Here is a 144,179-nt window from a genome sequence, read left to right on the forward strand (position 1 = left end):
TAAAAGACGTTATGCTGTGGCAGCAGGGTACAAACCCACTCTAAGATAACGAGTCATTCATTCAGGTTTCTTATTTTAAAATAATATGCTCAGATCACAAAAGTATAGTCTTTGTTTCATATAACTGCTTATACAACAAAATATGTAAAGTATAAAGTGAATGTTAAAAGGGGGGCACAGCAACATAATTACATAAGCATTGAAGTCGTTATAGTAGGCATAAGCTTGTTTTAAAATTCATATAAGACTGAAAACTTTACAGCCTCTTTGTAAATGAGTTGGGACAGAGTATACACAAGGGATCATTTGGTGACTTGGCTTGAATATCACTGCATGCTTGTGTAGTAAAGGGCTTATATGTATCATTACTATGAACCCAAGGGGTTAAATGGACACTCAAGCCATCATATGCTAGCAGACTGAGAATTTTAAATATTTAGGTGGTCCCTAATGCAAATACATTGAAGGATATTTGCAATACCCCCTGTGTGTATTTGCCCCTTCCCCTGCTTCCTGCTATATGGTCTGAAGAAGGTTTATTCATCCCAAAACATTTGCTGCCACATTATATACTTACTGCCAGTCGGTTAGGGTTACGGAGGCAGGGGCTAAATATTGGACCATGGAGGACGCTTTATGCTGCAGCTTCTCCTGAAGGTAAGGGATTTATTTGCAGGTTAAAGAAAAGTATATTAAAGCAGCATTTTTTGTTAATGAGGCTGCCTGGGAAACTTTGTTATTCCTTTAGAGTGCCTGGCAGCAGCCAGGGTTGTCTGCGCGCATTATGCAGGCGTCCCACTGCCGGCCCCCCAGACACCAGGGGGGAGTCTTGGGCACTGGGGGCAAGTCTGGGCATGCAATGGTAAGTCTGAGGGGCAGGTTGGCAAGTCTGGGAGGCTGAGTGGCAAAAAGAAGGAAATAAAAACAAGAAACGTGTTTTCGCAATCATAGTTTTTATTAAATATGAAAAAACTGTTACATGGGAATGAATATTTACTAGTAAACTTTTTTCATATGTGGTAGTCTTATATTCAGGCCTTTTCTTTTTCCATAAATTAATATTCAAATTTTGAGGTGTCATCTTATAATCAGGGTTGTCTTATAATCTTGGAAATACGGTATAATCATTGTATATACACAGTGATACTGAAATAGCCGCCAAAGGCTGTATGTAATAATGTGAGGTTTTCTGCACTAGCTACAAGGTCACACATGCACATTTCCAAGATGAAAAAAATACATTTTCACAGGTACATTTCCCAGGTGACACTTGTCACGTTTCAACTACATATTCAGTTAGAGTATGTCAGAGTCCAAGTATATGTTAAAGAGGGCATGCACGGTTGTGAGAATCCATGGATGTGTATGCATGGAAAGATTGCCCCCTAGTTTGAATCTTAATTTTAAAGTTTAATTACTATTGAATGGCTTATTACTTTTTCATTCTTTACCTTTGTGGTAACAGCTTTTGAAAGCTGTGGATGTAATAATCTGACAGCCATCACTATTGTAGAAACCCCTCTTTACATTTGATAAAATATTGTGATGATAATTTAGGGCTCGAGCTGGGGTGTATTAATGACACTGTGAAGTATGTAAACATATTACTAAGTAACTTGTGAAATTGTTGTCGTACCTAATATTGACATTTTGACTGCATTTGGATTTTGGGTTGTGTTCTGTCTACCAATTGTTCCTTTATATAAGTAATTTATGGACAAGAAGAGCGGAGAAACCCTCTAAACAATTGAAAAGCAAGTTCCATTAAAAACTTAATTTATTATTGTGAACTTTGCACATTTTGTAATAAACCTCTACTTCCACATGTTCATTTACTACTTGATTGACTGCGTCTTGTGTAGATGCGCAGAGAATGTGAGTAAAAGTGTTAATGAAGGCATTGGCACCATCCTACAGAATGCATGGGGTATAACCCAACTGCCCCGGAGATTAATGTCACCATTCCTGCTCCGCATCACCTCGCAGATGTACTGTTCACCGGAGAGCAACGAAAGGCATCGCTGGCTAATACTGCGTTAACGTCTTTTTCCAGAAAGTGAAATTATGCTGGAAAATTGCCACACTATTACACATTTATATATTTAACTATAATAACGTTGAATTTTTTTTTTAACTGTTATATATATACATATATATATATATATATATATATATATATTAGTTGTATTTAGTTAGACAAGTGTTAAGTTCAGCAGAGAATGTATTCCACATTTAAATAGTATTAAATATACGTCAAATATTCCTTATTCTTCCCCATGTGAATTGTTATTCAACCATACTTCACAAAGTTTACACATATATTTATGCAATGCATGGGGTAATAAACTCACCAGAGATAAAGCAGCATGTATGGCAAAGAGGGCCCTGCTCACAATATGTATGTATGTGTGTATATATATATATATATACACATACATACATACATACATAAATATAGATCAACAGTCTATATTAGGCATTCTAATAATAGCAACCTTTGTTCAATGAAAAGAAATACACCTGAGATAAATATTAGAGACGGAGTGCGTGAGGGCTCTATAAAACATAAAATTACTAAAATCACTACGGTATTAAAAAAATCAATCATTCACCAGAAATATTTACCCTGAAAAGGAGATTGGAATAAAAAAGAAAAACCAGGAATGCTAAATAAATCTACCTTCTTAGCCTTATATGTGATATATGTAATAGGGTCCCCTTCTCTAGGGGTAGGAATTATACATATGTAGGATCATACATATGTATAATTCCCTGCTAGTCTTTATGGAAATACAGGCAATCAGAGAACGGTGTGGGCGTCCCCCACGCAGTGCCACTCCTGAGGTTTCTACATTACAGGATGTTGGCAGACGTAGCTGGTTGGTTATACTCACAGAAAAATGCATTGTGTACTCACCCGCTATGTTGGCATGTAATGGGATCACTTTGTTTCTCCACTAAAATGTTTATTGATTTGCATACTGAAGCATGTTCCAAGTCACAAGCCTTGGCATGAAAGAAGTGAACCTTGTATTTTGCTCTTTTTCCTTTGATTACTTAATTGCCTTTCCCCCCCCTTAGCTATATTAGAGGGAAAACCAAAAAAAATCTAAATATGTTGAAATGTGGAGGAAACCCATGAAGACCATTCTCTGGTATGAAGAGTTTAACATAGATGCCGAGGCTTCGCCAGCATGCAGTTACATCTAAAGTAACCGGTTTAATGAACGATTGCCTTAGTTACACCACAATAAATGGATGTAATCTTTCAGTTTCTTACGCTAGTACCTCACAAGAAGATGGAATTTTGTCCTATATTGGCACACAATGCAGGATTTACAGTTTTACTGATCAGCAATGAGTTATAAAACAAGATTTTAGAAATGCTTTCGGGATTTTATTGGAATGTGAAAATTAATAGCTGAGAGCAATAGAATATTCTATGTATAGAGCCAAACAGAATGTTAATCAGAGCTGTAATACTAAAGAACTCAAACACACATGCTTTATATGTAAGTATAATACATATAACAATTAAAGTGATAGCCAACACTATCATTTTAATACTATTTGAGCCACTCTTCAGAAACACTTTGGGGTGTTAACCTATATCATGTACTCTGCTTTAAAGATGCATTATAAGCGTCAGTGAGCTCCGTCTAGTGGATCATTTTCTCTCAGATCAGGATTAGCAAGATCTGTTACAGAGCCTTCCAGAAACTGCTGTACGAAATCTGAGATCAAGTTATCCTTTGTTTGTACATAAACTTCTGAAGGCAGTTGCTGGCACCCGAGCATAAATAGGGATTTCACGGGAAAGGAGTAAATAATTACGCAAATGGGGCTTTTCAGGTTTTTATTTGTAAATATGAACCTTTTTTATACACAATACAGTGTGGTAATGTGTACAATTCTGAGACAAAAAACGCAACTGTGCTTGAATAAAAGAGTTTGAAAAGTGATCTTATCACCATAGCAACCGATGGAGTGGTTTAGCTGATTGGTCCATACAAAGTAAAATTACCGTATTTGCTCGATTATAAGACGGCCCTGATTATAAGACGACCCCCAAAATCTGAATATTAATTTCGGAAAAAAAGAAAAAGACTGAATATAAGACGGCCCTATAGGAAAAAAGTTTTACCAGTAAATGTTAATTCATGTAAACTATTTTTTTAATAAGAGCTATGATTGAGAAAAATATTTTGGTTTTATTTCCTTCTATTTTCCAACCTGCCCCCCCAGTTATGCTCATCTGCCCCAGAAATGCCTTATACCCCCTATATGCCACTGTGCCCCATGATATGCCTTTCAACCCTCTAAATGCCACTGTGCCCCATGATATGCCTTTTAACCCTATATGCCACTGTGCCCCATGATATGCCTTTTGACCCCCTATCTGCCACTCTGCCTCCAGAAATGCCTTATACCCCTATATGCCACTCTGGCATTAAGGGGGTTAAAAGGCATATTATGGGGCAGAGTGGCATATAGGGAGGTGTAAGGCATTTCAGGAGGCAGAGTGGCGTATAGAGAGTTAAAAAGGCATTTCTGCAGGCAAAGTGTCATTAAGGGGGTTAAAAGGCATTTCATAGAGCACTCTGCCTCCAGAAATGCCTTATGCCCCCATTTAACACATCCCCCCCTCCCCTCCAACTTACCGGTGCTTCTGACTCCCCTGTCATGAAGCCGGGGCAGCGGTGCGGGGAAGGTCTGCACGATGGACGCAGACAACCCCCGCTGCTAGCCACACCTCCTTCCAGCTGCAGTGTATCTACACGCTGCCCCGGCTACACACCGGGGACTCGGAAGTACCAGTAAGTGGGGCGGGGGAGACAGGAGGATCCAGGTCCCCTGCAGCTGCGGGGGATCTGGATCTTAGTCGTCTCATAGTCAGACCTATTTGAGGTCTGATTATAAGACGACTGCGATTATAAGACGAGGGGTATTTTTCAGAGCATTCTATATATACTCTATATATCTAACATGCAATTTGGATTAGTAGTGAGATGACTCTACTAGAATGCAGCATACCTCCTACTGATGTTGTGGGATGTGTACTTGCTCAATTTTATAGCATGATAAACTAAAAAAGGCCAGTGATATCACTCTAGATTGTAAGCTCATTTGAGCCGGGCCCTCCTCACCTGTCGTTTCTGTATGCCATCGTATGTTATATACAACTTATGTTCTGTCTACCCTTTGTACAGAACTGCAGAATCTGATTGTGCTATATAAAACAAATAATAATAAGTACATCAGTATTATACATAAATTAACAAGGGTTGTGACAAGTCATCACTCTGAAGTACCTCGGAATGCATGGGTTCCTTAGTGTCACAATTTCCTCTTTTTTTTTTTACGTGTATAAATACCGTATTGGCTCGATTATAGGCCGGACCCTTAAATTAAAAATACACAAATACATAGATATGCCACTCTGCACCCCTGATATGCTCTATGCCCCCAGATACGCTTTATGCCCCCCATATATGCCACTCTGCTCCCTAGATATGCCACCCCCCCGACTTACCAATGCACCCCCAGACTCACTGGTGTCTACCTTGGCCAGCCAGTGGATGTCTGCGCGCAACCTCCGCTGCCAGCACTTCCACCAGGGCTTCTAAGGTGGAGCCCTGGAAGGTTATGTCACGATGGAAGAGCCGGCAGCGTAGGTTGTCTACGCGCATCTCCTGCCTGGAGAGGAGGATCCAGGTCCCCTGCAGCGCTTCGGGGGATATAGACCCTAACCCTGCTGCTTGTCCACACTGTTTTCAGTGCCATTACTGATTGTTTTTTTTGTTTTTTAACTTTTTCTCTTTGTGGGAACAGGAAGAAACTTGGTTTCTCGCTCTCTTCCCTCCAATCTCCCCTGCATTGATCACACTGTGATCAGCAATCAAGGCTCCATTGACTTGCATTGCCAATTGGCCAGCAGAGGAACTGGAGATCCCAGTGGTCTAGACATACCCTGCTTAGTATATCCTGTCCTCCAGTCACCTTCCAGAATCGGGCATTTTATATGTAACTGCATACCAGCACTCGCACCAAGCACTATTACATAGAAACATATAATGTGTCAGCAGATAAGAACCATTTGGCCCATCCAGTCTTCCCAATTTCTGAATACTTTCCCTAGTCCCTGCCCTTATCTTATATCTAGCTTAGCATTATGCATATCCCATGCTTACTTAAAACTCCCCCACTGTACTAACCTCTACCACCTCTACTGGATGGATATTCCATGCATCCACTACCACCTCCATAACGTAATATTTCCTAATATTACTTTTAAAACTTTCCCCTTCTAATTTAAGACTATGTCCTCCTGTTGCAGTAGTTTTTGTCTGTAGGAGATGTCACTGCTGCTGAGAAAATGCAGGAGGCACAGGTATGTCCTAAGGGTAAAATTGGCACATCTTTTGAGAACGTACCTATATGTCCATACGGTAATGAAGGAGTTAATATGTATCCTTCCAAAACAAAATACAGCAATTACCTGATTTAGAAGTTAAAGTCCTGCACCACTCGGTGCTTGCAAAGCCAGTGCTGCAGCTGACTAGAGGTGAGTATATGACGTGCGGTGAGATGTGTTCAACCGAACTCATCTCCTGCAGGGTATTTTCCTGGAGGGTGGAGAGACTTAAACAATCTCCTGGCTGCTAAAACTCAGCAGTATTTTTCCAGGCATGTGTATAAAGACACACACTTGCTCTTGTGTGCGTAGAGTGCTCTGCACGCTTTTTACGATGGCAAAGGTTTGTGTACCTATTATCGTAAACTTTCCAGTGCAGGTTCATATTTCATTAACTGACTGTCAACAAATGAACTTTACTTTGTTAAATTGCTTTTACTTTCTGAAAAAGCAAGGTTTTAGCTGTTAGAGCACAACAAACCGAGAAAGCAAACAAAACAAAATCACATTGACAGCACTATCAATAATTCAGCTAAAGTGTATTTATTTAAGTTTAGTTGTGTGTGTTTTGTAGTAGTAATTGTTTTCTTCTTGAAGAAATCTTTAAGAAAAATGACATAAAATACGTTGGTCCTTTTGAATATGAAAACCCCAGGACTGAACGGATTAAAATGAAAAGCAGCGCTGTTGCTGTTTAAATATGGAGGCTTCCTATGTGGACAAGAGTTCTTGAAGCATCAAAAAACGCATGCAGTGATTAACCCATGAAGCAGGCAGATTAATATGGCCGATTGCTGCCACATAACTATGGTAAATATCTCCATATTCAGCCTGTTGGTGCTGGCTGTCTTTGTTAAGTAAGAGTGACTTGTGACTCCGGCCTGACCGTCACAGTGAACTCTGTTCTGTTGTATATAGACATGTTTTTATGGCTTCTCCATTTTCGTTAAAACTTCGTACGTGGTTGATGAAGAATGTTTGTCTTATAGTGCTTTCATGTAGCTGGAACTCTGTGGCTTTGGTTGCTTTGTTGTGGTGGATAGAGTCAGGTTTTAGCTGTCAAAGAGCCATTGAGGCACCCGTTTGTGTGTGTTTAGCTTATCTGTAAACCTGATAATTGAAAGTTACTTGGAGGACAGGGGTGTTTCATATGCCCGCTTATCAGTGTGACTTGAGGAGTTAATGTCTGCTAATAAGTGGATGACTGTGACAAAAAATGACTGACAGAACCTTTAATGTCTTCCACATAAGAAAAATGTTTTTAAGCTCCTATAAACAGAGGTTAAAAGTTTTCTGCGTTAAATGAACCTGTTTGAATGATGTTTCCATGTATTGTAACGTTTTGTTATATCAAATGGATATTAAGCATTCACTGTTTCCTTGCATATGGCCAGGAGAATACATGTGTGTGTGTATATAGTTATGTGTATATAATATTTAGACCCGCACATCAGGTTATAATATATTTACTGTCTCGTTATCTTGTGATTCATTACCTTCCTGTGGTTCATATTCTGTGGTTAAGCTGCATTTACAGTAGGGGCATTCTATTACAGACAACTCAGATGTTCATAGACATTTTAGTATTTTTTATTGTTTTTGTGGGTGGGGGAGAAATCTTATGCTGTCCCCCTCAAGGTAGATTCATCTTATAACATCCGTTTAAAACCCACAGTGTGTTGTTTCATTAGCATACAGCGAGATTAATAATCACACCTTATATTAGTTATTAGGTATTAATGGTCTATGTAAAAAAAAAACTCCAGCCACCATCTGCCATCAGGTCATAGAGGAGGTAGAGGGGAGATTTAACGAACATTTAAGGTGGGATTCTTATGGTATAGTAAGAGACGTAACTGTAGAAATAAGGCTTTATTTACACGCTGTGTGGCCTGTTACCTTGATACGTACCACACGCGCTTTGAGAAAGCATTGTTATCAGTAGCATGCTTTCATTTGTCTCTCTCCTGAGAAGCGAGACTTTCAGTTAAAGCCCAAAAGCCCTCTCAAGCTCACTAAGCTGTAACCAGGGCTAATAATTATCATGAGATGTGAGTTGACATTATCCTGTACTGAATGTTCATTTTAACAACACCCTGGGAAAAGATCATGTTTGCGGCTTTTTATAGAATGCTGGATTTCCGTCCGTGTCTTAAAAAGACCAAGTGCGTGGATTACGGCGTGTAAACACGTGGGCCAATGTTCATGAGCTATACAGAGACAGGTTGGAAGAAGGGTGGGTATGTTATGAGTCACGTGTCTTAATCAAGAGAGCGTTCATCTTATTATTTTATTATGTTTGGTTATTTCAGTTTCTGGTGAATTTACTTCATTTACTAGGATATGTTACCTTATATTCATCTTCGGCTGGTTGGAACTTCTACAAATTGCTCAGAACAACTAGGATTTTCCATTTAAAGGAGGTGGTTCAACTAACAAAACCAAATAATAATTGCAAATATATAAGATCCTGGGGAAAAAAAATATTCACCACCACTGTGTTTCGCCAGCTGAAGAGTAGCATGTGAGTTATAGATCCTACGGAATCCACTGTAATAAATACTCAAGGGTTAATATTTAAAAGGATCTCTACATCCACTTACTAATTATGCATATCATTTACGTCTCAATATTATGGTTCAATCAGGATTTTTCATTTGAAAGCAAGTTTTACTTCAGTGTGATGAAATGCTGACTTTCCAAATTCAAAACATTAGTGAACCCCTTATTACTTATTTTATTTTTCAAAATTTTCAGAGCTGGAGTCGTCGGTCTGTATAGTGTTTGCATTTGGCATGGCTGTATTAGTATTGTGTAGAAGGAAAAACAGAAGAAAAGAAGAAAAACTTTTATGAGATTCCCATTTAAGGAAGTATGGAAGTAAGAGCTCATGCATGTTGAGTGCTTCACCACTTATGTGGCTGCAAAACTTGAAATGTAGCATATTACTCTTTTTATTCATAGTTCTGATACGGAATTCTTCGACCACACACACGCAGTATAGTCTCCAGTCACTTAAACATGTAAACAGTCTGGGTTTCCTACAAAGTGGAAATGATTGTGAATGCTAATGGGTTAGGGTAGTTTGTGTAATTGTATGAACATATTTATGGCTATACTCTGTGCTAAAATATATCACTAATGTTTATCACCTAGAGAACAGTTTGTTCATCGGAAAGGAAAGAATTGTACTAGTTTTTCTAGCATTATACAGCTCTATGCCCCCCTAGGCACTGGGAGATTAAGACCCTCATACAGAGAGTGGGGACTTAGGTATCTAGCTGTATGTTTGTTTGTAGTAACTGCTATAAACTGGAGGAACATTCTGAAAATGTGTTACCCAATGGGGCAAATTATTAGATCATATTGTTTATCAAAGTTAACTCTTTAGACACTGGTGTCTTTACACTTTAGTGTATTGGTTTATTGAACACTTTCATTGCAGTCTGCTATTTGGCTTGAATGTCACTGCATGCTTTCTCACCCACCACCAGGCCCGGACTGGCCATCGGGCACACCGGGCATTTGCCCGGTGGGCCGGCCGCGGCAGGGCCGGATTGATTTAGGGGCTGATGGAGCTGCAGCTCCAGGCCCCTACCTTAAAACAGGCCCAGTCAGGACCGGACTGACTGGGCCTATGCAGCCTCTACGGCCGCATTAACGCAGGGCATAAGGGGCACCTGCCCCTTAAGCCTGCCGCAACTGCGACCGAGTCCGCCACTCTAAGGGGCCAGGAAGCCCCCACCAGGGCCGGCCTTACGGGTGTGCGCACAGGGTTTAAATTAAAACATCAGGGGGGGTTAGTTTCTTTAACATACTCCATGTTAAATAAAGTTTTTGTTAACTTTATTTAACATGGAGGATGTTAAATAAAGTTAAAAAAAAAAACATGTTTTAATTTAAGCCCTGTGCGGCCTCAGACCCCTAAGGCCGGCCCTGGTGGGGGCTTCCCGGCCCCTTAGAGTGGCGGACCCGGTCGCAGTTGAAGCGGGCTTAAGGGGCCCTGCGTCAATGTGGCCGTAGAGGCCGCATAGGCCCAGTCAGTGTGGTCCTGACTGGGCCTATTTTAAGGTAGGGGCCTGGAGCTGCAGCTCCATCAGTCAATCCGGCCCTGCTCCGGCAACAAGGTAAGTAGGGTGAGGGAGGGGGGTTAGATAGTGAGAAATGGGGAGAGGGGATAGATAGTGAGAGGGGATACATATTGAGAAGTGGGGAAGGGGGGTACATAGTGAAAAGGGGGAACATAGTGAGAAGGGGCTGATAAGATGGGGAGAGGGGGTAGTGTAAATGCGTATGAGAATGAATGAATAAATGTGTGGATGAATTGTGAATGCGTATGACAATTAATGAATTCATGTGTGGATGAATTGCTTGAATGATTTGTGAGACTGCATTAATGAATGTGTTAATGATTTGTGTGAATGAGTAAATGCAAAGATGGTACATGAAGGGTGAGCTTTAACAATAAATAAATAAATAAATAAATAAATAAAAATGGGCTGCTCAGGCTTAAATGCCCGGGCCTATTTTTTGTCCCAGTCCGGGCCTGCCCACCACACAACTGTTCAGTTCCAGACATTTAAAAATGAGAAATATATCATATCATCTGTCAAGTTCCACATTGAAGTTTTAAAACTAGGGTGATATATATACGAGTGGGAGTTGACGGGAGAGTGTCAGAAGAGCAGTGGTTCAACTCCCTGAATTTGCTGTGCGTAATATAGGGTCATCCCTGGCAAATCAAGATTCTGCAACATTCTGTTTTTTGCATTCTTATACACTGGACTAATATGGCTACCCCAAACTACTGCCTAATGCATAAATCATTCAATAAGATGACTTTCAAAAAAGCTCATTGATTTTAAATATGGTTTATATATGGCTATCCAAGCCAATAATGGAGCAGAATCTCACTATGATTGGCCCTTCATCATGTATAAAGTTAAGTCAGTGAGAAGAAATGGCCAACCTCTCCTGCTAATTCCCTCAGTAGTGTTGCAGACCTCTATTTGTGCCATTGATGTCCTTCTTAGTTGTATCATTTTGGGCTATTTTGTCTTCCACCTTACCTGTTGCTTTAAAGAGCATCTGTCATTGAAAAATTATAAGCTGTCAACCTTTTACCTATACATTTTACTAGTCAATAGAGTAGCTAATGTATGGGTAAAAAGTTATTTAAACAATTAAATCTAGCCTCTTATCATTATACAGTCATTTATAAAGAACTAAAGACATTGCACATGCACACAACCTACCCAGCAACAAAGCCCTGTCAAACCTCTGCACCATGTCTCCGAATGCTATGCGTGCGTGATTGTACACTTTATGTTCCTGTAAAACATTTGACATGTTTAATTTAACACCTCAGGTATAATAAGCACCCATATGCAAAATGCTTGCTGAATTGTAGACTAAAGCTGCAGTGGAACTTTCTATTAATATGTTCGTGTTTTTATGCACCCACCGTGCAAGTATAAAAAAACATGGAGAAGCATATTATGCAATTTTACACCAGTTTTTAATGTTATATAATCACAGCTTACTCATTTCTCTTTATTATATATAGTGCTTTAAAGACAATGGTCATATATGTTATTAAATGTATAGCTGTCTGCTAGAACAGCTTACAAAAACAGCCAGAGTACACAGATGATGACCTCCAACTATTTCTTGCTATCTGTGTTATTCTCTTGTGAATCCCATCATGCAGCATGTAGTGAGAGGGACCTCTTTAGAACAAGTTTTTGTTACAAACAAGGACAAAATTCCAAAAGTGAAATCCTTTTTTAACCATGTTCTTTTTGATATATGTAAATCTTGATGCACACAGTAATAAGAAAGGGACCAAAACAAGTTTGTTGTGCAACTCAAATTGTATTAGAAGTCGTTTATTTCGATCACTGCTCAAGTGATAAATCACAATAGTGACAGTGATGTTAAAGTGCATGGAGGTGTGAAGAAACATTTCTCATCTCTGCTGATGCTTTATTCCTAGAAAAACAGAGGTTGACAGTGGGAAACTGGACTAAAGATAAGGGGCGTTGAAAAGTTGCTTGGGAACCATCAATGATGTAGAGCAGAGTCCTAATCAGGAAATTAAGAGAAAGGGACTTTGTGTAAATAATGGGCTAAAATTATTTCATCTGTGTCTAGGAATAAAAATAGAACTTTCGCATTATACAGCCATGCTTTACTCATTAATAACAGAGTGGTGATTCAAAGATTACAGCCTAGCTTGTGTTGGCTACAACACTTAACTTAAATGACTTACACATATAATTTAATAAGCATTTCATATAATTTTAAAAAGATTTTTCCTTAACCAGGAAAATGGAGGAAAGATTTCACTCAGTAAGTACTAAGTATTTTTTTAAAATATAAAATAAAAGCAATGAAAATTTGGAAAAGGGAAAACACAAGTGAATACAATTTTAAATGTATTATTTAATAATAATATTAAAAATCATGTCTGCAAATTTAGATGGAAACTAATAATAGACATAGGATAATTAAAAAAAACCCACAATATTTGTTCTAAGTTCAGATATCACTACCTCTCTGATATTTTGTTTCTTGTGGAAATCTCATCCAAATATCTTTTATATATTATTTTGTTTTCTTTTAAATATTGTCATATTTACTGATTTTCTACCTTACATTTTTATTTCAGTTTATTCACCTATCTATTTTTTGTTTGTTTTATATAGTTTAATAAACCTATTCATAATAGTATCCTTTTTATATTACATCCACAAAAGCAGTTTGGCTGGGTTTAATTTAATCTGCTCTTCCTTAGATTGGTAGATAAATACAGAAATAGATACACGTACATACATATGTACACAGATGTACAGTAGATTCTATTTCAGATTCTTTAGCAAAATTCTGATCGCAATATTGCAAGAGGGGAAAATAAGATCAACGCATGGTAAAGGGAAACTCGAGTGCCTGTATGCAGCCCCACCATTAAAAAATGCATGTTAAAGTACTTTGTAAGTTCTGCAATATGCATTATTTAGCTATTAAATAAATCATTTTAAAAACCTGACCTTTAGAAGAAGCAGCAGCTCCAGAGCTGCAGTTCTCTGCCGCCTCCGGGGTCTAGTTTTCGCACCACTTGAAGCAGCTGACAGGAGAGCACTTTCATTGAAATCTATGGGCAACAATTTCTGCACTAGCCTAGATCACTGGAGTTTTGCTGGTGATGATTATAGCAAGCAGGAGATATATTCAGCCGAATGATCATACTTTTCTGTTTAGTTTGGTGTAAAATAATTTTTAGGCGGATGTGTCAAATGTTGTTGCATATGATCTAGCATGTTGCTTCCTCCACTATCATCCATGTAACATAAAAATACAGAGATACAGTGGCTCCTGCAACTGCAAATCGGATGCTACATGGCTCTTAAATTAATTTTTAAATAACACAGTACAAATCTCCGTATCTGTTTTGGCCAGCTGACAGAATCTCATCCAAATAAATGTAACCCTAACTTGTGGTTTTTCTGGCACTTGGAGAATGCACTGGTCTGGAGGAAGAGTAAGAACTTTACTAAGGATAGTTATCAGTATGTTGTGATGAAGCACAACATCAGCTGTCCCTGACACAGCAGGGATGTAATATGTATATTCCATGCGTTTCCATTTCACGTTGAGTTGAAACTGACCTTTCAAGTGCGAGCCGTGTGAGGCAAATCACCATTTCCTACTAATGTGTTTGAATGTTTGGTTCCCATGTAAAGATAATTTCAGCAGCCACCTGCAATCTATAACTGGAAATCATCAGATGTGTGCCATGTAGAAATTGGGTAGTAAGAATGAATATATCTAAAAGTATTAGTATTAGTGTACTTTTTTGAAACATTATTATTCTTGTTTTTCAGTTGTCCAAACCTTGTCCTGAAATAATTATTCAAATCAAGTATTGCTCCATGGCAGGAGAAAATGTCTGTTTGTTTTCACATTGTTCGGATCTGTCTTGGTATGCTAAAGCATTAAGATTTCCCTTCACGGGAAGTAAGGGTACAAACTCCTGAAAAACAACCCCATACCATTATCGCTCCAAACTTTACAGTTTGCACATTGCAGTCAGGCAGATAACGTTCTCCAGGCATCCGCCAAACCCAGACTCACCCATCAGACTGCCGAACAGAGAAGCGAGATTCATAAATCCACAGAACACATTTCTACTGCTCCAGAGTCCATTTGCGGTGTGCTTTACACCGCTCGATCCGACACTTGGCTTTGCCCTTGGTCGTGTGAGGCTTGCACGCAGCTGCTTAGCTATTGAACCCGATTCCATGAAGCTCGCACCGCACACTTTTTGGGCTGATATTAATGCTAGTGGATGTTTGGGACTCTTCAGCTATGGAATCAGCAGCATTGGCAACTTTTCTGCACCATGTGCCTCAGCAGTCAGTGACCCCTTTCTATGACTTTACATGGTCTTACGAATTGTTGCTGTTCCTAAACACTTCCACTTTCCAAAATTACCACTTACAGTTGACCGTGGAATATCTGATCACAGTACCACACTTTAATTCAGAAGGACCCTTTATTTCTTTTTTTTTTACAAATGTTTATAAATTCAGACTTCATGGCTAGGTGGTTGATTTTATAAACCTGTGACAATGGGTCTGATTGAAACACCCAAAAAATTGTATGTCCCAATACTTTTGTCCATATAGTGTATATCCAAGTCTGACTGTCTTCTCTGGGATCAGTTGCAGACAAATGAAACTTACAAATAACTTACTTTATCCATTTGTTCTATAGTAGTTATGTTATTACTAGCATTCACAAAATGTTATTATTTAGCGGTCTATAAATAGATTTTAATGCCACTTTCGTATCTGCAAATTAAGTCCTAATTTGTATAGATGGTGAAAGAGTGCAGCTCAAAAACTCCACTGAAGACGATTTACATCTTGTGGTTATATGGGATAATACTTCCAAAAATCTATAAGCCAAAAATATGTCGGCAATTCATTCCTTATCTGGTATTATCATCAACATTCATTTCCCAGGATTCTCTTGCTTCATTTTGGCTCTCAGTGTTAAATATAACCATAGGATCCAACACAATACATTGATTTGAATATCACCGGCCTATTGCGGCATCAGTCAGATCGTTTTTTTCACCAAAACAAAACTTACTTAAAATAATTATATTATGTGGGAAACAGTAGAATATCACGCTAGTTTTAAAACTTCAATGTGTAACTTGACAGATGATATGATATATTTCTCATTTTTAAATATCTGGACCTGAACAGTTGTGTGGTGGGTGAGAAAGCATTCAAGCCAAATAGCAGACTGAAATGAAAGCAATTTTAATTTTACAAGGAAACTAACATTACATTTATTTATATTGTACAAAAGGAAAAGAGAGCCGTGCTCTTGCGAGCTTACGCTCTAGTCAGGGGTTGAGGGAGAAGTGAGACAGTGGGAGATAAGGAGAGAACTACTTGGATAGAGATGAGTTGATCGAATCATGATGATCTGTAGAGGTTGTTGATCATTCAGGCGGCTTAATTAGGAGGCTGGAAAGGTTGTATGCTTCTCAAAAAAGGGTAAAAGTTGCTCTTTACAAAAAATCTCCTCTTTATTAAATTAATGGTACATTCACTACTGGAGGCAATAAGTTGTTAAGGCTGATTCAAGACATTTCAGTTAAGTAAATTATCATACGTAGAGGAGGCTCAAATTTGGCCTAAGCAGGCACACCTACTTGAGCATGTATCTAAAATATACACCGATCAACATTATGACCACCAACATGTAAAGTAAATAATACTGATCATGGCACCTGTCAGTGGGTGGGATGTATTAGGCAGTAGGTGAACATTTCATCCTCAAAGTTGATGTGTTAGAAGCAGGAAAAATGGGCAAGCGTATGGATCTGAGCAACTTTTAAAAGGGCCAAATTGTGATGGCTTTATAACTGGGTCAGAGCATCTTCAAAACTGCAGCTGTTGTGGGGTGTTCCCGGGCTGCAGTGGTCAGTACCTATCAAAAGTGGTCCATGGAAGGAAAAGCAGTGAACTGGCGACTGGCTCATGGGCGGCCAAGGCTCATTGATGCACATGGGGGGGCGAAGGCCAGGACCGTGTGTCAAACCCAGCAGAAGAGCTACTGTAACTCAAATTGCTGAAAAGGTTAAAGCTGGTTCTGATAAAAAGGTGTCAGAACACACAGTGCATCACAGTTTGTTGGGTATGGGACTTCATAGCTGCAGACCAGTCAGGGTGCCCATGACCCCCTGTCCACTGCCGAAAGTGCCTACAATGGGCATGCAAGCATAAGAACTGGACCGCAGAGCATTGGAAGAAGGCTGCCTGGTCTGGTGAATCACGTTTTGTTTTATATCACATGGATGGTGTGTCTCTTACCTGGAGAACACATGGCACCAGGATGCACCACCTCTAGGAATGCAAACGATTTTAATAATCGATTAGTTGGCCGATTATTTTTTCGATTAATCGGATAAAAAAATGCAATTTTTTTAAATTTCAAATAATGTAATAAAAAACGTAAAATTTCCACTTTCATCTCTTTATTGCAATGGCCTCTCTCTATTCACCTTCTTATTTTACTGACATAATAATAAAAGCTACAAGAACCCAAACACAGTGTTTCTTAAACTAGGTTTTAATACAAAGTTATTAGTAAATATTAATTCATATGTTAACTATTTTTCATATTTAATAAAAATTATGAGAAAAAAGCCTTGTTTATATTTTCTTTTATTTACCAAACTGCCCCCAGTTATGCACATCTGACCCCCAGCTTGCCACTCTGCCCCCAGATATGCCTTATACCTCCTATATGCCAGAGATTCCACTGTGCCCCCTGATATGCCACTGTGCCCCCGATATGCCTTATACTCCTTATATGCCAGTGAAATGCAACTGAGCCCCCGATATACCTTTTACCCCCAGATATGTCTTTTACCCCCCTGATATGGCTAATATCGATATGCCTTATACCCCCTATATGCCACTGTGCCCCCTGATATGCCTTATAACTTCCAATATGCCACTCGCCCCCATTTATGCCTTATACCTCCCTATATGCCACTGTGCACCCTGATATGCCACTCCGCCCCCCCATAAATGCCCTGCACCACCTGGAAATTCATTTTACTCCCTGATTCACCACTCTGCCTCCCCCAGATATGCCACTCTGAAATTCATTATAACCCCCATACACCACTCTACCTCCCCCTATACACCACTCTAATGCCCCCAGATATGCCACTCTGCCTCCCTGAAATGTATTACACCCCCCTATACACCACTCTGCTACCCCCCATACACTACTATAACTCACCCATACACCACTCCACCTCCTCCCCCCTCCCATTCACCACTCTGATTCCTCCCCCCTCCCATTCACCACTCTGCCTCTCTCCCCCCTCCCATACACCACTCTGCCTCTCTCCCCCCTCCCATACACCACTCTGCCTCCTCCCCCCTCTCATACACCACTCTGCCTCTCTCCCCCCTCCCATTCACCACTCTGCCTCTCTCCCTCCTCCCATACACCACTCTGCCTCTCTCCCTCCTCCCATACACCACTCTGCCTCCTCCCCCCTCCCATACACCACTCTGTCTCCTCCCCCTCCCATACATCACTCTGCCTCCTCCCCCCTCCCAGGGCTCCCATACACCACTCTGCCTCCTCCCATGCACCACTCTGCCTCTCTCCCGACTCCCTGGTCTTTTGTGAACCTCCGGTGCTGACAGGCACTTTCACTGCAGCTTCATAGAAGCCTCAGCGTAAGTGAAGGGGAGTAACGGAGGCTGTCTGTGCGCATCGCGCAGACCCCCACCAGCTGACAGAGAGGATGATCCTCTGCAGGAGACCTCGATTCTCTGTCAGCCGGCGGGGGTCTGCACGATGTGCACAGACAGCCTCCGTTACTCCCCTTCACTTACGCTGGGGTTTCTACATCATGTGATGCTGGCGCTGCATCGTAGGAGGCCCAGCGGAAGTGGAGGGGAGAGACGGAACTTGTCTATGCGCATCGCACGGACACCCACCGGCTGACAGTGAGGGGAATCCAGGTCCCCTGCGGCGTTGCGGGGGATCTGGATTCTAGTGTTATAATCCGATCTCTGTTTGAGGTCAGATTATATAAGGAGAGGAGTTTTTCAGAGCATTTGCTCTGAAAAAACCTCTTTTTATAATCGGTAAAAATCGTTTATCGATTAGTTGTTGCAGCCCTAACCACCTCACAATTTACAGGACTTAAAGGATCTGCTGCTAACGTCTTGGTGACAGATACCACAGCATACCTTCAGAGGTCTAGTGGAGTCCATGCCTCAACGGTTCAGGGCTGCTTTGGAGGCAAAAGGGGGGCCTACACAATAGTAAGTTTGTGGTTTTAGGGTTATGACCGATTGGTGTGTGTCTGTGTGTGTGTGCGTGTGTATGTATGTGTGTGTGTGTGTGTATATATATATATATATATATATATTTTCTATAAATCTTTGTAAGCCGTTAGTGTCATATAAAACAACGTTTAGCGACTATAATCTCAAAAACATCCTCTGTGCATTCTCCAGCCTGCACCCGGACACCATACATACTATTACATCATTGCTATGTTAAGCCCACTGGCATATGGACTTGAGAAAAAAACTACATGGAGAAAAAAAACTGGACAGCACAATAACTACAGCACTCAAGTTTGGAACTAAGGTATATACAAGATCAGTATGTTGCTTTTGATGTGACATTTTAATCTAGAGGTTTCTTTCTAATTATGGTTCATATATAAAGAAGCCAAAATACGTTGCCAAATCTCTTCATTGCTTCTATCTGTGTAGCGTAAAACATTTAAAGCTGGCTCAAACATAACCACGCCATCTAAGTGTTACCATTTTGCTATCCCAAACTTTGATATGATTAAAAATAAAATAATTGTTTAACAAACATATGGTAAAAATAAACTCTTTAGGGTTTGAGAAACCCACACAAATATATACATAAATAACATTTATAAATACCTAACTGGACTATTATGGTGCCTAGACTTTGTGTTACATGACTTTCCAGATATACCTCCTCATTGTATTCACATACAGAAATCTATAATCTACCTTAAAGATACACAGATGATAGCTGGTATGATAATGCTTTTGTCACTAAAAACTATGTGTCCATTTAGGAAGAAAAGGTCACATTCTCTGTTATTTTGTATGTTAGTGATGCTGTGACATTTGGAAGGGGTTTGACAAATATAATTTTAATTTGGTGTTATAACACCCTTATTGCTATGAAAGAATTAAAGAATATCTTTATAACTCACATATGGGCATTTTTTCAATTTAAGTTTGATGTTAAAATTACATTGCCATGCCAGCAAAATATGTAAAAACAACTTTGCTTAATTTTATAATACGTAAACGTTTTTCATTTTCTTATGCATCCAAATTGAAATCATATTTATGTTACATTGATTAAAGAGCTTGATTGCATGGAAAACCAGAAACAATACGAGAACAAAGTAGCATGAATTAACATAGTATGGGACTATGGGCAGTGTTGTTTGTCTCTCCCCCCACTTATTCTGTGTGTTAAAGGACAAACTACATCTAATTAAATTGTTTTATGCCTCCTTGGAATACCACTTTGCCCTCGTATAGCAGCTTTATTTGTAATCAATTGATTTGTATTAAAGATATATATTTTTTTGAGAGTTACCAGGAGATCTAATGAGACCCTCAGAATATATGCACAGAAATAGTTCCTATTCATCCCAGTGAGAGCACTTATTGCCAGTGATTGGCAAGTGCTGACAGCGAGGGGGCAGGATGCTACAGCTCTGAATCGCCACTCATTTCCATCATGTAAGCGTTTGTATTCTTCGTTTTTGGTTAGGAAAATAATTTATATTATATTGCTTACAAACTACTTTAATATACAGTCTTTGTTAGTGGGGCTGCAATGGGCCTACCCTTTTATGAAGTCTGTACCTGAAAAGATAGTACATATCTCTTCTTAGTACACAGATGAGAGGGTTAAGTTCATTTTGCATGAAATTACACATCATCTGCAGGGGACTTTATAGAAAATACCATTCATTAATCATTTTTGGAATAGGCCCAATCAAAAAGACCACATTCCTGGGCTTTAATTGCATGGTTACCAATAATAGACCAAAAGTTGTTTTCTTCCCACAGGGCCCCAGTTAAGACAAAAAAGGGGGGGGGGGTATGGGCTTTTGGAGTGTATGTCTTTTCCAAAGGAGAGACTGCATATAGTAGCTCATATTATGAATACCCCCAAAATGCCAGATGATTTATTTTTCTAATTTTTTTCCCCTTTCATGCAAAGTGTTCAAGTATAACAAATAAAACTTGAAAACAATAAGAGAAATCTAGGACACTCACAAAGACAAATTTTGATTTTCTTTTTTTTTTTTAATTCATAAATCTTTATCATACCCATATTGCTTGCATTTTAAATATCTTGTGTATGGAAACCACAATAATCTGTATTAAATAAATATATCTGGACGTGTACATACGTTATACACTTTAGTCTTACCATTATGGCTTCTTTGGTTACCTGTTTGCCATCAAGTTGTGAAACTATGTGGTTGGATAAATACCTTCTTCTCCTTAAGTAAACAGGGTAAAACTGATGTGTTGTGGGGCATAATATATTTAATGCTTTTTGGGGGTCATCATAGAAAAAGTTACATAAACTAAGACTGCATGAAGCTCTCACGCAAGCAACATACAGAAAAAGCAAATGGTGAAAATCATAATGCATGTATATGTAATTGTTCTGTTTCGTAAGAGCACAATTATGGTTCATTCCCCTGGTGTCTCTGGTTGTTTGACAAAGCACATGTAGTTCCCATCCTCATGCGTTCGTCATTGTCTTAATTTACCCCTAATTTTATGAGCTAAATTGAAAAGTTCCAGCTAGCTGATGAATGGATGTAAAACAAATGGTCTGCTGCCTCCAGCTGTGGGTCAAGTCATCATGTAACACGATGTGTTCCTTTTGAGTTTTAAGCTCCAAATGATTCTGGATGGTGGCTTCCTTTTTGTCTGCTGTACATGTGCCTTACAACATCCTGACGGTTTCATCTTTTGTTTTGCAGTGTGGGAACTTTGCTGTTCTGGTGGATCTTCATGTTTTGCCTCAAGGCACCAGTAAAGACACCAGCTGGTTTTCTGACCAAGAGAAGGAGGTACAACAAAACCATTTCAACTTCAAAAGCATCTAGCTGCAGGGAAGAAATTGGACTGCCCAGATTTGTTCAGATCTTATTTTCATTGTTATGTTGAGACTACTGTGAATTATAACTAACCTTTAACGGCTCCTAGGGGACTATTAGACATGTGCTCAGTTTCCCTTTAGTTAAAGACTCTCTTTATTTCTGTCCTCATAAATACATTATTTTGCTTATTTATTTTCGTATCTCTGTAGTACTTTTTGCCTTTTTATGTCACAATACTAAGTTTCCATAAGGATGACACAATCATAAAAACATCTTTATTTGTTTTATTTTGTAACACTATTATCTAGACTGTCTTGTATTTATGAGTATTCTGTACATAGGAAATATTTTAATGTATATACCATATTGGCTCGATTATAGGCTGCACCCTTAAAGTTTGCTGCTATTTTAAAGAAAATTTATTTTTAAAGAAAAAATACACAATGGAATGGTAAAGCATCATTTTATCTAATGAACAGTAATACATTTATTTTAACATTTTTGGTATCTATTATGCAGTTAGTCAGCATAGGTTCTTTACACACAGAATTTTGGAAAACCAATAGCCATTTTAAGCCCCCCCCCTTAATTCATAATGTACTTATAGATGAGCCCCTCTGCCCCCCTTATATGCCACTCTGCTCCCCAGATATGCTTTATAACCCCTGATATTCCACTCTGCCCCCCAGATATGCTTTATATCCCCATAATATGCCACTCTTCCCCCAGATATGCTTTATGTCCCCCTGATATGTCACTCTGCTTCCCAGATATGCATTATGTCACACTGATATGCCACTCTGCCTCCCAGATATGCTTTATGTCCCACTGATATGCCACTCTGCCTCCCAGATATGCTTTATGTCCCACTGATATGCCACTCTGCTCCCTGATATGCCACTCTGTCTCCCCTAAATATGTTTTATGCCCCTAGATATGACACTCTGCCCCCCTGATATGCTTTATGCCCCTAGATATGACACTCTGTCCCCCCTGAAATGCTCTATGCCCCCTAGAAATCCCACTTGCCCCCCCCCGACTTAGGTTTTATTAATAGAGCACCAGTAGATTCACATTAAAATAGTTATATGCTTATTATGTGTGTGCTTCCCCTTTAGTAATTTTTGAGCCACCCCTCCTATCACACAGGTTCCGCCAAACAGGGCTATAGATTACAGGAGAGTCTGATTGGGTTTAAAACGAATGTAGTATCATAGACTGAGCTCCATGGTAAATATTACAAGCCCTCAACAAGAATTGGGGTACTTTAATGTAGCGCTGGACTATATAATATATGGCCATATAATGTGACGGAATGCTGAATTGATACTTGAGTTAGGTGTTTTATCTGCTGATTCCCTGCTTGTTACATTAACTTTAAGGTACAGCCCTTCATCTTATCCGGTCATCTGTTCTGCATCTACCAATTCCTTTAGTCGCGCACAACAGAGCCGCTATGTAGAAACCCGGGATTTCGGTACAGACAGGGCCAATAAAGCATTGAACAAAGTCAGTTCTCAGAGGGGATGGGTCGTCACTTAGACTAGGGACCACCGGTATACACAAAAACGGTGAATGAGCCAATGGTTGGGTTGGACAAGGGCAGATTGGTTAAATACAAGCAAGGGTCAGGAACCGGCATGCAGACAAGCCATGATCAGGACAGGAGACAGACAGGAGCTGGGGACAGGACACCTGTGGTCTGGACAGGAGACTGATAGGATGGTTGATAAACCAAGGTCAAAACCGGATCACAAGAACAATCAATCACTGTAGCCAAGAAGCACCAGGCACTATCTCAGGGAACTAACAGATGCCTTCTGAATGCCTTCTGAACCGCTCTGTACGAATGGAGCCACTCGCACAGAGCGAACCGCTCTGTGAGAATGGAGCCACTCGCACAGAGCGATTCGCACAGACATGAAGAATACTTACCTCCGGAACGTGTCACGTAACTAAAAGAAGGCGGAGACTGCAGAAGCGGGGAACGCTCGCGGAGGTAAGTAAACAACGAATCGATCACTCGATTAATCGATAACGGAAATCGTCGACAACTATTTCCGTTATCGATTGTAAGAAATCATTTTTATACTTTTATTTTGTTCTGCACATTTTAGGCCTGAATGCAACTTGAGTGCTAGGAACATATGGTATCAATTAAGTGACGTAGCTTAGAGGGTCTTCTGTGGAATGCCGGTGTATCCTATTACTGTTCCAATAGGATTCCTTTACGTATACCCTAACCAAATGTAAAGGGGTATAAATTGGCATGACTACAAGGACAAGGTCTCTTTCCACGCTCTCATCTTCATCTCACCAAGATACTTAGCCTACAGTACCTTTTATCAACATTTGTTCCAGCATTGGTATTGTATGAATTGATAATTTGTTATCGAATAAACCTTATTAATAAGACATAGAAGCTGTGGTCTTGATTGCTGTTTGATCACTGGAGAAGCTTAGATATTCAAGACAAAGAATATTCTAACATCGATTATTATCGATTTTATCGATTCGTTGTTTCAGCCCTAGAACAATTATAGGAAAGGAAGAAGAGATACCCAGTTAGATTGATCGGTAGAGACATACACGTGTAGATATTGCTGAAGAACCTGGTTGGTCCTTTCAGCTTGCCCATTAAATTCAGGGTGGTAGGCAGAGAAAATCCCTATCTCAGGCAACAAACAGATGGCTTATGGATGTTTATATAGTACTCAAAATCCCTGTCTCTGGAGTAGAATCGAGGTGCATCAAGGTGCTTGTGTGGCTTGGAAGGCTTTGCGAAATCTGGAAACGCCATTCCTACGTACAGCAGGAACTCTGTGACTCCCGGCATGGCAGCCATGTTGGATTCACAGAGAGTGTCCAGGCGGCAGTGTGCATACCCCCCCCCCTGCAAACCTGTCACTTCAAGTATTGATCTCTCGCTGAAATTGTACTGAGAAGGTGAACATTATATTTTACAAGATTTTAAATGAGGATAGAAGCTGTGCTGGGAATCTAAATCGCCGCATCTCATTTGTTTGCTGATTTATGGCATGAAACAAATAAATTGGAAGATTTTATGGTTATCATGGTTTAGTGTAGTAGTGTGTTTTTAGGTTGAATATGGGTGCAGTGGCCTGTTAGGTTGAATATGGGTGCAGGGTGCCGGACCTGAGGGGTGTTAGTCGCTGGTCATCTTCACTAGGGGCCTGCGCTTTGGTCATTGGCCTTACTAGATTCTCCATGAGCCTTTTGGTGGAATCAAAGATGTGCAAGTCTTTGTAGTATTGTTTCCTTAAGAACTAATGCAGAGCTCTGCACAAGAAGATGGGCAGCAGAACAATAGAACCATTTTAGCATGGTAGGTCTGAATGAGTAGCTGGGGCCCTGACCGGGTCAGGATTAGAGAGGCAACTGCCTCAAATGCAGCCTATATGCATAATTATTAATTTTTATGGTCATTAGTAATGTGTGCCAAAAAAATAAATAAATCATATAATTATTAAATGAGGTTAGTGATAAATTAATAATTAAAAATAACAGTGGATTTTGCATGCATAACACAGTGACATATAGATCTCATGATTTATGTGATTTCCAGGAAGTCTGCAAGTTACTAAAAGATACAGTTGATGCCAGAGTGAGACAACACATTGAAACCCGCAGACAGCAGGGTCAGGTGAAACACAAAGAGTACTCTCAGTCCAGTCCACTGTTTTTAAAAGGTAAGCAGAAACATTTCCTTAGTGTACTTAAAGGGGAGCTGTCACCATCACATATTTTAGCAGTATATTAAAAATATCTGAAGCTTCTATGTTATTGAGTCCCTTGCATAATAATTAAGATTGCTCCCATGGTATACATTTAAAGTGCCCTTTCTAATTCTAATATATGTATTGCATTTTATTAAACTGTAAATAACAATAAATAGGCATATTTGGTATCTAGATATATAAATGTGGTATTTGGGGGAAGGTGACACATCCATTTTCATGTAATTTCAATTTTCCCCGCCTTTCAGAAATAACATATCATACTATACAATGTACACAAATCAGTAAATGTGAATTTTCTGCATGGTTGACCAAATAAAGTGGTGTATTGGAATGTACTATGAAATTCTTATAAATTAACATTTTTGCTCTATAATGTTTTGTTTTACTTTCCTGTGTCCATTGTAGTAATAAATACGACATCATTTGGAATAGTGAGTCTTTTATTAAACATGTCATTTGTTATTAGAACCCTGCCTTGTTAATATTGAACTATAGTTTCAAAGGCCACATTATTACTTTAGTCTCTAGACTTTGGTCAGTACTACAAAGATATCAGAGGAAGACTACTTGCCACTGAAATAGACACCAACATTACTTTTGATATAATATTTAACCCAAGGGAGTTATCCCTTGTTGTGGGTAAACCATGCAAAAAAGGCTTTGGAACATTTGATACATTTGTTCTGTGTTGCCTGAGGCATAGGCATATTACATATTTAGATGACCTAACATTCTCTGTCATTCACGCAGACTAAGCAGACCTGTTGTGGTCTGAAATCCAGACGAATGTATGAAACATTGATTGTCATATTTTCTGGGATGCCATGAGAGAACTTTGGGTGCAAAAAAGTGCTAAAACACTGGAAGAATACCTAACATTCACCATTAAAGAAACACTTTTTAGCACTCCCTAAATCATACCTTAACATGTTAACTCTTGTATGACCTGGGAAATTCTTGGTGATTGTACTTAAAAGCAGTCTGTGAACAATTTTGTGTACGTTTTCATTTTGTCTAGTATGTCTACACCTTCTCTACATAAATAATAGCAAATGTTCAAATGGGCCAAAAACGATGTGAGCTAATTTGTTGGTTCGTTTTTTTACCCATTTGTTTTAAAGCAGTGAATTACGTTTACTGGCCATTTGGTCCAGACAAATATGGGGAGGGATTTTTAATTCGGGTATGAAATTTGTTGCCCAGTGCCCCCATTCACTCTCACACTCTCATTTTTGCTTGCTCTCACACGCTCTAAATGTTTTACTACCCTCTCTGCCAACTACTTCTGCCCACCACTTCTGTAGTTTCTAGTTCTTCATCTCCTCTCTTCTACCATCTGTAGTTCATCTTCTCTCCCTTATCTTTCATTTTCTATTTTCGTCTGCATCTCCGTGGACATGACCTTGCGTGAACCAAAATTGCGGCGTTTACGGCGACGTCCTCCACAGAGATCCGGAGGAAGATAGAAGAGAGAAGATGAAAGAACGTACATAGTTTGATCCATTTACCATTTCTTTCAAACTTTTTGCTCGATGTGGACCACCGGATGGGAGCGCAGAACATGTGAGGTACAAAAATAAATAGAAACACGCAATCGTGTAATATGGCAAAAAATATAAAGCAGTGTGAAAAGTCCTGTTCTAGTCCTAATGTAACAGAAATGGCCAACAAGACAATTGAAGGGAGGTCATGTTTCACGCACACAGCCCAGATAGCTGAGCAGCATCGCACTTCAAGCTTTTGCAGGTTTCTTGTATCAATGTTACACACCTTAATGCTGCTATTTACACATCCCCTTATGGGTACAAACACCATTCATTTGGAGAAGCAATCCTGCTGTTCTTTTTTATGATTCATTTTTGTTCATTTTTAGTATTATTCTTTGGTCTTGTTAATGTACTATAGAAATGTAATTTCTTTTTTCATTTTTAAGACGTACCATTCTTATTGTTGGAATTTGCACCTGCCTCTTTGTCCATAAGTACTGTATTTCAGTATGCAGTATTTGTTTAATGGACTAGACATCCTTGGAGAGAGGAAGCGACCGAAGGACTAGTCCCCAGTTTATTAACCCAAGGACCAAAGTTGTTGGTTAGGTGGAACCATGGGACTAGGAGTCCCTGCCTTTGCATGTAGCAGGACTAAGGAACTTGGCATTCATTGGCTTTGTATAAATTATTACCCCTTCGTGTTCAGTTTATTTTTTCCCTCCAGGGAATGATGCAACACTCTGGTTCTTTATTACATGTAATTTAGACACAAATTCCACATTTCCAAAAACCACAATTGCCACTCACTCAACACATCTCAGTGTCCTTTGTTAGAAAAATGACATACTGCTTGAGTCAGTAAAGTAGCGCTCTGTGAGAACAATCAATAGACACTTGAATGCTCAACCTATTAGGAAACCGTTGCACTACCCAGGGCAGAATGGAAACATGATACCGTGAAAACATCACAGTATAGGAACATTTAAATACATACTTAAGAGAGGTTTTTAATCACTTTTTGTATCTTTTTATATTAGGAATTTGCCTTGGAAGGCAAATCTGATAACATTGTCATCCAATATATTATTTTCCGTGATCATCCTTCATGATGTATTAAGCCCTCAATAAAAAAAATTTCATATGCTTTTGAAGGCATTTATTAGCTGGTGTGAACTGGACGGGCTGCGAGTGCAGTGAAGGATGAGACAGAAAGGGAAGGAAATTGCTGGATCAAGGACAGTTTAGCTCAGCTTTCACCAAGAGTTTCTTTATTTACTTTGGCTTGTTTGTGCCACGGGCACAGCTTTAATTATAGCAGTAAGGGTTTCCCCTTAAACAGGGGACCCTGTAGGATCATACAGTAGCTGTTAATGGGAATCTGGCTACAATGTTTCTAATGTGGTATGTCTCAATTATCTTTTGATACAGCTAATTACCTTCTTATAATTCTAAGTTGTTTTTAAATGAATATTCACTATGATGTTGAGTTTGGAAGTCCAGTCTGGATCATTTTCCAAATCAAATTTCTGTCTGATTTTACTTAGCCTTGATGCCTGTAGTAGAGGAATGGCCGCACACAGGTTACATTAGTCAAAGTGGGTAGTGTCTTCCTGGGCAGGTCTGATTTAAAGCAATATGCCGTGCATTCCCTCTTCCGAGGGCACTGTTTCAGTCCTGGGTTCCCTAAGTGGGCTTGTTGTGTGGTCTGGTGCGCTGGTGACCAGTGTGTGCTGCATGGAAATCTGTGTTCATTTTGTTTTGTAATGTTACTAAGTCAATTGGCTGGACTTGCTCTCTACCTTAATTGTTGCCAGCCATCTAGTCTACTGTTTAGAAGAGGGCTAAGTACCCACAGATACAATATTTAATATAAACAAGGTCTCCCAATTCATGCTAAATATTGGGTGGATTTTTGGCATCTTGTTTACATAAGATGTTTATCTATTGTCAATATGCATAAAGTTTAATATTTTTGAGATATGCATAAGGCATGTAGAACCCTTATTCATTTTAGTGGGTCAGCAGTTTATCAGTAGTAGGAAAAAAGAGGTGCCCCTAGGGTGGAATTTTTACCTTCCAAGTTCTAAAATGTACTGACTGCTTTTAGAGTAACAATACTTTTTCTTTATATGAAGAGTGATGAAAGCATCTGGTTTGAAAGCATTTTGAAATAAGATATATAATTTGTTGTTATGATAGTCAAACAGGTGTTCAATACAATTCCTACAATTCTTCATTCTGTACCACCTTGTTTGTCCTTTGTAGTTGTTATTGATTAATATTATATGTCTCATATAATATATAGACTTGATGACAGACTTGACTGCTGTCAAATTTACATTGTATACTATGAATTGATCCTATGGATTAGAAAGTTGTGAGCAAGACTCTCTTTACCTTATGTATTGGCTTGTCAATTTATCATACCCCATACATTCTGTCAGACCCTGTGTAAACTGTCAACACTATATAAGTGATAATAATTATAATACAAGCATCATTTCTATATGTAGAGTTGGGTCTTCTCTTCCCATTCCTGTGGTGGGCCTCTACTCTCTAATTATGCAATTTCTTAGGAAAATATCAGATATGGTACGAAAACAGCTTTAAAATGTACTCTGGCTTTGGGGACCCTGTTTGGTAGTTGACCCAACAATGACCATCGTATAAAGGAACCCTTGCAGAGGCTTCTACAATCACATACTCCCTTCCTATCATTCACTCCATCCAAACCATGTAACTTCTGACTGTCTACTAGCCCAATGTCCTTTATCGGTTCTTTTTTTTACGCTTTACTCCTATTGCTGGGCATACAGTAAGGAGATGTCATGCAAAAAAAGCTATATAAATTATTTTACATCTGTTTAGAAGATAATGGGAATAGTTTCCCTTTAAAATATGCTTTCTCTTGTTTTGCATATATGTCATATGATTAGCAGTGGTTTCCAATCAATGAACATTTTAGGAAATTTTGCATGTTTTGAGTTCATCCAAATCTGAATAAAATGATTAATTCCTCAAGCTTCAGAATATTAAAGAAGGCAATTAAACTAAGTAGGACTTTAAGTTAAACCTTTATGGTTTGTATGGAAATCCTGTAGTGAGATGCAAAAAAAGGTTATTAAACAAAGGCCTTTCTCTTCGTGCATGCTGTGACACGTATGAATCTGGGTTAAGCATTTCTCACCAAAAATTGGAAGTAGATACTGAATCTGGATGAAAACGTTCTACGTTGAAAAGCTTGAAGCAGAAGTTTTTCATAGTACTCAGGGCATTAAACTCAAATAAGTGAAAGTATTTGATATAATATGATGCACAATATTGTGACAGACTGGCTTTTCCCCTCCCCATTTTCACAGACATTAACAGGAGCCATTATGTCAATCAAAATGAATGAATGAGCAAAAAAAACCACATTCTTCAGTATTATTTTAAACCATTTTTTCATAGTATTTCTATTCAGTACTTATAAAGAAAAAAAACACCTCACAATAGTTTCAGTGTTTTGTAGCAAATCTCATGCATGAAATTATAAGAAACCTGACAATTCTTAAAAATAAGAATTTACATAATTGCAACCAGAAGCTTGACCTGGAAGTGAAATGTTGTGAACTTTTAGTCGCATGGTTTCCTACATGCACTGTGTAGGGTGTGAGAAAGTCATAGAATGGTTCTCTCAGATCATACCTCCTTAATAGCTATAAAACTTTAATCAATATAATATCACACAGTACGCATTAATGATAATTAAGTGCATAGGGTAATCTAGTCATCTATATAGATATATCCAGTATTTCAAAAGTTCACAAAATCCTTTCCTATATCTTCTCTTGTGATGCTTATTAAAATGTTATTATTAGGTATAACTCTTTGCTGTAAAGTGCTGCAGAGTCCATTGGTCACATTAAAAACAGAGACCAAATGCCTAAAGTAGCATGCCATCTGTACCTGTAATATTTACATGGCACACATAGCCCCCTATAATAAACGCAAGTCCAAGATATGCTGTCCCAGAGGTCCCCTGTCTTCTCTATAGGGGACAGCAACTGGTTTGGGAAGATGGCACTAGATGTGTTTAGGGATGCTCTGAAGCTGAGTGACGCTCTTCAGTTAGGGTGGGCAGGTGGCCATACCTCATGCTCTGCCCCTCACTGTCTCTTGCCACACAACCCTAACATCGGGGTGCTGATTTGGACACCTAACATGTTGAGGGGGAAATGGGTTAGTTAGTGTAATGAACCCTAAATGTATGATATTATAAATGTGCATTAAGACTGGTATACAGATTTCCAACACATGGTGGACCTTTTAATCTCGAGTACAATAATGATGGAAATGGAGGATTTGGAAGCTAGGTAGTCCCAGTTTAAAGTACATCCAACTACTGTAAACAGCCCATATCATAGCTGGAACGGGTGTGGTTTGGAGGCCCCGCCTCTTACTGACATCACATCGGCTTCTGGAGGCACAAGGGGGAGCATGGCCCTCAGCTTGCCGTGCCTGGTGCAGCTGCCCCTCTTGCCCTGTGGAAGTTATGACACTAGCACAGGTAACCTGGTAGGTTTGTGCTCCAGTTTGTTTTACATGCCTGATGTGTAATGGGAACCTGCCCTGTTCTCTATATTCTCAATTCCTGATATATCAGACCACACACACTATTGTGTAGGCCCCCTTTTGCCTCCAAAACAGCCCTGACCCTTCAAAGCATGGACTCCGCTAGACATCTGAAGGTGTGCTATGGTGTCTGGCACCAAGACGTTAGCAGCAGTTCCTGTAAATTGTGAGGTGGAGCATCCCTGGATGCATCCTGGTGCCATGTGTTCTCCAGGTGATTGATGCACATGCACCTGGCCATCCACATGATGTAAAAGCAAATATGATTCATCAAACCAGGCCACCTTCTTCCATTGCTCCGTGGTGCAGTTTTCATGCTCACGTGCCCATTGTAGGCGCTTTCAGCAGTGGACAGGTTAGTATGGGCACCCTGACTGCGGCTACACAGCCCCATACGCAACAAACTGTGTGTTCTGACATCAGAACCAGCATTAACTTTTTCAGCAATTTGAGCTATCTGTTGCTCATCTGTTGGATTAGACCACATGGACCAGCCTTTGGCCCCCACGTGCATCAATGAGTGCTGCCCATGACTCTGTTTTCTTCCTTTGGACCACTTCTGATAGGTACTGACCGCTGCAGACCGGGAACACCCCACAGAAGATGCTCTGACCCAGTTGTCTAGCCGTTACAATTTGGTCCTTGGCAGTCATTTAGATGCTTATGTTTACCCATATTTTCTGCTTCTATCGCATCAAATTTGAGGACGAAATGTTCACTTCCTACCAAATATATCCCACCCACTGACAGGTCCCATGATAACAAGATTTTCAGTGTTATTCACTTCCCTGTCAGTGCTCATAATGTTATGGCTGATTGGTGTATATTTGTTATGTACATACATAAAAAATATATAAAACTGCCCTGTTTAAATTGTACAGCGCTGCATAATTTGTTGGCACTTGCTAAATAAAAGATTACAATAATAATAAGTGCTGCATCTTGGCTGTGAACAAGACTAGCATTGCCTAGTACTATTTAAAAGTACACATTCCATGAGTTATTTTCCTCTGGACTGTTTATTTCCACATATAGAGTGGAATTATTTATGTTTTATACCCAGTAAACCGCATAGTTTTGAACAGGGAGACTGTATTCTTATTGTATTTAAATGACATTTACATTGGCACAGCGTGTCTAATGGGAACTATGCATTTTATATATATATTTTTGTATTGGAATGCAGCTTATATGATAGCTTACAACCTTTACAAATGGCCCAAGAAGGACACTTGTTTTAGGGGGTGTGGTCAGGGGTGGGGTACCACCAAAACTCTTAATGTGACTTTCTGTCCTATTTATAGGCTAGGTCACTGATGCCTATGTGCAAAATATTTTTTGGCACCCCCAAACAAATATTGCCCAACACCCAGATTGCACACATGGGAACTGCCACTTTTCTTTCTCCTCCTCATTATCTCTCCCATATAAGTTTTTTTTTTATTTCAATATTCTTACTACTTCTCCCTCCTTTCTCACATCTATCCTCCCCCTTTCTTATTCACTTAACTTGCTGAAGCCCTGCAGTGGGGCACAGAGGCTTCACTTTGGAGTTATTTAATACTAACGCATATACTTTCGCGATGACTTTTTACTTATTGTAAATTTACTAAAAGGAAATGCATTATGGTTCTGATATTTAAAAAATCTTATTGTTGTCCAAATTTTGATGATTTTTTTAAATATATTCATAGGTAGAATCCACCCAGCTTCATACAATAGATATCTATTGTCACCCATGTCACCCATCAGGAACACGTTGCCACATTCAGCTTGTGCTAAAACAAGCTTGAAGTGATAGGGTTACTTTTCTTTGGCTTTCTGCCCTTGATAACTTTTCTTTTCTGACACAGATTGAATGCTCATTTCAATGCTATTTAAAGATTACTTCCCATGCATTCCATGTGATATGATTTTATGTTTCTGTGAAACCATTATATCTTGCCAAAAAAGTCAGTTACATGTCAGTTTTGTTTTGTTTACAAAAAATCCTCTTATCCAAAGTCACTTAGAAAATATCCATGCACTGAAAAACGATACAGTATTTATGCAAATAAATGAAGGGTGAGGTGCATTAATCTAGAATGAGGATTCAGAGTTCATAATAGCAGATTTGTAAATGTGGATCAAAATTTTCCCCATGCACAGTAAAATAGTATGCCAAGTTCCATATGGATTTCTAGTAAAGCAGGGTCATGTGTATGCTTGGAATTGATGCTGGAACAAGATCCTGGAATCTAATGCATTGCATCTTGAGATATTCCTGCATGGGAGGAATAGGCAAAAAGCATAAGGGATAGGTAATGAGACAAGAGTTTGTCCAGAAAACAAGCAGGTAGTTGGTAGAGTTATGGAGCCATGTCTGGAGGCACGCATATGGTACAGTCAAACACAAATATGGAAATGTTCTGATTAAGCAGAGTGAAATTTTTTTTTTAAAGTCTTTAATGTAGAATTACCACATTTGAGATCCATATTCATCTCAAAGGTGTTCAATATCGTTAAGGTCAGAGCTCTGTGCAGGCCACTTGAGTTCCTCCACACCAGACCTTGTTTTATGCACAGGTACACAGTCATACTTGAACTGGAAAGGGCCTTCCCGAAACTGGTACCACCAAATTGGAAGCATATGATCATCTAAAATGTCTTTGTATGCTGTAGCATTAATATTACCCTTCACTGGAACTAAAGGTCCTAGTCTAAACCATGCAGAACAACCCCAGTCCATTATCATCCCTCCACCAAACTTTACAATAGGCACTATGCATTCCAGTATGTAGCATTCTCCTGGCATCCCCCAAACCCATCAGACTTTTGGATAATTAAGCGTGATTCATCGCTCCAGAGAACACGTTTCTACCTCTCCAGCCAACCCTTGGCATTGCAGATAGTGACCTTTAGCTTGTGTGCAGCTTCTTGGCCATGGAAACACATTTCATTAAGCTCTTGGCGCACAGTGCTTGTGCTGATGTTGCTTCCAGAGGCAGTTTGTAGTGAGGGATGCTATTGTCTATCTAGCAATGGAGGGTAGGTGCTCAGCTGCAGCAAACTTTACTAACTTGAAAAATCTCTAAGCAGCCATACCTTCCTCTACCTTGTGACTTCCTGCATCGATTTAAATGGTTGGTGCTTGGCTCTTTGCAGAGTGTCCTCCGTGCAACTTCTCTGAATTTGTTTTCCACGTCCCATTACCTTTCTATACCTTCTCCTGTTTGGATTGCTCTACCATATTTGACCTTGGCCTGTCTAGTCTGCAGTGATACTGCCTAACCGTACATGGACTACTGACTCTGACTACCCTAATGTGTATGACTTCGGCCTGCTACTGCCTGACCTGTTTGCTCTGCTGATCTTGCTTCCTGAACCTGCCTGCCCTGACTCACTTTATTTTCATATCCTGCTTACAACATTTAGGGTATAGTTTCAAAGCCTGGCGTTGGTTTTTCCTGCGCAAGGTTTCAGCTTCCCTGCGGGCTGGATCAGGTGGGCCATTCATACCTAACAGCTACAAAGGACAGGGGATTTGTATAAGCCTCAACAGTCCCAAACGCTTCCACACAGGTTTCTGATCTGCTGGGCCGCATCGAGACTATTCAACATCTGTAGGATAAACAAGCAAATTAAAACAATAACAAAATTAAAAACTAGACAAAATAGAATGTGTTGCCCGTCCCATTCCCCAAATCACCTGTAGTTAACCTGCCAGTAGCAAGTTTAATGTCACTGAGCTCTTAAGTTGTACTGCCAATGTTTGTCTATGGAGATGGCTATGTCACTGATTGTATACACCTGTTAACAATGGATGCAGCTGAAACATGTAAACTCAATAATCAGGGTGGTGTCCTCATATAATTTTTATAAATATACATGGCCCTTAACTTTCACAGCTTTCTTTTGCTCAAATTTACCAAGGGTGCCAATATTAGTTATCTTCAAATCTTTCAAAAAATATACAAAAATACTCTGCTCTCATGGATAGCAAACACAACACGACTTCAAACCCTTCCAAAGTAAGTACACTTTATGATTCAATAGCTTATGGAACCACCTTTAGCAGTAATAATTTTCTGTATGACTTTATAAGTCTCTCACAAAGATCGGGTTGAGGTCTGGACTTTGACTGGGCCTTGCAACACCTTGATTCTTTTTCAACCATTCTGTTATAGATTTGCTGGTTTGCTTGGGATCATTGTCCTGTTCCATGACCTAATTTCGGCCAAGCTTTTGATTCTAGAATACTTTGGTATACAGAGGAGTTCTTGGTCGACTCAATGACTGCAAGGTTCCCAGGTCTTGTGGCTGCAAAACAAGCTGAAATCATCATGACAGTTGGTATGAGGTGTTTGTATTTTGTTTTCGCCAAACATGGCGCTGTGCATTATGGCCAAATATCTCCACTTTGATCTCGTCTGTCCAAAAGACATTAGTCCAGAAGTCTTGTGGTTTGTTCAGATGCAACTTTGCAAACCTAAGCCCTGGTGCCATGTTCTTTTTAGAGAGAAGAGGCTTTCTCCTGACAACCCTTCCAAACAAACCATACTTGTTAAGTCTTTTTCTAATTGTACTGCCTTGAACTTTAACATTTAACAAGCTGAGGCCTGTAGTGTCTGAGATGTAACTCTTGGGTTTTATGCAATTTATCTGAGCATTGCATGGTCTGACCTTGGGGTTAATTTGCTGGGACGTCCACTTCTGGGAAGATTGGCAACAATCTTGAATGTTTTCCAGTTTTGAATAATCTTTCTCACTATAGAATAATGGACTTTAAATTATTTGGAAAATGGCCTTATAACCCTTCCCTGATTGATGGGCTGCAACAATTGCTTGTCTAAGATGATTGCTGATGTCTTTTCTCCTTGGCATTGTGTTAACACACACCCGAACACTCCAGGCCAGCAAACCGCTAAAACTTTGGCTTTGATAGAGGTGGTCAAACTTGCTGATGATCAATTAATAAAGGGCATTTGATCAGCAGCACCTGTCTGCTACTTAGCATCTTAATTCCTATGGAAGCAGTACTTAGCCGTACATAGTTTTTAACACATGGCTTCTTTATTTTGGTTGAATAAATCATGAGTGATTTACCTAATTTTTAGACCTGTTAAGGAACAGTGATTGTTAAAGAGGGTGTACTTTCTTTTTCACATGACTATATTTAATTTTGTTTTTTAAAAAGTTATAAACCTGTGATGTGTTTGCAATTGTTTGATATCCATGAGAGCAGGGTATTTTTGTGTATTTTCTGAAGAAAAGATCAAAAGGTTAAACAGATGTTTTTTTCTTTCCTAATATTTACCAAGGGTGCCAATATTAGTGGAGGGCCCTATATATCTATTCCAGTGGCTCCACACTAGGTCTACCCGTCACCACAGTCCCTTATCTATTATGCAAGTCTTTTCTCCTTTACCTGTCCATTTATGTTGGTTGCACATATATACGCATTAAAAATACACAGAAAACACAATGTGATGCTTAAGGATGTAACTATTATTATGAAGCTCCTTACCTGCCTGGCTGTCTTTTTTCTGCTGGTGTCAAGAACATGTCCTGTTTGTACAGTATATCTTATTAGGCCAATGCTCTTGTCCTGAAGAAGACTCGTCTGGATGCTACAACAGAGTTAAGCAGGTGCCAGATTTTTCCGAGTCACAAACACCTGCCAGGCAACTTCAGATAAGTGAAGCTCAGAGGCATTTTCCCAGGCTTCCAAATGAATGGTCACTAATAGCCGTGGGAGAAGGCTTTCCACTGTTATACATTGTACCACAGACTCCTTTTGGCAGCCATGTGGAATATCGAGTCAACTTGGCTGTGACTCCACTGGAAAACAAGTGTTGCTGGATAGTTTTACAGTCAAAAAACTCAGTGTCTGATATTTCCTCTTACTGTCCTGGGAGTATGAATTATAAGCAGGGCAAATTAACCACTCCCTTTAAACTATTACTCATCCAAAACATTCAGACTTTTAAATACAAGCTTACTTTCAATAAAACCCCAAATCTTCGTTCATCACATTTCAACATCTGCAGTACTAACACAGTAACATTTAGGAGCCTTAGACATAATGTTCGATTGTACAGCACATTGCAGGTAATGGAAGCTGCTATTGCGCTAAATCTTGTAAACTGTTTTTATCTTAACAAAGAACACAAAATGCTGTGAGTACATTCTAGAAAGGCAAATGTCTATACAGTAAATTTACAGCTACGTGGCATGTATGAAATGCATATTACCTTATCACTCCTTCAGTGTAATATTAGATGGGCAACATTTAAAGCAGGTCTGTCAGCTAGAAAGCATTTTTTCATTAATCTTTATAACGTGAGATGCAAAGAAAATATTCTAAAAAATGTTAAACATAATAATTCTAGGGTTTTTTTTAAAGGTGGATACCTTGAACGGATCATTTGACAAACTCTGGTTTTAGAACCCTAGATACGTGTCCTGTTTCTTGTACATATTTGTCTATGGCCATTCTCTTACACCATGGCTGAGCCACACCTCTGGAACATCCTATACATTGCCGCCTGTCTTCCATAGGCTATGTCCCTACTCTCCAACATTACAGTTTGGATAATGAAAATTATTGGTATGTCCTTAGTTATTAATTTAGAAATGTTTTATGTATTACTTCACATTCCAATGACACCCTAGTTTCAACGCTGGACCTGACAAAATGGAAGCACAATGGAAAAATGACCTAGGGAAATGCCATTTTTATCCATTTTTTTTGTAGGAAATGAACAGCCAGCACCAATTATTCTGATCATAATATACTTGCACACAAACAATCTCAGTGTTTCTCCACTAAAAGGAATCACAACTTGCAACAGTGTCTCTGTGTGACTCATGAAATAAAGGATATCTCGCTATCCAGGGCATCTGAAAATGATCATTTTTTTACAGCCACTTGTTGAGTTCAATTAGCAAGCTGGCCCACCCAAATAGTTGTAGTTTTGGCAGACATAGCATTTTCATAATCAGAGCTATGATGTTAGTATTCTCTTAGCTAACCGTCCACGGAGTGTTAGGCTGTTTTGGTTGGAATTAAATGCTTGATTTTTCTGTTTGAAAGGTATCCAAAACTAGGATTAAACCAACAAACTGTTTTACTTGTAGAACTATTGTGGAAATTAATTTTGGTTATAGGACGTAGTTCTGCTCTTCTCTTGATGGTTTTTCCAAAGCAGAATATTATAAGGTGATCTTTCCTTCCAGAAAAAAAAATAAAAGCGGTCATTGTATCACTGAATTAGCTACCATTTAGGCCCTTTTTGGGGGGATTGGAGTGGATGTAGTGAGCCGTGCTTAGGTGGGCTTTCTGTTTTACCCTGGCATATCTCAAGCCCTCAGAACGTTTCCCAGCATTATTATGGCAAGCCAAAGCAGCACCTCTCAGCATGATGAATAAACCCTCCGTGTAAGCACTGGCTTTAATGCAATCATGTGAACGATACTGAACTTAAAAGCCTGCTGGGGGGCTGTCGCTCTCACAAATTTAAGCATAACTAAATCCATTAATCTGAACTACCAACAGATTTTTCTTAAGGCTGCCTGAACCAATCGCCAATATAATATTAGGCAGAGACACCATAATAGGAAGAAATTGAAAATTAATATGGCTGAAAGTTAATATGGCTATACATAGTATACATGGGGAACTATATTAAAATTATAAAGACCGTCACATAGTTTTGCTTAGTGTAGTGAACTGTGAACGTTACTGGGCAATGTAACAATGCTTTTTCTTAATCTGTTTCCCAATTGTTTCCACTATTTAGATCTTTCATCAAATCTGTAGGAAAACATAATTACTAGAATAACTAAGTGGTGCTGATATGTGCAACTTCTCCTGTAATGACTCCAGACTGCTTTCCCTGTAAATTACATACCCACTTGTGGGGTTGCAACTCAGGAGTCCCATGCTAGTAACTGGCTCAGTGATAGGAAACAGAGGGTGGTTATTAATGGTACATACTCTGAGTGGGTGACTGTTGCTAGTGGGGTACCACAGGGGTCAGTTTTGGGTCCTATTCTTTTTAATATATTTATTAATGACCTTGTAGAGGGATTGCATAGTAAAGTATCAATCTTTGCAGACGATACTAAGCTCTGTAACGTGGTTAACACAATAGAGGACAGCGCACGATTACAAATGGATCTGCATAGGTTGGAGGCTTGGGCTGGGATGTGGCAGATGAGGTTCAACACAGATAAATGTAAGGTTATGCACATGGGGAAGAAAAATCCAGGCTGGGAATATGTATTAAATGGGAAAACACTGGGGACGACTGACATGGAAAAGGACTTAGGAGTTTTAGTTAACAGTAAATTTACCTGTAGCGACCAGTGTCAGGCAGCTGCTGCTAAGGCAAATAAAATCATGGGGTGCATCAAAAGGGGCATAGATGCCCACGACAAGGAAATAATTCTACCCCTGTACAAGTCACTAGTCAGACCACACATGGAATACTGTGTACAGTACTGGGCACCAGTGTACAAGAAAGATATAGTGGAGCTGGAGAGGGTTCAAAGACGGGCAACCAGAGTAATAAGGGGAATGGGAGGACTACAGTACCCAGAAAGATTATCAGAATTGGGGTTATTTAGTTTGGAAAAAAGACGGCTTAGGGGGGACTTAATAACTATGTATAAATATATAAGGGGACAGTACAGAGATCACTCCCAGGACCTATTTATACCCAGGACTGTATCTATAACAAGGGGACATCCTCTACGGCTGGAGGAAAGAAGGTTTCTACACCAGCACAGACGGGGGTTCTTTACAGTAAGAGCGGTGAGATTATGGAACTCTCTGCCAGAGGAAGTGGTGATGGTAAACTCAATAAAAGAGTTCAAAAGGAGCCTGGACGTGTTTCTTGAAAGCAATAATATTACAAGTTATGGATATTAGATTAATAGGGACAGAACGTTGATCCAGGGATTTATTCTGATTGCCATATTTGGAGTCGGGAAGGAATTTTCCCCCTGGTATGGGGCAATTGGCATCTGCTTCATAAGGGTTTTTTGCCTTCCTCTGGATCAACACAGTAGGGACACAATATGTATATAGGTTGAACTTGATGGACTTTGGTCTTTTTTCAACCTTATGAACTATGTTACTATGTTACTATGCTTAATGTACCTTGTAAAAATATTTTTCCTTCAAGTAACCTTGAAATCAATATTATCCTTTACTAGGCTATGTGGTGGACAATTGATGTTCCATGGATCTTCACAAATTTTGCCATGGACACTGGTGTCCTTGTACAGACACTTTGTCTATCCCTGTGTTTTGCCGTCCTGGAGAAACATTTTCAGTGTGTACAAGTTAACCAGAATATGGAGAAGATATCTGGCCTTTTCAGTTAAATCATTTTGTCAGTGAACAAACCTCAATCTCAATATTACAAACACCTTCCATTCCATGACAACGTTTTGCCAGGTTATTCATGCTGAGCAGGAACATGGGACTAACCCCACACCACAGTACGGTGATGAGATTTTGACTCCGCATCTGGATGACCTTGTGTCATGACATATTTTGCCTGAAAGACCATGTCTGTCTAGTCTCAGCCATACAATAGTATAATGCCTTTGTTCTTTAGTTTTGTTCCTTGAATAGGCAGACAATGAATCACTTTATTATGCAAACTAGTTTGAGAAAATGTCTATGCAAATCAAGAGCTTTGATGAATTGCTGACTGTGCAACTTTTTCAGAAATATCTTTGTACTAGTTACACCGTACATTTAGAAAATATTTACATTTTGTTTCACTTTAGGGTTTTCACTGCTTGCATAAAGTAGAAAAAAAAAATACTTTGAGTACAAAAATAACAGAGAAGTGTCATGTTCACGTTGTTAAACACTTTGAGTTTGTTAATGTTATTGCTGTACATCCTTTTTTTATTTTGCAGGGTAATATGGGGGTTGGGTGGAATTTCTTTTCTTTTCATCTTTACATATTCATTGGTATGTATCTTCTTAAAGGGGAATTCATAGCATTTGTCTTAGATCAGTGAAGCTAAGTAAGTTTGCTTCACTCTCCTTTCAATTCTAGCTTCACTGAGGAAGACCTCAAGCAGCAAGCCTTTGGCATGGCATGTATCGTGAATGTACCCAGTCAGCATGTCCATGTTTCAGTGCGCATTCACAAGCCCAGAAGAAAGGCATTCTCTTGGCTTGTTTCTGCCTGGGTCTGATGGGAACCCAGCAACTCTCTGTCTATGTCTTAAATAAAACCCAAGCCATGTGTGTCCCTTTAAAATGTATTCAATATTTTAAATACACGTGTTAATGTTCTTTAGCGTTAATTGTTCTTGAAACAGAACTTTCATTGATTTAACCAGGGTCACACAAGAGACAAACAATTTGGCCCGGCCCTCTAAGGCCAGCAGTTACTAAATGACACACATCTTCCATCTGGATGTTTGTGGCCACATGCTAAGCACTGACAAGGGGCTGCACTTATCTAGCTAATGGCTGTGCACCGAAGGTCCCGATCTGTCTCGGCAGCAGTAGTAAAGGTAATTGTACAGAGCCCAAAACCACCGGCCTACCAGGCATTTTCCTGATTTGCCAGATGGCCGGTCTGGGCCTGGATTTCACTATGCATTATACCGGGCCAGGCAAGAGCTTTCTACAGAAGAAGCAGACTGGGGTTAATAGAAAAGTGAAAAAAATAAAACGGCAGATCTCTCTTTAGTAAATAGACCTCTATTTACCTGAGCGCTCTAATGCTAATAAAGCACTCTTATCAAGAACAAATAATGTGCTTACTCATGTAATTGCTAAATTAGTTCATGACTGTTTTGCACACATAATGTAAGAATATTATGGTAATATAGAAATTCTAGGGTTCAGTGGCCCTTTGATTATTATTATATCTGAAGTATGTTTCTTTTTTTGCAGGAGACAGATTTCGAATTGCAGCCTATTTCATCAAGAGATGGGTTAACCTTCGTTGTGTTGTCAAGCAGCGTTATCGTGGTATGTTGTGGCCAAGCCTTTTGGTTATTCCCTATCCATAGAGCCAGCAAATTCCCTTTTATTTTTATGTTAAAGACTGCGCAGTAGAAAGCATTTGCATATTTCACAGCTTACACAGTTATTTAGTTTTTCATTATCTCTCCAAAAGTAAAACACAAGTAGCCGTCTATTCACACGTTTGTTAAAACCATTTTCCACCCCACTGCTGTGTGCATTGGGGGTGAGAACTTTTCTTGACAGGCTCTGCATGTGACAGTACGTGGTGAAAAATGTTTTTGCATACAATATATTTCCATCATGGGGGCAGAAGTCTGATTCTTGAATATTGCAAATCAAGTTACACCTGAGCTAGTTTTCCCACCTTACGGACAGCACTCCTGCCATTTCTTCGTAGTCGCTGAGTCTGTGTAATAAGAGTCACATTGTTGTCATTATTACTCCGGCGTAACTCGAGACCTACGTTTTGGTAGCATTATCAAAGAGAACGTTTTTTTCTCAGGCTGAGTCTGTGGAATTCCTAACCATGTGATGTCACTGTAAGAATGCAATATAATCCTACAAAGTAGCAGAAATAATATGCCAGTGAATGGAGAATGTGACCTATGGTACTACATTAACATATAATCTATAAAAGTGGCGTTTTTGTCATTTTACATATGGAGACCCGTTTGGAAAAGTGTTAGACCCTGGGGACAAACTGCCTTACCCAATTTAAATCTCAAAAAAGGTAAATAGGCGTATCATGAGATCATATACTCAACACAACGCTAAAAATGAAGTTTACAAAAATATTAGTTACCTAAATTAAAAGATTCATATAAACTTTTTTAAATGGTCTTTTACTACCCCCAGTGCCCAGGACATTTACAGATCATTCAAATGTTTTTTTGAAAAAATGGATTTCCTGCGCTATGCTCATCATCAAAATCATCATATTCACCATAATTATCCTTTTGACGCCAGTATTAAAAGGAGGCTAGACAGTATTTATAACGAGCAATTCCGGTATACTGGGTTCTTTTCACCCTAGCATGCAAACGCATAGTTCAGTCAGTCGGAGCATTTTGTTGGTTGCTATGGTGATAAGATCGATTTTTTAAGCATGCACTGGGAAATAGCCCCGTTATATGTAAATTATCTGAAGGTATCTGATAATGATCCTATATCCTCCCCTATTTGAAGCTGAAGTTGGAAATGTATAACCATGTACTTGCATATCATCAACCTCTTTTGTCTTGGTAAGTTCAAATTGATACATTACGCCGTATAAATCAATAAATGGGTGTAATTCATTTTTACATGCTTCTTGTATTGCCGTGGGAGAATCTGTAGCACAGTAGCGCAGTTTTATTTTCAGAGGTATGAGCTTTTGAGCCAACATGTTGCAGTGGCTAGAAATTATTGATTCTGTGTAACAGAGAACCGAGTGGGCCTAAATTCCTTCAGGTTGTAATCTAGCTAAACGTTTCATGAATAGACACGATCAGTGTATGTCTGATATAATAATATGGAAATGCAGGTGTTCTCTGTTACAGATTGTTCCTGGTGTAACGGGCAGCGCTGGCCCTAGGCATTCTAACTCCTTAGGCAAATGTCTCTGGCGCCCCCTACCGTATGCACTGGCTGGCTAAAATAGAAGAGAATCCGCACCCTAGATATGGACTAGGCCATCTGTCAAAAACTGCAGTATTCTGACTACAGTCACAGTTATCCTTTAAATAGCATCTGATAAAATCTGATATGTGGTTACGGACTAGATCATTTTTGTCATGTAATAGTAATAGTTTATCTGGACATTAGTGCATAAGGGGCTAATTGCAACTAAACAGCTTCTTATTTGTATTGAGATTCAAATTTCTTTTAATTTTCTGTTTGCTTTTGGGAAGAATTGCACGTGTTTCCGGAACGATTTGTGGTATGTGCCAGTCAGCTCGAGCTTGATCCTTACACACTAGAGGTAGATATCGACAAAACTACGGGTATGGTGAGTATATCAGCAATAAACACTTTATGCTGGTATTATTGTTTTCCCATATATGTTCTTAATAATATATCAAGTTTATATTTTTTTCTCACATCAGTCAATATATATATATATATAAGATAAAACTTACCATGGGAGAGTGCTCTTACTTTAATTCTGCTATTTCTCATCACGGTGATGTAAAAGTGTTTTTTGAAATGTTTTTACAGACGGAATAGCCAAATCAACATGATCATTTTGTTGGTTGATGTCATAAGACTATATGTAAAACAATTGCTCTTTCTTGTGTACAAATAAGTGAATTTTCTCATCTGTGCGTTACTCAAGGTTAGAACACATGATATGTGTGTGGGGGGTCCTCCTTTAGCACCTTTGCAACCTAATCAGGGCAAGTTAACAAATGTAGTTTTGGTATTTTCCTGTAATTGGTATTTTTACTTGCTGTGTATAGTTTATAGACCTGTAAAACTTTGAACAAATGTGTTATTTCCTTCAAATCCAACTTTTTAAAATTGTATTCATAAAAATGTCTTACATTTATGAATATAGCTAAAAAAAAAAGCCCTGGTCCTGAGGATGTTAAAATGTGTTTTATTTTATTTCCCATTCCCTCAACTTTTTGTTACGTATAACCAGCTTATCATGATAAAGTATATAAGCCTTAGCCATATAATTCCTGAAACTAGGGAGCATGCTTATTCCTAAAAGGGTTAATTTGTTCCCTTCACTGTCAGTAAGAACCTCTTAGTGTTCCCGGCTTGGAATGGAAAAGAGATACTCTGATATGCAGAACTACAACACATTGAGTGTGAGTGACCATCAAAATGGCCTCTCTGCTGTTTTCCAGCATCGGGCAAATTTAAAATAAGGACAACTAAACAAAAATGTAGTATAAAGACCATCTGATTTTTTTATTGTTTATGTCATCACCTTTATTTATAGTCTGTACCATATTTCCTCAAACAAAACTAACATAATTCCATAGATTTATTTTCTTCTGGAACATTTGAAGTTAGTTTCCTTTAAGATATGTAACCGTATCAGTCCTTATGGGACTCCATGATCACTGCAAACAGAACAAATGGCTGGATGCCACGGAACATTACTGGAACAACGGCGATGCGGAATTACAGCAGAAATCCTTGGCCGTGGGTGGATGTAGACCTCGGGGAGACTGATCATTTTTCTTTGCTTTGTTTCAATGCTGCCGTCAGGGCTAGGCCTTAGACCGCACTCATCTTCCCAGGTCTCTAGGTCGAACTCACTTGGGAAACTGAAGTACGCCCGGAAGAGAGGAGGATGAACAAACAAATGACCACCCAAATGCTAGCTCTGAATCTGACAGCAGATGCAGAGGGACGTATCCCCATGATATCTGTATGAGAACCATTGACTTATTAAGGAATTGGTAACGGCCTGAACCATAGCATTTTATTTAAAAATCACAACAGAATAAACCATTAGAGCAGGGTTTATATAGTCACACAGTATAATTACACTGTGCACACCTCCCAACATTTTAAACGGCCGAAGATGGGTGCCTTAGAGCCTGTGCTTAGACCTTTACCAATTCCCAATATGTAACTTTCTGACATTTTGATATCTGTTTATGTCAATGTGACACAATTTCTGCTGTTCCTACACACTCTTGTGAACTTTATGGCTGCAGAAGAACACTTTTTCCTAGAAAAAGGAGGTACTCCAGAGGAGTGATGACTACGAGACTTAGTGTATGACTACAGATATTTTCAGTCATATTCCACACCATATTAAGGGTAATTCCAGCATTTCACTCAGTGACCCATTTAACCATATGTAACCCTTTGTATACCTACACCGAACCATGCAAGCAGACAGGTGCTGGCAACGATCAATTTATGATTCAAGTTACAAAGGCTTCATTCCTTTTTGGCCTTAATTTCTTTTTCCAGACCACTTATGACCTATAACTAGTTTTCAGCTCTCTTGTATTTGTTTTCTAGGAACTCATTTTCCGATGTCACACAAATCTTATTTAGTAGCAGACTTTATTCATCATAGGCGAGAGCAAATAATGGAAAGGTACTTTCTCCTAGAATGGAAGTCAGATGACTTGATGCTTCCCTTGATCCACTGATCACATAACAATTATGTTGAGCCAAAGCTCTGTATGGATTGTATGTAAATATTGCTACTCATTGGGAAATCATTTCAATCAGTGTTGTGGGCTTGTTCACTTTATAAGCGATATGCTAGTATATGGATCCAGTTCATCATCTAAAAATAAAATGCCGTAGAATGACTCTGAACTACATCTGGTAACTTTACATCACAGTGTGGAAAAAATATCTGAAACTGTGTCAGTTAAAAAATTTGAGCTTTTTTTCTGTGTAATGTGAATTATACCGAGAGTTTTATTGGTCATCAGCACCAGCTGGCTGAAAATTTATTTTACCTTCTACTTAAGTGAGGGTTAGCTTGGTAAAAACCACAATATGTGTCTGCACTGTCAAAGGACAATTTATAAGAACAGCTCACAGCCTTTTTACACCACTCAAAAATGCCTTGGTATCAGTGAAACATTCTCTTCTTAATCTCTTTTCCCTAAGGGATGTCAGGGCCATAACCCTTCCCAAGAGCACATATTTGGAGTCAGAAATGTAAAATAACCTTATAGTTGTGTGAAAGCCGAATGTCTAATGAGTCTTGACAGTTCAAGGGCTGGAAAAGCATGCTAATCTTCAGTGCCCACCCAGTCTTATGCAAGCGTAAATACGCCAGGAAATGTGCTTTTCATTTACGAGGAGGGTGAGACAACATTTAACATTTTTTTTAATTTATTTATATTTTCCGTCTAGTGTTACCGTTTAACTTTTTCCTCACGAGAGGAGGGACCATCATATAGCTTTTCTATAAGCATTGCAGCCCCGTGACACCAAGCGGCAGACTCTTCTCTGACTCTGTTTACAAGTTATTAGGAAACTGCTGGTAGATAAACAAACCAATGAATGCCGACATCCTCCTGAGGTTGAAACGTACAGTGTGTATCATATCATAAGAAGACGTTTGGTAATATAGCTGAATGCAGGGATATGTAACTATTTTTATTTATGTCTGTTTCTGAATACTGTTGTAGGCTTTGGAAGCCTTAGGGAGTTTACATCACGCTACACAGCAAAAGGCTCACTGGTTCCCACAGAATTGTTCAAACACTGACTCATGGTCTGTGTTAATTGTTTAGCTCTCAAAATACAGCACTTTAAGGGTGTGGCACGCAGAGGAAAGTCTACTGTACTTATAGGGCATGTACAGAAATGTTTCACACATAAATCATGTTTTGTTCAACTTAAAAAAAAAATGCCAAAAAATGATTTCAAAGTAAAAGTTCCACCTTGTATGTTGGATAAACTTGTATGGTCATCTTCTCACATATCTCATATGTTGGGATTAAATTTCAAGGCCCTTTAAGACCTGCAATGTTGGAAGGGAGGTGTTTCAAGTGAATTGTCTTATTGGGGTGATGTCATAGTGACAGACAGACAGACACATTCAGATACAAGTGATAATAATGCAGTTATTGTGATGGATTAAGCCAATGTTTCCTTTTCAAGTATTGGTTATGATTGAGCAATATTTATGTTGTATATTGTTCTAAATCACCAACATATAGCTCTCCAGTCTACAACTGGTCAAGCTAGTGTGAATGGCCGATAGATGATGTCAGGAAAGGTTATGGAAAAATGTATTTCTTCTGATGAAGGTGCTTTTCTAATTGAATCCTTCATAATGATTATTTCTTTGACTAGTAAAACAATTCCGATAATGGGCTTTTTTATTGTGTGGTTATTAATATATTTGCTATATTCTGTCGTTTTAGGTATATGTATTAAGGTATTTTAAATGTCTTATTTTGATTATCCCCAAAAGAGATTTACAGAATGTTTTGCATTGTTGAAATCTCCACGTTATTTACAAGGCATGAGGAATGCAATGCCTCTCCTAAGTGATTATTGTGTAAGTTTTGCTTTGTTTATGTTTATGTGCAAGTATATTGACAGTTCCAATTTAAATTATTATTGGTTATGTCACCAATGGCATTTATGATTTTTTGGGGGGGATGTGTGTACTTTATCAAATGTTCTGGGTTGAATAGTAACTAGAATCGGAAAAAAAATTATGAGGAGTACAGCAGAGTACAATCTGTCAAAGAACATATAAAATAAAACACATCGATATCTTTGACTGTCGCGAGTCGTATTCTATGTAAGTGGGGTCGAAATATTGATACCTTCATGTTTCTTTGCATGCACTTGTGTACGATATTGTAAGCTGAATGACATTGATTTTGTTGTGTTACAATGTTTCCCTCAAAGAAACATTATAAAAAGCAACACACACATAGATATAGCAATAACAATAGCTTTCCTTTAATACCTCATATTTTAGTGTCTACTCCCACTTAATATCCTTTGCATTCACGCTATTCTCATCACATATGAACTCTATTTCACACTCCTTGTATCATCCTGTGGACCACCTTGAAGTGTCCTGTGGACCACCTTGATGTGTCACGAAGATCACGGGTGGTCCACGGACCGAAGTTTGAGTACCACTGGATTAGGATATACTCAGTCATCTAACCCTGGGGTTGTTTCACTTGAATGTGTTAATCACAGCAGCTATAGATTAATTGTGTTGTTTACACTTATGTGTAGGTTCAGTTATTGCGTAAAATTTATTAATACACTGCATTTCATTTATTGTGTGTTTGTGTGTACATCATTTATTTTTCAAACTGCTATGAAAAGCCTGAAACACGATCTTGCTGACCGTACGCAGTTCAAAGCTGAAATACCTGGCAAGTGTGAAAAAAATACCTTTCTCTTGCCAGCCCTGAAAAAACCACAAGTCACGAGTCCAAATTATTTATTCCACTTATATATGAAAAAAAATATTCTCTGGAAGCCAGTAAACACAATTGCATGCTGGTTGCAGCTAAAGACAATGATAGCGAACTACTCTCTGACTTCTCTCCCAAAATGTCATGTTGTCCAGATGTTAATGACATAATGAACATTTGGAGATTGCCAGAGAGGACGATTGGATGATATACTAGCAATAGAAAATTGCTTGTCTTACAATTAAAAATGATAAACTTCAATCTATTAAGGATTTCTTTTCAAAAACCCTTGGGGACTTTCAGATTTCTTTTTTTAATGTAAACAACTTTTGTGAAGCAAGCTAATAAAATGATTGCAACATAAAAGCTATCTATGCATTTTGCCAGTGACTGCCTGTTCCTATGGAGAGATGAGACAGAGAGGAGATTTAAATGCTGAGCCTAAGTTAAACAAGCTCTCTCCAGTAATGCCTGTTCTTAACATGGACAAAATAAAATCTCCTGTGGTCGAAGTAGGGAGTGTAGCCAAAAACCACAAACCATGATCATCAAAATGTTACCCTTAACAGCTTTAACTCTATCATGTCCAGAAAAACACAGAAATTGTTAATAGAAATTGTAAACATGAAAAATGTGCATCCAATCTCGAGAAACTCAATAGAATGCTTTGCTGAATACAAGGGGAATTAAATAAGTAACATATTAGCCTACATTTTGTGTAGAACAACATATTATGACAGCAGAATAGCCCAGAGTTGGATCCCACCCCCCACCTACTCTGCTGAATTTAACACTTTTAAACCTGCATTAGAGATATCATTTTATCAGCATTGTTGAATGCCAAAACACTAAAAGCCCTTAATATATGTAGATGTGCATATGATCAACAACACAAGTCTTATGTCAGTACTTGGGAAATGAATGGAAACCGTACTAAAGGGAAATATTGTTAAATGCCTGGATATAAGTGGGTTGCAAGTACAGATTTACTGCAGGGACATGCATGCAATACACATAAAGCTATCCTGATTCTAAGACAAGACCAAAGAATGATTAAGATCTGAGTATTACATCATGCAAAGCGCAGGCTAAACAAGCCAAATGTTTCTTATCTGCCATCAAATTCTATCTTTCTGACCAATAAGCATTCATTTCCCTTCCCTGATCGTAGCCACTGCGTTCAGCTAGAAATACAAGTCTTCTGTCGATAACGGAAGTCTTCCATTTACACTTAAAGACGAGAGACAGGGGATAACTAGAACACTTTCAATTGGTTCATCTGCATCCTAGTACGCTAATGAAATGTATAACTCAAGATATGGAATATGTAGTTGGCCTCCTGGGTCTACTTTGCCTCAGAGGAAATAATAATAAAGTGACAGATCTGTTAAGGCTCTCTTAACACGCTAGAGAGCTCAATTAATGTTTTGTGACAGCGGAACGGCACGTTTAAAGGAAGCCATAGATGTATTGGAATGTAATAAAAAAACAAAACAAATGTCTCACTTTGTAACCAACCTCTGACCGACAGAACCGTGGTAGGCATGTTTTTTTGCTGTGATTTCATTGCAGGCTTTTTATCACCCCTGTTAGTACTAAGTTTGGTGTTTTAGCAGCCTGTGGATGATCTGAAATGTGACAGTTCATATTTAACTAAAAGCCTTTAGACATATTTGTAACTCTGTGTATGCGCAAACACTTGCAATTCCCAACATTTTTCCGAACTATAACCTTTACTTGTATCTGTTCTGGTCATATGCTGTTTTTTGTATTTATTTCTTTATACTTTAAAGTTTCATCCTCTGCATTCATGGAAATGTTTTTCTCCCTGGCTTCAGTCCCACACCCTTCTATCATAACATATACATATTATGGTCTTTTTTTTTTTTTTTTTTTTTTTACTTTTTGACAAATCATCCAAAAAAATTAATATAAAATATAAATCAATATAATGAACTATACAGTTAGATAAAGCATAACATGTTTTTTTTAATATGGTACTCTGCTCTTATTCTAGTTCTTTCAGATCATAAAAAGAAACATCTGTACATGTTGGTCACTTGCACTTTACGGTCATCTCAATAATGCATACTTTCCAGGGTCCATTTCCAATGTGATGTCTTGTTTTATTACAATTTTTTATTTCCTTTTGGTTTTTATAGATAGAAAGTAGTTCCAGTGGAACATCAGAATATTTTGCTGAATGTAGAGGAAATCAAATAAGCAACATGCTATCCACCCCAATGCAGCAGGCAGTACTGAAAAACATGTAAGTTCTTCTTTCAGGTGACTATATCACTTAGCCAATGTAAAGTTTGGATTAAGGTATTAAATGTTCCAAGATACTCTCATAAATCTAATAAAAAGACACAAGGCCTGCAGAAAGTGTGTTTTTTTAACCTTATAAATTGGCTTATATCCTGGTTATTTGCATAATTTAATTTATATATGTAGGTGAAAGGTTGTATGATATATTAAATTTTAGTAAACAAGTCTTATTACTGCACTAGGCCTCTAGTGATTTATTCTTCATTCTCACATACACTGCAGAAAGTATGTCACTAGCTGAAAATGCATTGAGTAACCTCATTAAGTGCCTTGGGATACATTCTTTTAAAATAAAATCTATTTGAGCTATAATATTTTATTCAGCCTTTACTGAAATGTGATACGGATTGACCCTAACATCTGTAACAAATTTATCGAGTACTGGAACTGGAATTTCTTCAAATTATAGTAACTACGTGGATCTTCTTATTTACTGTAGGTATACATTGTATGTGTTACATAGATACATGAATATATATATATATATATGTGTGTGTGTGTGTGAATATGTGGATTTCATTAGATAACAAAGTATGTTTCTTGTCAAGATGTTAAATGTCTGACAGTTTTGCTTCATAATCTTGATGGTTTTGTTAGCTTGTTGTAATGAATTAAATCAGTGGTATAGAGAACAATCTGTGTCTTAATCTTTACTTTTAAATTACAGAGTAAAGAAGGCAAAGTCTACTAGAGTTGCCAGTTGTGAAGCTGAAACAAACACAGACAGGAAAGTGTTTCCTTGCCTCAGGCCAACGGACAAAGGGAGCAAGGGCAAGAAAGATCAGGCTTTGGCCAATTCAGAATCCGAAGCAAAATGTGGGAGCTTGGAACAACCAAAAGATTGCATAAATACTACTGAGAACAGCTTGGAGCTTCCGGTTCCAGAAGTGGAAAATCATGTTAATTGCAGACAGCCATGTGAAGCTAGCAGCCCACAAAAAACCCAATCTGTAGAGTGGTTAAAGGCACAGGACCTAACCAAGGCTCTTTCCTGGATCTGTGAGTCAGTAGTGCCAGAGCAAAAACAACATTTCAGGACTAGCGTTATGCAACAAAAGAGGAGGAGGCATAGCTCGGAAGGGAAAACAAATACAAGAAAAAAAGCAGATTTGAGAGACGATACGTTTCTTCTTCATGACCTACACACACGGAACAGTTACACTGATGAAGTAGAAACTTTGGAAAACATACCTCTAAACACAAAGTTAAATAGTTCTATAGGTACAAGTGACTCTTTGACAACTGGGACCAATATCCAGCCAATACAGTGCAGAACTGAGCACATTCAGCCAGAGGCTGTATTATGTGGTGCGAAAAAACTAAAGCTTCAGAGAACCAAAAAGGTACAATGAAAACTTTGAGATTGATCGCCCACTAAAACAAGTGTGGGCAACCTGTGGAACCCAAGTTTTAAAAAATAAATAAATATATATATAAAACTAAAACCCCCATAATTCCCCATCACCACAAAAACACATCTGGTTACTGACTGGCCTCGGAATATCTAGATATCAGATCAGAGAGTGACACGCTAAAAAGAGTACATCAGTAAGTACTAGTGTATTGAAGGGTAGGGAAGAGTATGTACATAGTATGTGCAATCATCATCCATGTGATGTTAAAGGAACGGTCTAGTCTCCAAAATATTTTTATTTTTAATGTATGTCGGAGTCCACATAGCATGGACTCCATTGTGTTTTACTGCATGCAAACCTGAGCAATCCCTACTTTAGTTAATTAAGTTAGAAAATAAAACGTCTACCACATCTGACTCCTTTCAGCTTTCAGAAGCATAGGGTAGTTAATTTTGTATTTGATAAAGTCCCCAATACACCCTCATAAAGTGTTGGTGACCAGACAGTTATTATTTGAGACAAATGCGTATTTCAGTATGTAGAGTTTTAATCCATTATCTCTACATTGTACCCAAACATTCCATCACTCCACTGGTTTTATTGTTCCAACATTTAGGTGTTATGGCTGTCTATGTTTACCTTATGTATCTATAAGAATATGTGCACTAATATACTTTAGGAAGTTCTTATTTGTTCAGGGTATTTTGTGTTATATTTTTCAAATAAATCATTGTTAACATGGCATTCTTTGTTGTATTGAAAGAATTATTTGCACAGTTTATAAACTGGAAGTGAGTACTCATATAAATACAACAGAACGTGTCCCTGTGTTTGCTTTTAGTTTAAACAAGATAAAGCAGTGTATCAGAGCTTGTTTCATTCTCTCTTTAAAACATCGCTGATCACTGAGTAAGTAGGGTAGTGTAATAGATTTGTTAATTGCTGAAGTGTCTGCAAATTTGTTCTCTCTAAACAAGCTAAGACTCCATGTGGTTTTCTTGACGTCACAGAGCACCATGAGGTTGGTCCGATTGTCTCAACTATGTATTGCCAGACACAAAATTAATAAAAGTAGGATAACGTTAACAGGCCAGTAATTGGAGAAAAATATGTATCGGGTTTTTAGGGGGGGGTAATATAATTGTATGATGATCATGGGAAAATATGCTTTTTCTTGAGCAAGATATCATTAGGCTGATTTCCCCATATTGTAACTATTTGGGTCTCCCAACTTATCTGTCTGTAAACAGTGGCTATCGGTCTTCTACCTATTTGTTACACTGCTACATTCTGCTGTCAGTCCCACAGCTCAGGTTATTAAAGGGATTTTGGTTAACACTGTACAGGGCTCACAACCTCAACTTAACTACAACAAAGATCAAAATATGAGAGGAAACTAGTTATTTAAGCAAATTAAGAAGGTTGTTTCATGGAAACATACAGTAAGCTTCAGTTGGCAAACTTAAATTCTTGTGGTGTAATCTGTGTATATGATGTATCATTTTATATACACACACTACCACACGCATACATTCATGCTTACACACATACTTACACTAACACACACTTACACATGCTCTAATGCTAACATACACTCCCTATTACGCACACCTGCACACAAACACACACGTTCATTCTAACACACATCCACATTCATACTCACAACTTTGTGGCACCAGTTCCAGCATGTCAACATCCGTGTCTGTCCTCACAAATGGTCTTTTGGTTGAATGGGCACAAATTCCCACAGAAACTCTAAAACTTTTTTGAAAAGCCTTCCCAGAAGAGTTGAGGCTGTTATAGGTGCAAAAGTGTGGGGGGGGTCATCTCCATATCTCCATATTAACGCGCGTTGTTTGGCAATAGGATGTCCAAAAATCTCATATGTGTGTGATGGTCAGGTGTCCATAACCTTTGGTCATATAGTGTGTGTATATATAATGTGTATGACACTGGAAGGCTGTCCTAAGGATTTCCAACAGACTTTTGCATAGGTTAAAACAGATGGTCTGTGCCAATCCCTGTAGAATAATGCTGAGAGAGGATGAACCCCTCTCATTGCTCTCCCTTCCCAATATACAGCAAGTAGCCTTCAACAGTGGGAAAGCTTTATTATTGTTTTCTGTCTCATGCATCTGGCTCCATCTCTGATGTTCCCCGATGTATTGGGATTTGTTACCATTAATGTCTTTCAATTAATCTTGGAGGGGCCTGAAAAACTGTCCCTGTACATTTTAATTTGCCCTTAAGAGCGGAACTTTGTAGAATCTCCTGAAGATGCAGAGTTCTGTCCCAAGTTACTGATCAAGAACTGAAAACTGTTTCTTGTGTTGCCGTACATCAGCCTCTCAAAGATATGGTCAGCAGTAGACAGGAAATCCTCCATGTCCAAGATATTTTCAAAGATGTCCTTTTTATGACAGGATGTCTGGACATAATCTTCTGCTTCAAAGGAAGATGCTGCTGTTGCTTTATAAACAAAAAATTGCTTCCTGTAGTGGAAAGATTCCTAAATGAAAGACAGAGGGACGGTGCAGTGTCCATTTGTTAATCATTACTATCTGATGGAATACCCTTTCTACCAGTAGCACCTTAATGTGGCGTCTTCTATGGAATCGCCGTAAACGTCTTACTGGGAAGACCTATTGTGCGTTATTTTTTCTGTGAAACCTCCTTGACCTGATGCATTTCATATGGAGGACTTTCATTTTCTCGGTTACCACTTGGGGTCAATATACAAAGCTATGATGAGTTGAAAATGTTGATCTTGCTACATAAATTATGTATTAAGGATGTCCAATAACTTTTTCATAATCTCGTTTAATGGTAACTATGGAGACTATTTTACCTTTACAACCAAGTTTATTCTCGTTTGATCTGATTAATATTTTACTCCAATTGATTTTACTGTATGGTTCTCCGCAAGCTTTTTCTAAGGCTGCCAGAAGATCACTGCTCACACTGCACACACACAGTTCCGTATACATATATATATATATATATATATATATATTACTTATTTTGATCTGTAAACATGGTTATGTGGGTTAAGTAAGTATAATAATCTATAAAATAAATAGTTTGAGAACCATATAGCCAGATTATATTTAAGGTTTCCCCAAACACATGCAGATTTGTAGCATAAATGGCCACTTTAAAAATCTAGCATTAGTAGCCTAGAAAATAAAAATGCCAAACGCAACAAAAAATAAAAAACCTATTAGAAATTACAGTATCTAAATGAAAACTCCATAGGCCTATGTACAAAAAACAATACTGCTTCGAAATTATTTTTTTTTAAACGCAATTACCATAGCAACCAATATTTTTGCTGATACATCCTTTTTTCCACCAGAGGTTAATGTTTTCTGCTGCATTGTATACTTTCTATAAATGTCTACAGGGTAACTAACCATCTAGCTTTTGACATGCACCAGTAAATGTACAACAGTGTAAAGTGACATAGCAGATATGTGTGAGTATTATTTCTTTTCACAGATGTATTAACCTTGCATTTTGGTTTGTATGGATAGATTTTGTCTTAAGAGAGAGGTTTCTGCCACCTCTTCCTGTAAACATCACACCAAGGTGCCGCCTCGTGGCATTTTTGCCTTCTGTGTTTCCTCCATGTTATTTTGTGGCACAGAAAAATCCATACATTTTAACTCTCTGTACACTTTTATGTATTCTGCAAAAGACAAATTAACTTAAAACCCTTAGAATATAGGTGGCTTTAGCTCAGTATTTATTTGTGCACAGCAAACAGCAATGAATGTAGGAACATCAAAATGACATAAATAATACCTCAAACATTGAATCTACTTGTCTCCTCAAGCAATGTTGAAGTACATTTATAAAAAGCACATTCCCTCTCTGTTTTTGGTTGGCCTAATTGTTGGCCTAATTTTTTTTATAAGGTTTTATTTCTAGAACTGGGAATCTCTACCTTTCTTCCTTCTCACTATGTATGGCAGCTAGGAGGAGCAGATCCACACGTGGAGGAGGTGAACATTGCGGCAAGCAGCACGTGAGAGACTGGGCAGATCCAGAAGCCAATCCCACCACCAGATCAAGAATTTTAGATCTTATGGAGTTTTCCATGACCATAGGCTTCGGGGTAGGGTGTTCCACAGCTGGATGTATATCCTCAACAAGTGCTGATTCTCAACCGAGAGAAACATTCGTACCAGCCCATTGGTGTCAGCTACTCACCCACCGACTGATGTGCCTAAATAAGCTGGTTATTTGTCTTGTATTGGTCTTAAAAGTGGGACTACCTGTGATTTGCAATGTTGGCCATTTCATCATTCCTTTTATTGTTATACAAGTAATGTACAGTGTTATATAAGTAACGTATGTTATATTTATTAACGATTGTAATAAAAAAAATTGCTTAATATTATTTGCAGTTTATAGTATTCATTTAAATGAGTTGGTTCGGCATGACTTTCTTGCAATTAAGAAATAGATAAAAAGGTAATATTATAATAAAATACATGAAATTAAATAGATAAAATAGAATGGAATAAAATGGATTCTATTTCTTCTTTTCTTTTGGCTTAATGCATGTGCAGATGTCTACTTTACTCTAGTTATTAATTGCAGCTGCATTTGGGAAGGTTGCATAAGAATTGTAACTGAATTCAATTTTACATACAGAAGAACATCTTAGATGGAAGGGACTAGGAAAATAAAAAAACACATCGATGGGGAAAGATTGTTCCTGGAGTAATTATCCATAAAAAACTGTCAAATACTTCAGCTGTATATATATTACTAGGAGTGTGGAATAACATAACTGGTTAAAATGGGTGCGAGTCCATTGGGTTCCATTTCTCGCAAGTCATCCAATTACTATTCCGTAACACATTCGTACCAGAAACCCTATTTGGAATTATCTATTTTAATATATAAACTCAACCTTTTTATTGTAACATTTTACTATAGAACCCTCTACTAAATTTAAATGTGATTTGTCTACATAATGAGGAATTGATGTGCTTAGCAGTATAGGGCACAGACTTGGTAGAACTTTTTTGGCAAATTTATAGCCTTTTCTGTTTCTTACTTGGTTGGAGTCCTACATTGAATGGAAATAGGTGCCATTGAAGCTTGCTCTTTAGCTGGTGTTCTATTGGACAGATGAATGCTCTCAGATGAATGCTCCTTCAGTTATATGTATTTATACTTAGGTGAAATGACATAGCTTCTCCAGTGTGTTGCATTTTGGCTTTCCATTAGATTATTAATATCCAACCTAAAAAAAAATACCTTAAAAAAGGGATAAAAACCTTGTTACCTTGGCCCAGACCTTTGCCTGCACAGTGTTGGCTTTAGCAGCTTCCCAGTTATTGCTCTCACTGCCTTCTCTGTTGGTGGTGTTTAGAGATTTGTTGGCTAAGTCTATTTTTTCTAAATAATATAATATCTTCCTAGATCCGTGAGTTACCATGATGTCATTAGGAGTTATGAGGAAATCTCTTAATGTAGGCCTCACAAAACCAGCGCTTATTGCAAACATATCAGAGCTACGTCCAAATTTGACACAATGGAGTCACAATTCAAAAGGACTAACACCTCTACTGCCGGGTGTGTGGGGGAAGATGTCTTATTACCAGCTGGGGAAAAAAATCATAACAAATCCCAGCATGTACTCTTTATTTTGCAATACAATAAGAAAATGTAACTTGAGTTACAACCAGAAAGTTTCTTGGTGTGTAAACTTTTTTCATGGTATACAATAGAAGAGGCTGCAAGCTGCGACCTGTCTGTAAGACAAATCTGACAATGACATACTAGAGATATACCTGGGAACGTTCGAAATGAGATGACCCTGAGACTCTTAATATTAGTCCTTTAATAGCCCATGATGCAGATTCTATATAGTGACCCCCCAAATGTGCTAACCAAATGGCTTTAATACTGGTTCTCATGGAACTCTTGACTTGTCACTATTTAAAGATAATTTTGATTGAGTCACTGGCATTCAGGCAGAGATATCAATATATCGATTGTAGTATACTGGTAGCAAAAACACCAATTGGCAGTCTCATATATGATCACATCTGTGTAGAATAGGAAGGAGTCAATTCTGTATCTGCCCCTTCACTCTGAGACCCTGAGATTGGGGCCATAACCTTAAGACTCAGGGTTAAGCCCTGAGAGTTCCCAGGTATGGCTTGAGAGGGTAATCAGAATTAGAACAATAGAATGGAACAACTCCTCTAAAGGGAAACCTAATCAAAACTAAACGTGAGCTTGTTTTACAATCATCAGTTTAAACACTAGACTTGTGCATGGCAAGCAAAATCGATTCAGACACATTTTTCGGGCAACAGCTTTGTTTCCTGGCCATTCAGGAAATTTGGGCACATTATCTGATTCAGAAATTACATTCTTGGGGGGGGATCCTTGACACATGGATACAAATATCCAGCAGCATGCCATGAGACCCAGTTTGATTAATTGATCCCTCAGAGTAAGGAAGGAGGTGCTGCAGCAGCAGCAGTAGTTGGGCACTGGGAGTAGGTAGACACTGGCACATTTCCAGTCCCACTGTACAGAATATTAAAATTCCCCCAACATTAGAAAAATATTTATTCCTCAGAGTAAGGAAGGAAACTGCAGCAGCAGAGACAGAGCAGGGCACAGGACAGGCACTGGCAGGCAGACTGAATCTCCCATATTAGAAACAAGAACAAGAATTGATCCATCAGAGTAAGGAAGGGTACTGGGCCTGTGCAGGCAGACACTGGCAGATGATAGGCACTTGTAGGCACATGGGGCTTTTCCCAATATTATATATTACAGCATAGAATAATTTATATGATAGAACAAAAAAAAAACTTGTCCACAAATTTGAGGTCTGGTTGGTAGTGTAAACGGGCAACTGAAACTACTCAGGAACAGGTTTTAAATTTTAAACAATCGAAAGACAGTCACACTGTGCGCTAGGCTAGTAAAATGACTAGTTTTGCCACCAATATTTATCAATGAAAATGAAGAATAATATATGAAAAGAGAGAGGGATAATAAAAAATATTTAGTTTTGCCTGAAAATAAATTGGCAAGACATGATACAGTCCCTGTAAGTGGTATATAGATTATATACATACACTACAGTTTCTCCCACAGCAGTAAATTGTCTGCCCTAAATAAATAAATAATAACTTGCAGTATGGTTGGTGAGTAATGAACATCAATCTCAGCCTCTGCTAGTCACTGTCTCACACACCAACTCTCATCAGTCTGTAACTGCTGCTACTGAAGTTAAAATGATGTCAGCCATAACCATCCATGAGACCACCTCTTCTTTTTTGGCTACTTCTACCTCTCAGTTATTGATATGTACCCTCCTATACACACTCAATTTTTACCACCTCAAGGAGCGCCAAAAGTGCTTGTAATGGCACCAAAATGGCTTGTAATGGCGGCTACATGTGGCGACAAATCCTAACAAAATTTGGGCACATTTGCAATTTGTTTTTGTCGGTTTCGTCAGAGATCACCCCAAGCGAACCTCTTGGAAGCGGAGATCAGAGGTCAGACTACTCCATAAATATTGCACGGAATCCTGTCCAGCGGAAGATACTGACAGCGCAGCTGCTGCTTCTTCCCCAGTGTGGAAGTGGAAGCTGCACACAGGATCACACCCAATCTGAACAGGCAAACGAGCCAGGAGCTCTCCTCAGCTCCTTCAGGAACCCAGCTTGGAAATGTATTACAACGACTGACATGACTGATTGCACTCCACAGGGCCCCTCAATGGACGAATAATACGTACAACTACCATACTTTAAGAAAACAAAAGTAAAGGCAGCTTCTGGTTAAATATGAGTGAAACAAAGGGTCTGGACATGATAGGAAATGAGGTGGATGCACCAGTTAGTAATAAGGTGAGCTGGAGTTGGCTGACTCAAGTCTGTCTGTACACACAGAAGTCCCCAGACATACACCACAGTTCAAAAGTTTGGGGTCACTTAGCTGTTTTGATGGAAAATTAGGATATTTCTCGCTGTGCTAACATAATTACAAAAGAGTTTTATAATGATAAATTAGTCTTTTAAATTTACACTTGGATTAGCGAACACAATGTGCTATTGGAACACAGGAGTGATGGTTGTGATGAAGAGCCTCTGTACGCCTATTCCGTTAAAAATTTGCAAAAACAATTGAACCAAGTGACCTCAAACATCTGAATGGTTGTGCATCTAGAAAGACCCATAGAAGCTACAGAGAAAGGGTAAATACCATCCTGGCTGCTGGATATTCCCTGTCGGCTCTATGTGGAAATGCAAGTAAAACATAAAAAGCTTCAGACGGTGGATCACAGGAGACCCCTTTACCCCTCTTACCAGCCCTTTCCTGAGCTCTTGTAAATAAACGCTGCAAGCGTCCAGAGAACCTTATGAGAAACCATGACATCAGCAAAACATCACTGTTTGCATAACTAATTTTAACCACTTCGTTTATTTTAAGCTCCAGTAAACTTAACAAACACGACTGGGGAAAGTAGGAAGTAAATAAAGGAAACCAAGTCATGCCGGATCCAGTTTCAGAAATTCTCAAAATTTCAGTTTCCTTTTGTTTGTCTTAGTTTACTTTTCTCATGACTGTTATTTATTCTTTATAGAAAGGATAAAAGGGAACTGCTCCTCATTTTAGTAGACTCAGACATAAATTTGTTTCCGAAAATGAACTTTTCATCTATAAATAGCTAAAAATAATAGACCTTATTCAAGATAGCAAAAAAGCTAGGGTATGGTTAAAGTTTCTCCCCAAAACTCATTACTGTATGCTGTCCCATATGGTAGCATATGTGATGGCTGCGCAGGTGCCAGGGGCCCTAGTTATAGCTCTGCCTAGATCCATTATTATATCTTCACCATAGGTAAGTGTCTTCTCCCCGAGAATAAAGCCTGGCTGCTGCATATGTTTGTCAACTTGTTGGAGGATTTCTTGGTTTATGCAAGTTTATGGTGTCAAGCTCAACCACTACACAGCCCTGTGGTTTGGGCTTATTTGGATCTAAATTGGGGAGCGGGTAAGATTTATGGCAGTCAGTGCTGGCTGAAGTACAATGAGCAACGCCAGCAAAAGCTTGAATGTTCCCCAGCAATGCTTTGGGATATGCTTTGGGATATGCTTTGGGATACTATTAAATGGGGGCTACTAATGAACCCTCAACACCCATCTTCCTTTCCTACTGCAAGAGGCTCGCAATCCGGTGGGCCTGCAGGCGGAAAAAAAGACATTTGCTGGCTGTACGATGACTGTTGGTATGCAACGTGCCAATTTCAGCATGAATGTTCCTATTGTGGAGGATCACATCCTGCTGCTTCCAAAAAATCAACTCCCTTCCTGCCCCTGTACTTTCCCTAGAAGGCTACGTTTAAAGTAAGAGGGGCTTGTCTTAGGTGGTCTGTAATAGAAATGGGTACGGTCGATCAGGTTGCTAATATCCTCTTCAGCACATATTCCTGTTTATGATATAGTGGTACAGGTAACTTGCTCATCGTTTCCATAGGGGTATGTAACAGATCCTGGCTGTCGCAGGCACAGTGCCATGATTTCTTTGCCGAGGCTCTGCCTGATTGCAGGTGCTAACTATATATTGTCAAACATGCTGTTTGGAGCTTTTTGGCAGAATGACCAGTAAGGATGAAGTCATAATCATATTCTCATGAGTGCAAATATTTCTCATACATAGCAACTGCATTTTCAAATGAAAATCTACCGTTTAATTCCCCTGCTCCATTCTGTACTTGTATATTTTCCACGGATATATATATATATTTCTACCCCATGTTAATTCTGGCTTTCTGTGGTATCTTTGTATTTACTTATTATCTAGTTCTTTTGAGAAATGTCTTTACATGTTCTTATTTTATGTGTGGAATGTTATTATTTATTCATTACAGCAGGACTTCTTAACGCACTATAAAGGCCCAACCGCAGTGACCATACCTGGGAGCTCTCAAGTTATCAAAAAGAGTCTCTGGAATTAAGAGCCGATTACCTTCTAACTATTGCCAAAAACCCGATGTAACCGATGTTATTATTAACAGACAGGGAAAGAAAAAAGTATAGATGGGGTAGTCCTGCCCACTGGCAAATTCTTTGTATAATTACAGGATTATTTCTAATATTTTATGTTCCTCTTTACAGTAAGACCTCATTATCCTAATAGTTCATCACTTCTTGTTTCTATGTGGTGCTGCCTACGCACTTGCCGTTGTGCACGACAGAACATGCACGGACAATGAATGAGCCCTTTAATGTGTGTGCAGCGTTTTGGTATTTTACAGAGGATGGAAATTAGCAAAATGATTTCCTTGGGGTTGCGCTGATCGTTTTAAAGGTCTCACATTTCAAATGCCAGTGAAAGTTCTAGCGATCGTAGATACGGTGAGGTTTTGAACTATACCACTAGCAGTACAGAGTCTCAAAATAATAGATGTTGTGGTCACAAGAGCTGACATTTCAGGATTTGCCCCATCATTCTATGACTGTATGCTTTGGTACTTGGTTTAGGAAACCACATTGCTTCCTCAAACAGCGGTCACTTGAAAAAATGGAAATAATCCTCAGAAATGGGATTTTTTTGAAAGTATGGTGTAATAGCGTGTATCATCTGAAACACCCTGTCTTAAAAAACATTTCATTATATTCTGACTTCGTTGTGTTTTAACAAGTCCACTCAATCATTGTTTTGAAAGGATTTGCTTATGAAACATAACTTTTTGTTTCCATCCTTTAAATGAAATTTAACAAGTTTTGACACTAGTGCACTAGAGCCACCCATATTTAATGGTCCCATTTAATAAATATAGGAGAACCATCCAATAAATATGGGTGGAACTAGGGCACCCTGACCCATCTAGTCTGCCTGTTTTTCCTGATGTAAAGACTCAGACCTTAATCAATTTTTGGTCTCGTCTTAGATTCAAAAAAATACGCTGGGCTGCCAGTTAGGTGGGAAGAAACAAGTGGATTTGTTCAGGCTCGCCCTGTGGGCTTATTAGGAAACTGATGATGCTCTGCCCAAAGTGCTCCAGGAAAACACTATATTGTTTATCAAAAAGATGAATGAGACAGAGACTCTTACAGTCCTTGTGATAATTTATTGTAATGCCACAGTGGATACAGCAGTATACTCCTGTACAGGATCAGAACAAAAAGTGGCAAACAAACCGAAGCATTACACGTTTCGCATACATTTCTTTGTAAGTACTCACTCCCTCTCTGCTATTGTGGAAAATTAAACATGAAGTGGGTATAGTTGAGAACTCTCCGGGTTTGGCCTGGTGTCTCTGGGTTAAGGCCTCTGGGTCAGTTTCTTCTTTCTCTTTTGGGCCGTGGCCACTTCCCACCTACTGTACTCCCCTCCGCCTCTCTACACAATAAAGGCTTCTGGGGCTAGCTGCCCGCCCCTTTCCATTGATGTAGATTTGGGAAAATGGGCAGCTTACCTTAACAAAAAATGTCAAAATGGCTAAATACAGAGAAGCCGTAAAACTGCAGGAAAATGGGAGTCTTATTACTTGAAACAGGAAGTTTTCTTGTGTGTGAGTGTTCCCATGTTGTGTAATAAGTTCTCTGAAAATGTAATAAACAATGTATGAATTATACAAGATTCCCACACTATCCCTCCACCATTGTAAAGCTATCTAAATGGATATATTTTAATAAATGCTTTTATTGCAGCTATTATTAAACAAAAAAGACTGATCCCTTCTTCACTGGGAAAGCAAGTCTATTTCTGTTCTGGTTTGATGAATCATGTTTTGCAAAGAATAAACATACACCAGCAGTGGGACACTTCCTGTAGTCCATTTCCCTTTTTTTTTTTTTTTTTAAATCCTTCCTAGCCTCCTTGACACTTTGAACTCTGTAATTACCATAAAGCCAATAAAATGGAAAGTTCAATCCCCACATTTCATGTTGTTACCAGCGTTTTAGTTTCCCTCTTTACATCTAAGATGTAAAGGTTTTATTTAACCCACTATCTATTCCATCGGGTCTCCATGGGCCAGAGCTTGTAAAACACTAAGTTGGCCCACCCAAGTTTTAAAGTTTTTTTCCATAGAAAAAGAGGCTATAAGTTTTAAATTAGAAAAAAAAAAAGGCTGGAGTAGTTTATGAAGCTATTCCTTTAAATGTGTTATTATCGCCAAGAAATCTAGACTTGAATTTATAACTAAACCTTCTGTTAATCTATTAAATTAAGGCAAAAGTAGAGCAAATGATTTAAAATAGATGACCTTTCACACTTAGCCAGGCCAACAATATCTATTGGGCAACATCAGACAGGCTCAAAAATGATGTCTTATTTGCGCACATATAAGCAGTCAGAAGAACTGAAAAAACTGAAGAAGCTTGACTATATCAAGAGCAGACATGCAACATATTGCCCCAAATGGGTCTTTTTTCTCGTACTTATGTGACAAATAGAGTTGAACATTTGCTTATCACTGCCCTGGCAAACGAGGGATGACCATACCTACAAATCTAGGAGGATCAGTCGCTAAAGCCAGTGGTTTAGCTGTAGATCATTCTAGGAGCTTACCATTGGAGGGGTAACAATGGGAAATCTAACAGGTGCTACAATGTATCAGTGCTCTTAATAGTTAGACTAGTCTGAAGATCATACACATTGCAGGCCAACAGTCTCTAAAAGAACTGGTCCTCGCGTAGTCATCCATTGAGTGGTCAATTTCAGGCAGTTTTTTTTAGGATCTTGAGTGCAAAACAAAATTTAACAGAAAATACAGAATTTATTTTATTAATCCGTATGGTTGTTGGGTCCTAATTCTACCAGTATACACAACTGAAGAAAGTGGCCATCCTGCCAAAATTTCCCCGAGGGCAATGTGTGAACTAATCCCAAATCAAAGATAATCATCTATGATTCTGCATCCCTGTTTTGCCCAGCTAAAGTTAGTGTTTTTTTTAACCTGCCATTAGACTCTACTGTATGAAGAAAGTGAATGTGCCCCTAATACTTTGATCTGGACCACTTGCCATCATTGAAGGGGCCATGAATTATTTTGTATCAAAGAATCCTACAGGAAGATGTAGGTCTTTTCATCAACCAAGCCAGCTTTTAGACTTTGCAGATAAACCAGAAATTAATAGTTTGTGCTTGGAAAACCCACAAATGTCACAGAGTTAAAGCGGTACGGCATGGATAAATTGACAAATTCCTTCAGGAAGCTCGAGACTGACCAAAATAATTACTGCTTAAGGCTAGGTTTCCACTTGGGTTTTTTTTTGCTAAAAACGCCCATAATACCGCCAATTCAGCCACACGGCGTTTTATTAGTGAAAAAACGCTGCGGCCAGATGTTAGCTGTTCTTCAATAGGAAATCGCACAATGCCATATCCACTTGGCGTTTTTCTGTTTGGCGTTTTTTCAGTCCTCTTTGGCATTTTTCTGCTTTCTTGGGCTCTGTGGCAGTTTTTAAAAATCGCAGCATGTTGACACTCTGGCGTTTTTTGCAAGGAAATCTTGGCGTTTTTCTCCAATAGAAGTCAATGGGAGAGAAAAAACGCCATGAAAAAGCCATGTGGGTTTTGCCTTGGCGTTTTTTTCCCCACAGTTACAATGCAGAGGATGGACCCAGTATCTGTGTGTCCTACGAGAAATAGGCTGGAAACAAACAGTTTCACACAAAACAAAGTTCATATTGAATTTTACACCATTTGGAACAAACATGCCATTACAAACAAACATACCCAACTGGATCCTGCGTGCCAAAAGCAACAGCATACAATTTGCACGATCATTTGGGGCCAATCTTCCTAGAGGAACAGACATTCGGAATAAAGCATGCTTTACAAACCACAGAAAAGAGACAAAAGGGTCCGCCAGGGCGTTTAAGTAGAACTCTACCAAGGAAATGACATCAGGAGGGGGCAGATACTTGCCATTTATGCTAATGCCTTTTAGCTGGGTGACAATTCTAACGTGTAAAGGCTGGAAAAACTGCCTAAGGTCAAAAAAGCAATTTCCACAGACAGGCTAAAACGCCAGAAAAAACTCCAAAACGCAGGTAAATGCAGTGGCAGTTTTCTTGGCGTTTTTCATCAAGAAAATAACGCAGGACAAAAACCCAAGTGGAAACCTAGCCTTAAGGGTGGCCTAGCCAGGTTTAGGTCTATAGGTGCACGTTATATTTTACATACATTTGTTTAATGATAACATTATGTAGCGAAACAATGCATTTCTTCACCCAGGTTCCATTTTATCTAATATAAGACAAAAATGTAAATATAGAATATGATACTCACTGTTCGTCTTCAAGAGAGGTGGCACATTAATAATAGGGGACCTTAAAACCTTCTGCGTGATGGTTTTGGCTCTTAAATAAATATGGTTCACAGGAGCACACCAATGAATCTTTCTAGATATCTAATATTGGGATTTGGTTGATGATCTCTTAGCCTTCAGCAGCATAAAATATGCAGCAATGAGAAAGACTAAGGGCAAATAACATTTCCACACAACAGAATGTCGATATCGTTTATGAACTCCCCAAATATGTATACTTACACAATATATTGTAAGCAAAAAAGCAAACAAATGTTAGGTTTTCATACAAAAGAAATTTAATAAATATTACTTTCCAAAAATTTGTTGCCTGAACAGTACAACAAAATTGTATTGAAGTTTTATATAACACTAATATCACAATACAGGATATCTTTAGCATCTCAGTGGCTAACTGCTGATCACTATGTTTAGGTTTTGAAGTGTACTTAAGCAAAGTATTTTTTTTTTTTGTATACCATCTACAGTAGCAGGGGTGTTACAGTCAGTTGCTGTGATAAAAAAATCCTCTTGTACTCCACTCCACCACTGCAGGTGTGAAGTTATTCAATGTTAAGGCAGGCAGTGTAAGGTATGGAAAAGCAACAGTGATCACTGGATTTCTACTGTTCAAGTATTCAACGACTAGCTTAATGGAATACTCCCTAGTATCACCAGATAAAAAAAAAATATTAAAAAAATAATATCTACAAGTGGTTCTGTAGTACATTTTCATATTGGAAAAATTATATGAATTTACAAAAACAAAAACAGTATTGCTGTGCTTCCAACTTCACACTTTTTTTTTCATTTTTATTTTGCACACCTTATATTTCTTGTACACAAAGAAATAACTCAATTTACTCCCTTGAACTGCCTTGTAGCAGAATATCTGCCAGTCACGTTTTATTTTTTTAAATTTTGTATTTTATAATAAGAAAGCCAAAGCAGCAAAGACTGTTCTAAAGTCTAACTTTCAAAATGGTCATTCTTAACTTTACAAAACAAAGTCTTAAAGTGATACTATATAAAGGTGTTTGATTTTTTTTTTTTTTTTTTTTTTTTTACATGAGACATTGTACAAAAAAAACAAAAACCAGCAACAAGGTATCTGAGCCCTTCCTATTCTTAAAAAATAAACTATTTTTAGAACACCTTAATTTTGGCATATAGGTAACATGTAACATGAACTGAATTAAAAAAAAAAATTAAGCCCCCCCAAAAGCTTACAAAAGCTATCAAATACCTTCAACTCTAAACAAGTATAAATAAAAAGGAATGATATTTAAGGCTCTTGATTATTAAGTTAATAAATCAAATATACACAGTGATTAATAAAAAATAAAAAAAAATATTTACATTTCTATACAAAAAAACTACTTGACATTTCTTCATTTTACCAGCAACAGCTGACAGTCCCTCCCAACCCCTTTTCCAACAAAAAAAATAAAAAATAAAAATAAATACATTTTCGATAGTTGCTGTGGTTCTGACCTACAAAGGCACTTTTTAGATACAGAACTAGTTGTACATCACCATAAAAACTAATATACACAAAAATAATAAATATAAATAAAATTATTCTAAAGACTGTATTCTTACAGATTCCTGCTGAAAACCTTGAAGCAAAATTAAGAGCTAAGACATTTCCAAAGGCTATACAATATCATACGATGCTTTTCCACAATGTTTCAGCTGCAGTGGAGTTTACATTAGGGCACTTTTGACTAGTTTTGCATAGATGTGAAATGCAGCACTTAGTATTCCAGCCAACCACAGCAACTATCATTGCCAGTGTAAGCCAGCTTGTCAAAACTTAAATTAACATAGGGATTCTAAGTAAATAATAGCCTTAGACTCAAAATATTACACAACAGTTTAAGAACTAGAAATTCCGAGCCCCATACAGCAGATCACAAGCCCTGCACGGCAGTGCCGCTGTCTGCTATACAATGTATTCCATTCGGTTTAAACTTTGTGCAGTTTCTAAGTCTCTGTTGTCTTGTTTATTTGTCCAGTTTGGCTGTTTTGTGGGGGTGCTGTTGGGGGGCTTTTCGTCTCTGTCCACCAATGTGTAAGCTGGCTGCTTTGCAAATCGGGCTTTCTGTTGGTGCTTGTCCATGTCGTCTTCTTCTACTTCAGAATTGTGTGTCCTTATTTTTGCAATTTTGGAATTTTTGTTCTCGTACTCTTTGATGGGAACACCGTTGGCCCCGTGTTTATCTATGGGATTTTTGATTTGGTTCAGCTGCTCCCGCACGTTGTTGGTGGTGTTGTCGTCAGAGGCCGTATGCATGTGGCTACTTTGCTTTCTCCGCTTCCGAATGCACCAATAAAAAGCCGTTACCAGGCAACAGATCCAAGCCACGGTGAGAACGGAACTCAGCAACGGCACCAGAAAATCTATGGAGAATGGAGAGCAATTAGTATTGAATTTCACCATTTAACAATGCTTCACCCTGCTGTTAGCATACCTTTGTAATTTAACTCTTAATAAGTCAGGATTAAAAAAAAAAACCCACGAAGTATCACAACCTCATTTTTCTCATGGCTTATTGGTACCAAAGGCGGATAAGATTGCATAAAAATAAATTGTTAAATGAAATGCAACAACTAAAAATATATATTTTCATATTTATAAATATGTATTTATTTAATAAAAGGAGTTGCGTTAAAATAGGCCGCAAGACATTTGGGACAATTACACTGGGATACTACTGAACTGAAGAGAAGCATGATCTAGAAGTGTAATATCCTTTCTGAAAAGGGTGTTTAATCTATTCGTGTTAATATTTTATATTTATTTATATTTTATAGTTGCCTAGAGAGCACTCTATTGCCTGATCATCATGCTCACCTGTCTTGTTCTTTGTGTGTCTTCTCTGCACTCTGACCTCTGCCACAGATGCGATGAATGTATTATTTTCATCTCGTTTGCTTACTAGTTCGATAATTCTATCAGTGATGTCTTTCACGGGGTTTCTGCCATCCTGGCCTTCTTCAGCAGACTGAAAATAAAAATTCAAATAAATAAATAAATGAAAAGCATGTAAACAATCACTTTTTTTTTTCAAAGGGAGCAGTAAGCCAGATTTGTACTTTGTAATGTTCCCATCAGCAACGCTACCAGAGATGACTTTTTTTTTAATGAAATGACATGGTATTCTGAGAACAGCTGTCAGATTTCACAGCAGGTAAACAGGTTTAGTGAATCCACCCATATTTACACGCACACCAGTATCTTTACATTCCCTGCAGGTTTTTGCCCATGTTTATATACTTCCTCTCCCCGACAGTACTGGCGGCTGGCAGGGTCCATTATGCCCATAATGTCGGAAGCTGTGATCTGACAATGTGTATCGACACTAATAGAGAGGGAGCAGGTGGCATAAAGTGACCAGAGTAAGGTAAGTAACATTTACTTAAGATAATTGTCCAAACCTTTCGTAATGGTTAAAAATAAATTTTACTTTAATTCAACGTCACTTTAACATGGTATCAGAAGGCATTGCTAAATCATATAATGCGTTCAATCACTTTATGGTAGCGCTGGTTTAATACACGCATCACTGTCATTGTATTTTATGTTTTAGTATAGTGTATTTTTCCATAAATAAAACCTTTCTACTCACTATAGCAACATGTATTTCATTGTTTGCCAGAGGAGACGGCTCACAAGTGATGTAGATGGAATATTCAGCAGAAACATTCTTCAAAACGTTAAGATTCCTCAGTTCGTTGCAAATGCTCTCAGTAGTGAGGCCCTAAGAAGACAACAGAAAATGTAGTGATAAAAACAAATAAGTGACAACCTTGGAGCGAGTGAAAAACTAACTTATTTGCATAAGAAGAAGCAATTTAAAAGAAATGTTCATTAATATTCCAAAAATGCTTCTGACTGCCACTAGGCTTTTGCAGAATAAGATACATAGGACTTGATAATAAAAAGTTATTTCCTAGAATCCATATGCTTGTTTCCCTAGCAGAAGCTCATCCAAATGCTATGTCAGTATTTAACTCTTCATCTTCACTTACTGGAGACATCATCTCCTTGTTGAATGTGAAAGTGATGTTGGCACAGCTGCGGTCTTGGTAACTGGTATTTGCGTTGCACTTCGTCTTCACCGGTGGCTGGTTGGAGGGCCAGCATTCTCCCACTCCAGTGCAGGGAGGAACGAAGCAGTGATTGTCTTTAATGGGAACACAGGACTGTCCAGTAGGGCACTCACTGCCACTTATACTGTGCATTTCACAACGTTGAGGGCCGCACCACACCTGGGAAAAAAAATGCATAAATAGTCAATATACTATGCTCCCAGACATCCAAAAGGGGCACCATGTGCATAAAATAAAGTGTTAAATGTATTCATTATAATGGCATTGCCCCTGAAACAGAAGTTAACAGAGTCTACTACTGGAGAAAAAGTCTCTAGCGCAAAGAATGCTAATCAAATAAAATAGCATTTAACAATGTAGAATGAAAAAACACGTACCTTTGAGCATGTAACCTTCCCGTTCAAACACTGGCAAGCATTGCAGTCGTCATCCCATTTTGCACCATCTGGCATTATATGACCACCAGTTATGCAAGGCCTTCCTGTAACTTCACAATCAAACATTGTGTTAGCACGTAGCGTCTTCATTTAAACAGAAGTGTAATATTATATATTATAATATATATATATATATATATATACACATATACACACTTATGACTTAACCCTAACCCCCAGATCGATGGAACATTTATCATTCTCACCCAAATAAGCTGTACCCCGAGAGCTTAGTTACAACAGAGCAGCAAGATAAAGTCCAATGTCAACTTTTGAGTTAATCCTTCCAGGCCATGACAGCATAGAAAGAGAAATCCCTACCTTCTTGACATCTTGGGCCAACACGACCAGGTGGGCAAACACAACGGAAGCCGTTGATCTCATCAATGCATGTAGCTCCAAAAGCACAGGGGGAAGACTGACACTCATTGATATCTTCATGAAAAGAAAAACAAAAAAAATTATTATATCAAGTTGCATAATGTCATAATTGTCAGACATTGCAGAGCAAAACCAAGAACTTCATAAAGTTGTTCGGTCATTATCAGAGAGTAGGCTATCTTTACATTTTTCCAAACCTTTATAAATAGATTGACCAGGCTGAGCACAGATCAACAGACAAGACTATGCACTATAATGTTATATACAAAATAGATTGTGCGTGATAAGCAAGAGTGCAAGAGATGCTGGATACCACCATGATTTATTGGATTCAGGCATTAGACAGCCACAAACCCTGCCATTGTGCGGCCAAGTCAAAAATCATCCAAAAACTCATTATGCAATTATAGGTCCAGCAATGTGAGTTGCTTTATTTAGACTCCATAGTAGGAAAAATAAAACAAAAAAACCCACAACGTTCAGAGTGTTGGTACTATTACTCTAAAAACATATCCCCTTTAAGATTATGTTGTATATAACATGCAGAGATTTAATACTTACTAATCCTGCAGTCTGGGCCAGCAAATCCGGGGGCACATTCACAGCGGTACCAGTTGTCTCCATCCACACATGTTCCACTGTTGTAGCTACAACAATAAAATCAATATATGAAGTATGCACATGCAGTTTTTAGGTCAACTCTTTAAGGACAAATGACACCATGTTGCAATGCAATGTCAAAACACGACTTTACAACTGTTCGAGATCTGTTTAAATAACACGCAGTACAACAGAAATAAGCCTATGTAATGTATGGGGCAAGCCTAGAGTGGTTGTTGGGAGCGTTAGGGAAATATGCAAAAGGCCGTGGTGTAGTACGTGGAGGCAAGAAAGTCACTGATTTGGTGAAATCATCATCATTTGAGACACAGGAACTATGGACATGTAGCCCACAATCACAGAAAATGAAAATATAGGGTTCCTCCACCAGGGGAAGTTTCAAAAATAAAATTATGTTTTCTATGTCCCGTCTACCCATTGTACAGCGCTACAGAATATGATGGCGCTATACAAAAAATTCTAACTCTAGATTATGCTCTATTTTCATTGGGTGCTTATTAGCCTTATAAAAAAAAAAAGTTAAAAATACGACTAAGACTATTCGGTATGAAACATTTTTATAGGTCGTATAGACATATTAACACCCAATTACTTTTGTAACACTCTGGTGGAGAGTTGGAGCCCCCCCCCCTCTTTAAATGGTTATACTTACCATGGATGTGGATTGCAGTCATTTGTATCTAAAAAAATAAAAAATAAAAAAACATTAAGAAAGAAAGCAAAAAAACCTTCTAGGTTTGCAAATTCTGTTTCTCTATAAACAAAATTAATCATGCGCATGCTATAATTGAATGTATTTAAAAAAAATGTGAAACAGGAAGAGATCCTTATATTTAAAAAAAAATATAAAAAAAAAAAAAAAAAAAAAAAAAGAGTGGAAGCAGAACCAAGTTTTTGGTTAAAAAGAATGTAGGAAAAACAGGACAACAGCTGTCTCTAGTTAGCCGATTTGTAACTTTCTCATGCCCAGGTCAAACCTCTGTTACTTAATGTTATAAAGAAAAAACAGAATTCAGGTGATGCTTAAGTTAACATCAAAAAGCTCTTGCGTTCTGGTTTTAATTTAAGGTATCACAGGGTGGTAGGATGAACTGGCCGTCTCATCGGATAACCCCCGCATCACCCACCCGTCAGCAGAAGAGCTAAAGCAAACTTACTCTGAGAGCATGTCGGACCTTCCCAGCCTTCTTTGCAAACACAAGTGAAGGAGTCCCCACGGACTACGCAAGTTCCACCATTGAAGCAGGGATTTGGCAAACAGCTGCTGTTTCTTGCTACGAAGAAAACATTGCAAAGTAAGCATGAAAGCCGAGTAGGGAACAGACAAGTAATGAAAGCAAGCAGGATGTTTTCCTTCTTTTAAATAAATTTTCTGCACTTTATTGCTGGAGTCGGCAAACTCTAACAGCATAACTAGGGAAAATACAATAAATACACCAAACACAATAAATAAAACCAAGCTCTTTTCGCAGGGATGGACTTTACATAGCTTATTGCCCAACTCTCCCAGTTTGATGAATATAAGGTAGGGGTATAAAGGTAGGGATTGGGCATTCTTACCAATATTACATGTTGTGCCCTCCCATCCAGCAGAACATATGCATTTGAATGTATCGCCTTCATCATAGCATGTCCCACCATTGTTGCACGTGGTTTCGTCACACTGGCTGTCCTCTGCAGGGAAGAAAACACAGATTTTACATAGGGTTTAAACCCAATGTCACCATTTAAGGCTTACTAGTGGAAGCCAGACTTACGGGAGTGGCATGTTTTTCCTTTCCACCCATTCTTGCATTCGCAGTAAAAATCGTTAACCAAGTCCCGACAAGTACCTCCGTTGTGGCAAGAATTTTTACTGCAGTTATTGATGTCTGAAATAACAAAAATGGATGCTTAATCGTTTACTCTCACAATGCCCATTAGTCTGTTTATCCAGAAAATTGGGTAGTATCATCATTATTTTAACCCCAACCTCACACAACATTCACCAGGTGACTCGAATGATTCATCTACAGGATCTCTTTAACGAGGCTTTGAGTTTTACATATATTCAGGCAGCAAAACTTGGCAAATTCACTATTCATCAAGTTCACAATAATTTATGGCTGGCCCAATAAAAGATAACTCAAATTCCCTTTACACTTAGCAGACTGTCAACTGACAGCCTGGTGATCTGCGGCAGCGACTTGTGACACTCGTCATGTGCTTTCACAAACACAATAAAAACGGCACAAATTAAGTTATCAATTCTTACTATTTTAACGTGCTTTCACGCCAAGATTTCTTAGAAATAGCCCAGCGTACAGCCGATTAGCACTTACTCGTTTCACAGTATGTTCCTTCCCATCCTTCGCTACAGATACATTTATAAGAGTTCACTCCATCAATGCAGGTCCCGCTGTTCCTACAGGGGTTGCTTTCGCAATCATTGATATCTGCAAGAAACACAAGTATTGTTACCACCCGCTCATAAGAATAATAACCAAGGATATTATCAATCGCAGCAACCCAATACCAATGTATTCACAGAAGCAGTTAATTTAATAACCTAGGACTAGGCATACAAACACGCACGGTTTACGCATGAATCACCGTTTCACAATTACAAACATCTGGACAGCAGAATAAAAGTACGCAGGCTGTCCAACTCAGAATCAAAAACGGTAATTTAAGGCGACCCCATATAAGTGCATACAAAGACAGGACTTACTCTCATGACAGTAGGTTCCTGTGAAGCCCTTGTTGCACTCACAGGTGAATTTGCCACCCGGTTGGCTCTTGCATTTCCCATGGGGGCCACAAACATTTGAAGAAATATAGCGCACGCCTTCTGGGGTACTATTTGAAGCCACTGCCACGGTACAACTGTCAATCACTGGAAGAACAAAAATAACGTTATTATATGTTAATACCTTATTACGCGTGGGAAACGGTTCATATTTGGGTAAAGCTCCCTTCACCGCCCAGCAGCACAATTTAAAAACGCCTGCAAAAAGGCAATGAGACTTTCCTAGGGGTTCGTAAAAGTGATCATTTTTGAAACATTAGCTCTAATGGCTGCAGCCATCAAGATTTTTCTAGCCTCAGTGCTCAATTACCTAACAAGTTGAAACAGACTCTAAACGGATTTAAATTGGAGTCGCCAGAGCTGCGTATAAATACCAAGTAAAGCAAACGAACGCTTTCAGTCTAAGAATTTGCTTCTTTTGTCAGGAGTAACAATTGCATTGCTCACACACACACACACACACACTTAAAATTGTTCTGAAAATGTCACAAAGCAGAAACCAGGTTGATCAGAAGTTTACTGCTCATGGAACACGGAGCAAACACTGCTGAAAGAGTAGAGTGGAAGCTCCACAAGCAGCTGGAAATTATTAGCACATGGTGTGGCTCATAACCACTTAAACGGTCACGAGTGAAACCATGAATGGGACAACCCAACCCGAGGAGCTCACGCTAAGCCAACCAGCGGACTTCACCTACCTTCACAAGGGGTCGTGCGACAATGATCTTTTAAGTGCGAACAATTCTTCCCCTCATAGTCCTCGGAGCAGTTACAGAAGTAATCTACGGCGAGGTTAAAGCACTGGGCTCCATTCTGGCAAGGGTTGGGCTCGCAATAATCTATATCCAACTGTAAAATATTGAAGGGGAAGCAGAAAGAAACAAAGGTTTTATTATTATCCTATTCAATGCTAAAGAGAGCAGACACTCTGGAATCTGACCTTTCCATCTAACTGCCTCCATTAATTTTACTTAAGGCAGAATGTACCGAGCCTAGTTTGCCTAGATCTGAGCAGACAGATTTGGGATATAAAACAGCCAACTAAAAGGCCAACTGTGAACATACAACAAAACTTAACATGCAAACATTTGCGATCTGTTTAACTGAATAGATCCGATTTCTTCCACTCACCCCCACCCCACCAACGCTTTATTGGCAGACAGCTGTTAGGAGTATAACTTTATAGCAAGCCTCAGTGAGCACAAGGTATTCAGCATACAAATCATTAGAAAGAGGGGAAAAGAAAAGAAAAAAAAAAAAAAAAAAAAAAAAAAAAAGGGGCTCTGTTATCTGTGGCTTGGATTTCACCTGCGCTCACCTGACAGAGGTTTCCTGAGAAACCAGCAGGACACAAACATTGAAATCCATTGATTTCATCCTGGCAGTGACCTCCATTCAAACAAGGGTTGCTAGCGCATTCATTGACATCTTTCTCACAACGATCTCCAGTATAGCCGGGTGGACATATACAACGAAACCCATTAACAAGGTCCTGCGGTGACAAAAAAAAAATAAAAAAAAATCAAGGATTAAATACAGATTATTATAAAAGTCAATCTCTACTAAACTTTCCTATGGACCTCTTTGCCATAACCCGCCGCAGAATAAAATGTATTACTAATGCCATTCCATGAAACAAAATTTTACCCTGCAGCTTCCTCCGTTTTGACATTGATCGATGCAATCGTTAATATCTGAAAAGTAGACAAAAGAAATATAACATTTTAAAAAAAGGCCAAAGTTACACACAGTGCAAAGCTTTGTAATGCTACCGAGAGCCACAATCGTGCAGCCCAAACCCAGGGAAACCAAAGGGTTAATTTGGGATCATGAACCACAGTATGCCCCCTTCAATGATGTTGAAAGAATGCAATTCTGTATGGTTAGGCTAGATAGAACTTTTGTTGAGTTTCCTGCATGCTTTCCTTTAGATAAGAGTATTATAATGGGTGGGAACCTTAAGGAGCACTTTCTACTAGTCTAGAATCACTTCACATCATTGTTTTAAACGCGTTATCAGAATAAGACCACGCTACAGGCTAATAAGTCCGATAAAATTCTATATTTTCTTCCCAGACTGGCAACTCCCTTTTTTTTTTTTTTTTTTTTTTTTTTTTTAAATTATGTCAAATAGGAAAACCTGCCTAGCTAGTTATGAGAAGTTTTTTTTTTTTTCTTCTACAAATAGCTGGCGAGTTAAATATCGCCTAGAAAATGAAGTCCGGAAACAGAGCCCTTGTTAAAATATGCTTACTTGTGTCACAGTTCTGACCCGTCCAGCCAGGAACGCAGTCACAATAGTAGCTACCGATCAGGTTTCTGCAAGAGTTTGCATTCACGCAAGGTTTTGCTTTACATTCGTCGGCATCTATAAAAAAAAAAAAATAAAAAAAAATATGTATATAAAAAAACTGGTAATAAGAGGAGATGGATCGATTTGCAGATATCTATAGTTTGCTGTGTATTTTTACCACAGATTTATTCTTTGTTTGCTGGCATTACAGAATGTAAGAAGAGCTCGCAATCTAATAACTGAAACGGTTGCATGGACTTTGATGGCAGATAAGAGCCCGTCTAGTCTGCCCATGCATCTGGTTTGCTGGTTTCCCAACCAAAAATCATCATGTTTGTACAGCAAGTTTCGCAGAATTCTTAGTTAAACACTAAAATCTAATCTAAAGCAATGCAACACTGATTTCTGATTACCCCCCCCCCCCTTCCAGCCATACAGCCTACATTATAAACATAATCCGCAAACACATAAGTTTCCAATTATACCAAGAATACCGTCCCCCTCCTTCCCTATTGTCTTAGAGTGTCTAAATTTACTCTGGGGTTTTACAAATAAACACACTATAAATAACCTCAGTAATAATAACTACACCAAGAAAAACATGTGTGTTTGATTTTACCCGTTACATATAGGGGTACGACGTACATTTTTCAGAAAGTATCTAGCGATGCTGGCCACACACTCTCGCTGCCCGGCACCAGCACATACGGCGTTAAACATCTCACTTAGATGACTGGTATTTGTGTGATCGCTCATTGGGAACAGTTAGAGGCAATTGACCATCGCAGAGTAGAACTTCCTCGGCCATTGTCAGCCAGATTAGAGAGTTTTGAAAAAGAATGCAGACAGCTCATTCTTCATGAGATCATCCACATTTCGGAGCCCAGCTGTAAACTCCTTGGTCTGTGGGAGTTGACACGGCTGAAAAGATACTGCTACTTTCCCACAGGACCAAAGAGGGGAGAACCCGAGATCATCGGAGATTGGATTTTTTTTCTCTCTACAGCACGGTGCTTAGTTTAAGTGGTTCACATACACTGCGTTGTTTTTGGTTAACTGTTAATCCAAGCCTTTCGAATACCAGCAGATGAGATTTTATATATTATATATACACACACACAAAAAAAGTTTATTTTCTAAAGAAATGCCCAGTAAAAGCAACAATGCTGTAGAAAGAAAATCCAGAGACACACCATATAATACATTATTAAATGCAATGGCTGCAAAGAATGCCAAACTTTTTTTTTTTTTGTTAAAGGGCGTGAGCCGTGAAATTAAAAGCACTTTTTCCGCCACTGGATTGAAAATAGTTGTTTAAAGCAAAATATCTTTACTCCTGACAAAAAAAATCTAGTTCTCGGGTTTTTCTAGATTCTTATGTACCAAACTTGGGGAGGTTTGGTAAAATTGTGGAATAAAATATTCCGGTATCTTACACCTCTCATATTTTGTACATTATCAGTGTTCACACTGAAACGATATATCACGCTTTTTACAAAGCCCCCCCGCGCACACTTTTTGCATTGCATTGTAGACACATAAGGGATGTCCAAGGTGAAAAATTCATAAAACCAAGATGCCCCAATATATGTATTTAATATAATAATTCTAGTTACCTATTTGACAGGTTTTTCCTGTCCACTGAGAAGGACAAGCGCATTTAAAGCCATCCACCAGATCCTGGCAGGTCCCACCATGTCCGCAGGGATTAGGGGAGCAATCATCAATGTCTACAATTTAAAGAGGTACAATGTATTACAATATGTGGGCACAGCAGTCACTTTTAAAACCAACGTTTTTCAGGAAGAATGTAGTCATGTACTTGGCATATGTAGAATAAAAGCAATACATACTGATGGTGCATGTAGGGCCAGTCCAGCCTTGGGCACAATTACATTCAAAACCTAGAGAGGTCTCCAAGCAACTTCCTCCATTGTGGCAGGGATCAGAAAGACAGGCATGTTCAGCTGAATTAAACAAAAAACAACCTTAATTGTTAAGCAGTCAGGAATGTCACAGGGAACAGGGGGAGGAGGCGGTGGAAAAAGGGAAAAAAAAACAAAAAACACAACTTTCACTGATTCTGCTCTTTAAGAGAGACCACCTTGCTCTCCACGATGTGACCAGCGCTAATGCTTCTATATCTTATTCTCATTAAGACCGCTTGGTTTAACACAACTTCAAACAAGGAGGAAATAATCTTTCATGCTAAGCTGACCTGATAATAGCTTAGATCGGCTTGAGTCTGAGCCAGGACTAACACAGATTCCCATAGCCTCTTGAGAAGCCTTCATCGCAAGAGTGGAGTGGAGAAAACCCACACGCAAAACTAAAACATCTAAAATGCTTTAACGCTGGATGAACCAACAACACCCATTCAGAGAACCAGCGACAATACTATCCATCAAAAAACAAAAAAAAACAAGACATAAACTGACCAATTTCACAGTTTTGACCCGAATAACCCTCAGGACAGGAACACTGGTATTTGTCTGGGCCCGTATTACTGCATGTGCCTCCATTCAGACAGGGCTGATATGTTCCGCAGTAGTTCAGATCTGTGAATAGGACACAGTTAAGTCGCACGTTATGTAATAACTGTGGTTGAAAATAAAATACATGTATACATCAAAGCTGGCAATGGCAACAGGAAGACTGGAAGTACTTTGTTGTTACAGAGTGTCATTACCTTCCTGACAAAAGCTTTAACAACAGTTTCACACTGGAGAACTAGGCTGGGCCGCTTGCAGCCCAGCAAGCAGTTTTTGGGCAGTAACGCCTATCACGTTCAGCAGACCGAGTCCCTGGGAGTGATCAGAAACAGCCAAGGACCACACACTATACGGCATCCCTGTTCTATACAGGCAAGCTATTCTTGCATTGTGTGGAGAAAGCCAGTATGGTTTACTTTAAAGATCAGTTGACGATTGCCAATTTACTGCCGGGGCGTTAATATAACCAGGGGTTTACATCACAGTTTATGGGGTAATTAAGCATACCTTTATCACACAGCTGGCCACCCCAGTTAGTGTCGCACAGACACTGCCACGGCTCGATGCATGTGCCATGGACACATCCAGGGTGCGGGATGCACTTGTCACAGTACTGGCCTTGCCAGCCGTATTGGCATCTAGAGAAAGAAACGAAAGAATTTAACATCACATCAGTGTACCTTGAAATCTCAAATCCTTTTCATAATATAAGAAGTCATTCCGTTCCTGAGAGGGTGTATTTGGTAGTTGTCTTGTAAACAAACCTACTAGAGGTTTTGCCAAGGTCTCCCCGCCAATCCCATGACAAAAGAATAACTGTTCTGGGAGACCCTACATGGTGCCATTGAATACAATAATAGTCTATTCTCAGGTCATTCAAATGAGACTTGGTGGGTGGGTGTACACTACAAATCAATCTCCAGACTATGTCAGAATGGACAATCAATTGCGTGTAAAAAGAAAGTCCTCGAGAACAATGAAACCCCTGCTTTTCTGTACTAAAAAAAAAACAAAAAAAAAAAACACAACCCAATGCATGTTACAACAAGTCTTTTTATATAATGAAAAAAGTTAGGTATCGACACTAAAATAAATTTGTATTTCTGAGGACAAATTATAACTGTTCATTTTGGATTCGCCAAGTAAATAAGATCTACCTCCTGGCCTCCTGACCCACGGTAAAAAAAAAAAAACAAAAAACAAAAAAAAAAAAACAAAAACATTCGTCAAGTCCACAGACTAATGAATGATTTAAATTGAACGCGGACAGTGTGGATGCCTAAAACAAACACGTTAGTAATACCCGAGGCTATAACAGACCCCACCACCCCATCGAGCTTTAAAATTATAAAAATAAACTATTTGATAGAAGTCATACAGACTTCAAAACATTAATCAGACTGAGAAGATCCATAGTATGGGAAAGTTAGTGTTTTCAAAGGATGGTGGGGTAGCAGTCGGTATTTAAATTCCTGGTAAGGATTAGGATTGTTTTTCTAAAGGTTATCAATCCGATCTGTATTGTTTGTCTTATCTTAGATTTAAATAGCTTTAAAAAAATAATAAAATTGTAACTTTAGAGAGTACATTACCCGATCTTCCCATTTGGGAAATATTTTAGTTCACCTTCTATTGCTTATTGTCATATGACAGAAACAAACGAAGATATATTTCATCTGATGTATTGAATAAAAAAAACAAACAACATTATATATCTCCTAAAAAGGGTGCCACTATAGCTTGAGGCCACTCCACTAAGAAAACATCACTCAAATAAAAATTATGTATAGTAATCCAAAAAGGCTAGATTTGTTTTTATGCTTTGAGGATGCATATGATCAGGTTTCTCACGAGAACTATTTTGCTTAAACAATCAAAGAAGACTTATTTTGTTAAAGGTCTGATCGCCTAAAATGAACCGGAACCACGGCTATTAAAAAAAAAAAAAAAAGAAAATGTAGAAAACGTCCTGGCATTTTTCTTTTGGAAGAAGAATTTGGTTATACGCTATAGAATTTCTTCCTGTACTTTAACCACATAAAGAACAAAAGAAGTCATCTGAATTGAACACAATAAAATGGCAGATCTACTGGGATATGGGGCGAGTGGTTCTTATCTGCCACCAAAGAAAAAGCAAATCATAAAATATCAAGACTTGAGTTTGTATGGAATGGGATGTTACTATTCAAGGCCTTCCCCGTTACTTTAGATTGCAAGCTCACCTCTCCCCGCATCAAGCTTTCTTCCAAAATATGTTACATACACACACAGGGCCGGCCGAAGACTTAACGCCGCCTGGGGCGAAGTTTAAAATGCCGCCCCCCGCCGACGCCGGGGGGGGGGGGCGGCATTATCTACCCCCCCCGGTACTTACTCTTAAACAGTCCTGCGGCGAGTCTCCCTGTGCTGCCACGGTGCGGGCTTGTAATGCTGAGCGCCGGAAATTCGCGTCACTTCCGGCCCGGCGCTCTGCATTACAAGCCGGCACCGAGACCGAACAGGGAAACTCGCCGCAGAGGAGAGAGAGAGGGGCGCCGAGCGGGTAAGCGAAAATCACTCGGTGCCCCTCTCTCTCTCCTCCGCTTCAAAAAAAACAAAAAAAACCCGCTTGGGGCGGCAAAGTGCCGCCCCTTCTGAAGTGCCGCCTGGGGCAATTGCCCCAGTCGGCCCCATACACACACACACACACACACACACACTAACCATAAAACTATGCTTGTCCATTGCTGCTGTATCCCTTAATACCATATATTTTTAAAAAGATTAATTTTGTTCTACAGATTTTGAACACTTTTTTAACCAATCCATCAAGTTAATCCCCCTGAAAAAGAGATACCAGGACATTTTCTTTTTTAAATATGCAAATACAGCGTGGGAAAGTTGCACCTTAAACAAATATGATCACTAATGCATGTTTGGGCATTGAGTGGGAGGTGAGATGCAAAAAAGGGAAAGGCCTAAAAATCCATAGACAATGCCTTTGCTTCTATGCAGAGACACAGTGAGACATGTTTATTTTGGTGACAACAGTACAAATCATTAGCCACCTTAAAGCTGCCATTCATCTCATGATCTGGGATTAGTGGAAGATGATTATGACAACTGTGGGTGACATCACACCTACAGAACATCCAAAGTGATGAATGTCAACATAAATGTTTACAGGAAGTATTTCCATACCACCTAAACCCAAATAATATGGGAGGAGAGCCAAGCATGATACGGTACACGCCAAACTTAATCCCAAGTTTCCAGTCTATTTACACAACACAGACCGTAAACATATCGTGATAGTACTAGAGCGCACAATGCAGCGGCGGACTAGTCTAAAATGGTGAGATAAAAGAAGATCTGTAACTCTAAGTCGGGCCAATATTTTAATTATTAAATTGTTCGGGTACGTCTAAGACTTGCTTTCCATTGTATCTTCGCCAGGACGCAGTCAACTTCAAAGCAAAGCAACAAACAGTCTCTACTGACAGGATTCCATACCAGCTATTAACCTCTCAGCACTCAAATGCTGGCTCACAAGAGCAAAGAAACCCATACACTTTACTAATCCCGTTCTAAAGAATGCCGGACTTTTTTTTTTGCCTATTGATGGGCTTTGGGTAGGTTGGGTGGGGGGGGAGTGGTAGTGAAATTTGTTAACCTTTGTGGTGCCAGAGGTTCCAAAATACATTGTACATCCAAGGACTGACTAATACAGCAAAAGTACTTTCCAGAGACAAAATTTCCTAACTTGGAGCGACTTTTGGCTGCAGTTCAACTTGGATCATTAAATCCCAAAAATAGGAGTGCTTGAAACTGTGCTTCAAGGTAACAGACGTGTACAGTTGTAACATTAACTTGAAATTCATTTAAATAAAAAAAAAAAAAAAAAAAAAAAAAAAGCGTAATCCAATAGTAATTTACCTGCAATCTCCTGGTGTCTTGCAAGTACCGTGTTTTGGACTGCAGCCTTGGCGACATATTGCTGAAAATAAAGCATAAATACAGTGTAAATGTCACCGACATTCCAAGCACTACATATATTTGGAAGTAAAAAGTTAAGGTCTATGGACTTGGAAACTCTGCTTATTTTCTGTAAGAGTTTGTTAGGACTTTCCTCCTACTTAATGTTGAACAGCAACTTTTCCACATTTGTTACCATTGTCCATGCCTCCCACTACAAAAAGATATAGTAAAATTCCAAATGGAACATCAGCCAAAAAAACAAAAATACCTTTGTTGCATTCAGGTCCCATCCAGCCTTCAAGACAGGTTTTGTTTCCGTTCTGATCGCACGTATAATGTCCAAAGAAGTCATCTCTTGGTCGACAAAACTTGTTGCAGCCAAAACCATAATAATGCTCGTCACAAATTACTCTGATTTGGTATTCAAATTGTGTCATTGCGGCATTCTGCTTCAGAGTCTGCCATTGTCGGCTTGGGTTAATCATCCCGGAGTGAAGGGCTTTCTCTATGAGTTCGCCAGGATCTATTTATATATATAAAAAAAAAAATTATATAATAAATAAAGCTGCATATTTCTCCGTTTATATATATATATATATACACACACACACACACACTACTAAAGACATACCACAAACTCTAGGGTCATATATACTGATATTTTTTTATGTCACTGAACAATATACAGACTATATTTACACACATTTCAGACCTGCATAAGAAGAATCATCGCTAGTATATTGCATGCCAATGTTCTCAATAAATAGCCCGATATCTCTTAAATAGAACATTTTAATACACCTTATGTAATTAGTTTGCAAACTACACGTAGTGTATTTTCAGGAAAGCTGAAACAGACATAACAGCCATCTTATCTAAAACACTGGCCTGTTTAAAGTTATAACGTGAAATAATATTTCACAGTAGCCCGGAATATTGTACACATCTGTGGTATTTCACTCGGTACTTCAGGGCTTATGACTTAAACGATCTGACACAGTCTTATGACCTTAAGTAAGCACTACTGACTGCTTAGTGAAGAATTAGCATAAAACATTTAAATTGGCCTGTACACAGTGAAAACGCACAAGGGTAAACTGCTTTCCAAAGCAAACACAGAAGGAACTGAAAAAGAAGCCCGTAGATGGTTTCCTAAAGTGTCTGCCACCGAATAATAATAAAAACTTTAAATAAAACAAATATGCTTGTATGTTCTGCTGTCCTGACACACCATATGACCATGCTTAAGATACCTAACCTGGTTTAGGAATCTATATATAGGTTGACTATATTGTCCATGGATTGTCCATGTTCTGTTTAGGTGACAAAGCCACCGACGAAGTCCTACACCGATTAAGGTCATACATAAATATGGCCCATGGCGCGAGTTAATTCGCTGTGTAATGATTACTAATCTGATACTGGGTGCTAAAAGGGGGGAAATGGAAAATGCATGTCAAAGGCCCTGTGCCTATTAAAGATATACTTTTAGTTAAGGGTAAATTCATATCCCCATCTCCTCACTACATTTAAAACGTTTGGCTGATCAGTAATCATCTGTGTATGGGACCTTTAATTCATGCGCCCGCTAACGCTTATTAGGGATACCGCAGGAAGACGAGAAGTCGTGACATAAAAACCATCCCAGATTTACATGACGGCTAAAATGCAGAAGTCTTTGGGTTACAGTAAACCACAAACAGACATAATCCTGAATTATTAATTTGCTTTCCTGAAAGTGGTAGAAGAGGGAATTTGTTTTATTAACAACCCAGGTTAAAATTCCATGAATGAGAATGTTCTCTCGACAACCGCCTAGGTGCTGGTGAGTATGTATCCAAAAAAAAAAAAAAAAAAAAAAAAAAAAAAAAGATTATACCTATATTATATAAAAACAGAAAAAATGGCAGACAAAATAAAAAAAAAAAAAAACAAAAACACACGCAAGAGCCTGTGGTTTGGTGATTGTGGTGCAGACATTGAGATTATCAGTCTACCAATCCATGGAGAACAAAAAGGATGGTGGCCTGCAGGTCTCAAAGCTATGAACTACTCATTTTAATGGCACAAGGCATAGTATGCAACACAGAAACATCTCCTGAAACTCGCTCATGTTGCGTGCCTTTGAAGCTACACGGTGCGCTTGGTTTAAATGGACCTTAGAATATACGTCTACGCATACAGGAAGAACAACATACTTACCGTTCGTGTCATTGTTGTAATCCCATGCTTCTACCACCAAAGTATAAGACCTCTGCAAGGGGGAGAAAAAAGAAAATGTTTTTTTTTTTCCTTCTCTTATGGAGAAGACGGCAACAACAATATTTACACATAATAAACTTTGATTTATTTTTCTTATGCATCAGTATATAGAGGTACAAATCCTTCTCCCAAAAACACTGATTTTGTCAACAGAAAGTTAAAATCGGCAACAGATTATAGCTGAATCAAACCCGATCCTCTTTTACCCCTCTAAGCTACCTTATCCGGCCTGATTCAGCAGAGACCTTTCACCTTAAATTACTCTTCTTTGTCAACACTAATGAGCCTCATGCATTTATCCAGGGAGGGCCCACACTTTCCTAATTTACAGGGGGGAAAAAAACCCAGAAAAAAATAAAAACACATGAAAAAACACGTATGTTAAGACGACCAAGTCTATAGGGGGAGGGGGCAGAAAAAACAAAACAAAAATCCCTCAAAAACAAGCAGGATGCCTTTGAAGGAAAAATAATATATATTTATAATATTCGCACAGTCTTTGCAAACAGCGCTTCACCGAGCATCTGAAATAAAGTCTCACGGGGCCGGCCGCTTTTCAGCACCTCTTTGAAAGCTTTGTCTGCGATAGACCATCACTGCTCCCACAAGTATCAGGTAACGAAGCCAAGAACGGATGAATTTTAGGTTGGAGGGAGGAAGGTCTCTCTGATACAAAAGCTTTAGGGTCCTAAGCATTGAAAAACGTTAGGGCGCAGCTATGTGTCACATTTATAGGCACGCTAATCTGCCCATGGGATCTCCGACATTCCTGTAATAATCATAAGCATCTAGCGCTTAAAACTACTCCTTCACGCTGGAGGGATGCCAGCTATTGTATCTAGGCGCTCTTTTATCTCTGCTTCCCAACAGCAAGTTACAAGAAGCCAAACCTTACTTTTTTTTTTATTTTTTTATTTAGTGGCCACGGGTTTAACCCTTCGAGTGTCCACAGGGCAAGCAAAAAAAAACAAAAAAACAAAAAAAAAAACCCCACATGACACACCTCTGCAGCACCTTTACGCCAGATAGAAAACGTTTACAAACCCTTCATAAAAAACTCCTTTGATCTCCGAATAACTCGAGCCGGCGCCCAGATAGGGCACCAACGTTACTCAGCTAATTTGCAGTACCGGGCCACGGATTATCAAAAACTGGCAAGCAGGCAGAATGTGATAATTACATAGAACGTTAACAGGTGGCACACTCACATTTATGCAGAAAAGGTAAACAACTTGAAGGTGTAGACATTGAGGCAACTTCAAAAGTCAGCATAAAACCTACTTCTAGTAACTTGACAGAGCATGCAGCCTTTGAAGGAAAGCCATTCTCTGCGAGAGACGGCCTTGGAAGGCAGCCTAAACGTGCCTCAAGAGGCAGGATTCCATTTTGTTCACAGAGAACTGTGGGAAAATACCAGCAGTAGTCAGCAAAACCGAGACAAGTACGGACATGTACGTCACCTGCGTCACGACAAGGCCGAGATGAGTTTTGCATTTAAAAATAAATACAAAAAATGGTGTGCAATCCAACAACAATGCTCGTTATCCTCTGCAGAGTGAGGGCACAGCAGCAAAAAAATAAAAATGTAATAGGTTTCTAAAATAAATAAATAAAAATTCTCGTGGGAATCCTCTGGTTTATAGGTGTAGAAATAATGCATTCAGAATTGTTTTCGCGTTTACAATGCTCGACACTTTCTCTCGCCATCGCAAACACGCTTCTGGCGCTCTGTGGATTTGAAAGGCTGAAATCCAACAAGCCGAGACACGCAATAGATATATAACAAAAGGCCTATAAAAATATATATAAAAAAAAAGTTTGAGAACGCGAATCTTTCGAGTCATAACCCCCGCGCTGAAACAAATCTCTGCAGTCTAAACTATGTTGATGATGCAGACCACCACTGCAGCAGCCTCAATTGTTTTCTTTTATTTTTTTAAGTTTCCACATCCAGAACCCCCCCAAAAAATATAAATACATTTATATTATATATATATATATATATAATTTTTTTTTATTTTTTTTTTTTACTGTGAAGACTGTGCTGTTGGTATGATTTCATCATTTGAAATCCATATTAACAAGATGCAGTTCTTTAATCATGAAACGGCTCTGATCTACGTAAAATAACTACAGCTCTTCCGCAGATCAATTCGTTTTAATATGATAAATGATTATAGTTATCTACAGATCATTTACAATTAGCCTTTGCTAATCTTGAGACAAAAGTATCGTTAACTAAATATCTGGAAAAAAGCCAGAAAATACACTAAATACAACTCCCTTTAACAGCAGACAAGTTATATTCTCAGACTTCTATATGGATTATAAGCATTCTGGGTGCAATTTATTATATATATATATATATATATATATATATATATATATATATATATATATATAATAAAATAAAAACTCTCCAATATGAATTTTTTAATTACAGAAGCTGAACTGACTGCTTTAAATTTCATAACCAAAAGGAGGTTTTAGTGCAATGATTGAGGAATTTTTCTTCATGATTTGTTTTAAATGGGTACACGTTGATGCCACGGTCGGGTATTTAACTGTATCCCTTCCCAGAGATGAGATCAATCCCTCAATTATTTGATGTGCTTATACATGCTGTGATTGGAGCTCAATTCTGGCGTCCGCATAATACAGGATAAAAAAAAAAAAAAAAAAAGGGAAAATCATTCACAAATAGAATAGGAACTGCTGCGTTAGTAACGGGTGAACGGCCAACCAAACGCCCTCCCTGTGCATTCAGGTTTACTGAACATCTCTGGAATGAAGGCAACCAGCAGGTTTTAATGTTCCCATGACCAGAGATGACCTCCAGATCATCTTTAAATATACATTTAACCACAATAATAAAACTACACAGTCAACGTATTCAAATGAGAGATATATAGGAGAGTCAAAGATCAGCTGTGTTCTGATAATGTCACACTTAATTAGCCACTAGAGGCCTGACCCTGAGCCAAAAGATATGCCCCTCCAGGGATAAGCAGACAGAGTATTGAGGGAATGAGAAGTGGAGTGATGCACTTCGGAGCATTAGCAAAACGGGTAAATAGTTTGTATTACAATTGGAACCGCTACAGCTGTAAGAATTAAAATGGATTGCTCTTAATGTAAACTAAATATGTCAATTATGAAAGCGTAAACAAATGGTCTATTATGGCATAAACACAATTGAAAGCTTGTTATAGGCATACGACCGACCTAGCGGATGCTTACAAAGGGGCAAAACAAAAATATAAATAAATATATGGATCAGTGAGAAGATTCCATTGGTTGCTATGGCAATCGCATCCGCTTTGCTACTTAACCCAAGAAAATGGTCTTCATATGGGATACTCAGAACCTCAATTTATGATTTATAAGTTTTGGTGTTTCTAGTCACATCAAGTACGTTTAACACATTCCATATGATTCCAGAGTTGCAAAAAAAGAATAATACTCAGAAAAGTACACAGGATGATTCACTGCCCCTTACAGACGGTTTTAGAACATGCTGAAGGTCAAAAGGTGACAGAGGAATTGAAAGACACTTCCCTCTTTAAGACATAAGATCAGTGTGTAAACGATCAAAGCCACTTAACCTACATCAGAAAAAATGCAACAGAGTTAGCTGCAAGCATAGGTTACTGGTTGCTACTATGGAGTAAAATGGACAGACAAAATTTTTTTTTTTTTTTTAAATCTTGGACTAAGATGGTCAATTGCTTGTTAAAGAACATCCATTCTGGGTGTAAAAACAAACAAACAAACAAAACAAAACAGAACAACCAAAAAACCCAACCATGAGCGCACTCAGGTTGGGGTCAAAGCTCCAGCCTTGTGAGTAAATCGCTGATTTTACAGAAAGCAAGCGTTAACATATTTCCTGGAGAAACAAAGAAGAAAAAATACAAAAGGTGATGAGCAAATTAAAAAAATATAAAAAAAAATAAAAAACACCTTTACTGATGGGGCAGTAGATAAAGCTGCTTAGTCAACTGGCAACACATCCACCATCAAACTGTAGCATCCACAATCACACATGGTGGACGGTTGTAGCAGAAAACATACTAAACCAGGTACTAATCACTTGATTACATTACTGCGCGATGAGTCACCACCACATCAACAAAGGAACAGTCAATCATCTCTCTCTTCTTTCTACAGATCTAGAACCCTGACCCAGATAACAAATAATCCACCATCCCGTCACACAGCAGGATTTACCTAGCCATACGATAGATACAAAAGTGTCACCATCAATACTACGTGTTCACTTCATCCAATAAAGCAGGCTGATCTCTGATCTGGCAAGCCTACTGGAATAATGAACATCCTCTCAATACATAATGTGCTAAAGTTGCCATTGTGTGAATTAAGTCCATGGTTTGTCTGGGAGCAGAGCTCTGCTGAGTCTACTGCAGCTTCCTGTTGCTTGTCCTGTATTCGCATTATTTTTGGATGGGACCCATTATGTTCTGTAATCCTCACTGCAGTCAGAACGGCCACACTATTGTTCTTGGTTAATATTAGCAGTCACTGCCTGTCTGGGTGGCCAGACTACAATGCATTCTAATCGCAAAACTAGTATGTATTTAAAAACCCAAATGGACAAGAAACAAAAAAAAAAAAGAATCCATCAAAATGTTACAAGAATTACCATATATAGAATTATTATATAATCTGAAATAAAATTAAAGAGGCAATTCTGACTATCACTGATTTTTGGAACTAAAATTGATTTTAAGCCAAATAAAAATCAATGAAAAATATTACATAAAAAAAATAAATCTAAATGTTACAAGACTTAAATAATCTACAACAATATATATTAGAAAAAAAAATGAACACTTTTATTGCCACCATATCAATGACTTACTCACAATTTGACATTAACTACCTGTCCTCAATACTCCTACCCATAATTAAACACACTGGTTAAAAGGGTGGCGAGGTTAATAGGTAGAATACCACGTAACCAGCCAAGCAAAACAGTCAGGTTCACACACAGCAGGCATGAACAAGAGGCCTTTCTGCTTATTTACCTACAGTGCACAAGACCGGGTCAAGCTGTTAGGAAAAAGGACTTTGAATGTTTGGCGATTATCATCCAACATTTTATGATTCCTTCGCTAATCCACAAGATTATGAAAGTTAAGAGTCATATCAATGCAAGAAGCTCTTCAGTGTGCATTGGAAAGAAAGAAAAGAAAAATAAGTATGTAAAACCCAAGAAAACTGTATTAAAAAGTACACATGTATAATTAGCCATGCGTAGGTTCCTATATCCTTGCAAAACCTGGGTTTTAATTATCTGCCCAACAAGGAAAGGGTCAAATAAGTTTTTCTTTTCTATTTAACATCAATTCTCAGGATAAACCAAGGGGTTAAGGAACTCTAACACGAGTTAGCCACTTATTTAAAAAACGGTAATTACCAAGTGCAATAATTTCACCCATAAAGTCCTAAAAAGTCCTACTGTTTTAGATTATCCAGTGTTGAGATCGATATTCTCCTCCTCCGTTAAAACGATATGGAGACAAGCTGGACGACATTGGTCATCACTTAGAGCAGCCGTAAAGCGATGAGGTCTACACATTTATCACAAAAACAAACATGAAAATATATATTAAAATGTAAATATTCTGTGTGTCAGTTAGAAAAAGTTGTGTGCAATCTGCTTTTGGAAACTAATTGAGAAAGATGATGCTGAGGACATCTTCAAAGAGCATGGAACCGAAACGCTCAACGTAGCAGGAATCTCGAAGCCAGCGCGTAATCTGCACAGGACACCGGGAGAAAACTTGAAGATTCAGCCTTAATGTGATGACAATCTCATGATAACATTCCTTGAAGTGTGATAAGATTAAAAATAAAATGCCCAAAAGGAAGTCTCTTCCTGGAATGATAGCATATCTACTCAAATATCTGCCTTATAAGAGAACACCTACAAACAGAACTTTAACAAACCAAGAAAAAGAGAAAAAAAAAAAAAAAAAAAAAAAAAGCATAAAGACTGAAAGAAAAAAAACATTCCAGATATCCCATAGCAGCCAAACTTTGTTTGCTTCGAGACCAAGTCTAACTTCCAAAAATGATGTTAATGACGCGTGGAAGAACCGCTCTTAACTTTGACCCAAACCATGAAAATGGCCAAATGACTCTTGCGATATTACATGGTAATGAATTCTTCCTTAGCAAAAAAAAAAAAAAAAAAAGTAGTTTAAAGGGTTTGTTTACACGCTGTTAAAAAAATTGGTACAATTCCAACAACTATCTGTTGAGAAACCACAAACAAAAAAAATGGGAGTTTAAATCCAAGCAAAGAAATGTACGGTAAGAATTGGCTCATATTAAACACAACTATTATAGTAAACACAAAAAAAAAAGAAAAAATACAGGGAACCCATTACGGTTTGGGGAAAAATAGATGTATTATCCCTTTCAGCAGGAAAGCCATATGTCCCATAATGCATCCCTCTTTTAACGGGACGTAAAGAAATACACGTTTGGGAGATGCGACAAACGTTTCCCCCCCATTGCAGGTGCTTTTCTTGGGCATTGTTTAAAGCCCCAGTGAACCATCGCCTAGCAACTTCAAAAGCAAATGACTTCGATCCGTGTAAAGTTGTCGGGCGTCAGACTCATTACTCATGCCTTTACGACAGCGACCGCCATGGGATTTATTCACTAAAGGGAGAGCTGCATTTCAGCTCATTGGACTTCACTGTACATTACGACAAGCCAACTCCACTGAGCTTCTGGGGTGGGAACAGCTTGGCTGGCCCTGCATAATGTATAGTTAATTCAGCAAGAAATCCTCAAAGCCTTGGATTATGCAGGGTCTGCTCAGGTCTTCAATAGTTAAGTGAGAGTTAAACCCGCAACTCTCCCTTTAGTGATTAAACGCCGATATCAAATGGATCCCTTACATAAAAAATGTAATAATGGGGAGGACAAGCGAAGCCTTTATTTTCCATCCTGTATAAACCCTACAGTTTGGCACGAAGCTCTTCTCCACACAGCCCTTCACAGGTGACAAGGAGGATAGAGAGGGAGGAAAGCACTCTCCACTGCGAGGGTGCTCAGGATCAAACACCTGAGTTTATTTCCTCAGGTTGGAAGACAAACATCCGAATGAGTCCGTCCTTCAAAAGGACGAGAGAAAAAAAAAAAAATGCCCCAACAATGAGGCACGGCGGTGGCTGGCAGCACTTCAAATACCACAGATTTTATAAAGAAGAAAAAAAACAAAAAACCTTTTATCCCTTTGATGGCATATTTGATAACCGTTTTATCTCACGGTGAGCAAAACCTGGCTCTTATTCTCCAAACAGAGGCTACTTGTATGAACCGAAGTATTGTGCCAGTATCTCCCATAAAAATGACATTTCCTTGCCAGATCTGGCGGTTCAGGAAGCCACGCTGACAAAGCACAAGGAGTACGGAGCGGCGCATGTTCAGACGATAGAAAAGGACAGGTTTTTTTTCCCCCTCTCGTTAATGCATTTTTATGGATGCTGTAACGTACGCTCGTAAAGACCGCTCAACGCAAACTTCAAGAGACACTGGCGGCGTAGCGGACCCACAACGCACATCAGGGTCCGCGCACGCAGAACAACAAGGGTGGCCTCATTACTATATACAAGAGTGGTCCCTTTGGGTCTCGGCAAGCATGCAAACCACTAGAAGAGAGACGGAGCTGCCCTTTGAGCCAATTAGACTCCCTCAAGGTTAAGCATGGGATGCCCACACACGGGGAGGAGGGCTACGGAGTTGATGAAAGTGACAAGGGTGGGGGTGGGGTGGGAAACAATACAATTAGATCAGCAGGCCTGTAATAGGAGTCCTTAACCCATCGAGCACCGGGAAGGCCGTGGAAAGTAATGGCCTGACTTGCAAAGCATTAGTTGACTCTCTGACACTTGAAGGGTTAATATGTCGGGTTAGAGAAGCCGATTGTTATGTTTTGCAGAAGCCGATACAGTAAACATCATACAATATTTACATTGCTGAAGCGTAAATACAAAATAAAAGTTGGATAAGGAAAGTCCTCTGCCGTCCACCACGAGACATCTTCTCCAAGGGGGTGTCTGGACGAGGGGTCAGCAACGAGCTGGATGCGGGAAATAACTCGGTAAAGTTTATTACATAGAAATGGAGTTCTGGAATTACTCGGCATGTGCCCACAAACCACACGAGGGCCGGATTTCCAGGAATAGAACCGGTGCTGTCGCATAATCGCCCGGCTCTCACATTATGTCACTTGTAACCCGACTAGCGCATGGGAGCGACGAGTGGGAAGATGAGCCCCGTTCCGGGGTTAATATAATATAATATATCAGCGTAGCAAAAACAAAAATGATTAATCGAAGACGAGGTGCCACTCCTTGAACCACAGTCAGCGCACCCACCTCTGCAACACCTGGCTGGGATCGGAGGACACAGCTGGAGGGGAAGGGCTGGGCCGGTAGGTATGAGGATACTGTATAGAACCAAGTGCTCTTGGACGGAGGCCAGGCTTTCAGAAGCATGCAGGGAAATGGCTAAATTTGGGGGGGGGGGGGGGGGGGGTTACCACCAACGCTGGCTTCATATTTGATGGATCTGGACCCCAAGGGAATTGCCCCGTATGGAGTCGTGTTAGCCGTAGAAAGAGCAAATTTGGTAAAGATGATGCCATATTGGCCAAGTGAAGTGTAATGGATTGCAAGCTTTCGAGACTATCTAGGTCTGATCTCCAGGCATAATCGGGAATAATATAGATATAGTCTCGAGAGCTTGCAATCCATTACACTTCAGTTGGCCAATAGGTTTTCATCGTTACCAAAATTGACCCCAATACCTAATAATACTTTGACATCGCCGCTTAGGGAGCCGACTCGCTGCTGCTGGACGAGGATAGCCAAGGGGAGCCTGCGCTCTGAATACATATAACATATATAACGGATACACAACAGACGGAGGCTCGAGGACCTCCTGGGTGCGGAATCAACAGACACGAAGCATGAGATCCGCATATTATAACCCAGGAGCCCAACCGGACAGCGCTAGAGAGGTTTACAGGAGATTAATCTGCTCCGGCCACCACACAGCGAACTCCTGACCTCATAAATACATCCAGATCCACGTGTGACAAAAAAGAAAGGCACACTCTCCAACCACACACATCACTGTGAGCCAGTCACTTAATAAACCCATCCACAGGCAGACAGCGAGCTCAGTATAGGAAATATATAAGCACCCCTCCCTCTCGCATGGGGATCTTAATCCATCCCCACTGGGGTTTATTCACTAAAGGGGACTGCCTCGGCCACCATTCATTATGAAGGGGAACACTGGCAAGTTCCTCCAGCAGAAAGTCTGACCCTGTATAATGCATAAGCATCGCTGATTACACTACACATTATACAGGGCTAGCCGAGCGCTCCCTGCAGCATTACACTGAATCACAACTCTCCTGCAAACTCTGCATTTAGTGAATAGACCCCACTGTCACTGCACAGACCCCCCCACCTACTGAACTGTAACACCTATACCAGCATACAGCCCTAGCACAAGGATGATGGGCATTGTGGTCAGAGGCACATTTAACCCATTCACCACCACCCCAGGCTGCCATGTGGCTCTCAAATCAATATATCTTCTCCCGATATCAGACACCTTAACCATGACATTTTCAGTTAACCCCTTACCTCCTGAAAGAATCAGACTGTAACCCCTTTGCTGCCAAAGTGGATAGAGCCAGACCTGCAACGCATTCCGTGCCATACATTTTGCAGCACAAGCTCCCGTCGGCGGCCTCGGTATACACGGGGATTCACACCAGAAACCATCCAAACGCATTGTTCTCCGATGTACTGCGCCGCGGACCATGTTGGCGCTGCACACAATGGAAGGCAGTATTGCTTTTCTGCAATGCGTTGCAGGCCCGTTTCGGAAGCAAAGGGGTTAACCAAGCCAATTGTTGCTCAAGTTCCCAAAGCAACTTTTTTTTTTTTAAACATAATAATAAAAAAAAAACTGATTAGCCTGGGATGGAAAAAACAGCAAAAAAAAATAAAAAATGCTGAGATGACAATAATCCACTGACTCACCGGCCAAGCAAAACTGAACGGGAGCACGATCCGATTCTTTTCGTGATTGCGGCTGGGTTTTAAGTTAAAGGAATTGCCTCCTATGACAGGGGTAGATCCGGAGCCGAAGCTGCAGGGCCCTCCCGCAGACACCCTGGACTGATATTCCTTCAAGCAAACTTTAAAGTAAGTGTCACACTCGTTCCTGGTGCACTTTCTGTCTGCCGGGTTGCGGATTCCATCGCAGCAATTCCCATTCTGCAACTCTCCATTGGCATTCTGCATAGACAAGATTTCCAACTCGAACTGCCCTGATGCTACAGACACCTGTTAGCCCCAAAACAAAAAGCAGGAGAGCAAATCACCAACACATTCAAACCCATACATTTACTTTACCCAGAGGGTGGTAGATAAGTGAAGCAGTCTCCCATCAGAAGTGGTAGAGGGCTAATGCAGTAAGTGAACTTTAAACATGCACGGGGTAGGCATATGGTTACCCCGAATCTAAGACAGGGACTGGATCTGCCATCACGTTCTATGTATAAAAGCATCCCTATAACAAATACATTAGAAACCTCCCATCAAGCACACGGAGAAAGTTAAAACACGACGTGGGATCCATGCAGGGTCCGCAGCCTATGATCCAGATTTAAAAGCCCCAGCTCGGTATAGTAACAGCCCCATCGTGGTGCAAGAAAAAAAGGATCAGGGGTAGTTTTTTCTTTTTTGATCCGCGATCCAGCGCAGGAAGGAACGTACCTTCGCCCGTAAGCATAGCAAGACAATGATAAGCCTGAAGGATGTATCAGTCAGCAGGGCTCTCCTCCGTAACAGCATTGCCTCCTCTCTGCGAGCGCTGCTCAGACACCGGTGGGAGCCGTGATCGATGCTCAGCACTGATATACCCAGCCGAGACCAGCATGCACGAGTGGAAAACGAAACTCTCCCGGTCCTCAATGCAAAGCAGCCGGCTTCCCTTCCTCACAAGTTTCCCCGGCTTTTATTTTTATTATTATTGATTGGATCCCCTTTTCTCTTTTTTTTTTTGCTGTTGCAGAAGTTCGATGAGACAGACAATAAGAAGGCGAGAGCCGAGAGCCCGTCTGGGAAGAGACTGACTGACTGCTTAATCTAAGCAGAGCTTGCAGGAGGAGCAAAGAGAAGGCGGCGGGGGAAGGTTAGAGGAGAGGCGTGCTGTTTAATATTCATGAGGTAGGGTGGGCATATGGTGTTGGACACCCCCCCTCCCTTTAAGCTAATGCTCTAAAGGGATTGGAAGAGTGACAGCAGGGAAAAGCTGTCTGAAGGTGAATGAGACAGGTAGGAAGTTGGGATTAGCTGGTAACAGACAAACCAGGTGCCAGCCACAACAAGGCAGGAAGATGAGATGCCTTCCTGGAGCTAGTGCTGACTTGTGCCATGATATATGAAGCCTGGGGAGGAAAAGCCAATTACAAAAAAAAAAACACCAAACAGGGACTTTGGGGATTTCAGTGATTTGACTTAATACACAAGTATATACACAAGCAGTGACCCTGTTTCCTGAGGGCGGTTATTGGAAGGATCCTGGAGGGTGAACAGATAAACTGGGTTGGTGCTGTGAGATGCCCTGCGGACGCGGCCAGACTTCCCAGTTAATGCAGAATTTATAACCCCCCCCCTCTGATATGTTAGGATTTGCTTTAAGGAGGTCTGGTCACTTTAAGAAAACAATCACACACACACAAAACCTATCTGGAATTAATGATTTGGAGCTGGAAGCACTTTAAGTTTGTCACCTGAGAATGATGGGTTAATTAGCGGTCTGTATATCACTTAAGTTCCTGTGGATAACTCCTATGGTGCTCAGCGAGCCTTATTAACTTCAGAAACTTATGTGCCACGAGGCAGTGTCTTGAGTCGTGACTCGTGTTGGATCTCAAATCTAAGCCCTGCGCTGATAGTTTTACAGGCACTTTTCCATAGACAAGCATTGACAGAGCTGTCGTTTCATTATTTCTCCTGACAATTTAATCCCATAAAGCGCTATGAAGCTAGTAATGACCTATCAGTGTCTGCTATTATGTCACATGACACGCTGTCCCATAAAGGAATTATTTATGAGAAAAGTTTGGACGATCAACGCAGAATTATGCTGTAGAAATATTACTGTTCTCACAGATTACGCTGTGCTGATAGACTACAAAAAAAAAATAAAAAAAGAAGAAATGGGTAAACCTTATTTTATAATTCTATAGAAGTAACAAAATTAATTATAGACACACAGACTCCCATCATCAGAAAATCAATGTAGGCCCCTAGAGCTATAATGATCTCATCATCGTCCAAGCTGCTTAATGGCCCTGTTGGGTTCTTTTGTTGTGTTTTTCTAGCACTGTATACATTCTTGAGTTGTTTCTTATCCTGTATGTAAGTGTGTATGGATCTTGCTGTTGGGTGGCTTCCCAATGTTTGTGGAACAGACACCAGTTATCCATGGTAGGAGGAAAGAAGAGGAGCGTCTGGTCCTGTTACGTCCTCTGCTCCTGGGGCTGACTCGCCATGTCCTAAAGATGTTGACCCTGACGGCTCCTGATTTATGAAGGCCATGGACATCACGTTAGGGAAACCATGATCTCCAAGCAGCCCAGCCAATAAACCAAGAAGCCGGGGCTTGTAATGTCCCACTGATGCAAAGACAGGAGATGATACCTTGACCAGTTGGCAAGTAAAACTGAGGATCCATACCATTTAGGATTATGGATTATTATTATGTCAAAACATTACTTTGGATCTTGCCAGAAGATCGAAGTCTATCAGCGTTTTAGTGATGTCTGTGAAGGGTCAGTGTTTGGCCCAGAGTTCCAGGGTTTTGACTCCTCAGTCAGGGTATGTGGCCAAATTCCCAGGGGCAGAAAGTCTTATGCTGTATCGGCGAGGAGAGGTGTGAGAACCCGTTTATCAGAACAAGTGGCAAATCTCTACATGGATCCTGCGTTATTTACATTTTAACATGTTCATGAGTCAACTCAACAAGGACGTTCACAGTTCTGTACGAGCGATAAAATCACAGACAGTAATAAATGCCAAGAGTATTTAGTGGCTCTTTTGAAGGTGTGGTTACCTTTAACACTACAACCTTGTCAACCTTTCTCCTTTAATAATTAATTAATAGAGGCCGCAAGACGCATTGCAAATATCTCATGGTCGCCTACGTGAAGCATAATAAAGTCTAGCGTTGTTATTGGAGGGCAATAATCTGAGCCCTAATAAGCAGTAAGGAAAGGATTGTTTAACATCAGTCAACCACTTTTACAAAGGAGTCCACTCCACACTCTGGGCCCTGAGGATCTGCCCGAGACAAGGCGACATTTCCCAAAAGACACTTAAGACACCGAAATAAGAGTCTTTGTTTTTAGGCAAGAAGGCGTGGTTCGATATTCCACCTACGGGCTTAGCCTGGGGTCATTCTTCGCAAGTTCACAGGAATCTCATTATACTATCAGTATACTGTGTCATATCCCACCGCTTCACTCTATTCTGAGAAATCTTCTGACGAATGAACGTTAGGGTCATTTTTTCCTCTTCGTACCATTTTCCTGTGCAAATGAGTGAAAACAAGCCCTGCTACCTAGTAAGGAAGTGGACATGGTACATAACGCACCGCCTTTGGTCATGAGAAATGTTCTCACAGGAAAAAAATGAAATTTGGTTTCTGTGAAAGGATAACTCTCCAACTTGCATGTAGCCCTCAGCCATAACTGTCTGTGTCTGAAACCTTAACTGTTTGATTATTGTGTGAAACACTAGCACCTACAGCCTACTTATCACGCTTACGCTGGAGGGCTTTGCTGACTAACTAGCTTTAAAGGTTCTGTTCTACTCATTTATTGCATTTTCTAGAATGTTAAGCAAATAAACCGTAGTAGAGCTGTCAGTTTTTCCTCACATGAACAACTCAAACTTTTAAGAAGCTTTTTCAATTTCTATGGCAACAGCCAATCAGTGCCCGCTTTTGCGTCACAAGAGAATTAAGCGTTCCTGTAGAAAATATAGGAATACATTTTACTTAAATCTTTCTGGGGCTGCACTATGGAATGATGTTTCTAATGTAAAATTTAGTACATTAGGTGGAACAGGAGGCATAATATCACTGCAAGTAAGGTGAGAAGTATTGTTAATGTGGGCATTAGGGATTAAGATAAAGTGGTATGACAGGAAGGAGTAACGTTCTCATTCGTAAATTTTATTTACATCAACAATGTATTAATCCTATGTTTTCAAGTCTCTTAGACAAGGACCCGATACTTGAAATATCAGTTTTAGGAAGACAACCCCACCTTCTCCTCAGGCTTTATGAAAGGAAGACCCTATTGTCATTGTCACCGGGGTGGTTCTATGATGTCACTGCGAGATCTAATAACCTCATGCTTGGACAATATATTAGAGATTGTAACAGCTGACAGAAAACAATGAAGTCTACAGTCTGTTATAATATTTTATAATTTTTCTGGTATTTTGATATCAATCTATTACTCTGAAGCGAAACGACAATGTGATTAATTGTGATCTCAGGTGAGGACCCATGTGTTTTAGAAGTTTGAATAATGAGGAACCAATACTAAGTGGGATGATGGCTATTGATCTTATGGTAGAAAGAGATGTATAGGGAACCATGTGGCCCAAAAGCAATACAAATAAAACAGATGTCCAGGTTTCAAACCTCATTGCTTGCTGGCAATAACAAAATAAAGCTTAATTAAAACATTTTCAAACTAACGTCAGCTTTCTTCCCTTAACTGTTTTTATGGTTTCGAATTTGGAGAAAGCGCTCACAGGGGTCTCTCCTGGAGTAACCGTGTGTGAGAATGTTAGTGCCATGGTGTTTCTGACACCTACTATTGTCACACATGGAAGAAATCAGATTGTCGCTGCTTTATCTGGCGTGTGCGGCCTGAAGCATGTTATAAAGCTAATGAAGGACTGAGGTCATCAGTAGAGCAGACAGTTCCAAGGGATTTGCAGGCCCAGGGGACGCGGTATTGCTAATGGAATGTGAGATGAAAGATGTGGCCATCGTTTTAGAAACCACAAATACATCTTACACGTCCTCTCGGCTTCATGTTTTTATTTACTGTTAAGTATTCATAGTCACTTCCTTGTACTTTTTCAAGGTGTGCATATAGGTATTTCTCCCAGAAAGTGCTTCAAGGCATTCTCCCCCCCCCCATAAAACATGAATCACGGATTTATCTGATACATATAAAATCTTATTTTATCCAGAATACTACCCAGCCCAAAAAATCGATTCCAGAAATATTCGTCATAGGAGCGTGCCGTGGCTACAGTATGGAAAACACACACAAATACAGTATGAAGTCACATGCATGGCTTTATTATGCTGCTTGTGAATTGCTTGTAAAAATACAGAATAAAATTGCACGTTTTTCTAATGGTTCGCCACCTGCAGAGAATGACATGACTAATTCTTGGTCATGAAGCTGCCATTCGGTATAAGAAGCCAAAGCGCCCATATTGTGCTATCTCAAATCAATGCAGCGCAATCTGCGCTCCAACTCCCATGAGGTTTTATTCTTTATCAAATTCTCCACTTGCCCCCTCCCATCCTGATAGCCATTCTTGACACACGCCCTCCTTCTGTCACCCCAGCCTGGGGCGGGGAGCACGAGGCGGGGGCATGAATGATGATTATTCTGATTGTGGTCTTTTCTTCTCTACTTGGGAGTGGTGCCGTGCATATGTTGTTTAATTCCGGGGGATTTTATTTCTTCTTATAGTAACACATAAATATGTCCAATTTCTACTTGTGACCTTGACACAAGCTTACGCATAGCCGTGTAAATAGCTGGGGCCGGCATTTGATATTATCTGTAAAACAGCAGGTAAATTACAAAAAAAGGCTTTCCATTCATTTCATTGGAACAAAGGGAAAGGGTTGGAACCGCGTCGTAGCTGAAAAGCCGTGAATTCTTTTAGCTGAATAGGAAACTTCATTATTCCTATAGATCGTGCTTCTATTTTACTTACGGAGCACAGTTCATAATACAGCAAAGTGTATTGAAATAAGCTTAGCGTGACAATAATTTGTAACCTTCTGTATTCATTAGGTCTGTTAACTACACGTGTCTAAACCCATTGGGTGGCACAGAGCAGTCAAAGGGTTAAAAGCAAAAACTGAGGTTGTGCTTTGAATGCCAGATAAAGAACTCCGTTCCTTTAAAAGCCTTTAATTTATAAAGAGTTTTGAAAATTGTATTGGGTACTTTACCCAAATACCAAGCTTTTAAGGCATTTATCTGTGAATTAATTTTTTATTGCAGCGATTAACCAATGATTATTTTGAGCAACATCATGGCCTTTGAAGGACATTACTGTGTCCAACTTCAGTGCACATGAGACGTTTGTTATGTCTCACACACACATACATACACACACATATATACCTTGTTACATAAGTGGACAACAAAAGGAACAGATGTCCATACCTCTTTGAAGTGACTTGGTACCTATTACTTTAGACATTAGAAGATCATCACTGAGGTTACTGATGAAGGTCACACACTTACATGCTTCTTGATGATATCCTGTGCTTGTTTTCATTCTTTCAGTGAAACACGCTTAACGCCATCTGCTAATTAGACACATCACAGGCCACAAGCTGAGGCTACAAAAACCACGTTCCATGAAGGTTTATTTGGGGGTTTGTGTTCTTATAGATTAGAATAATACATATACAAGTACTAGAAATCAACCTTGCATGCCTTGTAACAAAGCCACCTTAACTTCCTGACGAATATGATAAGAATGCTAAAACTTGTGACAATTATTCTTTAAGTAGAAGACAAAGGATGCGATCCCAGTTACTGGAACCCAGTAAGAAGAGTAAAAAGGTAGGAATCTGAACTTACTGGGTACAGAAGCATTTAATGTAAGATCTGTTACACACATATATATATATATATATATATAATGTTTTACTTAGTACTTAGTTCACAATGTGTGCTCCCAACATCTATGCACAGCCTACCGATATTTAATGGTATACAACGCGCATGTTTTCTTAAGGCATACATATTTTGTACTGACCTGTAAGAAAAAAACATGCAAACCCGCCTAACTATTGTACCAAAACTAATTATCCAGCCCTCAGGCTTTGAAAGAGCTGAAGCATTCATACCTAACCAGTCGTATACCGAAGTGACGCCTTAGGCTTTGAGATTAGTCTGTAGTAGCACTGAAGGTATAGGTAGGATTAGTAATGGCAATTTGCTCGGTAAAATTTGCACCCCCAGTAGCCCAGTATGTTAACTGATCTGTAATTTGCGCACTGCAGTGTTATGTGACTTTATAGGTCCCAATCACGTATCTCTTTGTACTACATCAGGGCCTCCCAACTGGTGGCCCTAGGGGCCAGATATGGACCTTTAATGGTATACTTGATATAATCCTTGTAAAGGTATTGTGTTCTAAAAGACTGTTGGCCAATCACAGACAGTGGTGCAGGGACATACCTAAAGTATTTGGCACTGAGGTTGGATCTAATATTTGGCACCCACACTCATGCTCCATCACACTCACTCATATTCCCTTGCATTCTTACTCAATCTTATGCACACTCTCTCATACTCTCAGTGAAGCTCTCATACTCCTTCCCCATTGTCTCTTCCTTCTCTGCCTACCATTTCCATGTCCCTGTCTCCTTAGCTACAGCTCTGCTTCTTCTTTTGCCTCTTATGTCTTCTTTCTTCTGCCTTCTTTCTTAGTCCGCTTCTCCGTGAACCAGGCCCCTCTGGGGACTGCCCCAACAGGGCAGAGCCTCTCCCTGATTGGAGGAACCGGGGTTAGGCTGTCCCTGTGGCCCCTCTCTTTTGATGGAAGTACCAGAATAATGAAGAAGGATTAGTGAAATAAGAGTAGCCTTTTTGCACCTCTCTTTCTCCGTGAATCTGTCTGCGTTATTCTGGCCTCCCTGAGAACTTCCACAAAATGGCGGAACCACGGGACAGCCTCTTCCTTGTTTCTCCAATTGGGGGAGGGTGTGCCGCAGGCTCTATCTTTAGCGGAAGTGCCCCAGGAGGCCTGGTTCATGGAGAAGCCGATGAAAAAAAGAAGACATGGGGGGGAAGCAGACAAAGAAAGAAGACAGAAGAACTAGGAGGCAAGAGAAGAAGCGGAGATGTGGGGAAGGAGACAGAGACAAGGTTGGCAGACTTGGTAGGGAAATACTGTGAGAGAGCGTCAATTTCCAGTGCATGTTCTATAGTGTTCCCTTTAAACCAGTAGGAGCAAAGCTTCCATTGAAATCAATAAAAGTTGAATTCACTTACTTGCAGGTTTAGTGACAGCAAATCACCTGTATGCATACTGTACTAAAGTATGCTGCCTGCTTCAGTGGAAGCATACAGGAGAAGGAGGCAAATGAGGCAGAAGCTGTAATACATGCATCTATTTCCAAAATATGTATATGTGAATATATATATATATGTATGTGTAAAATTAACTCCAGTATACATTAAAATTAAAAATAAAATAGGCAATCGGATTGTCTCTTTTAGGCTTCAAGTTTGGATTGAACAGGAATATTTGTTTCCTTAATGTAAGCACTGTAAGCAGAACAAAAAGAAAATATTTGAAGTAATTGAATGTTGTGTAATTGCTCATGAATGGCAGTCACATATCTGATCTTATTGTCGATCTGACCTTTGTAGGGATTAGCAGACACATTGTTTTACATTTATTTTGTAAATACAGAGTGCAGAGATATGGGATGATTTTGATTTCCTGTTGCTCTTCCTTTCTGTTAGATGTCCATGTGTTTTCAGCAGAGGTTGATATAAGCAGGTTCTGCTTATCTTCCCCTCACTAGTTATCTTTATTGTGTCTCTGATGAGACACAGAGGAAAAAAAACAAATAAAAGGGGCTTGACGCAGAGCAGCCCCTTCTCGATAAAACGCCTTGATATAGAAAGTTAATGGCTGAGCGACCACTTTCAGGAGGTAGTCCCCTTTGCTAGGACCATGCTAGGGCTTGCATGTTGCAGGATCTTTGACAGGAGAGGGCTGGCGAGTGGACAATTGCTTTAATTTTTTATTTGATGACCCTGAGCCGATGCCAGAAGCCTTTTCTACGTATGTTATTCACAGTTAGACATATAGCCATTATTAATAAATGCAGTACCCTAACATCATTCATGCACTCTTTTTAAGCAGTATCGTGCATTGTTAACCCTTACCATAGTCATCCAGAGTTTTTTGGACACTATATCACTGGTCATCTAGCTATTGCTTGCCCCATGGGCTGAATGGTGTCAACACTTCCCTGATCTTTAAACTATTACATTTATAAAAAGTTGAAAGAAGTGGTTCCCATATTAATCATCAATTGTTTTACCTATCTTCAAGACTAGATTGCGACTTATGCTACATGCTAATACATGCTTCTAATAAAATGGCAGGCCATTGTGGTCAGTGACCAAGGAAATCTCACTGAAATCAAGAAAGCGCAGACCAGCAACAGAGGAAAGCGTGTTAAATGTTAATTGGAATTAGAGTATGACTGTGCTGTACAAATAAAGGATAATACGGGTAATATAGATCTCTATATGGCCTTTAAAAAATCATTTTGCCATGTAATGCAAAATTTAGCAAGATGAGTCAAAACAAAGCAGCAGCATTTTGTTGAAATGTTACAATAATAGGCGTGAAACCAAGGTAGAAGTGACATTTGAAGAGTCTTTAACCATGTTGTGGACTGGTCCAGAGCTACGCTAATTATCTGAGAGCGCAAAGACGCATTTTAAAATGTCAAACTCTTTCCTCACAGAAACGCAACAATGAAGTCTTACATCTCACAGTGTGACCTAGAAGTGTTGTCTACTTTCACTGCGACTTATGTTTCCTAACACTTGGTCTGCATTGAAATCATTAAAATCTTATATAATCAGTCAACCTCTATGTCACCGGCATCATCATTACCGAATAAAAGATCACAAATCTATGATGTTTGCTTTGTTCCATCAATACATTGGGATAACAATGAGAGACAATCTATGAATGGGCCTGCAACAGACTGTAGATGTGTCATGGGGGATTAGACAAAAATAGTGCTTAAAATAATTTCTGCGGCTAAGACAAAGAAAAATAATAAAGTGTCAATATATGTTTATAACATACACCCCCCAACATTTCAGGTGTCTGATTTGGAGACGTGCCAAGAGGACAGAGATGAGTTGCCGCCTTATCAGAAGAGCTACAGAGCATTGTTAAGTGGCCACATGGGTGCTGATTTTACAAAATCTCTGAGCCAGTCAAAATTGGGACTGACCCACGAAAACTGGGACTGTTGGGAGGTATGTTATAGGTCACTTTACTGCTCTAAAGGTATCCTTATGAGTCCTATGTACAAAATATTCAGAGTTGTGCATTTTTTCAATTCTCATTGATAACACCTATTCAAGCTTCATTGCTTATAACATACACAGAAACAACAATCACATAGATAATGCTTTGAATGCTAGATTGTAAGCTCGTCTGAGCAGGGCCCTCCTCCCTCATTGTTATGTTATATACTACGGGTTATGTCCTGTCTACCCATTGTACAGCGCTACAGAATATGATGGAGATATAAAAAACAATAAATAATATATATATATATATATATATATATATAAATAAATCTTAGCTATAATTATCACCATCGGAAATGACCTTTATCTGCTTTTAAATTGTTATATCAGTGATGAGTTGTTGAATTTTCTTTTTGCCATTAGGTGATTTAGGTTCACTTGGTTTCTGGCTTAGCTTAAAAGGTGCAACACTGCTTTAAAACACCACTAGGCAAATCTATATGACTACATAGCAAGCACCTGATATTTCCATGGTAATTGTACTTTATGAATACAAATAGAGCAATTGTACTACTGTGCATCACTTTCGTATTCCGGGGCATTTAAGGGGAAATTCCTTAACCTTCTACCAAAACATGATTAAATAACTAAAAAAATACAAAAGGATCCTGTGCGATAAAAGTGGAAAAGTGCTTTCTGTCCTGAAAGTCATCAGAGCAAGAAAAATAAATAAGTTAAGCTGTTAACATACATTCCATTAATGCCCTTCTTTAAACCTTTAAATAAAATGGGGGGGGGGGTCAGGGAGAAGGAAAGTGTTGCACCCACCCTCGTTTACTGGCAAGGGTTAACTCATTAAGTGCCAGACAGATGCGCTATGTATTGCACATCCTTACCACCCCGTGGTGCACAAAGCAAGGTATCATAAAACTGAAAGAATGCATCAGTAAAACTGTGTTCTTACTACAATCCAGAGCTAACCCATAAAGTTGTTGGTTCTTGTGAGATAATTGGTAGCACAACACAATGCAGGGACATTAGATGGTGACGGCTTTGAATAGAGCAATTAGTGCTGACGGTATGTAATGAAATGGCAGGGTGAGAAGGTCTCTGCTAACTCCTGAACTCTCAGTCAAAGGATCTTTCTTTCTTGTAATTTGAATCAGTTTTCATGTGGGCGACTGTAATGGTTTTTTTGCTGGAAGCCATTTACCCCAACCCAGTGCTAATAACAAGTGCCATCACACCAAGGTACTTTGAATAAGGGTAATTATAGCGATCCCCTCGTGAAAAGGGTCTAATGAGAGTAACTTTAACTCCACAGCATTCCTGGGAGCTGTGTAAAAGTGCTGAATTCATTTATTCTCAGGAAAAATCTCATTGATTTGCCATCTCTGGTCTTTCATACATACTGAAGTTATTACATAGCTTGGATGAAGTAGCATATTCTTGTGAGAAGATAATAATTTTAGCACCTACTTTATATATTTCTTGCTTTCTACCAAAAAAACAATAATAAACTTTGTTTTACTCAAGAAAGTGAAAATGAAACCCTGAATTATTTTAAAAAATAAATTAAAAAAAACTGCAATTTGTGATGAAGACTCATAATGATTAATGAGTAATGGTAATAAAAAAAAAATCAATCCACAAGAAGTCCCTACAAGAGTCCATATGGACACTCAAGTACTAAATGAGACTCTGCTCTCACTCCTCTGATGTAGACCATTTCGAGGCCTATTCCATACTTTAAATCCAGATGTCTTGTGTCTACCCAAAGAGAACATTTTTATCTCATTACAAAATGTGTGAAATATATGCATTTATGTATTTATTTGTAAACTTTGAAATCGTAGGAATCTGCTTATCATTGCCTTTAAATAGAACCTGGTGGAAGACAAGCAAAGATAACTTTCTGTCACCCACTCAATACACAGTTCTGCCCATCCTCCCAACCTTTGTAGAGGATATTGCCATATCTCCCAACAGTCTTGGTTTTCCCGGTACAGCTTTTGTAGGCAATGGGGATCTTGGAAAGTTGGAGAGATCTTGTAAACTCCTGACCACCCCAGAGAGCTGTAAAGACAACGGTCTGCGTAGTTGCAGCATAGTCCTTCTTTGTAGCTCCCACCTTATGACGCTCTGCAACTGAAAGGAAAGATGTGCAGTGGCTACGCCTTTGACCCTTACTACCCTTACCACCTCAGCTGCCAGCATCACTCCTCGATTTGGACATCTGAAATGTTGGGGGGCATCGTATCAGGAGAAAGTATATACATAAAAAATCTAGTTGACTGTAGTAATGACTAAAAGTCATTTTACATTCGGCTATTAATATACTATACAAATTTTACATTTGTTCTGGAAAAAAGAGACAGGTCAACTCTAAAAAAGTACATACATTCTACAAAAGCCCCCAAACCTGTAGGACTGAAATGTTCCCAAACCATCATGAGATAATTGAATGTGGTAAGCTCTGTGTAATACAAGATAGAACCCCAGGGTAGTGTCTTAGTATTGTCCTGGTATCCCCTGCAGTGTGAAGGTTTCCTGGTGTGACCTAGTTAACTGGAGCTGTTTCTTGAAATCCTATTTGAAGTTGAAAAAGCAGTCGCTGGACTGATGTAAAGTCTCATAGACCATGCATTTAAGCTGCTAAACTGAACACCCGGGCTTACTGATGTATATCTTCAACTATATTAGTGACCTTGCCACCCAATCTATGGAGGTGGTGCAAGAGCCATTCTGTCTACTGTCTCTTCTAATGAATTAGTCATATAATTCTTCTGGAAGACACCTCTATGACTGTTAGACTACTAGCATAGACTACTGTAGGCTTTAAGTTTAAGAGTCCTAGTACTGAGAACTAGCTTGCTTGTGATCAAGCCTAGTAACTTCTGGTTTTGGTGATAGTTCTTTATCCGTGCCTAAGTGATTTAATTCACATCTACAGTAAACGGCTTGTATTTGTGGTGCTCTCTCAATGTTATCCTAAAATCTGTTTAAACGGGCATAAACAGCAAACCATAATTGGTTTATATGTATTGAAGACATTGTTCTATATATCTTTTTTAGCTTTTTCCTCTATTATACTCTACTTAGAGCGTGTGTTGTCATTACACAGTCTAAGAGTGCTTGGAAATTAAAATATATATTCACAAAGGCTAATGGGTATTTGTGTCCACTGCTTACATTTGCTTTCAAATTCTTGGATTAAAAAGGCCTATATGTGTCACCTTCTGTTCATCGATGACATTTTTGGCATCAGGTAGACAAGAAACCCATTGCCTTGTGTCACTTGCTGCCAAACTGTACATCACCCTGTTTGCCAACCCCATTGTTGGACCCCTGTAATTAAAAAGTATTGATAAACCCATTATTTTTTCCATCATTTATATTCTATATTAATCATTAAGTACCATGATTTAAGACCACTCTAAGCAGGTGTCGTAAGTGTATCAATGCATCTCTTGCTTGCATTACGCAATTGTCTAACGTGTTGTTTTCATCCAACATGTTGTTTTACATTCTGCCATCGGCTTCTGTTCTCGTCCACCTTCCTCTCTTTAATTATTTTCTTAGATCTCTCTGCTACACTGACGCTGTTGACAAACATTATGCTGCCCTCCGGGACATTTCCCACTTCTGACTCAGACTACAATTTAAAGCACTACCTCAATATCTTATTCAGTGGGTTCTTCCACTCCGTTCTGAGTCATCGTTACAATGCATTTCTTTGTGAAGCTGCTACCCACACACTTGTCATGTCTTGCCTTGACTTCTGTAACACATCATTGCTGTCTCCACTCTAGTCAGAAACATATCCTGTCCATTTGCTTCTTTAGTTCAACCTTCAAACCAAACGGCTTCCCATCTGCTTGGCAGATATATTGAAAATCACCATAAACTATTTAAAAATCATTGTACAAACACTAATTTAGTGATTTTTTATAACTTCCACTATTATATGTTTTTATATTATTTAGACTACAACCACTATTCTTTCTTTACTACTCATAGCTTCTATTGAATTTTATGATTATAAAAAAGGTGAAAGGAGAAATTGGGATTGGCCATTCCTGTTTGTGAAATGATTCACAAGTTTGGTAACATTCCGTTTATTGTCCTCCATGTTATGATCAATACATTGAAGGAAATGAGACTTATATTCAGACCAAATGAGTGTGTTTAGTCTAGAAAACAGAATGCACAAAAAAGCCGATCTCGTTACAATGTACAAATACGCTGCATCCCAATACAAGAAACTCTCAGGGGATATTCATATCCTAGAGCAAACAGTTGTGCAAGATCAGAGAGTAGTCTATTAGTAGATGGGATTCTATTCCACAAAGGCAGGAAAAATACGGAAAAGAAACTCGGATGGCAGACACAGTGGACACATCTAAAAGGAATTTGGATATTGTTTTCAAGAAAAAGGGTATGTTTACATTAATTTAAATCTATTGAGATGTTTACCCCCAGGGTAGCACTTTGGCTTTAATTATAAACGAGGAAGGAAAATGTACCTGCTATGGGAAACCAGTATTTTAAGTGTTAAGGAAATATTTGATATAACTTTTTTATTTCATTGTACTTAATGCTTAAATAAAAAATATTTTTTTTTTTACAAATATTTCGTAGTCACAGAGGTTGGCATTGCACATAAAAGGCAATTTGGGTTTTTTCCCCCCAGTACAATATTTCAAAAACTGAACCTGACATAAAGTATATGTGTAATAGTGTTAAAACCCTCCACACGTAAAGTATAAAATTCACCTTTTTTTACGACGAGTCCCAGAATTTTCCATAAAATGTGATTTATTGCATAAATCAAAATCAATCAACATATTCCCTGTAGTTCTTTCCTGGAATTATAAGACTTACACAAGCATGTTCTATGATTTTATTGTTCAGTTTTTATTTTAACTATATGCAAAGTATTTCATTTCATGCAATTTCACATTTGATTTCAATGAAATTGGGAGAAGCAGATCCCCTTACAAAGCTCTGACTTCCCACCAGAACTGTTTGTTGTTTTATGCGTTTCTGCATCATTTGCAAAGTTGACTTTGATCCGCATTCTTGTTGGATCTGCGGTTTCCTATTTAAGCCACAAAAAAGGAAACTTGTTTTGTTTAAAAATGTGCTTATTTGGATAATTTACTAATGTTAAGTACCTTGTTTCAGGATACCCAGAGCTTACGGAGGTTTTACTTTTATTTTGTTTGTTCCAAGTGAGACAAAAATAATTGTCTTTTTCTCCCCTTATCTTCAAATCACTAGTGAGCTGCATTGTCTGTGCAGAGGGTACCGTGGACTTGGAATACTAACTTTTTCTACTGGATTAATTCCTTTAAAAGCTAATAGCTTTCCAATTGGTTGTGTTACTCAGGCTGCTCTAATTTGGAAATAAAAGAATACAGCCTTTTGTGACCCAGTCTTTATCTGCTATTGATCTGAAAATTTTCTCCCCTCCTTTGGTTCTTTTCAAAGTCACATCATCTACAGAGATTGACCCTGCAGGAGCTGTATAGAGGATTGCACTTGGTTCAAGGGGCTGAAACTTAAATCCACCCTCTTCTGTCTTTTGCAATTAAAGGTATTGTGAAACTATGAACTCAACAGATGGACCTCTGGATTGTGATTACCTCCTGCCCTTCCCTCTTTCCATTTTCATTGCAATCCACCTCGTGCTCGTAAGCTTGGCAGGCTCTCGGCAATATCTGCACGTGCTTGTAATAAATCTGGAAGAGAACCACGTTGAATTTTTAGTTGGCCGCAATATAATTTAGTTACAAATGAACAAAGGGAAGAGGGGAAGCTTTTCACGTCCAATGAAGGTTTTACGTTACAACCCCCGTTATTTTAATGCAATTACATTAAAATAAAACTCTCATTAACGTATTGAGCAGTAGCTCTATAATTTTTACGTTCAAATAATATGTTAAAGCAAGAACGTTTTAAAATGTAAAACTCGTATGGCCGCCATCTACATTACCCTTTAGTTTATTACCATGTGTCAGATTATTATATGGGATGTATAGAGAGATGTATTCACATACCAGGGAACTTTCTGGCTACCCAGAGTCCTCCTTGTGGAATGCGAGTAGCAGGTCCCATTGACGTCGCGAGACACACGTCATTGTTGGAGGGAAGGTGGGCAGAGTGGGGCTGGATTTTCCCCGTAGTGACCTGGAAAAGCATTGCCCCCAGCCTACCCCCTCTACGGTTGGCATCTTCCCTGCATTAAAATGTTTGCACAGCTTCTAATGCTGTCAATGTAGGCTCTCCATGGTCTCCATAGTGCTAGAAGGCCACTGAACAACAGGGACACACCTGGACCTGCTGCCCTAGGTCTGGGCCTAGTCAGTCTGAGCCAGGATACGTCACTGGATATACAGTATATTATATGAATAATAATGATAATATTTTGTTACCATGTGTCATGTAGTTTGTAGAAATAAAACGACTTCTCAAAGTATAATTTACAGTTCATTGAATATCTAATTACTTCACTTAAGCTTAATTTATTTTGACGTTGCCTTTTACATGCTCAAAAATCTTTGGTTAATATACCCTTTTGCATGTGTTTGATTGAATAGACCTACAAAGCATTCTATAATTGTGGACCCTGCAATACTTCATGTCTCTCTTTTTTAAATAAATTACCTAAGAATTTAACTTGTTAATCAACTGCTTCATAATGAATTCTACGTCACCTTATCAGAGTTAAAATATATAAAAACAACTCCAAAAGCCAGAATTTTCAGGGAACATGTTAGGTGAATAACTACCCTCCCTCCATCATCAATCTGTGTTCATAGCTGGGAATTCTTTGGGTCGCTGCAGAGAACCTCTGGGTCGCGGGAGTGGTTTTCCCTCCTACTACTTTACATTTTTTTAGGGGACCGTCTCCTGATGTTATCAGGACTGCCCACTGATGCCAGGAGACCCAGCAACACACATCCTGAAAAGAGAAGACTCCGAGTAGCTGGAGCCTGAATGTACCCAGGGATGCCTGGATTCCTCTTTATCTGAGAGGTTCTCCAATCAATAAAGCAGAGGTCTTCAAGGCCTCAAAGGTCTCAAAGATGCAACAGTCTTGGGCTCTCCCAGCTTAAGCATTACAAATTAATGAAATTACTTGTTTTTATGCAAGAATGCACAGAATGTTTGCAGCCCTACAGGCCATTGCTCTATAGTATAACTCAGCAACCAATTGTTTGTATTCCATGCCTGGGAAGGGATGAGAAGCACTGGATATTCCCGTATATACAATGGTGACTTCTTAGAAAAAAGATATCTGATAACCTCAGTTGTGCGTGGGCTTCTGTTCCTCTTTTGCTGTGTTAGGCAACAAGCTGTATGTGACTTCACTGATGTCATGCGTTTATGTGCATGCTGAAGTTGGTCATAATGTTCATGGAAAGACAGTGATATAAGTCTAACTCATGACAAGTTCACATCAAAATCAACCAGGTCAACATCTTCACCCTTTTCTCATAAAGCAGACAAGGTGCCCATGTTTGGTGTATCAGTAGTTAAATTGGTATAGATTTAAACCCATCCCCATTCACAATTTGCTTATTTTGCACCAAAGGTCAGACTCAAACCCCAACAAGTCCTGGATCCCAGGATGAATTAGGATAGCTTTATGCATATCCCATTCATGTTTAAGTTCACTTACTATATTATCAACCACCACTTCTGATGAAGAAAGGCTGTTCCATCCAATTTGCCAATATCTTCCTGGAGATGGGGTCTCCAGAACTGTACACAATACTCTAGGTGAGGCCTGACCAGAGATCTGTAGCAGAACCACCTCCCTTCCTTCTACTAATGCATCTCGCTTTCCAACCAAGGATTCTGCTTTTTCTGATGCTTTATCGCATTGTCTGCTTACCTTACTTGTAAGTCCCTAACTTCTGTTGTCACTGACAAATCAGTGTCCTCCGTGCTATACTCTGCCTTGGCTTTTTTTATGTCCCAAGTGCATTATTTCACATTTATCAACATAAACTGCATCATTAAACTGCCACACTCTCTGCAATTCTTCTAATTTACTGAAATCATTTGCCATTTGACTTGCTCTACCCAGAAGGTCTACCCTGTTGTAGACCTTTGTATCAACTGCAAAAAGCCATACCATTAAAAAGTACAGGTCCCAGTACTTACCCCACTAGTAACTAGTCCTTCCTCTTAATACACACAATTAACTACAACCTTCTACCTCCTGTCACTCAATCATTGGCTTATGCATTCAACTCTTTTGACATCCAAACCCAAGGACTACATGCTAAACACTTTACTGAAATCTAGATACGCTACATCAACAGCCCCTCTCTAATAAATGAAGATCTCCTTGCAGTAAACCCGTGCTGTTTCTGATCTTGCAAACCATTTACATACAGATATTTAACAATTCTATCCTTTAGCATGTTTTTCATTAAATTCCCCAACTACTGATGTAAGACTTACATTTCTGAAGTTGTTCCCTGCTACCTTTTATGTGAAATGGTACTATCGCCAACTTCCAGTCTTCTGGAACCACTCCTGCCAATAGTGACTGGGTGAATAAGTCCATTTTGCCAGGACACTTCGTAGCTCTTTAAGCTTGCTGGGTACGAGTGTATTGCTGTGGTTTGCAACCGTACAACAAACCGCATCAACATGTATGCCAACAGTGGAAATTGTGTCTATAAAGTTAATTGTGTAAATGTATTATTATTCTTAGTTATTTACTGAACAATTAGCAATAGTGGACACAGTCACATTAAAAGCTTTAGTAAAACCCTGTACATCTCTCCCCTTACAGTGAAAGGGTCCCTTTTGGCTGTTTGAAATGTTGGGAGGTGTGGTGTGTGTACTATTAATATTATTATTTTATTACTAATAATACATTCTGAATATACTTTTTTTATATAGATCAACAATTTATGCAGCGCTTCTTATAGTACATTTATCAAAAGAGGTCCTGCTCGCAAGCTTACAATCTAGACTTCGAAATAGACTTTACATAAGTAAATATATATATATATATATACATACACACACACACATGTATGTGTAACTTTTGACTTCTTAGATTCCTGTCATTTTCTAATCACTATAAAAGCCCCTTCATAGGGTTGCTCGTTAGTTTTTACAGATACGACAGTGGAGGTACAATTTGTAAATGGATTTGATCCCCTTTAATATTCAGTAGTTTCCTTATTATGATCAGGTCAGACACAGTGACTACACGCTGACAGCCCAGATTAATGGAAAAGAAACATTTTCTATGGTGAGCTTTACATACATGTAATCTCCATTTACCCTGTTTGTCAATTGTTGAGTGACTATAGGTTATCCACAGGAAGGGACCCAAATAGATTAAGATTAATATTATGAGCATTTTTTGGCGAAGTGCTAACCTATCTAGCAGTGTTATACACCACAAAGAGAACACTTAAATAAATGCTGACATTAAGCAGCGAGAGTTGGAGTGTAGGAAGAAACGAAAATGTTGTTTATAGTTGTGGAAAAATGCAATTTTTTGCAATTTACATCTGGATCGGCAGAGTCCTCTCTATCCATACAAAGATCTGGGCTGTCACTACACACTATTTGTGGGAAAAGCTGCTTGATCTACACCCCTGCAGAGCTAGCTGACCGAGCAAGTACTACCACTGTAAGGTTGAATAATTAAAGTGAGCTGCCTCGAACACTAGTGTCTACTAACATTGGGGTTTATTCACTAAACAGTGAGTTGTGCTGGGGTTAACTTCTTACAGCAGATAGTTAATAGAGTAAGCTTCTACTTTTCATTTTATTATATTTGTTAACAGCTTACTGTTTAATACATCTACAAAAAAGGATGCATTTACATTTTTGATATAATTACCCAATATCAAAGACTTTATTTGGTACAATTTCCAAACTTTTTATTTTTCCATGAATCTAATGGCCAAATCAACCTTTGGTAAGACATGTTCCCTGGCTGCTTTACTAATGCCTCTCCAATACACGGAGCTGAATCCTGCCAACATTAAAGTCAGTTTTGTGTGTCTGTTTCATTTTATCACATTTCACGTTGAAAATTTGATTATTCCTGGAACTGTTTGTGACACTTAGCAAAATAACTGCAAACAGAGAGGCAGAGAGCTCCCAAGGGAGCCATTCAGAGAATTAAAAAAAAATAATGTCCTCTTTGTTGCCAGCCATTCCCAACATCGCTTTTAAGACCTTTCAATCTGACTGCTTTTAAAGAGGGTGCACATTTTATAAATCAGTGCGTAGAAACACTCTGCACGGCACTGGGAGGCTGGGGACTTAAATTTGTAAAAAGTAGAATTATTTCTGTACCATTAAAGCGATCCAAACACACAAAAAGTGCAATTCAGTAAAATCTATTAATACACATGGCTACAGTATGTAAACATAGGGTTACCTTCTCTATAAGGCTTACTAGGGATGTACCTACAGATTGTCTTTTCCCATGCCCCTTACCTTTCCCACTTATGCCTGACCTACAGCAACCTTTCATTTTTTTATATATATATTTTTTTAAAGATATAGGGGGTGTATGGAATTGTGCTTAATAGATACATCTGATTTAATTTTATTTTCACTAAAGAAAAATCGATATCACATATTCCACATAGATAATTTTAGTTAAATTATTTTATGTTTTGACAAAAATAATCATAAAAACGCTAAGCACATACCTCAATTTATGGGCCTAAGTTCTCAGAAAAAGAAAAATATATTGCCCTGGGATTTTAGGGGTTTATACCCCTTAAGTGTCTTAAACTCTATTAAGACCATCCAACCATGGAGGAGATAACAAAGAATTTATCCATTCTCCCTGACATCCTGGGGTATAAATACTCAGACTCATTAGCAAACAATGAACATTCCAGGGTGTGAGAAAAAAGCATGGAGTCGCTGATTGCCCATTCACGAGAAGGGCCGCTCTCCCGTACATTCCATGAAACTATCCAGTTCACACATTTCTTTTCTCGTCTTGCAGACTCCTGTCTGGAATAATTAGCATATATTTGAATATATCCACCAGTTCCAGGCATGGGACAGCTACCATTGCTCTTATTGGAAATATACAGCATTTTGTTATTTTTTTTTGTTTCACTGCCCTACGCTGCCCTTTCATAAGGCCCTCTGCTGTATTATGCTAGCTATACATATGAGTTTGAATAACACGTGCACATCTGACAAAATAGTACAATATATGAACCAATTTACTATTTTACATTATTAAAATGATCAAAGAATACTAATACAGAATAATAATTCATTGTGTGATATGAAATCGTTACCCTTATTTTTTGGGGCACTTCCATTGGTATCAGTACCTCTTATACTGCACTTTGTTTTGTTTTTGTATATATTTTGTATATATTTTATATATATATATGCAAAAAAATGCACTAAAGAATGTGGTTTGGTGGTTTGTGAGCACTAGTAGTGCCACAGTGGAGTTCGGTTTCAGAAGATCTGGCATTTTGCCTGTGGAGTTGTGTTGGCTTTTTGGCCGCCATATCCCCTTGAAGACTTGGAGGACCAAAAAGATTTAGTTCTCCCACTGACCTTTTGGCAGAAGAGCAAAGGAAGGTGCCACGTATACCTCTGCAGAGTGTGAGGCCAGAAGAAGAAGACTGGGGACTCGATTATCCACAGTTCTTTGAAGAGTTAAGTACTAGGATTTCCACCTCGCATTCTTAAACAAAAGTGCAGTACCTTGGGCTTCAATAAAAAAGGGACATTTCTCATGAAAACTATTGCAAGACTCAGGCCTATGAGAGCTTCTAGACTCTATTTCCCTGTAATCTCTGGAGAGACACTTTTTGAAGTTTGCTCTTTATGAATATACATTGCCATTCTTTGTTCCCAAATTGTACTGAAATAAAGACTTTTTTGCGTGTCATTAAAAAAAAATCTAATACTAATCTCTATATACTGAAGTCTCCCCTTCCTGTGGATAACCTACATTCACTTACTGATAACAGCAAGAAACTAAATGGGAATTACAATTATGTGAAATTCTACATAGCATTGTTTCCTATAAATTAATCTAGTGCTGTCATACTACAGCCACTGTGTCTGACCTTCTGTTCATTCATTCAAAAGAAACAGTTAAACATAAAAAACCAAAATGTGCAAAATACCATAATTTCTTTGATGTAGAATTACACATTTTCTTAAATCTGTTCGTATTTGCGTGTTATAGCTGATATACTAATATAAATATATATATATATATCTTACTTGAAAGATTATAATATTATTTATATAATATTTTTATATTATATATATATATAATATAAAAATATTATATAAATAATATTATAATCTTTCAAGTAAGAGAGTAAGGTTTATTCAAGGGTTAATGAGCAGATTAGTAGTAATTGTTTCATATGTTTCATAATTTCATATGCATACATACCTAAAGTTATAATGGTCAGTTATCAGTATCATATAGGGCTCCAGTAACCTATGTATATTCATGATGGGATTGGCAGACTGGAAGGTAACATATCTATTTATTGGTTTATATAGTGTCATCATATTTCATAGCACTGTACAATGAGCAAATGGAATATAACAAGTAGTTCATGACATAACAAAGGGCACAGCTTAAAGAAGTTTACTTTATTCATTTTCTTCTTTTTTTTTCCTGAAGATGTGGTGCTTTTTGTTGTACTGTATTAATATTGGAGCCAGGCAATTGTGTAAAATAAATGCGCACCTTGCATGACTTTACATAATAATTAAGAATCTTATTTCAGTACTTGTGATCAGAGTCACATGGCAAATAATTCACATTACACAATGGTAATGACTCACATTATTTTACACAATAATTATACTACCACTTCCCCTGGAATTGCATTGACTTTAAATTTGATAGTAAAGTGAATGACTATTTTGGCTCTCAACTTGGGATATATTTAGCAGATGGGGCACTATCGCCGCAGTGTTACTTAAGGTTGTCTGAAACCCATTGTACGACACACAGGCAAAGACAGGTAAATCGTTACGGCCAGGGCAAGTGTCGCATTTCTGCGTGTGACAGTACCTTTAATACAGATACTTAGGCAACCTCTTTAAACTGTTCTTCATGCTTCATTAAAAACTTGAGAATAAAAGTATTTTGCTGACATCAATTGGGAAGAAAATCACCACCTTACCTAGCCTTAATTAGCGGCATTGTTCAACAGCAGGTGTGAAATAGTTTGAGCGCAGGGCTCTCAAGGTGGAGAACATTCCTATCACCAGTGACTTAGAAGCTTCTCAGAACCTTTGTGTCACGGTGGGCCGATCTCCAGCCCCCGTAGTTTATTTACCCGTTTTATCTTTTGGAGTAGTTTCCCATAACCTGTCTGGACTGTTTCAGATAAGCTGAAGGAACCAGGTCACTGTGAAATATTGTAGAATAAAACAAATAACACCCACCTAAAGTGTCGTACTTGTTTCAATGTATGTATTTGTTCCTAAGGTGATAATTTAAGCCGTTTCCAAGTCAGAATTCCAACGTGCTCTGTGTTGTATCTGCAAAAACTTCAAAAGAGCATGTGGCTAATCGCTATTAAAAACTAATGATGTGCTGTCCAAAGCAGAGTAATATCGTGGTGTTTAAAAACATTAGATATAAATCCCTGAAATGCACCTAAAATTGTAGAGCTGTCAGTAAGCCTTCAGTTTTGATAGATAAAATTGTCAGGATAATTTGTTAGCATGGCAATGGGAAAAGTCATAAATGCTACTCATTTAGCTGTCCGACCAAACAACCTCTGTTGATCACGCACTACATCGAAAAGGGTAGCGATCACTGCTAGGTTTTTTCTGTGTAAACATCTATATAGGTAGCTATAGCCATGCATAGGAATGTTAGTAGATCAGTAACCTCGAGTATGCTCTTTGGGGGCAATAAGCTTCATAGGATGAAGTAAAAAATGTAGGTTGCTTGCATGTGCCCTCTGACTAAAAGCCCCCACACTTCAAGCATGTTTCTGAGATCATCCGTCGCTGAGCGTAATGGATAACAGCATAAATAACAGCTGAGATTTCCTATATGGATCATCAGTGTTGTCTAAACACTCACGTTTTATTGCGATAAACCAGATCCTTCACGATTGTGGACTCCACTAAGTGCAACCCAAAGCGTATTGGTGGCCTTCAAGAAAGGCTAAACTCTAGGGACAATAACTGCTTGCTAATTAAGACCATGATGGGGTCATCAGGATGAAGTACAATGAGTCATATAAATCAATAGATCATAATAGAATGTTTTAAAACATTATTAGAACATAGAACATTTGAAGCGTATGGAGTGAGTGTTAAAATCACCGACACTCTCACCCTCGTGTTGTGGTAGTCTAACCACTTGACCAAGAGCCACCCATTTTCACTCATGATTTTCCAAGTTCCTGCCCAGAAATCCGTCTATTTCATTCTTAAGTGAGTGTAAGGGTGAAAATTGATTGTCTGAGCGTCTATGGGAGAATGGAGTGTAAATCCATAGTTCCAGACAAGATAATTGATCTTATACCTCATATGCACTTTTAGATTGGTTACTGATATCCTTCTTTGGAGCGAACACATTAGGAAATGTAATTTAAATACACGAAAAAAGAGGACTCTACCAGCTATCATTCAAAAGTGATTTTACACATGAGAAAAAAGAAACTGCTTGATTGACAAAGGCGTCATATGGCTAATAGAGCGTTAGCTTCAAGGTGACAGAAATATTTATTTGGTGTGTAGATACTCAGTAAGAATGTACTGAAGGAATTTGCATTCATACAAAGTTCTAAGGGCTACCACATGACCAGCAAAGTTCGCTTTGTATGTGATAACACCTTACATTGACCAACATTTTATAAAGCAGTTTGCAAGTGTTTTTAAAAGAGTTTTTAATGAGTCAGGGAACGTATCCTAAGGGTAAGCCGCATGTGGCCCCGGGACCTCAGCAACTGCTGTTTTTGTAACACCCGGTTCTATTTTATATACCTTCTTAGTGTATCTGTTTGTTATAAAATAAATTAATTAAAATGTTTTCTCCGCTTGAATTTTGGGCCTTTTAAACTGTCATTGAATACTGTAAAAATGACCATTTAAATGTGTTTAGGTAGGTCGCTTAATGCTTTAGTAGTTGCTTTCTCATATAATCATACCATAAAAAATAAAAGCCATTAATAAACTAAGCTGCCATATACATTATTGCTCATTAATGGCTGGTCATTGAATTCTGCCCAAAGTGCACTTATTTTTGAGTTAATTCCAGGATGTACTGTTAACAGGCTTAGACCTATAAATAAATGCATTAAGAGATTTACTTGCATTATTTTAACCCTTTCAGTACTAAACAATGCACTGATATATACACTTGGATAATGGACCACACAAATCATTCCCTTACAGATAGATTTAGCTGAATGAAAACAGATTTATATCCCTAGACAAGGTATCATAATATGCCAGCAGAAATAACACGCAGTGTTAAAAGGAAACTACAGCACTTTAATGGATATGATGGGGAGGAGAAGGGGAGTTGCAGCACCGTAGTTGCAGCCTCTCCCTAAGGTAAGTGTTTTATTCACATTTGAAAAAATGCATATTAAAGTACTTATATAGTACCTTAGTATGCATTCTTTATTTTTTTCAAGGCTGTTTAATTATGTCACTTTATATTAATAGCCTTGCAACATAGTGATGATGACTACATATAGAGTTTGGCACCTAAAGGGTTAAACTTGATGTATAGTCCTCAGTAATTGAATTTGGGTGATGGTAATGGGTGTCTGCTGTAGGTATTGCTGAGTAGCATCTCATATTATTCCACTGAACCCCCCCCTCTTTGTTAGAACCTGTGGTTTGAGTTTGGGGTTATATTTCAATCTCAATCTCTCCCACGGGACGATAGATTTCTAGAGGTTTAATTTAGAAGCACATTTTTAGGATGTTTCCTACTGTCTTAGCGTTGGGATCTCTTTCCCCGAACATTAAATGATAGCCATTGTCCCGAAAGTACATTTCAAATGAACTTGGTTACTAGTGAATGGAAAAGAAACAGACCTCAGTATACAAAAAACACAATCAACTTTTGTTTACAGCGTTGGAGATATAAACCCAAAAGGGGAAATGAGTGGAAAGGCAGAAAAGGAATAGGAGAAAAAAAAAAGAAACAATATTGAGAGGGGGCAACTACAAATCCCAAGGAGCTTATAATTCAGTCTATTACAGCATAATTGTAAAAATAAATCATTCTATCTTTTGAAATAGAACCTGTTGTAAATCATTGCAAGTGAATGTTTAGGCAGGACATCTGTTACTGCAATCAAGGTGCCGTGTAAAAAGGAAACACCATTGCAGCATTTTAATGAATAGTCATACAAATTTATTTGACTGTACGACCAAGATCACGGGCATTAAACGCCAGGTCTCAAGGGCTATAGAGAGGCCTGGATTGTTTGATTTCCACGTTTGAGTATTGGCAATTCAATCAAGATGGTTAAAATTAATTAAACTTCTTGAGTTCAAGCAACAAAAAAACAGATTTCCTGGTCGGTTTGAGGCCACCAAAGCTTGGCATTCAAAAAACGCCAAACTAGGTGATTGCTGTGCTGCTTAAGGGTTTTTGTAGGGAAACTTAACCCATATTTGCACATGGGAACGGTCAATACATACCCTAGATGCCCTTTCTAGAGATCTTCATTTGTGCTGCACTTGTTAATGGTTTTATAAGACTTTTAAGTTAATGTAAGGTTCATTGATTGATGAAAATCATTGATGAAATCCAGTTTATGTTTAACCCTTTTGGTGACAAGGGGTGCTTTTAAAAAATATTTTATTTTATTGGAGGATTCACTGGTGTCTAAAGTAAAAATAAATGTCATGTTGGTAATAACAATAAAATAAACTTAAGTGTAGATTGTTATTTGTTAATATATAAGAGCCAAAGCAAATCCCACACCTTTGAAGAATATGGCTCCCTGTTTATGGATAATAGTCATTTCCAGTATATGCTTCATAAATATTATTGACCTGCACATGCGTCCTTTTGGTGCGAAACTGTTGTCTGCAAGTGTTGAAGGGACAGAACCAAAGACCCTCCTATTACGGGAATAAGAGAACTCTGTAGTAATGTGATTATGTTAATGATCAACAAGTCGAAGTCTGGTGCTTTTGTTCGGTATAATTAACTTCTTGGAATGGGGCAGTTGATTTCTCCGTGCTCATCAGATGCCCTGCTTTTTAAGTTCTCAGTCTGTCATTTTTCCTACAGGGACCACAAGCCTTCCAAAGGCATGACTAAATGAATTCATTGCTGGAACAAAGATTCGGTGGTAGAATAGAGATTGATATCTTTTGTTGTCAGACATTCAATACCATACAGCAATCCAATTACTTAAGCTGTTTCTATCAGTCTTATTACTGCTTACTATTGAGGCCTGTTCTAATGCTGGATCATTCCGTCTGGCAAGAATGTAGTGGAACAGATTAGGCTTTTAATGAGACGACTTTCTGTAGGTAAAAAACGTTCCTATTGTATACATTGATTTAGGAATTGTACCTAGGGAAAGGCTTCGAGTCATTGTTGCATGGCCTGATCAAAGAAGGGCTTAAAATGTGTACTATTTTGGTGATTTTTTATGAAAATCTCTCTCTCTTTCTATCTTTGTCAACTCTCTTTGTCTATTTCTGTCTGTCTCTTTCTCTCTCTGTCTTTCCGTCTCTCGCTCTCTCTTTTGCTGTGGTACACCTGTGAAAATAGCACCAACTAGGATGCCCAGATATCATCAAATCAGTTCATGTGACCCTGAGATTAGTGAATGAACCCATTCCTTAAAATGAAGACAGTGAAAAATATATTTAAAACAATCTCCAAAAAACATCTAAGTGATGATAATGTTTTTTTAAATTTAATTAATTTATCTAAACATCTAGACTGAATTGTACTCAGTCCATTGGTGGGACTGAAGCCCAGACTTCAGACAGCTAGAGAGAACCACGTACATAAGGAGTTGATTCTAAGGGATGCTGAGATGCATGAAGGACAGTTGAAAGGAGTGTTGAGATGGAAGGGAGGTGAATGATTTCTGAGATGGAGGACCAAGCACCTAGGCAAAGTATACCTTTGTGTCCTCCTCCTGTATACACTTGGTCTCTAACACTGGACAGAGTGTGGCAACAGTGCCTTCAACTATCTCAGTGCCTAGGCAGCTACCTAGCTTGCCTCCGCAGTGGGGCATAACATGAAGGCACTTGAGAACTGGTGGAATGCACTATGTCTTTATGGCCAATTAACATTTAAAGATGCCCCTGTACATTTGAGTGACTCCTCACCTGTCTATGTACGTATACTTGTCTCTTGCATGTCTGTTCTTCTGCTTGGAGAAGAAAGCTGTTTATTTAGTAACTGTGTGTAAGGGGACCATATGAGAGCCTGTTGCTTACATTTCTTTCCGATGCAGGTTGCGCCCTGAGCTCCGCAGTACTATTTCAGGAATGCAGACAGTACAAAATCACCACGCGACAGAATATTTTTAGGCTTCGTATATATTAAAAACACCATATTTTATAGCACTGTGGGAACACATAAGTTTGATTGTGTTATGCTTTTTTTTCCCTCTTAACAAGGATTTTTCACATATTTAATATTTTCCAAGGCCACTATAAATCGTTTTTCCAGTTTATGCCAATTTCCCAAGCTTTTTACACTTCGGCGGTTCCATTTTTGCCTGTGAAGAAATGACATACCTACACATAATGATTGTCAGAATTCCCACAGTGTGTTCCAAGCCTCTATTGCAGCAAGCACTGGGCTCAGGGAGTAAGTCTAATGACTAATGATAGCATTACTGCAACATTTTCAACACATCACTTGGTATGGTATTTCGTATTGGATTTTAGCTCTACTTGAAAGGAATATCGAAGTTCAAACATATTACAATTTTTGTATCTTGAACTAAACTTGGTTTTAGAGATTCATTATTATTATTATTCTGCTCCCATGCTATAGTGCAGCAAACCCAGCATATATGTGAAGCTAGGGGTTATGTTCTCTGTTTGGTAAGATGACCCTATTACGTTCTTCTTCCCCTAGGTATAACTTTGCTGGAGTTTGATCCTATAAGAGATATTGCAAGAACTTAAAGAACTGCAAGTTTGTACGTAGTGTTTGCATACATTTTTTCCCTTTTTTGTCTGGCTTTTGACAGCCTTCAGATAAAAGAAGGAGCTGGTTGCCCTGGAACCTGTTGGACCCTGGGAAGTTTCTCTTGGGCTGTCCTTTCCACACAACTTATGTTACCACAAGCAGTGGAAACTTCTGCTGGTGGCTCTGGCCAGCGATGATGTAAGTGCCGCCCATGGCTTGACACGCGTGGCCGCTTGCTACGTTCTTATGCTCGCAGCTTATAAAAATGACCTCTCAATCAAGAGAACAATTTGTTTAGAAAGTTGTTGCAGTATTGTTTATATTTCTATACATGCAGTTAAAAAGGATACTAAGTCTGATTTCTTGGGTGTGCTACCACCTTTAGAGTAAATATTTCTTTGTCCCCAAAGTAGATGAGCTACAAGAAGCACAACGTCCAACCTCTGGTGTTTAAAACAGTATGATATGATGTCTAAAGCGTTCTGCTGTGATCAGAAAACACATTTATAAAGCTAAATGCCGGTGTTTTGACCCAATTCCACACTTTTTGACATTTACTGCTCATTTAAATATGCAGCACCTCTGTTTTATTAGACTTTCGGTTAAAGCTAATTAACAAGCAAAAGCCTCTAGTGTGGACACATGCCTTCGGGCCATCAAAAGTTAATTGTTAGCTATGTTAGAAAAATACAAACCACAAAGTACAACCCAGTACGTGTGGTAGTGTGCTGCAACATTTGCGAGAATTTAACAAAAACTCACACATGGCATGTTCAGGGACTATAGTATAACAGTAAAGATGACCCGGTATTATAGATTACCATTATATATGGGAGGAAGAAAGCATTCCTCTGTATATTCACTTGGTTTTTCGTTGCCGTTGTCAGGCCTGTCCAACTTGGTCTTCAAGGTTCAAAGTTCTTTAAGATGTTTGATCATTTCAGTAATTAACATACCTATTAACTTTGTGCATTAGTAAGCAACATACTATGTTATGTGAACACTCTGTGATTAAGTGGTGTAACTTGCAATGTTTTGGTCTTGGAGACTATTAATTATATGTTTATTAGCCCTTCCGATTTTCTAGGTATCTCGGTTTTATCTCGGGCGACTTGTAATTTGAAAATGTTATACTTTGAAAGGAAGTACAGATTAAGGGCCACCAGCCATAAGGATGATGTTGAAGGGACTGTGTATATTTAAAGTTTACTTTGCTAAGTGCCAAAAGATTGCAAGTTACTGGCCAACGAAGGTAACCCTGTGTTTGGGAAGACAGGGTAATATACAGCTTTTAAGAAAGGCCTTGCATAACTTTATTCACTTTGGAAAATGTTTCTAGTAGATTTACTTCCAACGTTGAGCTCACTGACCTTTGCAGAGAACGCATCTCTATGAATTAATATGTCGATATATTTTTGGGCTTGTTACTATTTCTGCACACTCTGCTTTCATTCTTCCACATATATTCTTTCGTGATACAGGCCTAAAAAGGTAAAAAGCATTCCAATTGCTTTGTGTACAGTTGAATGAGACGTAATACATAGACTCCAGTATCTTTTACTGATATAATATACTTGTTTATTTGAGATAATTTAACAATGTTATCATCCAGAAGATACAGAATAAAAACTTTCGTGACATAGAATTTTTGTTTCCATTTGATATATCCAAACCCTATGATAAAACATTTGTTACTAAGGTAACAAATAAAATACTGAGTAATGCCCTTCCAAGAACCGAGCAAAAGGTCTTAAGCATTTTTGATTTTTTTTTTTTGTGCTATTTGCATTTGTACTTATAATTGTTAAAAACTAAAATAGTGTAAATGGAATTAACCATTTCAGTAAAAAAAAATCTTACTCTTATTGTGAAGGAACCAAGTGACATAATAATATGGTTTGCATGTCTTATAGAGGATTGAACAACCTTCAATCTCTCTACTGATGTAACAAATTACCGTATTTGCTCGATTATAAAACAAGGTTTTTTTCAGAGCAAATGCTCTGAAAAATACCCCTCATCTTATAATCGGGGTCGTCTTATAATCAGACCTCAAATAGGTCTGACTATGATACGACTAAGATCCAGATCCCCCGCAGCTGCAGGGGACCTGGATCCTCCTGTCCCTCCCCCCGCCCCACTTACCGGTGCTTACCGGTGCGGGGAACTCTGATCTCTGACAGCCGGGGAAGGTCTGCACGATGGACGCAGACAACCCCCGCTGCTAGCCACACCTCCTTCCGGCTGCAGCGTAAGTTCGCGTAGACATCTGCACGCTGCCCCGGGTACATGACAGGGGAGTCAGAAGCACCGGTAAGTTGGGGGGGGCGGGGAGTGTTAAATAGGGGTATAAGGCATTTCTGGAGGCAGAGTGGCATATAGGATTAAAAGGCATATCATGGGGCACAGTGGCATTTAGAGGGTTAAAAGGCATATCATGGGGCACAGTGGCATATAGGGGGTATAAGGCATTTCTGGGGCAGATGTGCATAACTGGGGGGCAGGTTGGAAAATAGAAGGAAATAAAACCAAAATATTTTTCTCAATGATAGCTTTTATTTAAAAAAAATAGTTTACATGAATTAACATTTACTGGTAAAACTTTTTTCCTATAGGGTCGTCTTATATTCAGGCTTTTTCTTTTTTTCCTAAATTAATATTCAGATTTGGGGGGTCATCTTATAATCAGGGTCGTCTTATAATCGAGCAAATACGGTACTCTGCGTTTGCTCTTTTGTTATTGTTGTTGTTATTGTCTCTTTTCCCCCCATATTTGACCCACTATTGCTACTTTTCTTTTTTTTCTTTAATATTTGTAAAATGTGAACAAACTTTTTCCCAATAACCTAATATGAAATCCAGCCATTAAATAGGGTACTTTTCTTTGGTTTTGAAAATAGTTCAGATAAGGCTATGGAAACGACTTGTTTTGACGCATGCATTGAATCAATATTTGCAGACAAGGTCACAAAAAATATTTTCTACAGTAAAACAATGAATTAGGTGACATAACATAAGGTGCAAAAATATAATGTTATCTAAACAGATAATTATTCATAAACCGCCCACTATTCTTTCCACAGACCCCTTTATCCCATATTTGTCAGCACTATTTACTATTACAGCTGTGATGGAAAAGACGCAGATACGTTATTGAACGTTGTCAGTGTTTGAGATAATAATTGCAATCTGTTCCACACCAGTAGTTACACATATAGTAGTTACACATATAGTAGTTACACATATAGTAGTTACACATATATAGGCAACTGATTATTTCTGATCCTACAATTTTAATGAAGAGTTTAAACAGACTCAGTTGAAGAGAAGAAGACTATGTAAGTTCCATGTTCAGAAGAAGTCTTGGGTTCATCAAAAAGACTAAGATACCACTGTTTGCTGTTAAGCAACAAATGTTTATTGCAGATTCTTGTGCAAATCTGAAATAATATAACACAAGAAGAATATGCTGAAAGTGTATGTATGTTATTTTACACATTCTTGTAGCTCAAGATTACATTAAAAACCATTAAAAAAAATGTTGCTTTTTCATTTCATTCACACGTTTCACTGTGAAATCCTCCTGGGTCCATATGCTTCCATTTCATCTACCAACAGCCTCACATCATATATTTAAATGTCATAAACGCAGCTGAGATTCGCAACAGTTTGTCTTTTGTAACAATTGGCAAATGCACAGAGATCAAATACGAAAATGTATGCAGGCTCATGTTTCGGGAAATAATATGGAATAGCATTATGAGTAAATTGTATTGCTACTGTACATGTTAATGACATATTGGTATTCCAAAACAATGTGCTTAATTAGGAAACATTAACTTCCTTATCATTAAAATAAAAGCTGTCGGTAATTTGCTAAGGGGCATAGGAAAAAATGAAAATCTGAAATAAGTCTGTTATGTATGTGAAATAGATTTGTAATTTGATATTGCCTATGGATGCATTGCCGTGGGTGAAAATGATTGAGTCTGTGCTTAGAATTTATCAGGTTTATTTGGAAGAACACAGAGAAATAATAAATAGAAAAGATTAACTCTTGGGAATCCAGGGCATTAACCCAATGGGAAGCTTGCCAAATCAAGGATTACAATTTCAATTCAAGCAAATCGACAGCACATTCGCCATTAAGAAAACTAGTGGTGGACTCTTAAGGAGGACCTTGGTGGAACCATAGGAAATAAAACAATATGGCGTGATGTAGTTAATATATCCAGTGGTTGTGGACAGACACACAGGTCTAACATGCATGTTAACTCCAATGCAGGGTTAAATATTGTGCAATGTCTCTCTGCTATTCTATGATATCCCTTCACTTTAAAGCATTCACGTTCAATACTTTTATTGACTTTATTGTGAATATCAGGTCTTGGTGCCATCATCCCCCCGTCAAGGTGTTTCCACACTTTTCTTATAGGGCAAGTATAACATCAAATCATGCTACACTGTTACTCTAAAGCTATTCCTTGGTATTCCATAAACCCCTTTCCTCTCCTATGGTTAAAAAAATAAATTCCAGGTACCCTTTCAGTATTCTTAAGTACAGGTATCTTTGCAGACACCACTTGACCCATTTAATTCAACATACAGCAACACAGGAAAGGTTAATTTGTGTCTCTTCCATCAAAACTAATGGTAGTAGATGTCATTTGCGTGAATAATTTGCTTTAAACCACCCCCAGTCCCATATGACACGGTATTATATAATAGATTATACAATTCAGGAATTATTATATTGTATTAAAATGAGGCTCTCGTTTGAGGGTGCCTTAATTATACCTCTTGGGCATAGGAAAAAACGATTTAGAACAGGTTAAGTATGTTAGATTTATATTATCCCTGGACAATTTTAGCTATTATATTAATGACTGTACTTTGCTATCTAAGCTGTTATGTTCTGTGCTTCTTATACATAGAAGCCCGCAGTAGCAAATACTCAAGTGTCTTTGTTCTCTCCCAGTGCCTAACAGGAACTTGTTAAATGTCCAGTAACTAATGTGACAGTTATTATTACACTTGAATCATCTAGTTTATAGCTTCAAGCATGTTCACGTTTCTACAGATTTATATAGATTCACACCAGTCACGTAAAAATAATTGTCTAGAAGGTTTGAAGGAAAGATCTGTTGGGACAAGCACCCATCTTGCATCCTGTATTCTGTATCACTCAAGCCCTCGGCAAGAAGAAAGCAGCTTCTGAAATGCTGTAGAATTACTGAAAAGCAGCTATGGGCATCCACACCATTCTTTCTGGGGGTAGTGTGCAAACGTTTGACCCTATCCAAAGGGTGGTGCATAGGCATAATAGCGTTGGGCCCATCAGGGAATTACCAAGGTGGGGCCACTGCACCTTCTTGCCACATTCACCTCCTGTGGGTGCCAAGGTTTACTTAATCACACCTGACCACCAGAAGTAGGATGCGTCATCCTAATTAGTTTTACTCACTTTACAGACAAGCCATATGCCACAGCCAGGGAATGAAACAAAGTTGGGTAATATATGGTTGTGAAATATATGGTATCCACCAACTTGCATGAATGTCTGGGATGAGGGTTTTTATCATAGTCACTTTGCCTATTGTGAAAAAGGTCCACCTCTAGGCAGATTTCTTGTGTCCTAAATTGAAACCAGAACTATTAAAAAAAACCCTCACTTTAGGAACCACAAGTATCTTGAAGCAGCTGTGTTTTTGTAGTATATAAAAAAAATATAATTTACAATTCTCAGTACGACATGCAAGGACCAAAACAAATATTTAAAGCACTGCTATTAAAATGAAGCATTACTTACCTGCAAACTATTATGGCACTTAAATCATCGGGACTGGAGGTGTGTGAATGTTCTGCATGATTCACGCTGGGATTAAGCTGATTTGGACAGCTGGAGAATCACCAGCGTATGTCTTTGATCTCATAATTTGCTGTACAGTCTAAAACACATAAATTTATTAAGAGGAACACAGGATTCCACATGTAGCTCTTTGGTCCATATTTTAAAACGTGCTTCAGCCAACTGGATACAGAAAACCTCAAATGACAGCGCTAGCGACTGTATACACTGTCTAATTTTAATATCTATAATCATACAGAAAGGCTAAGAATATCAAGGAAACAACACAAATCAGACAATAAAGTAATCAAGTGATATAGCGTAAACCTGAGGAATCACAGCCCAACACTAACACCAGTAATTAATATTGAGGTTACAATAACATCTTCTAATTCATTATATAAAATATAGAATACATGCAGACATGTGAAGATAAAACCACTTATATATTTACCTTCATATGTCTGTAAATGTTCTACTTAGTGTATTATTGAATTAAAATATATTTTTTTAACCTTTGCTTTACTTTCATTTCAAGACGTGGAATACAGATCCTTGATTATAGTGTCATAATTATGCAGTGAAATACATGGATTAATTGTTGTAATTCTGACATATTGGTGTTTTTGCTGAGGTGTGGTTCTTTGAAATCACACTATATTATTTTATGTTCTCCCTATAGAGTTGTATGGCCTTCCTTGTGATAAAGATTTTGAGAAGACAGGAGGCTGTGTGTCATTGGGCAGGACTTTATCCACTCGTGATCATTTTGAAATAAATTCACTGATGGTATTCATTTTCATATGCACAGGGGCATTGTTGTCCAACTGTTATTTGTTGAAGGTCATATATCATTCCAAAGCATTCCAGCTCAGAGGGTGGCACAATCTGTCATATGATTTAGTACAATATAGCATAATGCAAGAGGACAAACCAGAAGCTATCAGAGCCAACCCATGGACCATCTGTTAACTATACCACTGGGGGAAGGGTAAAGATATTATAGGCAACTCTTTACATCTAGTAGCTGTTTCAAAACAATGTGCTCCTTAGCTACCTCCGATAATGTCACTATTACTGCTTTACTTCAGTTGTTCATAAAAAGTCACCAACGCTCTGCTGAATCCATAGCTGAAGAGTTCCAAACTTCCACTGGCATTAATATCAGCACAAAAACTGTGCGGCGGGACCTGCATTGTGCCAACTGTAAAGTTTGGTGGAGTAGGGATAATGGTTTGGTTTTCAGGGGTTAAGGCCCTTACTTCCAGTGAAGGTAAATCTTAATGCTTCAGTATGACGAGACATTTTGGACAATGCTATGCTTACAACTTTGTGGGGACAGTTTGGGAAAAGCTCTTTTCTTTTCCCGCATGACTGTACCCCAGGGCACAAAGCAAAGGTCCATAAAGACATGGTTGGAAGAGTTTGGTGTGGAAGAACTTGACTGAGCTGCCCAGAGCCCTGACCTCAACCCCATTGGACACCTTTGGGATGAACTGGAATGAAGATTATGAGCCAGGCCTTCTTGTCCAACATCAGTGCCTGACCTCACAAATGCTCTACTAGAGCCTTCCCAGAAGAGTGTAAGCTGTTATATCTGCAAAGAGGAGACCAACTACATGTTAATGTCTATGTATTTAGAATGCAATGTCATAAAAGCCCCTTTTGGTGTAATGGTCAGGTGTCCCAATACTTTTGTCCATATAGTGCTGTGCAAGATGGTGAGGTCTCAAGCCTTAATCTGCTCAGAGCCTGGTTCTTCTGGAGGGGAGTAGTTAGAAATGACAGAAACAGTTCTTCCAGGACCAGACTAGGGATGACGAGGCGGCAATGGTGCCCATCCGCTAGATATGGACAGCTGCACGTTACTTTTTATGCTTAGGTAGTGTGAAAGCGGGCAGATCTTGACTGGTCATACAAAAACGTAATCTGCAGCCGGGCATATACAGCCGCTGGCTGCCTTTACCCCATTGTACGGCCGCTATACTTAAAGTGCCTTGTCATCACCAGTCCACATAGAGCACATTGCTGAACCTGATCGCGCGCTGGAGTGGCAGATTGGATCAGTATGGGGTCACTTTCGGCCAGTGACCCATTGGGTTTTTGCCTGATGTGCTAGATGGCAAGTCCGGGACTGGGGTCCTGTGTCTCAGCGGGGCTCAATCCTATGTCAGCTTGTACCCTGCCCCCGCCAACTAACCCCCCTCTAATATTAATTAAGTTAAAAAAATCCCTTAATAGAGGGAATCCAAATGGGCCCACATTTGAAATCATTACAGTAACATTTCACATCATATATTTCTGTACGCTTAACCCTCTGTTGAAGTTCTAAGTAGTTTTGACCCTGAATAACATTTACCTTATATGTAAGAACATCTATTATACTTTTATATCCAATAAAGATTTGTTTAGTTTATTATAAAGGAAATACTTCATGCTAAAACCAGGGTTAAATTAAATTACTTCTTTTCTAAACAACTGCACAAATAAATATTGGTTTGTGTACATTATGTTGTTTTTAGGCACATAATGGAACGTGTTTGCTGAAGCATTTGGGTTTCTTTCCCAGGATAAGTACAGAGGATCTAGACTCTCCAAACATTAACCATAAGAATAACATATTAGTGCCCTTTGGCTACATTGTCACTTAAAATAACACATTTCTGATTGTAAAAAAAATCTTAGATCCTACACGTTGGGTCTTGTAGTGAAAAAAGTTATTAAGCCCTGCTTGGGAAAACAGTATTGTTTCAGTTTTGGTAGCCTATATTAGTACTTTAGAAATAAAAGTTGTGGATATAAAAAGTTTATCAGACGCAATGATAGAAAAGTAGTCTTCTCTCTCTATAGCAACCAAGCAGTGGCGACTCTAGAAACAATATATAGGGGGGGGGACACACAACATACCACAGTCAAACTGGGGGGGGGCATTCATAATTTCCAAAAGTAATGTGCTATGGAATTATATTTTTTTTATTGGGCTAAAATAATACTTGATCATTCAACATGGGAAGCCTGAAGCCACAATTGAGTGCGACTAATCCTTGAAATAAATATTATAACACAATAAATAACTTTTCCACTAAATGATTTCAGGGCCTCGAACATTTTGTCCCCTGAAGTCACTACAACTTCAGGAGGGCATTTTATCTCTGGATGAATATAAATTAAATAATTCCTACTGTAAGTTAAGTGCCAGGAAACAGATGACCAAACACACACACCAACACAGGCTCTGTCACACCGACACCCAGACACACACACCAGGACAGGCTCTGCCACACCGACAACCAAACACACACACACCAGGACAGGCTCTGCCACACAGACACCCACACACATCAGGACAGGCTCTGCCACACCCACATCCAAACACACACACACCAGGACAGGCTCTGACACACTGACACCCAAACACACACCCTAGGACAGGCTCTGCCACACCAACACCCAAACACACACTCGGACAGGCTCTGCCACACCAACACCTATACACACACACCCGAGGAAAGGCTCTGCTACACTGATAACCAAAAACACACAATCAGCAGGACACAATCTACGTCACAGACGTCTACATCAGGATGGATTTTTCACACTGCATTGTATACCCCCCTTAGTGTTTTTGCCCCTTGTGTATTGATGCCCCTGCTGCCCATATATATTAATATTAGCCCCAGTTGCCGATAGCAGGTATAGATCAACACATTAACACACAAAACAAGCTTTGCATGTATAGATCAACTGAAATTCACTTGTGATCTCAGCACTGACGGTATATATCAAATAAACAGAATCAGACATACAAATCCTGTATTTGCAGGTATACAATAGTATATGAAACATAGCATTGCAGGTATAGATCAAATAAATACATGGAAACAGCATTGCAGGTATTAATCAACTGAAAAAGACATGCAAACACTGTATTTGCAGGTATACATAAATAATGTATGGAAATATATAGATATGGATCTACAGAATAACGCAAAAACCCAGCTTTGCAGGTATAGATCAATTGGAATTCACATAAAAACACGTCATTAAAAGGTATATTTAAAACCCCCTAAATTACAGGCATAGATCACAGGTTGCACACCCCAAAGCCAGCCCTGGGGTCCACACTGCCCACACAGCAATCACACTCCTATCATACCCAGGCAACCAGTAAATGCTGGTACCTAGGCATGATGCGACTGTGCTTGCTGTTAGCAATCACACTCCTATCATGCCAGGTCAGCCAGTACATGCTAGTACAGGGTGGCTGTAAGTCATGTGTAGACCCCATACTGCTGGCAGCATCAATGCACAAGGGGGGCAGCTAGCTAGTTTTCAGCATGTACTGGCTGACTTGGCATGATAGGAGTGTGATTACTAACAGCAATCAAAGTCCCATCATGCCTAGGTTCCAGCACTTACACATCCAACCAGTAAATGCTGGAACCTAGGCATGATGGGAATGTGATTGCTGTTAGCAATCACACTCCTATCATGCCAAGTCAGCCAGTACATGCTGGTAGAGGGTGGCTGTAAGTGATGTGCAGACCCCATACTGCTGGCAGCATCAATACACAAGGGGGTCAGCTAGCTAGGTTTCAGCATGTACTGGCTGACTTGGCATGATAGGAGTGTGATTGCTAACAGCTAATAGCAATCTGCTAACAGCAATCACAGTCCCATCATGCCTAGGTTCCAGCACTTACACATCCATGCTATCACACACACACTCATTCATTGATACACTCATTCACAGATTAATTCCCTCAATCAAGCATACTCATTCAAACACCCTCCCCACCCCCTTACCTGCACTGCAGCTCCACGATGCCGCCCACAGACTTCAGCAGAGGGCGCGGCCTCCCTCTGCGTTCTCTGGTACTACACAGAGGAAGCAGGACTGGAGCAGAGTCATGTGATGTCATGTGAACTCTGCTAGGTTCCGCTTCCTCTATGCAGTACAGAAGACCCTCTCACAGGTAAGTAGCAGGGCTCGAGGTGCGGCCCGCGTAAGATCGGTTGCCCTGGCTGCTGATCTTACGCGGGCCGCACCCTCTCTCTCCTCCGCATTAAAAAAAAATAAAAATAATAAAAAAAGATGGGATTTAAAGTCGCATTGCGACTTTATTCCAAATTCGGCAGGGGGGCAACAGGGGGGGCAAAGATTAACCCCCTGTAGCAACGCCACTGCAACCAAGAGACTTCACCAGGGACATTCCATTGGTTCACACACCAAGAACTGAAACATTGCCTGTTATTGTGCATTAAAGGAACACCTTGTTGTAATTCACAAATGTGGTGGTCTCCAGGCCCGGGCCGACCATCTGGCAAACCGGGCAAATGTCAATGACTTTGTTTCTCATCTGCTTTAGATCGCGGCATCATGTGTTGCTTTTTGAGACCTTTTAGCCTATTTCACTTTGCAAGGCAGGCTCTATTTAATTAAAGCGCCAGAGCCACTTTTCATCTATAGTGGGTATTGGCTAGATTTGGTGGTTGGCAGAACTCCTAACCATAGCACCTACATCCTAACTCATTCTTATGATTGACCTTATGTGTATTCCCATCGTCATTGTTCCACTACTATTTGATATGTTCCCTTTAATGAAATAAATCAGTCTTTAACCTCATGAGAAGCTGCACATTGTTTTATGTGGGGAAATTGTTGCTGCTCTTCTTGGCAGAATTCTTTTAATTCAGCAACATTGGGGTTTTTTTGAGCAAAAACTAGCTTTTTTTAAAAAAAATTCGTGCCACAGTATCTCAATTGGATTCAAGTCAGGACTTTGACTAGGCCACTCCACCTTGTGTTTAGTCGGGTTATCTTTGTCCAATACTAAAACTAGTTGGATGATCTGAGACCTTTAAGTGTGAAAAATATGCAAAAACATAAGACATTGTAAAGTGGGCAAATACATTTTCATAGCACTGTAGTTGCTGATTGGTTATCTAATGTGACTCCAACAATAATCGGGCATATTCTACAGTAATTGCATAATTGCTGAGCTTCCCAATTGATGCTTTTCTTGCTAGCATGACTTATACATTTGTGCTTTAATACAACTGGCTCAGTTAACGGCATCCTCAAGGCCTTCATTTGTTTCCACAAAAAACAATTCTAGAACTATTTAATCTTTAGCTGTTCCGTAACAAGACTAATCAGTTAGTGCAACAGTAATGATGTCAGAGAGTGAAAGCGTATATATGACTAAAGAGTCAGAGTTATTGCAAGCTGTCTTTGAATAGTGGCAGCCAGCATCCCTCCTGGTCCTAGCAAACCGTGGCACAACCCTAACAAAATCTTTGATTTATTATCTGAGAAAGTGATCATCCATCTGCATAAAGAGTTCACAGGAGTAGTTTTCCTGATGTGAAACTAAGACCCCCATTATCTTCCACTTACTCTTACAAGCATGAAAAATGACTCCAACTGAGAAAGTCCAACCTCCACTGCCTCGGTAGCTACAGCTAATTTTGTATATATAGTATATATCTACTAACAACTGAGTACTTTTTTCACTTATAAACTAAAGGGCATTTCGCAGGCTTTTGCTAATTAATGTCACCAGTATGGAAATGGAAACAGATCTGCAAACAAACTGCAACACATGGGATTTTATTGGGGGTGCAAAACAAATCCCGGCAATAACTAGCAGGTCCACTGAGTGCTCGATTAGAAATAACTGTATTGCTAATGGCCAAGCTGAAAGACTGCCAAAGGGAAACATTTAGGGATTTTCACCTTAAGTTGCGTTTATACAGCCTGTTGTACCCTTCAAATTCCCAACTGGACATATGTGGGAAATGGTGGCCTGAAATGTTAGACAGCTGAAACGAAATGTTGACTAATCTTCTCCATACTCAGATTTGTTTTGCTACATACTGGTCGCTAGCCAAGAATTCGGCAGGAATTATTGTGATATTGTTAAACAGTTAACCCCTCAAATGCCAAATACCCCGTCCCATGTTAAGCTGAAACACTATAGCACTTTGCAGAGGAAATCAAATAAATAGCTGGACGCTTTCCTTAAAATGGAATGTTTAAAAAAGGAATCTGTCATCGGAAGACTTATTAGCTGTGTCTGGAGAGTTGAACATTTGCTTCTCATGCCAAATTGGTTGAAAATTATCCGTGCCATATCACTAACCCTTTCACGTATTGTTTCATGTAGTGCAATGGAAAGGGTTAAAGGCTGTAAAATTAATGTCCCTACATTCTTTCGCAGCCAGTGGCCCTTACACTTTAAATATACACAGTTGTTTTGCAGGGCCCCGGGCACCATGGGGGAACCAAGTAGAATAAGTCATTGTTTTGAGGTGCAATCTTTTTAAGCAAAATTCTAATGCAGCCAGACTGATAAAGGCAGTTATTGTCTGAGTGAGCTAAAGTTATGTGACAGCCATTCAGTAATTTGTCATAATGTACAGATGTGCTATGTTATTTTGCCACTTGAACATATGCCGTGTCATGTGATCTTTGGAGTTTTAGAGTGCATTCTCTAATGCTGATTAGCAAGATACGTGGTACAAGAAAGCACTTTAACAAAGCAAAGATAACTAGAAATTATGCATATTCCATTTCCATTGTAACGGGGGATCCTTCCAGAACAAGTCTCCTGCAGACGGTATTAAAACCAGGACAGTCTTCTAAAATTCACATGTCCTATGTTAAAGGTAACCTCTAGTCACCCCATCATTATATAATTATTATAATTTAATTAACATTCCGGCAACATCGGTTTTAGGATAAGATAGAATATTATAAGACTATCTTGAAGATCTATATGCTTGTGGTGGCTTTATAAAATGTATCTCGCATTTTCATAAATACAGAACATTTCTTTGAACATTTTTCTATATCATAAATCTAACTTTGTAACAATCGATGAGAAATAGCTCTGTTGTTGTCTACTACTTGATTAAACTTGAGACAGATTTGAGCCCCAGAGTCCCTAGGGACAAACACCATTGACACCCCACTTGAGAAAAAAAAAAATCAATGAAGCAGCTTTGCTGGATGAGTAGAAAATGGACATGAAGAGAGTGGAGAATAATGATATTGTTAAACAGTTAACCCCTCATATGCCAACTACCCGATCCCATGTTAAGCTGAAACACTATAGCACTTTTCAGAGGAAATCAAATAAATAGCTGGATGCTTTCCTTAAAATGGAAAACGTCCAGAATAATAATAATAAAAAAACCACCATACAATGAAATAAAAGATATAAGGCAAACGTAAATCGCGTTCTGCCCTAATACCATAATAACCATTGTAAAGTATGGGGTAAGAAGGACTGTGCGTACGGCACCGGTAGGGTTTCCAGCATGACAAAGCATTTAAAAAACAAACAAAAAAAACTATAAAACTAAGAACCATAACTCACATGGCTAAACCCAGACCTGAAGCCATCTTCTTTTAAAAAAATTCCCAATCCAAATGAGAGAACGAGCTGTGGGTGGACATGGTAAAGCCACCCATTTTTGGAAAACATATATAATGGTGTTGGGGTGCTTGCTACAACAACTTTGTATAATGGAGGCATGGCTGCCATCAGAGTATGCTGGGCCTGAGATGAGGATGATTAACAATGTCATGGTATATGTATCGCTGAGAAAGTGGAGTGCTGGGGTATGACAACATATATTACCGCTCTGCTTCCTCTGGCCTAAGAGTGGCCGTGATTGAGGGTACTTGATTGGTTAAATTAGGAACTAAGGGTACTTCTGAGAGGCAATGCTTTAGGGCATGCGACCTGTTACACTTGATACCTCGTTGGCAGTAGTGGAAGGTAATGTTATACAATAATTGGGTCCGGCTTGCTACCGAATTATGTGTTCATAATGTGAATCATGAATAACACATGTAATATAACACTACAATCATAAAGATAATTTAAGTGTTGGAACAGAGGTGACACTACCATATAATAAGTGTAAGCAGCTGTTTAGGGTCCCATCTGTCTGTTTGCTTAAGACATAGACTCCTCTTAAAATCAGATGACCATAATGTATATTTTTCTTAAATTTTTGACCATAAGTATTGTGTTCCATATTTTGTGTATAAATATCATCTCCATCTCATCTTTGGGAGAAAGGGAGCGCTATATATACATGTTTGCCCCTAAAACCATAGAGCTGCCCTTGAGGACATCACACTTGTTTATAAAAGGTTAATCCGTCATGAGTGCCTCTTTATACTTATATATATATATATGTTTTAAAGTGTGGTTTAACAGTTTTCTCTCGGCTGACTGTTACTTGTAAGTGGGATGTTAATAACTATTTGTAAGTTCTTACTGATATTTTGTGTGTCACCTTGGTGCGGAAACATAGAAAGAGTCTCTCTAAAAATTTGCTCAGACAAATAATTTTATTCAATTAAATGTGAGCTGCTGGATAGTCTAGAGTAGATTTTGACATATTAAATTACTTCCTTAACTACATATTACACAAAGTGGCGAGTTGGCCCCGGATAATGTGATGCTAAATCGATTACATTATTCATATTTCATGTATATATACACATATGTGTTTATACATACATATATATATATATAAATATATATATTTATGCTATTTATGTGTATTTATCTTATCCCGTCAAACAGAGTATTTTTTGTTTTGTTAACACAGAATTGTTGCTCTAATTAGGAACAAGTAATAATTAAATATACCTAAGCGTTTTAAGACATATTATACAAATGTTATCAGATAATCTTTGTTTTTGTTTTGAAATGAGATACAGAGGCATAAAATAAGGTACTTAAATTACAATGTGTGAGGTAATTTTTTAATGAGCTCTGTTCGCAGGCCCTGAAGGGTTAATTAACCGAAAAGATGTTATCGAAAACGCTGGACTTTAAAAGCTGAGAGTCTCCACAGGAACCGAGTCCGCGGAGAAATAGCAAATAAACTACCTCTAAATGATCAGAAGTCGGCCAGGCTTTTCCGCTTCAGATCACTCAATGCCTTCCAGCGATACGGTTTAAAAACACTGAGATTACGGGACCATAAAAGTACACATTTACATGTGGTCACATGCAGGTTTAAGATTTGAGTAAACCACAGAAAGAATGCTTTACATAAGTAGCAAAACACAAGATGAATTAATCACAAAGCAGACTCGGTAGAAACACAAGAAAAACATGTAAAACTCCGGCCATTATTAGCGTCTGTGTCCCACTCTCGAGAGCTTACAAGGACATACGGTCATTAAATGCTGTTCTTTTCCACTGCTACGTTCGGCTCCCTGTAGAACGGGCTGCAGACTTTATATTTTAAACAAAAAGTGCACTTAAACCAAGGCTCTCCATTGTAAATACACAAGGTATGGATTTTAGTATTCTCAGTGCTGTATCACAAACGATCAATGATGTTCACCAAACTTTTAATTAATGATGCAAAAGTCGGAACATGCTAATTTCAAAGGGAAAAAAAACCTGAATTATAAGCTAACCACCCAATTTCGTAATGAACAATCTTAAATTCTGGAACAGTCTATTACAATTGAGCAGAAGTAGTTCTAACATAATAGACCCTTCTGTGTGGCAATCAGTAATATAATTAAGCTGTTCTGGGACAAGATCCACTCCTAACTAGTCTATTTTATGTGAGCTTTCACCGCAATTAATATATATTAAGTCTCTTAGCTAACATTTTTAATTTGTATAGTAACATTCCTGTGGTCTATAGTAACCTCAAGTTCACATCGGATAATTCAACTTCAGAAGGAATAGGTTTTGCGCCTGTTCAGAATTGTGGTTTACCTGTAGCCGCGTCAGCGGTGCTTCCCTGTACAACATACCGTTAATTAGTAATAATTCCATCTGTTCCTTGTGTGTCAGTTTGCATCTGTCTGTCAACTTGAGTATGTCATGTCCCATATGATATGTTAAATTGTTGGTGCTTCATAACTAGATAATAATAGTATAGTACTGAATTTTATGTTTTCATGGTAGGTGACGCAGGATTTGTCTGACAACACAAGAAGAGTCAGGGTCTATGCTAGAGACTGCGGTGTCTACACACACCCATAGATGCGGGGCAAAACCTAGCATGAAAACCTTACCAGTGTTATATTTAAATTAAAGGAGTGAGTGATTTTAGAGCATAAGAACGTTGATAACGTTTAAGAGATTCCGTAATAATCGCCCTGTGGTTCACACAAGTTCTGCGATCATGGTGCCCACCATTCTTTTACTTGAAATAATGCCACCACGAGGAACCCTGCAGAAATAATCAAAAATAAAACATGCAATGGCACATGCCCCCCCCCCAAATTGCTCCATCAGACAACTTTCCTAACTTCTAATGCAAGTAACTAAAGTATAGTGTGAAGGATAAAAAAAGGATCCATTCTTCCTCGTTCTACCAGTGCCTGTTCTGTGTTAAAGTCATGAAACTACGGCACTTGGATTAATAGAGATAACAATAATTAATACGTTTAGAGCCAATGGACTAACATAACCTGAGAAAATAGAGCGTGTTTGAGCTTGTACCCCACTACTGTATCTTTTTCAATCTAAAATAAATTAAATTGGTACAAAGCAGATCACAATATGCGACTAGTTCTTCCAAAAATCATAGAAGAATAAGAATTTAATTTAGTTCTGTCTTATTTTTTATTATCCTTATTTATGGTTAAATTGCAGTATATCCAGTTGCTCATTTCTTTTTTTTTTTTTTTAAATTCTCTTTGGCAGACAAAATGAATAAATTTACAGCTTTACAATGTACACCGCCTCCTGCATTATAATGACATTGTGTAGAACTGATTCCTGGGTATAACTCGCATCATGCCTAGGCTCTTAGAGGAGTTTAACTACCCCAGGCTTATTGGTCTGAAAGCTGTACTGACTGGAGTTGAGGCACACTATCATTTGTAAGGGACCAGTCTACATATGTTTAATTAACACAAGGTTGAAATTTGGAACAAGTAAATGTCTGTTTTATTAATGACCTACCCCTTTGTTGACCGTAGACCGTTAGCTTAGGGCATTCACTCAGAAGCACTTGCTGAAAGGGACAGAGC

The 144,179-nt window shown here is 38.8% G+C and overlaps 2 protein-coding genes across 2 annotated transcripts; one reads left to right on the top strand and one right to left on the bottom strand.

Moving 5' to 3' along the window:
* The first annotated feature begins 21,464 nt into the window (after nt 1–21,464).
* LOC149303214 (protein SLX4IP-like) lies at nt 21,465–53,054 on the top strand. Its single transcript, XM_089481382.1, has 6 exons — nt 21,465–21,626; nt 25,243–25,366; nt 42,434–42,511; nt 44,398–44,495; nt 51,537–51,643; nt 52,370–53,054. Exons 1-6 carry the CDS (start codon nt 21,465–21,467, stop codon nt 53,052–53,054), a joined length of 1,254 nt encoding a protein of 417 aa, XP_089337508.1.
* A 16,260-nt stretch (nt 53,055–69,314) lies between these two features.
* Nucleotides 69,315–97,632, bottom strand: LOC149303215 (protein jagged-1-like). The gene is made up of 26 exons (XM_089481498.1): nt 97,555–97,632; nt 96,817–97,122; nt 86,657–86,708; nt 84,723–84,977; nt 84,413–84,473; nt 81,005–81,135; nt 80,444–80,563; nt 79,859–79,972; nt 79,622–79,735; nt 77,967–78,080; nt 77,360–77,406; nt 77,031–77,204; nt 76,411–76,561; nt 75,635–75,799; nt 75,246–75,359; nt 74,682–74,795; nt 74,485–74,598; nt 74,082–74,198; nt 73,577–73,604; nt 72,865–72,950; nt 72,244–72,357; nt 71,863–71,972; nt 71,405–71,644; nt 71,002–71,133; nt 70,227–70,377; nt 69,315–69,772 (listed from the first exon to the last, which is right to left on the bottom strand). The coding sequence occupies exons 1-26, from the start codon at nt 97,630–97,632 to the stop codon at nt 69,315–69,317; spliced, it is 3,660 nt and encodes a 1,219-aa protein (XP_089337624.1).
* Nucleotides 97,633–144,179: the final 46,547 nt, after the last annotated feature.

This window comes from Sceloporus occidentalis, unplaced genomic scaffold (assembly GCF_023333645.1).
Source record: "Sceloporus occidentalis isolate IW3139 unplaced genomic scaffold, rSceOcc1.0.p SCAF_15, whole genome shotgun sequence".
Taxonomy (NCBI): Eukaryota; Metazoa; Chordata; class Lepidosauria; order Squamata; family Phrynosomatidae; genus Sceloporus; species Sceloporus occidentalis.

Excerpts from the sequence above, each read along its gene's own strand:
- LOC149303214 (XM_089481382.1), top strand. The coding sequence starts at position 21,465 with ATGGTGGCTTCCTTTTTGTCTGCTGTACATGTGCCTTACAACATCCTG. Across the intron at positions 21,627-25,242 it reads TTTCTGACCAAGAGAAGGAG|GAAGTCTGCAAGTTACTAAA; the intron begins GTACAACAAAAC and ends TGTGATTTCCAG. Across the intron at positions 25,367-42,433 it reads CAGTCCACTGTTTTTAAAAG|GAGACAGATTTCGAATTGCA; the intron begins GTAAGCAGAAAC and ends CTTTTTTTGCAG.
- LOC149303215 (XM_089481498.1), bottom strand. The coding sequence starts at position 97,632 with ATGCTGTTACGGAGGAGAGCCCTGCTGACTGATACATCCTTCAGGCTT. Across the intron at positions 74,796-75,245 it reads AGGAACATACTGTGAAACGA|ACATCAATAACTGCAGTAAA; the intron begins GTAAGTGCTAAT and ends TTGTTATTTCAG. Across the intron at positions 74,199-74,484 it reads GGGCACAACATGTAATATTG|CAAGAAACAGCAGCTGTTTG; the intron begins GTAAGAATGCCC and ends TTTTCTTCGTAG.